Source organism: Scomber scombrus, chromosome 15 (assembly GCF_963691925.1).
Source record: "Scomber scombrus chromosome 15, fScoSco1.1, whole genome shotgun sequence".
In the NCBI taxonomy this organism is placed as follows: Eukaryota; Metazoa; Chordata; class Actinopteri; order Scombriformes; family Scombridae; genus Scomber; species Scomber scombrus.
Genome location: NC_084984.1, coordinates 20,782,870 through 20,927,048, shown reverse-complemented (window position 1 = coordinate 20,927,048; position 144,179 = coordinate 20,782,870). Strand labels below are relative to the sequence as shown.

Sequence of the window (144,179 nt, the reverse complement as noted above, 5' to 3'; positions counted from 1 at the left end):
GACAAAATCCTTGACACTCCTGAGACAAGAAGAGAGTCGAGAGACAGTGTTTAGAGATGAGGTATAGACTAGGGTGTGGAGAGGAATAAAAACAGCGAGGAAGGAATTGAATGCGAGGGTCAAAGAGGGTAAAAGGAGCTCAGAAATATACTGTAATCCATTGAGGAGATGAGTGTAATCTAGCAGGTGTGCAGGAACAAGCAGGTGTTCATGTTCAAGTCAGAAGTCTCCCGTGTCTGCTATCTGAAAACTAGAACCCTTCGGTCTCACTGATGTTTATATTATCCTAAAGGCAAGAGGGATATATGGAGAGGTGAGTGGAGGAAGGGGTAAAAAGAGCAGATTTAGAGAGGAGGGGGTAGGGATATAGGGATTGGATGTGGGAAGGAAAGGGAAGAAGGAAGCTCATGGTGTGCTATAGGTTGAGATGAAAGCTTGAGGAAAACAGGAGAATGGAAGTGGATAGAAAAGGCAGCAAAAAGGAAAATTGGAGAGGGGGAAGATGGGGAAGATAATATATTGGAAAAGGCGGGGGGGTCGGACAAAAGGGGGAAACAAATGTAAGAGAGGCAGAGGAGAAAAAGTGAGTGGACTGATCCCAGAGGAAATACAAGCCAGGAGAGAATCCTCATCTCACATTTACTACTGATACCTCTCTATCACAAACACACACACACACACACACACACACACACACACACACACACACACACACACACACACACACACACACACACACACACACACACATTCAGATAATAAACTAGCCTGAAGATAATTGTGTCACGGGAGGAAGAGAACATCAGCGAAGGATTGACAGGTGGACCAGTGTGCAGAGCACCAGGATGAAGAATGATTGAGATTGCAGAGTGGAGTGCAACAAACACAGACACATAACAGTCACACAAACACATAAGAGCTTATATAATATCTATACAAACTCATTCACAGTATCACAAACTACTGATTGGTGTATGTACTGTATGCTGCATAAACATGAATAAACACTTGAAGCATAGTGGGCATAATTGTGTCTTATGGGACATGGATGGAGAGGATGGGTTTCTGTGCAGACTAGGAGAATGAGTTAAAATGATTAGCTACACACACTCATACACATACACACACGAACACACACACAGTTAAATGAATGTCGACAGGCATGCAAGCAACCTTTTATGTCAGCATGAACAGATGTACAGACTCTGCCATGTAAGCACAAATACACACAAACACACACACACACACACACACACACACACAAAAGGCACGTATGAGGACACACTGGTGCTTAGTAATTTAATTCTCAGTATTGACAATCAGTACATCAGTGTGGAGACATACGGCTCATCAAAGTCTCGTTTAAAAGGCTCTGGGTGATTCCCTTGCAGGGGTTTGTTGAATATTTCATTCACTGAGGGTTAAATAATGAAATAACTGGGACTTGTAAATAAAAATCATATGGACTCACAAGTAGCTTGTTTATTGGACAGTTCTAGTGACCAGTAAGCACGCTTTATTCAGGATTTTGGTCTGCATTTTTGTCACAATTTTAATATATTGAATATATTTCACCTCATGCTTTCTAAATGTTTACTCTAGCTGAGTTTGACATGATTAACTGCTTTTTAATGAATGTTACCACCTGCCTTTCTTACCTACACACTCTTCCTGTCAAATTAGACTTGAAACTGTGTAGGTTGCGTTCATACCTTTCGATTTATTTTGCCTGAATCAAGGGGGGGGGATACATTGTTGCTTTTTAGTTATAGTGCTTTTTGTGTATACACTGGATTTTCACAAATGAACCGAGAGCTTTAACTTGACGCTATGTAGAGTGACAGGAGACGCCTTCTTTAGACAGTTTAGTGTCATCTTGTATCATCAGCATGAACCAATGTGGGGAAATCAGAATCTGGTGGCTGACAGCATGACATGCATCACTTTACTGCGCAGTATGTGTTTATGTTCTCTGGTGTTGTGAAGAACTCTCAAAGAAACAATTAAATATGATTAAAATTAATCAAGACTGCAACCAGACTTATAAGTCATAAATAATGGTTTATTGATAATTGATTGGTTGATCAGTGAAAAATCTTCCTTCTCATGTGGTAAATGATCTTAGCTTTTGAATTCATTATGAATTCACATACTGCTATCACAAAGTCCTGTGGGTGGTGTGTTTTGCTTTCACATTACAAACAAACCCCACCAGAGGGCGCATGGAGGGACACCAAAGCCCACCATTTTAGGCTGTCCGCTTGTTAAGTCTGCGCTGTTTAGTCTGACAGCTGCACACCAAGCAAACCAAATGAGGATTGGTATGAAAGCTTTGTATGTGTACCCTGAGGAAGTTCATGCTCAACTTTTCATGCAGATAAAAGGTCTGCCTGCTTCCCCCAAAGGACATGGCTTCATTTTGCAGTCCATAGTCTCAGAAAAAACACCAAAACTCAGTCACTCAACCCTTCCTTACATCAATTTGAAAGACTCCATAAAAGCTTGAGTTGTGAAGTATAGTTTCCTATAGCTTATTCCCAGTATAACCTCATTTCTAACGAAGCACTTTGATGTTGTTTGGATATTTCTTTCAGTGCCGTTCTTTGGTCCCACCGCAGTTCAAATACTATTAATCTCAGTTGGTCCAATGAACTGATCAAAAGACATAAAACTGTAAAGCGTTCAGAAACTGTTCAATGTCCATGTGAGTATGTCTCAACAACATCAGGGAGGTTTTACTGTGACAGTACATCAGACTGATATTGACATCATTGTAATAATAAAAAATAAAAAAAAATTGAGAGAGCAGGGTGGGGAGTATGGGCTAAGGAATGGATGAAACATCTCTCATCACAAACAACTTCAAAAAGTCACTGAAGCACAGAGAAAGCGACTCGCAGGGAATAAGAGAGTAAAATCATCATAGACATATTGAAACTGACAGAGACACAAGCAGAGAAATAGAAAGCACACAGCGATACACAACACACAACGATAGAGATGCAGAAGCACGCTGAGACAGCGGTTCAGAGAAAGCAGGAGTGAAATAAACAGAAAATGACATAAACGGAAAGAGATGAGTTGTTAAATACCAGCAGCTGAGTTCGTGTGGCTTAAACTTTAAACTCTAATCAGGGGTTGTACACCAGAAAAAAGCTTATACAAGTTGTTTGGTTCTGATATTGCTTGTTGCACTGACAAATGGCTGATTTAGTCATTTCAGTATGAGGATTAATGGAATTTTTGCCTCCTCTTCCACAGAAGTTGAAGTGTGGTTAGAGCAATAGTTGCGGTTTGTGGTCTTGTGTGATTTAAATGTATTATGTCTAACTGCAATTATTATGTAGTATTCTTCATTTTTGCAGCAAAGGCCATTTTAACATTCTGACAAAGGACTGTAGATGTAAATTGGCTCCATCCTTACATTTTCATTAATGTTGGATCATTTGCACTGCTCCTGATAGATAGATAGATAGATAGATAAATAAATAAATAAACGCAAATAGAAAACGATAAAACCAAAATGGGTCGACTTCATTTGTGTTTATTCTGGTTGTAATAATATTATTATAGCGCACACTAATCACACTAAAAACTCAAAGGTCAACGAAATATAGAGCAGACACACTGCGCTCTCCTCTCCTCTTTGACCAAATCCCCCACTGCTGACTACAGAGCCTGACCCAAAGCCTAAATATTACTTTAGTCACTCTGTCCTGAAGAAACACAGACAATTTAAATGTCACTTTTGAGTCCGCTGCGGTGCCTGCCACATAGTAGGAGAAGCACAGCTGTCACAACCAAACATCAAGCATGATCCAATTGCCCTGAGACAGATTGAAACACACCTGAGCCCCTGCATACTACTGCTGGTACAGGGAAATGTCACAAAATGTCTCAAAAATACACATATAAATGACAGCTTCAAATGGACTTATTGATTTTAATGTATTACTGAAGCTTTTCATTCAAAGGATTATTAAAAATATTTGAAATGAGAATTATATGCATGTGAAATGTATTATCGTCCAACATATTCCAGATAGGAGCAACACAACAAGCATGCTAAAATACAGCACAAACGTTTTCTCGCCTAGAAATTCCCTGTCGAAATAAAATGGATACATTTGTCATGCTGAATCTTTTGTGTGCAATGTCACTCGCTGCCATTTGTTACATGTTTTTGAGTTTCAGCATCTCTCTCCCACCCTTTTAATCCGAAAGATATAGACCAGAATTCAAAATACGCCTCGGAAAACATTGAATTGTAGAAGTGTCACAGCCCGGTGGGATGCAGACAAGGATCAGCCATTTGCTGTATGCGGCATTGTGCCCGATCCATTAACCATGCAGATATGCGTTGTGTTTGGAAAGGAGGGTTGAACACATGGTGTCAAAGGGGTACATGAGAGAAACAAAAAAACAGGAAAAATAGAGGTAGATGAAGACTACTAATTTACACTATGTTGAGCATGGAGGTTCATTCTTTCACCCACATTTGTCATTTTTTATCTGTGGATGGATTTCATACAATTGACATGACAATTAAGTGAACTCATCTAATGGTTTGAATGTGCTGATTTAAACCATGAGATGTGGTAGGTGGTAAGGACACCTTAAGAGTGTTTCTTTGGCAAACATTTAATCATGCCTTCAGTTTACAACTATATAAATATATCTATATACCACTACTTCTAAATCAGTGGATCCCAAAGTGGGTGCAACGAGATTAAACATATCATTGTTCATCTATTGTGCATTTTTAATAATGTTTCACCACATAAGAATAAATCTGTGGCATTTATATTACTATTGCAGCACTTGCACTTGCTTTATTTTCAATTGTGCCATGATCTGCTCCTCCTATTGCCGTTATTGGTTATTGGTTTCATTACTATGAAAAGTCACATTTAACAATCTGCAACAGACAGACAATATAATTTAACATTACTTTTCCAACTTTAATATCTGGTGAACAGGCAAGCTAGCTTGCAAATTATGTAATTTTATGCTAACATTATTAGTTATTGGCGATCTGCATTGACTTAAACCAATTATTTCAACTTTCAACACTGTTTATCTTTGAAAAGGAGTTAAAAGAGCAGTGCTCACTTGAGGAACCAGCTAGCTGGAATGAGGAGGGGGAACAAGAGGGATAAAATCAATGTTGTGTTACTGTCAGTTTGCAGTCTGCTGAAATGTCATAACACATTTGTCAATCATGATCATCCCTGTTTGATATTTGGGTGAAAGCAAGGGGAATTAATTCAGTGTTTGATTGGTTGAACTCTTCTTCTTTTCTTGGTTTATGGCCTCTTGACTCTTTGACTTGAGGACTTCATTTGCACAATTGACCTCACAGGCATCACTAACTTTTTGTGTAGTTTAGAGTGACTTTGATGTCAAAATATGTCCAGGTCAGATTAAGAGAATCACGGAATAGTGTTGTGGACTCAGAGAACAGAGGGATTACAAAGAGGTGGAATCAAACCTCCAGCAAACAATAAACAACCGATCACTGGCCAGTAGAAAAGATGTTCACCTGTTCAAAAGTTCAAATCCTCACACTATGATTTCCATTATCACACACACTACAGGCACGTGTCTATGACGTTCTCATTGATGAAAATAGGTCAAATTACTGCATCTCTCTCTTTCTCACACACACACACACATGCAAGCAGTGACAATATCCGTTTCATATTCCACTGGGGTGGAGTTAATCCTCATTACAGGAGGTCATCAACTTAGTGGGACACTGGATTTCTTCTGTTGAAACACCTGAAGTGTAATGGAGATTAATTATTGCAATATTATTTCCTTCATAGAAACACACATACATGCATTTTTACACAGACATTGCACAGTAGGTTTCCGTGCACAAATTCAGACACATGGACATGCTGTGAACTCACATACTGTGTATATATATATATAATTTATAACTTAATGCAGACACACTCAAATACACATTCATCTTCATCTCTAAGTACTCAGAAGTGCTGTGTTTTCTTTTCAATAATATGAAATCTAAAATATTGAAACTGTTAACTCAGCTGACATTACTTCATGTTGAGACGCTCAATAAGTGTTTAAACAGGAACAGAGCACTGTTTAAATATTAATATGTCAACAGAAATATGATTAGTAGGAGTTGCTAAAAGCTCAAGTATTTGTATTCAAGGAATGTGGGTGTGTATGTGTGCATATGAGAGGCAGGAGGCTTTTCATCTCTTTCTACCTACCTCACTCTGTATGTGCTTCCCTCTGTTACACTGTCACTCTGTAAATACTCATTACAGTTCTTGATAGCACAGCGTTCAACCTCTGTCTCACTCTTTGTCCACCCCCTGAACACTACTGCATGTGTGTGCTGATGAAGCCTTTATTTAGACTTTATTACAGGAAAGCTTTGATTCGCAGATTTGGGATGCTGATGTGTACTTATTTTATCCAGTTTGAAAATAATGTTGGAAGTCAAGCTTGGTGATACAGTAATCTTTGTCTTTCTTGTTCTCCCTTCAAGTGAGAGGTGTTTAAACACACGGGTCCCTACTTTGACCACACAAGTGCAACGACAAGTACAAGGTGGTAAGTATTAGGCGCACAAACTGTGTGGGCCTCTCCATGCACTTTTGCTGAAGAAAACCTATATTCACTTTCCCCCTGCTTTTATGCTTCTTGTTATGCTGCTGCACATGAACCTAAATAGCAGGTACACATGGACACACCAAAACATGTACCTAAGACCTACCATCTTGTGCTTGTCACTGCACTTGTGCCCAAAGTCTGTGTGCCCCCCTACCACGCTGTGCTTGTTTGTGTGCTTGCATTGTTAAAATAGGGCTACTGGTGCTCCATGCATTCACTGGGGCTACTGTTAAGCTAACCGTAGACTAACTGCTTGTTATTTGGGAACCATGGTAAGCCAAATGTGCCAAATTACATCACTTTTAAAGTTCATTATGAATGTATGAGTATATTATTTCACAAATAATATAGTCAAATTAAAAACATTTTTAAAAAGAAAAGCTATTTGTTGCTGGTGTTTAACATTAGCTAGGTTAGACTGAGTATCAATGTTAGTGTTGCAATGACTGTCAGCTAACGTTAGCTTAGACTGCTGCCTGCAAGGTATGTGTGTGAAAGAAGTACATATAATATAATAATAACATACTGTATAATAATATTATACAAGTAAACTATTTTTATTGCTGGACTTGTTTTGTTTAGGATAAATGTAATTAGCTATAGCCACCAACATTACCTAAACTAGATTAAAGCTAGCTTTACCAAAGCTAGGTTAACGGTAGCTTAGTTAATAAGAATGGCAGCATGATGTGTGTGCGTAACACAATGGCTAGATACTACTTAACGTTAGTATGGCTTTTAGTGAGTTGTCTCCCTTGAAAGCAAAAAATGTTTTCTACCAAAATTGTGTTACATAGATGTTTTTTCCCCTTCTTCTCCTCATCCCTATATCTCTGTATTACCTAAAACTTTGGAACCTGAATTACTACGCAAATCACAAAATGCAACTCACTGTTGTCTTTGATGGAAGCAGGGAGAATGGTTCCTCATTTACAGGGCCACAACAACAATGTAGTTTAACATGCATGGGAAAAGCAATGGAAACATTTGTGGAGTTGGTTGTCAATTTGAGAGGCTTCAATAAAGATGTTTGTGTTTTAATGTGTGTACTATATGCATGTCCTATTGGCATTGTGGAAATTGTTGTTTCCACAGTTGAACATTAAAAGCAGTTTTCCTTTTTATATTCAGACCGTGTTTGAACCACTAGTCAACAAAAGATAAGACAGGTAAAGCCTTGTGCTGTTAGGGGTTCAGTTGCTTACAGGCACTCTGATATGCTGACGGGAGGAGCTGTAGTCCAAAGGGATCCTTTAAATTGCCTGATGACTGCTCTACTTCCTGAGTCACCACTGTTGATGATGTAATGATGACAATCCATGATGTTGAAAAAAAAACTTAATAAGTGATGAAATACCAATGTATTACATGTTTATTTTGCATTTACTATACTCTAGGCAAAAATATGAGCTCTAAACTTCTAAAAGAATGCAAAGGCATAATGCAGGATGAGCTGTTTTTTTAAGGAACCTTTAAGGTAATACTAGTTGAGGTAGAGTTTAAAGAGAAACGTCAGACACTGAAACCTTACCAAGTTTGGCTGTTACATATCACTGATATGTCACCTTCTACTTAAAAAGACAACTTCAGTGACACAATAGACATTGAATCATCCAAAAGTCTTGTTTGTTGGTAGTCAGTGGTGTTGTGACTCAAGAACTATCTATCTGCATCCGATGGCATGTTGTGCCTCCTATATTCTGCAGCAATGTTGGAGAGCATACAAATCTAAACATTACAACTATAGATTCACAGGCTATTAAATATTTAATGAAACATGCTCAGAGCAAGCAGCATTTAACATGTCACATAATCAAATTGTGTTGCCATTGGTAACTAGTGTTAATATATTACATCAAAGTTAGAAAATTCAGGTCAGCATTTTTTTTTTTTTTTTTACAGAGATGTTCTTAGAAAAGCAAAGTTAATACTACCTTTGCAAAGTTACAATACAATTACAATAAATATTCAAATACAATAAAAGGTATGCCTGAAAAAGACTGGCTGCTGGCCAATAGCTGCAAGCTTAACTTAATGATAAGACCAAGAGGAGAAGAGAAAAGCCAAAGGCCACAAGGGGCATAGTGATAGATGATGGTTGAGGCCTGTGCAACAGCATGACCAGCTGTGGCTCCAAAAGTGTTCTGCATGGCAGTTGACGGTCAGCCCTATTGCTCAAGGCAGCCTCTAACAAACATCTGTAGTGGGCTCATGTGTTTCTCTGCCCTTAAACCATGATTATTCCATTGTTTAAAAAAGTCTCTCAAATCTATGTTGATCCTCGGCAGATGATGAAATGGGGAGCCCAGAGGTGCATTTCATTGTCAGTATCAATGATGCCCTCGGTCTCCAGATGGTGGAATAAGTCCTAATAGACACTCGTCAGTCCACGCCAAAGATCCCTCTCAATTCCCTGATCATGAGTATCCTACCTCTGAGAGCACTGCTATGATCAAAGCCTCTGTAAATGTTCATTCTAAGCCAGACTGCATTGTTCTCTCCTCCTCTGCCCATTCTGAGCCTGGAGGGTATGCCACAGAAGACCACGGTACTAATGGAACTGTCCAACACAGTGTTGCAGTTGTCTTTAGAGGCATGCAGGAAGACCACAAGGTGACTATACCCATCTAGCCCCATGAATGACTAATCTCCACCCAACGCAGATGGAAATGAATGAGGGTGGGCATTGCTATAGCAATAATGACAAACACACACAGTTGGTGTAATATTGATTTATTTTTTTAATCTTAATAAGGGATGAATAAATCCTCCGTTTCAGCTGTAAGTTTTTGTTCCTGTATTGCTGATTATTCACTTATGTCGACGTGCGTAATAATACTTTTAGCGATTAAGTTCTATCTGGAATGTTGTGGCAGTGTACCACTTATCTGTAGCATGTGGGTAGCATGCTCACAGATATAAAAATAATGACAATAATAGAATACAAATCTACTCTTGCCATATTGCTGTAATATAGCTATATACATGCTAAAAGTTGATACATGGAAAATGTGCTATGTAATTTGATTACTTTCCTTCACCTTGGGTTACCTCAAGACCAAATATGTCAGTAATAAAGACAACAGAACAATGTAACCTTAGGAAAGAAAATGGAACCAAAATGTTCAGCGTCAAAATGTGTCCTCACTTTTTTAACAAAAATGTGCTTTTCTTTAAGCATATTTGAAAGTGCACAATGCATGATGTGCATTACACAGAACATTTTCAGGGAAAGCCTTTTGAAACATCACTTGCCCCACTGGCTGTGTGAAGCTATCACACAGGTATACTGTATGTCGCAGTGGGGGAAGACCCCCTGCTGGGTATTCGAGCCCACTCCACAAGAGCTTTGTCCTCTTTCACAGTTCTTTTCAAAGGAATGGCAGTGACAGACATCTGTTCAGCGGCATCAGCTGGGTTCACCGTGTCCTTCTATTTGGTTCTATCTGAGTGATATGTCTGAGTTTTCTCTGACTCATTCAGTGTTGAACGTGGCCAGTGACCAGGGACACACTGTCAGTTCTGGGCATGTTAGGCATACACAGTCATCTTCGTGGCAAGCCGTTATGTGCACTACAAGCTGTCATATACTCAAGCTTTCTTTTAACTTATTTGTAAGAGTCCTAGGGATTGCCACAGTTTGTAACATAAGTTCACTATGTGTGAAGTGTATGTATCTGCCCACTGTGCACACCTTTATGTACCATGTGATATCATCCTCTACTCACACCATCATGGATCAATGAGTTATTTTGCCCTTTCATTCCTGTTCTGCTTACATTTGGGACTGTTACAGTGCATGGTAGTGTATCGTTCTTTATTTTAATGTTTGTTTTTTTAATATCACAACCTTGTTAATGTTAACAGTAGCACACCAGGTCCAACATACTCCAACATCAGACACTGTGTGTGTGGAAATCATCTAGAATGTGCCTGCATTGCAAGATGAAAATCCTTTGAGACATAGTTTCATTCTGATGTCTCTTCTATCTCCACTCTCTGTATAAGGATGCAGCTGATGAGGCCCACTGAGGGAGATGTTATGCATTTATGCATGTTTTTGGTAACACCCACCCATCAACTTCGCTTTGGCCCAAAATCAGCAAGTTGTTTATAAAAAAAAAACATTTATTCATTTGGCATAGTTACTGACAAAAAGATCTTCACTGCATGGGAGAGAAACAGAGACAGAAAATGTGTAAAGTAAAATAATGTTGTGCAATAAAAAACACCAAAATCCTTCAATGTTCTATCTAAATAGAAACAACTCGACAGGTACACTGTTAAGAATAGTAAATGTGGCATTCTATCTGTAATCCATGCATTTTGCCATGAACAACACCCATCAACACATGGGTCAGGATTAAAGTTAACCAATTTGTTTATTACAAGAAGTGGCATTTCATAAATGAATGTAGTCATATTATTCAACAGCTATCAACATAACATGATAAGTGCAAAAAAAACAACTCTAGTTTATTAGAACAGAAAGCGGTTGTACATGGCAACAGGTTACAACATATATTGATTAATTTTAATTACAAAGTAATGATAAAATAAAAAAGTATACAAGAACCACTGAAAATGTACATTAAATATTGTACAGACACACTGACACAATGACAGACAGTCTGAACAGAATAGAACCAAAAACATCAGCACTAAAACAAACCATTTAGGCCTTCCCCAACCCCAGTGATCCCTTTAAAGCTTTGTACATCAAGTCTTCTTGATTCTCCATCATCGGCAGTGCCTTTCTGGGAGAGAGAATCAGAAGCTGCATATAGATGCATAGGGGTTTAGCGTGTCCCTGGCTGCTGCTCATAAAACTGTATACTGAATGACTGCTGTAACCCCAGTGGTGGGAGGCTGTCAGTCCCGGTGACAAACACTAACAGTTCCTCAAACATGATGTCCACTTCCCCCTCTGTTGACATATGTATGTAGGAGTTATATGTAAAGCTGGGAAACAGTGAACCTTCTTTATGAATTATATACCATGGTACTTTGTTTACTTAGCAAAATTAATGTAATGTGTTATTTCTATTGTGATGTAATTACTTGTTTACACAATAGAGTTAATGTAAACGTAACACATTTTAGTTCTCCATTAGTCTGGAATAGGTACAATGAATTACAGTATATTCATATATTAACTCATTTCAGAGACACTGTAACACTGAATTACACACAAGTATGAGTTGTGGTCAGAGTCTGAATTTTTAAAACATTAAATTGACCCATTATGGAAACAAGGATTCTCATCATCATCACAGTGACTAAATCAGGGTCACAGTCGTCAATTACAGAAGCAGGAATGGGCTCTCAAGAACCATCTCATAGAGTGAAGCAAAATGTTGCCAAAATTATCGATACTGAGTCTTGCCTCTCGATGACAAGGAGGCTGCATTCTTCATTTGCATTATAGCCAAGACCCATGGTAGCAAAATCTGGTTTTGGAGTACAGTGCCTAGCAAAAGTACTAACCCCCTGAAATAACTGAAATAACAGAGAGAAGGAAGACTAAAGAGACTACATGATTCAAATGCTTCAATGAGGAATAGACTCATTTTGTCTGAAAGAAAATGCTGATTGCAATAATTTGTGTGAGTATCTTTTGTCAACAAGAAAATGGTGGTGGCTTTAAGGGGGATTGAATATTTTTGTGAGGCACTTTACAGGTGCATGTTAGAGCTTTTCTCACTTTGAAATAAAAATACAGAAAGTGTTTGTTGCTTCCAAGAGAGGTTGATGTATTTGAGTCCCATTATCATTCTAACAGTGAGCCAAACGCTTTCATCTAAAATACAGACTTATTCTTCAGCTGAAATGAATATCTTTGAAGGTAATGTGCAATTGTAAAATCCTCCTTTTTCTTTTCTTTTTTTTTAGAATATAATAATCACATTTGCTGTTGTGATAGCAAAACAAACAAGCATTAATCAGTCCTGTGATTGAGTGGAGAGTTTGTGAGAATAGAAAGAACTGAGAGATGTATAATTATGTAAGAATGAGTGTGCTGCATTTTGTGCATTGCATGAAAGACCAGAAAGAACAAGAAATATATTAGCCTTGTCTATTTTCTTCAGGTGTATGCAGTTTTTTTGCTTTTCCATCTTAAGATTAGTTTAAAGTAAACTATGGAGAAACTGATTAACAAAGGAATCTGTCAGTACCCATGTTGAATTGCCATTAGCTACCATTGCCCACTGGAAAATCATGGCTTCTTCCTTGTCCCTTCTGTTGCTTCCAGCAGGATTCCAGTCAATGCTGAAAAGATTCTGGACACACTTCCTTGACAGTTTCTCTCCAGTTCTGGTAAATATGGGAAGGAACTGTCTCCAGAATCTCTGCACCATTTGCCAGAAGTGGCCACATGAATTCATGCCAGCAGTGAATTGATGTGTCATGCTGTCGACTCTGTTGAACACAGATTGTTATGCTGTTATTTTTTGTTTTTGTTTCATATCCATACACAGAAGCTGAGATCAATGTCTTAAGAGAGAGCAAAATACATCATGGTGAGTAGGTGCACAGATATCAGCTTGGGACTATAGCATTAGTAAGTATTCTGCTTATCCTTTTCAGTGTAAGTGGCAATCACAGAAACAACTGAATGTAATAACACTGACAGAACAAATGTCCATATTAACGGTAAGCCAACTGCTGAGGTGTTTTTACCTCATAATTAATTCCATCTCCATTTCCAGTTGAAAAAAAAAGAAAAAAGAAAAGAAAGTGTAGCCGTAGTCTGTTCCCTAATTTTGGGCAGGTTCTGCAGTGTGGCATTGAAAATGTCCAGGACACCACAGCCAGTCAGTTCCCATTTGTTGCTTTGAGGCTATCCAGGTCCTTCGGTGTGCTGCACATCACAACCTTTTAAAGTAAGTAGAATGACAGTTTGTGAGAAAAATAATAATAATTGAAAAACTAAAAATGTAAAGTTGTAATTTCAGAATTATTTGGTATTTTCTTGAATCTTTTGTGTAGTTATAATAAATAAAATACTATCATTATCTACATCCACTCCAACCTCACCCAGGCACACTCTATTGTTGTGTTATGTTTGTCATTACAAATTACAGGAGCCCCAATTAAAATTACCACACTATACCTTTTCCACATTGTTCCTTAGTTCTTCCTCCATGAAGCAATCCATGTTAATTGATGTGATCATCCTCAAAAGTTCTGCATTGATGCAGCAGGGCATAATGCATAATGGACCAGGCCGTCAGCTTTCCGGCTATGCAGGGCCTCATGTCTGTGTGTCCCTGCAGCCATTCACATGTGATAAGTATGAGGCTGGATGCAGCTCTTGCCTCTGCACAAAACTCTTCAGGAACATCAAGGTTTTCACTTACATAACTGGAACCTTTTGCCAATATTAAATTAGGTATGAAGGAGACTAACCCCACAGATTGTAGCCTCTAATGATATAGCTCGCCCCCTCTTCAATTCGTGTTCCGAATTCTTCAAATAAAGTGATTTGGGAAATGGACTGGCCAGATGAAAGCTACTTCATTTTGTATTAATTGTGGCTGCCTGTGCAGTGATGTAGTGGAAGTCCCTTGGCTTTTCTTCCAGTCTGACAACAGGTACATTCAGTGGGGGGCTTCTTTAGAACCATTCTGAACTATAAAAAAATAAAACACTGAGTGCTTATTTTTAGTTTCACTAACTGAAGCAAATTCATATGAAATGAATAATGGTATGCCTAATATGTAAAAACAATATATATTGTAATAATGATAATCTTAGCAGTGAAAACATTTTATTGCTCCAGGTTTTTCTATTTTCACTCTGGTTTTCAAACAGAGCCTCTAACAAATGGAGAGATCCTTTATGACACTAAACACATAATGATGATTTTAGCTGCATTTTAATTGTGCAAAGTTGATTTTCTTCTCCTGGAGTGACAGCTGACAGTGTGGATGATTTTACAGTCAATCACTGCAGCTCAGAATAACACGAGACACCTTTAGATGGGGGTTTAACTTATTAAAAAAAACAAAAAAAAACCCTCCTTTGGCCACCATAATCATCTGCAATTTCTGAGAAAGATTCTGTGTTTGGCACCTTCTGCCAGTCTGAATACGGCTTGGACTGAGCCATACAGACACTCTGCAGGGTGTGCCTGCGTCTGGCAATTACAGTGAAGCTGATTGTGTTGTCAATGTCGTCCTGCCAGAAATCAGTCAAAATAGTGGTTTAATAGTAATGTGGTGTAATAGTAATGTTATTCTGAAATAAAAATAGAAAATTTGATGAAAAACAGGATGTAACTTGCACTAGGAATGAAGTGTACATTACATCTAGAACAGTTATGCATGATCTTTCTTATGCATACTTCAGGATCGATGCTGACTGGGGACAGCAATAGGACTTCCTCAGCATCAGTTGCAGCAGACTCAGTGAGGAAGTCCTCTCTGTACACCACACAGAATAGACGAAGACTCCCAGAAATAAGAAACAATCACAAATTACAAAACTGTTTTTGCATGGGACATATTTCACTGGCATTTTGATGAACTTTCAGCAGTGTAATGCAATGTGCAGGGACAGCATTGAATTATTTAAAACTTTTTTAGAGCTTTTAGAATTTTTTATTACTACAGCATTATAAGAAAGCATGCCCAATAAAGGCAACCAGAGAACTTTTATCAAACTTGTTGATCATTACTTTGTCACTCAGGATGTGGAACTCTATGACTCATCTTTACTCTCAGAAAATTCATGCAAATATTACATTTATTTTAATGTAAGGTATCCATTTGATCTGTCAAACTAATGTGACATTGTGCATTGTTTTCTTTGCCTCACATAGCAAATAGAGAATAGGTCTAATGACTGGGCCTGGAGAAATATAGATGGGCATGAGTTTTTTTATATGTATAAGAATGTTATAGTAGCGAATTTTAGCATACCTAGCACTCATGTCAGAATACCACAGGCAAAACAATAAGCCAGTCAGATGATTGGCTTTCTATACATATACAAAGAAATAATACGATAATAACAATTCAAACATTGCATAACCCTCATTTTGAGTAGCTACATACACAAATTGAACAACAAATATGTTACATTTAAGAACTTCCTCACATAAACTGCAATCATAACATGCCACAGTGGGCCAGAAAAAAAAGGTTGACTATATCATTGTAAATCTAAAGTGTCAATTAGTTCTCTTTCAAAAGACAAAAATCTTTTGATTTCAGGCATGTCTGGATCTGCTTTGTTGTGGAAAGTATTCCTTCACAGCCACCCTGCTGTGACTACTCTTTATGCATGGCCTGGTCAAAACATGCTTCATGATGCACACATCCAGGCCCATCCGCAGGTCTGCATCTGCATCAGTCTACAGTTTTCAGAATAGTATCAGGCAGACCTATGCAACAGTTTCAATTAAGTGTAATTTGCAAAGGCAGAGTTAAGAATAAACACCACGCCATCACCTCAGGCTGCTTGACTATTTGCACATCTAGGTGACTGTGTGCTTCTGGTCTTCCCATTTCAATGGGATTACAACAGTATAATAATACTGAATCTGTTTATAATAATATTCATGCCAGCAACAACAGAAATTGCCTCTAATACATCTGATAGCTGCAGGATGACATTTGAGAGAATAATTGAAAATTCTTTGTTATTGTGACTGTTTGCTGTTGATATTGACTTAACTGAATATTCAACATAGAGTCAAACTCAGGTATTAAAAATGATTGTGGTGTCTTTCATGTAACATTATGTGTTAGTTGCACAAAATGAGACACCAATAAGCTATTGTGATTGTGATTAAAAAGATCAGGATATTGCCATATCGCCCACCCCTGTTGGACTATGTCACATGTTTGTATACCTTTGGGTGTAGATACAGTGCAGAGCACCCTCAGGCATTTCAAGTATGACTATCCCTTGGACACTGCTCCTCTAGTAATACATTTCGTTGCCCATTGGCTCTACAGTTCAAATTCCTCTGGTTACTCTACTGGCAACTATTTTCCCAAAGTGCCTGAAGAAATCCTTGGGCATCACAGTCCAAAGACACAACCACTGGACAGGCAGGAGTGGCAACTGTGAACAGATGTAAACAGGGATATGTTATGAGTAGTTCTACCAGCTTGATAGAGGTGTCATGAACCACTACTTATAAGGAAAAATAATACTTATTAATAATAATAAGTCAAAACTCCATTAATCAAAGGGTGATAAGTGATTTTCACAATAACATTTTAGGTAATCAATGTGAAACATGGTGAAACAATAAATGGAACAAATAATGACGAAATTACTAATCATTACCTAATGATTTATTAATATAGGATCTCCAAGTCTATCTGTTAGTAATTTATCAGTATCTACCAGTCTTCCATTAAGATGTATTAGGGAAGTACTTGTTACCAAATCATCAATTATCAGGTTGTTCCTGATTTGTCTCTAACTCAGTTCTCAATTTAGCTTCTCTGTGAAGTTTGATTAGGAGTTAGTCATGATGGAGCTTGATATAGGAAAACTAAGAGGAGAAGATGACTGTCCCAAGTCATGGCCTAAGAAATGAATAGAGAAAACCCAAATAATACCATGCAGAGAAGAGAGTATACAGACCACGAGGCAAGAAAGAAAATGTATACGTGAAGTTGTTGTTGTCAGACTCACACGATCTCTAACAGCATGGTGCACAAGCAATGAAAAATGATGAAAAAAACTTCCTTCCCTACTCCAATATATAAGATTTCTGGCTAGAACAGAAGATTAAGAGGGATAGTGCAAGTTGATCCAGAGCAGCAAGATAAATGAAATAGTAAACGTCTGTGGCTTGAGTTGTGCTCTTCATGCTGCACCGAGATCAACTCAGCTGAGGCAAATAACAATAGTTTTTCAGTTGTTTAATATGATGCCCACGTTACAGCAAAATAATATACTTTTTATTCCTCTCATATTTAATGAATTCCAGGCAACCACACAAATATGACATATGAATTGATAGGATGGACATATCACTGAGGCCACAAAGGATATTTCATCAGAAATCAATTACATCAGGACAGCTATCATCATAGGCTACTAGTTACTACTATTACTACTACTACTACTACTATTACTAGCGTGTAAAGGTTTGTTGCACTGAAAGGTACTTCACCAAGATTATAGTTCTGCTGGAAAAACATTTCTGCCACACTACGTGTATCTCTTTGTTCTTATGGGTTTATAAGTGTTAGTCTCTGTTTTCACAAGTTGTAGGCTTTGTCATCAAGTAGCTTTGGTAAACAAACAAGATCTTGTACACTAACTTGTAAAATCTGTGTGACTGCAATCAGTCATGACTATGAATCCAATTTTTCAGGCAGTCCTGACAGGTGAGAAATGCCATGGTGATAAACATGTAATGGATCATGACATCACAATATGCTAGTTCCTGGCCTGGCAATAATCCAAAACCATAAAAGTGTCTTTGTCATAAATCAACATTGTCCACTGACATTGAAGAAGTGGGACTGTAAACGTAAAGAAGCAACAAGGGTTGAGTTTATAATTTTACTGTATGATTAACTGTGCTGTCTTGTGGACTGTGTTCTTTGCTATTGTTAATAAGTTTATTGCTTCCTTGCCTTGGTCCATGTCAAGTAAGATGCAAGTTCTGAGTGGATATATGACTGCCACTGCCTTGACCCTAAAGGCCTGTGTGTCCTGAGGAATGCTCATGTTAACAACATTAAGGGTCTGGTGGTCATCAAGTTCTTGACCTGTTTTAAGATAAGGTAAAGGTTTGGGGTCTTGGAAAGGGCAGGAGTGGTTAGTTGATCATTTTTGGTTCAAGACTCCACTTTCTTATGTTCAGGGGGATTGAGTGACCCTTGTCTGACATGACTTTTGAGTAATATGTATGCATATATGCAAATGTATTACTTTGTGGCTATTTGCCATCGGCTGTAGTCATTTAGGTTGACATGTTTGACCAATCACAGATCATTTATTTGTTCCTCAGAGACTATAATAGATTAGGTTTGCTCTTTGCTTGTTGAGATGAGCTGATGTTACTGTGTCTGTTGTCTCTTTATTGTACAATAATATTTGTTTAATATTCAACCTAGCAATGTTTTGTGTATTATTTCATCTTTGTGTTAAGGGTTTGAGACAATTTCCACGACAGGGACCACAAATCTTTCTTACAGTTTTACAATAGTCTTGTGGTTGATTGCATGTTGTGCAAGTTTGAAAAGTGACGTAAGTGTCATCTTGCGTGTGTGGTGATATGGAATTGAGGTAATATTCTTTAAACTGATCTGTCACTTTAAAAGATCTAGGCATTTTTCAAAAATAATCAGAAAAAAACATAAATTATGAGCATTAACAAGAAGAGTTGAGAGGAAAATGCAAAGAAACATCCTGATTGGTGTTGTAATATGTCAGATTTGATTGATTAAATGCAGAACACATGGCTAAGAAATGATTGATTCCTATGATAAAATGAGTACGGTCATCAAGTTGCAATGCATCACAGGGCATAATGTCTCCTTGACCTGTAAGATCCGAGACCAAAAGAAAATGAGAGACGTAGCAAAGAAGAGCCAGACGGCTTGTGATTAAAGAGGGATGGAAGGTTTTCTTTACTAAATGAGATATCTATATTTTACAAAAAATGATTTGCTGATAACACCAAATTAAAATGAATGATGAATTCAAACAAACTGTACACTTTTAGTTGCTTAAAAAAAAGAAAAGAGGTTTGTTTTGGTGATGAATATTTGAAATACATACATAAATCGTGCTGTGTTTCAAAAAATGTGTATCATATTACACTATGTTGCTACCATTTGTTGTTACGTCGATTTAGCGAGTAGCAATTTGGGTTTTACAGCCACTACCTGCTGGTGACTGATGGACCTAGAATGCCACTTAATGAGAATTTACTTTTCACTGAAAAAATTGTTGCACTGGAGTAGCAGAGTGTGTATGTTTCTGAGAAGAAAGTATGTGTGTATGTGTACTGAGCTTGTGGCCATGGACCATTTGAGAAATTGCTTGTAAATTTGTGTTTCTGTGTTGTGTAGTTGGAACACACACCGTCAGTCAGGTAGGGCAGCAACCCTTGGGATAATAAAGATGGACCTCTTTGGTGTTAGGTTACAAATGAGGGCACACATTTCTTCCAGCAGAATTGTATTTGAAATTCTGGTCCAAATACCAACATTTCCAAATATACTCTACCTATTATTGTGAGTCATGCTGATTTACAGGGAAATGCATGCAAAGCGATGCAGAATAGATCTAAAATGTTCCATTAGGTTTAGTGGAGCAGCCAAAAAAGCCTTTTAAGAACAACTTAGTAGGACTTTTTAGATATTGCTGCCAAATAATTTGCAATATCTATTCCAAACAGTATGGAGTATGCCAAAATTTACACTGAAAGTGACATTTACAAAAAAAACAAAAACAACAACAACAACAAAAAAGAAAAGCTTTAACAGGAAAATTTAGTGAAAGGATAGAATCTCACAATCAAACCCTACTCTGAAGACATTTAAGCAAATTATCCGTTCAGCTTGCATACTTTCAATTTTACAAAATGAACCAGCTGTAACCTTCATAATCTTTTTCTGCTGTTAAACTGGGAAGAACATTTGCCTTTCATACACCAACACATGAACATTCTCAGTGATAATACCATTACCCAACATAGGCAAACTTGTTTGTTTTGTTTTGTTTTGTTTTGTTCTAAATAATTAACATTATTAGGATTTTTTTGTTTATTTTGAGGAAAAGGTCTGCACATTTCTATCTTGCTCTTTTCCCCTCTCTCTTTGCCTTTCTTTCTTTCCTCCTTTTGTGATTTCCTACTGATGGAGCTCAGCTTGCACATTTTCCTCATGTGCAATATGACTGACCAACGTAATCCTTTACATGTGAAAACTCAAAATTTAATCCCACCAGGACCTCTGTCTCCAAAGCATGTAAATGCACAATTTCCCTTTGCACATGTTGTGTAATCAAAACCAAGTTGTGTGTGTTTTGTGCCAGGCAAGCACAGTCACTCTAAGATATTAACATAAATACATTCCAGATATGGAGTGGATTGATTTCTTGAGGGGAATTGGGTGTCATGAATAATGACTTAGCCTGGGCTAGTCCTCGAAGTCCCCTGATGGAAACCAGGTCAGTGCTTGGTGTGCCTGCATGGCTAATAAACTGGGTGGTTCTGACATCTAGTGGTTAATTGAGCAGTTACATTTCTGCGTCTGCTGGGTCTCGAAGGTGGTAATACAATTGTGAAAGGTTGAATGAATGGATGGACAGATGGGTGAACAAATAAATATTTGAATGGTTGGATGCACAGCTATCATACTGTAAAAGAAATGCAGGACAAAAGCCCTTACCTTTGTTGGGGTTTTAATCGCAAAGCTGATCATAATTAAATGTCATGATACCATTGCAGCTACCAAATGCTTAATACAGGAAATATTATTATTGTGTCATGTGTTAATTAGTGTGTTCTATTACATTGACATCATATTGTGTCAGGTAAGGTTGTGTTAAGTTTAAGATATGAGCAGTTAGTTGTTCAAACAACGGCCACATTCTTAGAGAGGTTATAAGAACTGTATATGTTTTTTTTTTCCTTTATGACTGTTGGCAAAAAAAAAATGTTGAAAAGTTAGAACCAAAAACTCGTCTTCACCCGCTGCTCAATTAGCAATGTACAGTACTAGACCCTTTTGCCTTGCCATGTTAGTGATGGGCCCACAAGGCAGTGGCAATGTTGATCCTTTAGGCTGAGCCAAACTGGTTCCCATATAGCCGCAGCCACCAGACACTCACCAGCAAGCTTCACTCTCAAGCCTGGATCAAAGAGAGGGCCCCAGTCTCCCTATTACTGGAAAGGTAGCTTTTTCCAGAAACAGCAGTTTCATTCAGTTATCAGTCTTGAACCGAGCCCTCAGTTTGGACCAATTTTGCTTGGTGGACCCAAGAGCGGACCCTAGAGCAGACCCAGAGCATGCTGGAAGGATTATAATTCTGGCCTGGGAAAGCCCCCAGGAAGAGTTGGAAGATATGGCTAAAGATAAGGATGCATGGGCCAACTTGCTTTGCTTGTTGCCACTGGGACATGAACCTAGATGCATGGAGGCTGGAATATAGGGTTCTTTCAATGTCTCTATATATCACAACTGTTTTATTGAGATTCCATTGTTGTATTATATACTGTGAACAAAGGAAGTGGAGAGACTCTGAAGATGAGCCAACTGGAGTGCATTTGTAGGAACGTCTGGCACTGTAAGTGCAGGAGAAGCTACAGAAGCAATTCATCATATCACATTCTCTTGGGAATTGATTTAGTCACCTGCAAATTAGTTACAATGGTGTCTGTACACTGACGTTTCCTTATTAGTAGAAGTTCCCTGAGCTCCTGACATGTAAAACAATATGAGGAAACAAACAGGACTTTAAAGAATGTGCCCATAATGGTGACAGCACAGCAAGCTCACAAATTCTGACTTTCCAATGATGGGTAATTGGGTAAAAATTAATTAGTGTCATAATACTTTGATATGAGTTAATTTTATTTAGCCTACCTTTTTAATCTTGGCAGAAGGGCCACTTAAAATACATCAATGCAACTCACCAGCAAAGCCAGCTGTACAATTAAAGACAAGTGCTTGAAGGGGTAATTTAACAAAAATGATAGAGGGTGCTCTTTGGGGGGGACTTGGATCAAGGGTTTAAAAAAATAGTTCCAATGCACTATTCAGAGAATTAAAAGACTGTAATAACTGGCTAATTCATATGGGGACAATAGACAATACAGTCCATACCACACGACGTGACAAAATACAAATCCAACACAAATACATACAGCTGTATCCAATACATACATACTCTTTTCTAAACGTATGAATTATGTCATGTCAGTGCCACAGTTTTGTTAAGATATGTCACAGTATCACATGCAATTATTTGTTAGTTTTTCTTATGTGTATTCATTCGCTTAGACCAACAACTGTTTCACTATTTTAAAGCATACCTTATAATTTTTTTGCTGGTAAACATAAGCCACTGATTTTTGCTTGACAAGTGGAGTGATGGCTGGTTAGTGACAAGATATAACCTCCCCATCCCCATTGCTGCAGCATGGTGCATTTACATGTTCTGATTGTAGCAATCTGTAAAGGACTAGCTGCACTATGATTAGCAGCTGCTAGCTGTGAGTGTGTGTAAATGTGAAGCAGGTTGTTGAAGATAGAGTATGCAGTATATCATTACTCAAATTTCCCTGGATAAACAAAAATAACTACAATGAATAACAATTGTTTTTCTTTGGTAGAAACGAAAGCCGCTATTAGCGTTTCTCAGACACCAGAATCTGAAGCACATCATTTCTCATGTCAAATAAATTCACAGGAATTTGTCTCTGTGACACAGAAAACAGTACATACCAACAAAATGTACTGTAGTAACAATACAGTACTTGGAGTGCAAGGCAATTATCAGGTAAATAAAACAAGCAGTAGCGTCTACATTAGGATATCCACTGAATAGCGTCACTTTTTATGACTAAATGGCAAGCATCAACAATTAAAAAGCATCTTTATTCTTTCTATGGCATGGAAATAAAATTAACACTGCAATGCCTGCCTTCTTACCAGAAGAGGGAGCTACGTGCATGTATTTTAATCACATCCTATTTCAGGCACCTTCTGCTACTTCTCAGGGAGGCTCAGTAATTGTGCAATAGACATATGAAGATATATTTCACATCAGATGTACAGGTATTTCACGTTACATTTTGTTTCAGTAATGAATGGTTTTCACAATTTGCCATCACACTGTGTAAAGATTCAGAATGTATAAGACATCCAAACAGTGTGTTTATCTGGCTGCTGACCAACACTCTGAAGACCCTATCCTGAAAATGAACCTGTATTCTATCTTCCCCTAACCAACTAAATTTACCTGTTTTCATATTGCTCAGCAATCAACTATGTCTTACATAAGTAAAATACCACAATATTATATAAATGTAATGTAATTCATAGTATGAGATGGTTGATATCATCACGGGTCACATTTGAACTTCACATCACATTTCATAAACTGTCCATCTGTGCAGACTCTAAAGGTAATTCATTTAGAGTCCTCCTGACAATCCTGCTCATAAGAAAAATGAAAACAACTCTTGTCCTAGCATTTTGTCTGCTGAGTTTTGTCACAATTTGTCTTGTTTATTATCTATTGTGCCTTTTCGAGTGCACTATTTAGAGTTAGCTTTTTTCTGCCTTCCACCATGACCACTACCATCACGAGAAACGGTTTGTTTTGTTGTTTCTTTTATTGAAAAGTAGTCGAAACTTCTACAATTCTGTGAATGTAAAGATAATTTATGTAGACATTTCAAAGTGAATTTATATAATATAATATAATATAATATAATATAATATAATATCATATCATATCATATCATATCATATAATATCATATTATATTATATTATATTATATTATATTATATTATACAGTATTATATTATATGATATTATATTATATGTATTATATTATATTATACATTTATTTTACTTGTCTATTGTAATACAAGGTACAACCCCAGTGTGTACCTTGTATTAAAATCAGACATATATGACGCATGTATCTAAGACTCTAGACCAGTGGTTCCAGTGAGGGGGGCTCTAGGGGGCCCCTAGTAAACACAGGAGTAATTTATTTCTACTATAATTCCAATCATAAGTAACACAATGACAGAATGTATGACTATTTTGGTCATGGGTTTCGAACACTTCATACACAAAAATATTATCAGATTGGGGACCCTGGGACAAAATGCTTGATGTGAAAAAATGAGAACCACTGCTCTAGCCAGAACATTTCATTGCTATAAATCTCACTGGACTGGGCTAATTAATGGATCTAATTAGTATTTCATGGTTAAAAGCAGGTCAGTGGCTGATCTTCTGAACAACTGATATGGACAATGATCAGCACTCTGTTGATGTTCTCAGGAGATCAGTGTCTTATAGTGGTTATTAAATGATTCAGTTATATTTAAATATCTTAAAACCTTCTATGAATAAAACATGTGGCCAAAACCAAATGGCCTCACTCAACACTGTGATAATGTGAGGACACCATAATGCTGTGATGTTTTATGTTACTCTTTGTCATTAAGGACTAGTGCGTGTGTGTGTGTGTGTGTGTGTGTGTGTGTGTGTGTGTGTGTGTGTGTGTGTAAGTGTGTGTGTGTGTGTGTGTGTGTGTGTGTGTGTGTGTGTGTGTGTGTGTGTGTGTGTAAGTGTTTATGGTTTCAAGTGACAGCTAAAAGGCCCAGTGAAAGGCTCCATCCGGATGAATGACAGATGAGCCAGTGATTTAGTATTTACTTCTCTTTTTTTCTTTGTGTGCGTGTGTGTGTGTGTGTGTGTGTGTGTGTGTGTGTGTGTGTGTGTGTGTGTGTGTGTGTGTGATACATGTGATTAAACAGGCCAATTATTACCCAATTAACTGAGTGTCTTACCCACATACACATCTTGCAAGCTGCAAAATGAGATTCAATAAGCTATATCTTTAGACCTACTTAATGCCTCCCTTCTACAACATTGTTAATCTCAAAGTCCATGTTGAAGAAAAAGAAAAACAGGGCATTCATCATGAGCCTTGAGACGTGGTATATAGGACTGAGACCTGGTTTAGCTCTGGAGACTGGGATGCATGATAAAAGAAGAAAACCTGTTATAATATCTACCTATTAATATACCTTGGATATGATATGTTCCTACCTGTTCATCTGTCTGTCAATCCTGAGGGGTTAGAAGATAATTATGCCTTTACTGATGGACAATGTGATTGGAAGTGGGGAATCAGACAGTGGATGAAAGAATTGGAAGAGCTATTGGGAGATATAAAGATAAATCCAACCCTTTGGGTATCAGGACAGTAATGACTACTGTGGTCACTCGGAGCCAGATACCACTAAAATATTCTACCTGGACATAAATGCACTAATGAGACAATGGTCTCATCGTCAGTTGATGAGCCCGTCAGTCTGAAGCCTTTATGGAGTTGACCCAGAAATGAAGAAATCTTCGTAGAATATCATTAACAACTGATGAACAAAGTTTTGTTGAGTTGAGTTTCAGGCTGAAGCCCTCAGATTATTTGCTGGGCATGTGACACATTGTTGAAGCCCTTGAGATCTTGTATGTCAACAAAACCAAAACAATACCATTTTCATGAGGCAAAACGATACTCAGCTTGTGTCAGTGAAGTGATTAATCAACTGTGATCATTTTTAATTGAACATCCCTTCCTGAGGAACTACAACAATAACATATTTCTGCCAGATGGAGCCATTCTGAATTGTACACAATTGTGACTTTAAATGTGATTGTTGTCTGTGTATGTGTCCAACTTGTGAAATAAATGTTGAAAAGTGAATAAAAATGGATTCTGTATAGTGGTATAATATCTATAGGGACAATAAGTTCATAATTGGCAGTAGTGATCAAAATGTTCACATTATTTAGCATCTGTCCGGGCCAATCTGTCATTTCATTCTAGCTCAAAATACACATCATGTATATCAACCTCTCAAACACTAATTTAAGAAATATTACATTGTCAAATATTCTATATGACATTGTTAGTTCAATTATTGTGTGTCAGCAGCATTTTCCTGTTGTAGTTGCTTGAGGTGGAGCCACTTTGAACTACTTCATATACATTTGCTAGTTTGTCTGGTACAGTTAGATGATTAAGCCTATACTTTGAGGTGACAGGCATTCAAAAATAGTCTTCTGACACAGTCTCAGCAAAACTGTAAGCTTACATCGGTTGGATTCAAGATTGATTTTGTATTGCAATTATATTGAAAAGTGTTGTTATTTTTATTTACCCCTTGCCCATTTTGAGGGTGTTGTCAGTATTCCTGAATATAAGTGATTAAAGGTGCTGGTACCTAGAATTTCCTGATAATAATGATTAAATATATAATCATTATTATTATTACATTGCCAAACAAATAAAAGACAGACAACCACTGAAATCCACGAATCAAATCCCTCTTTGTTGGTAAGTATATCCTCATGTTCATTACAAAATTCAATATCAGATTTTCATTTAAATTCTAACCTTAGCCACAGAGTTATTAAAAGTATATTAAAAAACGGGGTTATCCCCTTGGAATCATGAATGAATTTGCTCATGAAAGTTGATAATCATGTGTCTGTTACATTATGAGACTACACATATCATCCTACCATTCATTTTGTGATACCTTGTCATAGACCAAAGACCAAAAGGCACTTGAAGAAATGTAAAGAGGTATACCCACACCATTAGAGACCATTAGAGATCATCATCTGACTGAATATCATGATTATACAAATTAAATGAAAATTCATTACAATCTGGATTGTTCTACAAAATGTGTGGACCAAGAGAGATCAGACTGACCAACATCCTTATTGTTAGGTAGAGACACAAACATCAAAAATGTTCTTGCTTCAGTATAAATATGAAATGTATTTTCATAGGCTGATATAAATGACCGTTTCAACCAGTATTTACATATACACACACAATAATTGATACCATCCACAATATTTTCATCTGTAGACTTGCATTAGCTCTTATTACAAAATTATTGACTCATCATCCTGACAACCACACCACAATATGATATAATCAGTCATTATTACCCAAGTCTTTGCAGTAGTCAAGGAAACACCTCTCAGTCATTGTGGAATGATGGCATTGTGTAGAGACAAAACACCCAAGATGAAGCAGAACATCAATTATGCACACACTTGATTCAAGGTTATGAAAAGAAGCACAAAAGTCTATTTATTTGTCATAAACTTGAAAATAAGTGCATGTAATGTTTTTTTTTTTTAAATTTGTATTATGTTTTTATAGACTTCAGTACATTCCTTGTACAGAAACAATGACATCATTTGTTTTGATGGAGAGTACAAAAGGCCAGAGAGGACAGAGATAAAGACCCTTTACTTTTCTCATTATCATCATGTTCCCTAATAAAAGATGTTCCGCAGTCAACACATAACAAGCTTATTTTCTTAAGATCACACCATAATTAGTTTCAGAACAAACAACACACACACACACACACACACACACACACACACACACACACACACACACACACACACACACACACACACACACACACACAAAACAGTGTATTATTTCATTCTCTTGATATAACACACTTGTCTTGTTGTTATAATGATAATAATTATTGTATTAATTAAATAAGTATTTATGCAAGACAACTAATAATAAATGAGAATGTGTGGCCTCTTCAGCCTTCCATAGATGGCATTCTCAGAAAAAAACAAAAATTAAACAAAGGAAGCAAAAGCAAACAGCCAACAAATGCTTCACTGTGAATGAGCATCTGCTATGGTGAATACAGGCCTACTTAATGAACACTGATCGGTGTCCAGAAGCAATTAACATGTTCCCAGAGAGATGCCGAAAGCCTTACAAAGGCAAGGAAAGGGAGAGCTCACAGGCAATTGCCAAACCCACAGAAGGACCACTCACCTGAGACTCAACACAACATACTGTGGAGGAGATTCACAGTTCGCACTCTTCTCAGATGACAGGAAATGAGGAAACGACGGTACAGAAACAGAGGAAGTTGGAAGATGAAACAAAAAAGCAGATAGAGAGGCAGGGAGAGGGAGAACAGAGGGATGAAACAAAGGGAGGAGAAAACGTCCCCAGATGGCAGGGCATACGGTGAGATGTGCAGCAGACAAAGCTGGCAAGCTGATGTGACTTGGAGAGGAATAAAGGGACAGGGATTGTGTGCGTGTGTGTGTATTTGTGTCTGTGTGTGTATTTGGAGGTCTTTGATCACCCCTCAGAGAGTCATCATTCTTCATTCCCCAATCTTTAATGAAAGTCTCCATTGAAAAATGAAAATCATCCACAGTATCACAATGCCTAATAATGCATATAAACCCTAAACAATCTATTACATTATGCGCTCTGTTTATTATTGCTTTTCTGTCTTTGTATTGTTTTCATTAGCCTGCAGAGGGCAATGAAACACTTCACTCTCAACACAGTTGTTTAAGCTCAGTAATTATTTCACACAGGTAAAAAAACCTTTAAAAATCTGTGTTACGTTTGGGATCGACAATGGCGTGAGTGTGCATGTATGTCTGGGCACATTCATATGTAAATGGTTTTGTGTGTAAATCTTCATGTGTAAATCATGACAGCAAATAATATCAAACTGGTAACAAGGTATAAACCATTTTTAAAAAGCTTTACCGATGAAATTCAAAATGTCCCTCCATTATATGGTCTGTTTCTCAGTTGTCTTTCTTGATCCATCAAATGCCTTTCTTGATCTCTCTCTGGGGTATATTTACCAGCTTGGTCCAACTGCCTGCTATACTGTAAATACAGAACCTTTAATCGATCCCAACACTGATTGGGCTGCTGGCTAATTAATAATGTATCAGGTTGTCTCAGCTGCTCTGCTCCTTGGTCCTTGCATCTCAAAATCTGAGATAAGAATGGAGTGCCATATCGCTACAGTTGGGGTCAATGGTGGTGACTGTGGTGTGCAACTTTAGAAAAAAACACAAGACCATTACATTGTCTTAAGTTAATTGATAGTGCTGCTCTTGTGTTGCTGGTACAGTATCTAGCTTGCTCTTGACATGGAAATTAATATTAAGGATATGCAACATAGTGAGGTTGAAGATCTGTGAAGTATTTCTTGCTGATGCAAGGATGATCCCTTGGACATTAAAGTGGAGAAACAAACAACAAGCACCTGAGAAAGCAGTTCAATTTTAAATTGGACTGAAATATGATGCCGAAACTAACTAACAAACTGAGTCTTCCTCGCCTGCAATTCTGGATTTACCCATTCCCTAAATCACTTCAGAAATAACTTTTGGAACATAGTGTACCCCTATTAAGTATGGTAAAATTATTTTTTAGATCAAGTCCCCCCCCCCCCTTTCTTGTCTGAGTTTTTCTCCACATCGGTCATTCTGACATCATCCAGGCTTGCAATAGTTGTATTTATTAATCTAAAAGATAAAACCAAGCAGAGACAAAAGGTCAAGTGGTGTCAAAGAGGCCAGGAAGTGGTGTAACCAAAGTCAATTATTGATTAGCCAAGTGTATTGATATGGGTACTGAAACCTCAGACTGTCTGAAAGGCAGCTCCTTTGTCATATATGAAGAAGGGAAGAGAACAGTTCTTTTGTTTTTTTCTACTGTTTTCTGTGTCAATGGGATTGTAGGAGTTGGATTTGTTTTCCTCTGACATTTGTGCTTCTTTTTTCTCATGAAAATGTAGATGTTCATTGTATTCAATATGTCATTTGACTTTAACAATAATGCTACTTCAACATCCATGCACTAAAGCTCATTCAAATTTGATTTGATTTAAAACTGTTACTTAACACAGCACTCTGAGCAAATGTCTGTATCCTCACTACAACTTGAGGTCTATTTGTTTAATGACACTCCACGCCAGATGGAGGACCATGCAAATCACAGTGTTAACTACTATATGAGCTTTTATTGTCCCTGCTTGTGCAGACAAATGCACATCAGCAAGACAGCCAGGCCTCAAGCTCATCTATGTGGGAAATGAGCCGAGGAACATGACGAAAATTCTCGAAATTCCCACTCGAAATTCAACCTCGGTCCTTTTCAGTCATTCATCTTTCAGGTAACAGGAAAGCTCTTGAGATTCTGAGCAGCTATGCTTGCTAACTGAAGTTAAGCTAATATTTTTTGATCCACCCAGATGGTTTCACACCTGTCTCTCCGAGCATAACAGGTTTTATTGCCATGCAGTGTCATAAATTTGACAACACATTTTAATAGTAATCTGAGCAGTAAAAAAGCCCAAAATGCATGGTTTCATAGAAATCAAGAGACAAGAACATATAGAGTTGAGATTTGGTTGATAACATGCAATCCAAAAATACACATCAATACATGTGCAAAGTACATAAATCTATAAAAGGCTTTTATTTCAAGATATTTCCATGGGTAAAAAAATCAATGTGTACAGTGCCAAACCATGCAGCTGTGAACATCAGGCAAACCATGCAGCAACATTTAGGAATCATGAAGAAGATCATTATGTGAACAAACATGTTGGGCAAGGGGTTTGTGGGTGTGCTCTTGGGTTTCTGTTGAATTCATGAGACATCTGGCATCCCTGAACCCCCTGCCCTCTATCCCAACACCCACACGCACACATACACACACACACACACACATACACACACACACACACACACACACAAACACACACACACACACACACACACACACACACACACACACAAACACACAAACACACATTCCAAGACCTGAATAATGAGTTGTCATGTCTCTCACACACCCTGGGACTTCCATTCATGCCTCATCCATTCATGTCATCTCCCAAATCCATCTCTTGCTGCTGTAACTCTCCTGTGTTATACGCTCTTTCTCTCCATATCACACACACGCACACACACACACACACACACACACACACACACACACACACACACACACACACACACACACACACACACACACACACACACACACACACACACACAATGACACACACAGAGTGTCAGCATGGGGGTCAGGTCGTGCTGAGAGATGAGACTTCTATTGAGAATAATTACAGTTGAGGATTGGCTGCTCCCTGGCCTCTTCAGTATAAACAGCTCTTATTGGTCAGGCTGGCCCAAGTCTAGCCTACCAGCTGCCCTGTTTGTCTCAGGTGGTAAAAGCAATTATTATGATTAATGAAGATATTATTTATCATTACAGATAATTTGACAGAAGAGCTGGCTCTAGCTGCTGGCTACAATGGCTGCTATTGTTAATGTCCTCGTAATAAATCTACTTTGAATCCTTGTGGTAAAAACTACCAAACACTGAGGTGAAATAAGTAATTAAAAAAAAAAAAACTTTTGAAAGAAAGTGGAAATGTGGTGTCAGTTTGGGGCTTGGTTATTTTGCTCACTTGGGTTCCAGTTGCAAAATCTAATTTTACTTGATGACACTCTTATTTCAATGCTGCCTCTAAAGCTTGCTGTGTAGAAGAGTCACTGCAAACAAAGGCGACACAATCAGATAATGTCAGATTGTCTGACAGATAGATGTCCTCGAGTAATGAAAGAAAAAATGAACCTGAGCATTTATAAAGGATATTCTTTTGGAAGGCTTTGTGTTTTGAGCTGACAATGTAATAAAAACGTCTTTTATAAAGATGGTGAAGGTACATTAGGAATAGCTTATACTACATTCTCTGAATTACCGTATAGAACCAGGTGTAACATACATACAGATAAGACGACTCTACTGACATAATTATGATGCTACAAAATACAGTATCTAAGGAGACTAATAAGAATTAATATGTAATTCATGGTTACCTCTGCACTATTGTGGGGTAGCACTGTGTGATGAAGCATGGTAAAACTAGTATTTATTATTTCCATTGTAACTGTCACATACTATTAATCCTTTCACTTGGGTCATCGAAAGTCCTTAACTGAAAGACTGGGACACACAAGACAAACTAATAGTAAGCTAAAACAACTAATAATGTTTGTCATACAATATACAGTACTTCCAGAATGAGCTTGTGTCTCTTTTGTGATCTCTTGCAAACGAGATGTTGTGATCTCAATGTCATGGACTTTGTGTTTTTGGACTTTTTGTGTTTGTGGATTTGTGGACATTTGGAGTTTTTGGGGTTTTTGGTTTTGTTTGTTGCAGATGGGGGAGGTTGAAGTGTTATGCATTAGGGTTATGTTTCATATATTTTCTGATTTTGTTGTGTCTTTGAATCAAATCTAAGTCCATGCTGATATCTTTGACAAATCATTTATGTTATTTTCAGAAGTCAGCAGGTTATATGAGATTGTTAAGTTTTTCTTGTCTTTTCTCTTTGGTCTGTGTTTCCTTCCTGTGTTTCTCTGCTTGTTTTTCCCTCCCCTGCTCGTTGACACACGTGCCCTGCATCTAGCCTCGTTAGCCTCGCTCTGCTCCGTGCTTTTCCCACACCTGCCCTGTATCAGCCTCGTCTGCCCTGTGCTGCGCTGAGTGTCTTCCCCAGCCAATCAGCTGCCCGCCTGTTCCCCTGTCCAGTCACCTGTTCCCCATTCCCTCATTAGTTCAGTTTGTATTTTAGCCTTGTTTTTCAGTCCACATGCTGAGTTTGTGAATACATATATTCTTCAGTTCCTTGTACCTGCCGTGTCCTGCATTTGTATCCACCTGCTCCAAGCCACATGATACTCAATAAGACTGCCTGATTAAATAAAGCTTATATAGTTAACTTCTCACACAGAGTATTTACCCTATTATAGGAATAAAATGACATCAAAAGCAGAGCAGTGGAACTGCTCACTTCTCATAGCTACCTTGATTGTTGAAATATTCAGGCTTTTATACATCAAAAATTCACAAAGAAAGCACAATATATCAAAACTATGTCAACACAACTCAGTGTGAAGCTATTAACAGATCTTCTTCTTTCATCCAAAAATGGGAAAGTTTTTCCTTTTCTTTTTGAGCATCAATAACTTTGCACTTTTCCTTATAAAAGTTAAGTGGTTGCTCCACTGGCTACAGGAGCGGCTATGGAATGATTCAATTCCCGGGTGTGTGTGTGTGCGTTTGCTTTTGCTTTTGTCTTCAGAGTCAATCAATAACAGCTCAGTGACTCGGTAGGTTAAGGTGAAAAGAACACATGTGGACAGACAAACACGCAAGGTGCCATACACTTTCCGTCATGTAACCCCGATTACCCAGGGGTTGGGTATTGCTTATAACACTGCTGAGGGAGGCATATCTCTCATCAGCTGTGTGTGTGTGTGTGTGTGTGTGTGTGTGTGTGTACATTTGAGGGCATGTGTGCAGTTGTACTTAATACAAGGAGGTGACAGGAAACATTAATGCGTGGATTCAATGATCTAATCTAATTAATTTATATTTTCTCCCTTTTTTTTGGCTGCACAAATATTAGGGAAGAGACTAAGACTGAAAGGGAGATAGCAGTAATAAATGAAGGCTGGAGGGAGGTAGGATGGACAGAAGCAGATGTGAGATACAGATAGAGGAAATGAGGTAGCAAACACAGGTGTAGCAGGGTTAGGAGAAAGGATGGGAGCCAGATAATTTATTCAGGCGGTATGTAAATAGTGTGAAGTATAATGCTATTAGCTGTGATTATATTAGGCAGCTATTTCAGGAGAGAATCTGCACCCAGCTGCTATCACAGATGTTAAAGGAGAGGAGAGGAGAAGAGACGAGAGGAGACGAGAAGAGAGGAGAGATTCATGTAACTTCTCATGCATGCAACCAACGGATTTATTAAAGTCAGACAAGCCATATACAGTATGTATGGGTATGAATGTTATTTATTGTGTCTATGTTCATACATAAAAACGGAGTGTCCGTGATGAGGCATCTCTTTAAAAGGCAGATTCCCTTCCCTATGGGTAAGTGCGTGTGTGTTCGCATCCCTGATCATTTATGGTTTTCGTTGGGTCTATGTAAGCTCATGTACATCTTTCTATAACAGCACGCAACCCTATAAAGACATGTAGTCACACACAAGCCTGCAGATCCAGCATTTGTGTATGTGAGAGTGTGAGAGTGTGTGTCTATGTGTGTGTGCACCCTCTCTACTTCTTCCTCGCCCTCTCCCCCCCTGTGTTCCTGTGTTGAGGTATCCTTGTTCTCTGTATTGTGATGTTTTTATCTGCGTGTGATTGCTACAGTTCCCCTCAGCCAAAACACACAGCTCTCTGAAGGCACACACAGTGCCAGCTTTAGCCGCCCTCTGAGGAGTATACGTCAATAAAATATGAGCTCCAGCATACACACAGCCTAACAGACACTCACTCTAACTTGCACATTAACACACACACCGAGGCCTGCCTCAGCCTGTGCGTTTACACTGCTGTGAACATCAACACTAAGTGGAAGTTTGCACGCAAACATGGCGGCCACGGGAGTTACCTCAGGCCAGCTGCTCTGTCATCCAGCGAATCAAGCGTACCCCTGTGTTCCCTGCCCATCATCACTGATTCTGATTTGACTGTGGGGTATGTTTTATTAATGAGCACCATTTGTCCTTTTACATCGTGGCCAGATCTTTCAAAACCCTCCCCATCACTCCTAAACCCCCAGCAAAGAAGAGGAAGAGTGACACGTGTGGGAGAGAGAGCGAGGGAGAGAGCGAGAGCGAGAAAGAGTGAGTGGTTCCCACATGGGAATGTGTACGTGTTGGGCTGGCGCGGGAACTGTTGGTGCAGCAAGGCATGTTTGTTGATGCATCAAGTGACAGCAACAAACTTTGTGTGAAAGTTATTCAGGCTGAAAGGCTTAAAGTGGGCATCTCAGTAGTGCAGACGATCAGAGGGTTGAGAGGGCACGCACGACACGTACACACATACACTGCAGCTACACATATTTTGCAGCTACTGACTAAGGCTTGTTAAATAACACGTTCCCATCACCACCAATAGGGTAATTTAAACCTAAAAAGAAAAGCTACATAAAAATGTAAAGTCACTAAACTGTAGCTTGAATGTTGAATCCAAATGATTTTTCTCCAAACATGGCAGCTCACCAGACTTCACTAACAAGACTTAATAGACATTGTCATTTTCAGATTTTGTTTTGTTTTGGTTTTTTTTGTTTTTTTGTTTTTTGTTTTTGTAATGCATTGCTTTCTGCTTATATGGATGGCCCTATCTTTTGTTTCTATTTCATTGCTAAGAATTCCCTCAACGTCTGCCCAACCTTCAATCGTCCACTAACACGTTTAATTGCCTTCTGTGTGTCCAACTGCCTGTCTGCATCCTGCCAAGAGTGGAATGTACAACCAGCTATCCCACTTACCTCATCTCTTGCATTAGATCTTCAAACCAAAGCTTAACTGGAATGGATAACAATCACCACACCATTGGCACTCTTGACTAAGCCAGAGGTACAGCTTCTGGGAAAATGAGTGTTTTTGCCCTGTTCTACTTTGACAGTTGGATGGTTCTAGAACCTAATCCACCACTTTGTCGTGACCACTGCACCCTTTCTACATCATACATGTTTTAGCTGCATTTAACACATCTGACTTACACAACAAACACAATTATAATCAGTATAACACCAGCCACATTAACAGCCCATGTTTTCTCAACTGTGACTTGTCTTGTTTTAGGTTTCACGTCTTCTTTTTATCTAACTTTCAGGGAGTGTGTATTGGAGTGTGTCTGTGTGTGTGTGTGTGTGTGTGTGTGTGTGTGTGTGTGTGTGTGTGTGTGTGTGTGTGTGTGTGTGTCTGTGTGTGTGTGTGTGTATTATACACACACATACTGTACTACATACAGTACCGTTTAAGTAAATATACTATATGTACTTTGGCAACAGACCCAACTCAACAAGGACTTTTTGAACCACCGAAATGTTTTGCTTTATTCAAGTTTGAAGCTTTGTCCCCTGTAACAGTTCTGTCAAACTTTGCTAATTAGTATTGACAATGAGAATTGGATTTATATTAATGAGTGTGTTATCGCTTTAGATCCAGACTATTGGGGTATTTCATGGTCTGGCTGGGGGGACGTCAAGCGTGGATTGACGTTCACAGACCATTTATGAGCTGGATGCTCAGACACAAATTAAGCCAGAGCTTTTGAGTTCAGGGACAGTTTCCCGACCATGAGTCAAATTTAGTTAGACACCAAATCCGTTACTTTGTTAAAATTGTTAGTAGTCATTCTTTCTTTTTTGTTTTTATAAATGGTGAACATATATTTTAAAAGGTGGAATATGACTCATATGCCACTATATTTTGCTCCTAATTTATTTCTCAAAATTATTTTCTTAATACTTGTCACCTCTCTTTTTCTCTCATTATCCTTTCCTTTCACTCCATTTCCTCCTTGTGCTTTCTGTTTGTTCTTGGTCTACCTTTCTTTCACTCTCAACTATACTTTACTTCACCCTTTCTACCCACCCTCCCTCGCCTCCACTTCATTCTTTTGGCCCCATTCTTTCTTTCTCACCTCTCTGTGAATGGACAGGGGTGCTCATTAAAGCCATTCTTTATCATTTAATGAAGCCATTGGATTAGAGGTGATGCTTTGACCAGTCAAAGGGGAGAAGCAAGGAGGGGCATCGGGGGAAGAGAGGTGGTGAAGGAAATCAGCTACTGGTTGCACCAAGTGAACATGTGTTTGATCAATACTAAGTCCATACATACTACAGCTTTTATCTTTTATTTATTTAGTTTCACAATGGAGACTAAAACCCTGATAAAAAATAAATAAATAAATCCTGTCAAAAAGTTAAACTGTACTTGTAATTTAAATTTTTGGTCACATGAATATAAAACATTTTATTTCTGGAAAAGATCAGTCTGCATCACACTGTCAGATTCATCATTAATCTTTATGTGATTATGATAGAAGAATACTTCTTTTGGTTACACTTGGGAGCACACTTTTTAAAACGAGCAGTAAAATCCTCAACACTAAAGTATAGAAAGTGCAATTTTACAAACGGAAAGTTAAGCTTGAAAGAATGACACACATCTTTCTGTGACTTTGGTTCCTTTTAAGGAGGAGAGGTAAGGAACACATATCTGATCTGATATTCATATTCAGACCACATAAGAAAAAAAAAAAGTTTTGATATTCAGCTTGAAGAAGAGAGGGACATCAAGCTTTGTCCTGATGTCGATCCTTGGAGGGGATAGAAACATCAATAAGGTGTTGGAGCTTTTAAGTGTGGATGCAGGCTGTGCTTGTATCCTGCTGACTCCAACCAAGGAGAATATACTGTCAGTTTGAGATATATTGGCTTTAAGAGACAAGACAGCTGGCAGGCTCATCTCTCTTTCACTTTTGCCGTTTTTTTCTCGTTTCCTCTTTGTCTTAGCCCCTGCGTCACCACTCTCTCTCTTATTGTTTTCTCCATCTGTCTCACCATCACTCTAAATGTCTCTTTCTTCCTTTACCTACCTGTGTCTCTCCTTTTCTTTTTTCACTTTCTTTCTGTCTCCCATGCTGACGTGTCTTTGTCACCGTGCTCTGTGTGCTGGATTTTTTTTCTTCTTTCATTACTTCATTTGTTCTTCTTTTTCTTGCACAATAAGAAGAGCAAGTTAAATACAATCATAAAGCCCATTATAACAAAATCATCGCAAGATTTCTTGGGTATGATGGCAAACTGAGTCCATTCAGTCAACTGACATTGAAGCTGAAGGCATTGAATATGGTGATCTGTCTATGGTGGAACCTTCAGCTCAAAGCCAAACTGGAGATTATATCACTTTATTAGAGTCAGCTAGTACATTACAGATAACCATCTCATCCTGCACTGCTCTACATAAGTTAAAAGTTTTAGAGAAATATTAGAGAGACTATTTCACTAAAGTGGAACAAAAGTAGGAAATGGAAAAGACTGAAATTATAAAAATAAGATTACATCTATTTATAGGGACACCTGTTGGTAGGAGACAGTGTCTTGTCCTGTCTGTCACTTCTGTTGTGTTTTGTTGAGTTTCCCCTGTGTTGGCCAGAATAAAGTTCCTTTTTATAGATTCTGTCAGCCTGCAGTCTCTTCATTTGGGTCCACCTGCTCCACCATTATTGACAGATTGTCCAACTTTTAAAGTACAAAATATACAGTAGGTAAGATGGACTGGAACCTAACATGCTGTTTGACTGCGGCATTCCTGACCTGTGTCAGGATCAGGCTACATAATATCATCCTGACAGCTGCTGAGCCAACAGCATCCCAGTGTAAAGAAATGAGAGTTTGAAGCAACCTGTCATTTTATTTATTTTACTTTCTCTTGTCTAGTTTTACAATATTATGATGTGCTCTGTGACACTTTGGACACCATAGTTGTTGACATCCATAATCTCAGAAGTCTGCCTCTGCCATGCCAGAGGTTAAAACGATAATTAGTTGGGTTTAAGTGTGTAGTCTGATATCTCTCGGCGCAAAGTCAGGTAGGTCTGATAAGCGAATTATACCGAGGGTGCTTTCCGTATGGCTGAGGTGGCTCCTCGGTTCACTCACTCGTATTTCTTCTTCTCTCCTTAGCTTCTCCTGAAAGGGATGTGAGGAAGACACAGGGGCAGGGGGATTTAATATGCAAAATGGGAAATCCTCATTTGCTCCAGTGTCATTTTGAGGATATGGCAATTACCCATGACGCACAGCATCTCAACATTCAACTTTCAAGTGTTAATAAATAACAGCAACAATTTTACAAGAAAAACACCTGGGGTCTGATAGCTGCTGCTGATTAGATTATTTATACTGCGGAGTCAGGGCATCACAGAATGTGACTGATTTAACACCACCAGGCAATTAAAATGTGTTTATTACTCAAAGAGCAAAACGGATATGAGGGAGCAATAAAAACAGCTGTAAATTGTAAAGTCAGTGTAATTATTTTGTGAAAGACTCGGTAACAGTAAATCTGACGTCATTTTCAGGCTCAGGCTGATGTTGCAATAGTAACTGCAACTTTGGAGCTGTATTGGACTCTATAGCTGTATATATTATGATTGGAGGAAGCATGATTAGCTTTGTGGGAGACACCTTCAGCAACAACCTCAAATGCAGTGTGATCCTGATGTTAGTTGGTGAGGATACAACAGTTTTTTGACAATTTGTGTCCAACTAGAGGAGACACACGAATAGGAGTTGTCGTTTTGCTGCAGACCCAGTATCCATGGAATGTGTAAACCGAAGCTGGAGCAGATCATTCTGTAGGAAGGTCTTCTGGTAGAGGGTGGAGTTCAGGTGGAAGTGGGCGCCTGTGAAATGAGCATCACAGAGCAAGAAGTAAAGGTTTCTTTTTTTGTTTAATGACGAGAGGTGCTGGAAAAGACATGAACATGCGATTGAATGAATGAGATGAATTGTGAGATGGAAGCAGAGAGGAGGAGAGGCTGTACCAGGGAGCTTGGCTCAATGTCATTGTTGAACTTCAATAGACTTGTAGTATGCTTTATAAAACGGCATTATCAGCGCTAGTTCCGAGGCCATGAAGGACACGGCATGTTCTTTTGTACAGCTTTCCACAATTAATGATTTGAATTGTGCATCTACTGTGCCTGCTTTAAAATCATTGGCATATGCAAATTATTTGGCTGCACAAGATTGACTTCATTAGGCTAACTGGAGAGGCCCCAAGTTAGTTTGGTGAAAATGATCTAATACAGAGAATGAAGCCATGCTTAACGAAATGGGACTATCAGCAGTACTGTAATTCAAGCTAATGCTTAGCGTTCCTGTATGAACATGAATGGTATGGTTTCAACCATGAGAAAAAAGTTTCAGAACAGTAACAAAATTGTTTTTATAATTTCTGTTTGTCTCCTGCTTTATTTTTGTTGTTTGTGGGATAAGTAACAGCAAATGCTAATCCTGATCTATGAGTCAGTGTCTACAAAAGCTGTATTGGATGAAGCTATCATTGAATGACTTTTAAAAAATTTAAATCCTCTCTATTTTTCCTGTCTCATGTGTTTCCTCTCTTTATTTCTCTTACCCCGTTTCCTCTTCCTCTCTCTACTTCTGTCTCTGTCCCTCCCTTCTTTTCCCCTCTCTTCTTCCCCTTTCGCTTTACTTTACATTTATGTTCTTCCTCCTGATCCTCACTTTCTCCTTCCTGTCTTTTTCTCACTTTCCCTCAGTCTCTCCCTCTCTCTTTCTCTCTTTCTCTCTTTCTCTCTCTCTCGCTCTCTATCTCTCTCTCTCTCTCTCTCTCCCTCTCTCTCTCTCCTCCTGAGTCTTCTCCCCCATCCCTCTCTGCTCCCTCTCCCTCTCTCCACTCCTCCTCTACCCTATAGGGATAGAGACTCAGTAGAATTACCATCCTCTTGATCTATAATTACCACACAACTCTCTCTACCCCTGGCTCTCTTTCTCCTTGCTTGCTTGCCAGCCAGTCTCAGAGTGTACATAGGATACATACATCATCATTTAAACATTTTTTTCCGCCCTGATAAGAGCCTGGCCCTGTTCGAGTGAAGGATTAGAAGAATCAGTGACATGTTCAACGGAAGATGTTGAACATATACTGTATGACAATTGTGTAATAGTTTTGCCTGTTTATTGGACGAGCCATCATGTCTGATGGGTTTTTTTCCACATTGATATGCATTAGATACACAGTATGGTTGAGTGTCATATACTATACATCATACACAAGCAGCTGTCAGTGGGAATGCTAATAGGATATGAAGTGTACCATTTGTCTGACTTAGATTGTCTTATATGTCAGTGTATTATTAAAGGTTTTTTTGACTAATAGTTAATAAATTAATGAGTAATACGCATGATCTTTTCTTTTCTATGACTGCTTGTTATCTAATCATGGTAGTCACTTAATGACCTCTTGATGCATGAAGCATATTCTCACTTCATCTGCACAAAGCTGTCCGCTGGAATGTTTCCTCCACTCCTTCCACCTTTCTTACATTTCTCTAATGGAATCATACAGTGTGCATATTTTTCTCAAGTTGAAACATTGCAACATGCATGATTAATCTAAGGCCTCAATTTGCACTACCTAGAATGCATTTACTTCAGCTGTGGCTTTCCTCAGTGCTTGCCTTTTGTTCTCAGTGTATTGGAGCAGATATAAGAAATATAGAAGAGACGATACTAATGAATTATAAGCCAGATATTTACTATACTTTGTGGATATTTATTAGGTTACAATGTCAACTGAAATACTATGAGAGATAAAAGATAGTTACAGTTTAGTAAGAATATTTTACATTTTGTCACAAAATGACAAAATTGACAAGTAATAAAAGCATGATAATAAGTATAACATCTTTAGATCCATATTGGATCATGCCACACCTATAACATTGACATGCTCAGTGCCAATGCTAGAAGTTTGTGTCATGTCCCAGATCCAAAACTAATGTTTGCCTTTTAAAAACCATAATCTTTCCCTAGTTATTGTCATACTATGATTACCATGTATACATATTGGAGGATGCAATATTTTTTTAAATAATGGAATTGGACATAAAAAAAGTTGTTTTTGCAGATAGTGTTGTTCTCATCTGGCAATATCAACAAGTTCTCCAAATTAAATGACCAAATATGTTGTTTGAATATGGAGGGTTCCATAATGGCTGCTACAAGCGGCTACTTTCTGTGTCCACTAAAACAAATATTTCAAATGATTCATGTAAAAATCATGTTTATTTGGAAAGATGTAGCCCTGTATACACATTGTTTTGTGCAATATACAGTACCCTTCCTCATTCAAGTGAATGAGAGAGGGTGTCCAAACTTTTGATTGGTACTGCACATCTTTTTGTGAATCCCCTAAATCGCTATAACTGAGCTGGAAAGTGCAAAGTCAGCATGGCACATAAAGCCAAAATAGCCACAATCTACAGGAAATACTGTATCGGGTTGAAATACGCCGCATTTTTCCTTTAATAAGATCACTCTGTCTTTTGTATGATGAAATTAATAAAGCGGTCTGAGGCATTGACCCATTATACATGTACATGTCATCTACGGCTGATTTGGGGCCACAGTGGCTGCCGGTTTTTAACAAGAGCATCACTTGATAAAACGAGTCAGTCAGTCAGTTGTTTAACTATGATGAAATTAATAAGGCAGTAGATGAGGCAGTGAGGGTAAACACAGTTTGTAACCTACACTTCTATTCTTCTCAACATCTATTATTCAACGACCAAGATGATTCTTTCATGAGGCAAGCTAGTTGCACATAATTCATAACGCAGGCTGTGGAAAGTAGGACAGAGTGAGATACAGGCAGAGAAAGGGGGGAAGGGGAAGAGGAGGATGAGAGAGCTGAGGGAGAACGAGGGTGACGAAAAGGATGAAGACAGAGAGAGTGTTAGGATGAGGAGGTGAGAGAGAAGGAGAGAGAGAAGGAGAGGAGAGAGGCGAGAGGAATCGGGTTTACACAAATACAATTGAATGAGGGGGAAACACACTGCAGAATCTGTTCAAGTTCACCACGGAGGGAGAAAAAGAGGGAAAATTGGGAGATTAAAGGCATGAAAAAGAGAGATGGAGGAGGGAGAAACACCGAAAAATGTAAGGGAGGAAGAGAGATTGTAAGAAATAGAGAAAGAAAGACAGAGAGAGCTTAAGACAAGGGAGGAGGGCTGCGTCTAGTCAATGTGACAGACATCTCTATCAGGCGGAGGGGGGAGGAGTCCACAGTAAAGAGAGAAGGTTATCATTGGTCCTTTGTTTTACCAAAGAAAGAGGAGAATACATTTGTTCAAGCTTAACTGCGCTGCTTGGTAGGGAGACAAATGGTTTCCCCCGCATCCTGTATTTTCACCAGGAATCCACAGCTACAGCGAGGAGAATCCATCTTGTAAAAAGTAATAGTGATGGAAGCATTAACCCACCAAATCACCTCTATTCTCATACTTAATTTGGTATCAGGCTCTTGAAAGGAAATTCTTCTCAAAGCTATTTTAATTTGTCTTCAAATGTTGTGAAACAGTTTCAGTGCCTCGCAGCTGTGACTGATGCCGGCGGAATCTGAAAGAAAGAAACACAGCGTGAGACGAGAGGGGTGTAAATGAGGGAAAAGACGGGCGTAATTCTCTGGTTGAAGAGGTGAGATGAGAAGACAAAAGTTCAGACCACTTTCCTTTGGTCTGGTGCTCGAAGGGAAAGATCAGAATTCAAACATCATCCAGCTGTGTGTGTGTGTGTGTGTGTGCGTGTGCAACTGAGATAGACAGAAAGAGAGAGTGAGAAAGAGAGAGAGAGATCACAGAGAGAGTGTGCACTTTCTCCCATGCTATATAGCTCTGGGCCATGTACACAGCAGAAAGTCACGACCCCAAAGTACAGTACATGGTTTGAATTCCAATGAGTTTTTGATTGAGATAGCATGTGAGAATGTGTGTGTGTGTGTGTGTGTGTGTGTGTGTGTGTGTTAATGTGTGTGTGTGTGTGTGGGCGGGAGGACGGGTGGGTTTAAGCGTATGAGGGACAGTACTCCTTTGGGAGCTGAGAGCAGAAAATATAGAATGCTGAATTGTTACAATGACACGCTACCCCGGTACACAGACAACACATATGCACACGCAAACATACACACACATACACAACATCCACCCTTGAATGAGGTGCGATTGTAGGGCAGGACAAGGTGACCACAAATAGAGTTGGAACAAGGCTAAGCATCTGGGCATCTGCAACCATTTACTGTGTAGTGATATACTGTAGTTTATACTGAAAAAACAAAGTGGCCTAAAAAAGAGGAGATATTGTGGTTGACACTCCGCCTTGAAGGGGCAACAGTATCAAAATGACAAAACTGGGTCACACAGGTTCAAAAGAATTTGGCAGTCACCATGCCGAAGTGTTGTTGAGCCAATTGAACACATGCTGTGTCTGAAATCACTACGTAGCTCACCTATTCACCACTCCTTATATGATAGAAACTCACTAGTTTATTATAGTGAGCAGTAAATTGAGTTCTCAAACACACATCAGTCACAACCATTTTGCATCCTCACAGGTGTCACACGGATATCACTCATCGTAATGTGACACTTTATATCGTCTGATTCTTTGCAGAAAGTAGTGTGCATGCCATTTTGAGGGCTCTGTACAGTTTGCACACTAAATATGGTGCACTATATCTGTAGTGAACAGAGAGGGATTTTGGAGACAGCCAAAATCAGCAAATCCATGCTACATACTAATGCTGGAAAAGTGACACCATTTGAGGGGTAGATGTTAAAAGCTGTTAAAAGTAGCCCAGTGCTTTTTTCTTCTTTTTTTTTGCTACAACCTTTCTGGAAGAAAAATATCACATATACTGTAAACAAAATGTGTCCACAGTGATTTGAGGTTCTACCTATGGAGAATGCTATTGAGTTTCATTAACATATACAATGGCTGATTGTTAGATACTGTTTCTGTTAGTTTCTGCAACAACTAGAATGTTACACTAAATGCAGCGTCATTACATCATGGTTCAGTTTTTACTCACTTAGATACATTACATCATTTATTTTGGTTCAGTTTTGTTTTAACTCGACCAATATTTGCTTAGTAAGAGTTCATGGCACTGTAATCCCATGAGCACATTTGCACATTTCTGTGGTTTGCAAAAAGCTTCCAGATTGATTGCGGTTTATATTTCAGTTCCCCCCATCTCCATCTCTTTCTTATTTTTTTTGTATGATTGTGCCTATATGTCTGCTTGTATGGCATTGTTTAAGCAGGTAAGGTTTGCATTTTTTACTGTAACTGTATGTTTATATTAATGTGTGTCTGAGACAAAATGAAGCACTTAGGAAAAGAGCACTGAGTTTATTTCTCATATTACAGTATATCTTACATGTAATAGTCCTTTTAAGTATAAGCAGTTTTCAGACTGTCTGATGACTTCTCTGAATGCTAATGCCATCACAGCACTTCAAGTAGGAATTATAGTAATCAATAACCTTACTTGATGTATATGAGACACTGAACAAATACAGTTTTTAGCTTTACTGTATGTATTAATTAAATGCATGTATCAGTGTGTGTTCTTAGTTCGTGATAAGCTGATCCTTCCAGTCAGTGTTTTGAAATGATGTTGCAACAATATCAGAAAATTAGAAAAAATTAGAGACTAACCATTATATGGTCTCTGTCGATCACTAAAAAGCATGTTGTGTACAGGATAAATAAGTACAATGCTGTCGTTCATATACATAGACAGCTGATTTAATGTTACACTTGATAAATTCAATATCTCAACAAACATTCCAGCCACTATGTGAGAGACTTTACACATTAACATTGTTTTTTTGTCTGATTGTTGATTTGATTAACTCTGAAAGCACACTGACCACACTAACTAGGAGCTATTGTACCAAAAAGCTGTTTATCAAGTAATTGTTTTTCCCATCAGCACAATGCGGACTGCTTTATTCAGTCCTTCATAATATACTTGGAGATCATACACACCAAAAAGACTAACAGTACAATATTTTGTCTCTAATAGAGCCAGAGGGGTTAGAAAGGTCACACAGAGAGACAGAGAGCACCCAAGGTCAACGACCTTCCTTGAATTTATCTGATGTCATTTTAGAAGAAGTGCTGTTTTTTCCCTCCTTTACTTAAAACCCTCTGATTTGCACTCAGATGAAACTTTAGAGGATCCTTTGGCTACCAGCACACCCATTCAAAATCAATAGTAGGAGACACTGCCCCCTTTAAAGATCAATAATGGCACTTAATGGAAGGTGAGGTCTTCTTTTAAGTTGGGCTGTCCACCCTTTTGTTCTATTTTTTATTCGGTCCAGATACAGAAAAAAGAGAAATAACTAAGTCAGATGGAATTTGAGTGTGTGGAAATCATACGAAACTATCAACTGCATATTTATGACTTATTGACAAAGATATACATATGCATGATGTACCATTTTTGCTGTGGTACATATCCATCTGGTTAGCTCTCCAGACTTGAGGACAGAAATATGTTCTTTATTATTTCTTCTACGACCAATAACAAATGAACTGGAAATGTGACTTACAGTAATTACCTACATGGGCTGTAAAAATCGAGTTGGCTGCCCTCCAAGCTCTGCAGCAGGGTCTTACCTCAGCAGGACATGTCTTGCACTTAATAGACAGTGAGAAAACAGCTTTAATGTAATATGCGATGTAAAGATAACCTCAATCAGTTTAATAGATTCGCAGTTGCATCAGTGCATTCACAGAGATGTTGGTGAACATGAGAGTGGTTCTTCAGATTTTCATGTTTTAGTTAGATGATGCTATGTTTAACCTGCTAAGGGCACCCTTTAGATGTGCTCTAGACCATCAACCCTGATTCAGTATGACAGCATGCTGAAAAAACACATTACTTTTGATTAAATTAATTATTATTGCCAATATGTCATATACATTGATCATGAAATGAGACCTTTACTCCTAATTTGGATCTGCTTTTGATCCATTACCTCACATATACTGCACTGCGGATACATGTGTCCATTGATTCATTACAGATAAGGCACAAGGAAAGCAACTGTGTGGCAAGACATTAGCCACGGTTTCATTTAAAATCTTCATGAGCAACAAAAGAGACTGTTTTCACCAAGGTATTTTATTGTGCTCCTAACAATAAATAGCAAGGACATTGTGTTTTGTAGGTGCTGGAGCTTTGTTTGATTTCTTGAGCATCAATCAATCCAAAAGCAAGCAGGTGCTAAAAGCTATCTAAGCAGATCATGACAGTTTTGAGTGAATCGATCGATTCGATTGACAAAGCTATAAAAATGTAGAAGGAATAATACGTTCATAACTTCCTCACATCACTGCACTGTTGCCTTGAATAATCGCATCACTTTCACTTTATGCCTACAGCTATTTAGTGATGGTTTAGAATTCATGTGACAGGTTGGAGTTTCTACTTGCTGCATTATCTGCTTGGTTTCTCAGTCTTTGTTGTCTCTTTGTCTCCCTCTCCAATTCCTTTTTTCCCCGATCCTTGTGTAGAAGTAGGTTGACACCCCCTCAGAGAAAACTTCATGTAGCATTTCATATGATGACTCAGAGATACCTCTCTTTGTTTCTGAGTGTCTCGGTGAAGCATGTGCACTCGCACTATGCATGTATGTGTATGTGTGTGTGTGTGTGATTGTATGTGTGTGTCTAAGCGCACTAATCATAATTAGTTGTTTCCTGTATCAAGCTGTTTGCAATTTGAAGCAGGGGCTTTGCCAAGTGCCCCCAGGGTGTGTGAGTGTGTGTGTGCGTGCGTGTGTATATGTGTGGTGGCTCTTTGTTTATATTGGGGTCAACTGACATCACACTTCCTGTGTATCAGCATTCCCTGTCTGTCAGTGCGTCTCTCTCGCTCCCTCTCTCCCTCTATTTCAGTTTCTTTCTGTGTGTGTGTGTGTGTGTGTGTGTGTGTGTGTGTGTGTGTGTGTGTGTGTGTGTGTGTGTGTGTGTGTGTGTGTGTGTGTGTGTGTGTGTGTGTGTGTGTGCAGAGTGGTGAGTGTGCAGAGACAGATTCCTCATCCTTAATAAAGCTGTCACCAAATCCAGTGATTTTTTTTCTTATTCTCTGATTCTCTCTTTCACCACTTTGCTATCTCAATTCCTTTTGTTTTCTTTTCTTCACCAAAATCTGTTACTTTTCCTCTTCCTGTGCACCTCGTGTACCTGTCAGCTTATATGGTCTGTCCTATTTCTGTTTATCCCTTCATCTATTTTATCTCTTTTGACCACACAACTAGGTTCCCCTCTACTTTCCTTCTACTTTATTCTTCCTTTCCTCCCACTTTGTTTCTTTTTTACTCCTAATTCCATTCCCTCGCTTTGTCTAATCGCATCCCATTCATTCCTCTCCTGATTATTCTCCTCTTTACAACCTTCATTTTCAGTGTTTCCTTTCTTACTCTATCTCCTTCTCTCCATTCTGCTATCCTCTTTTCATTTCCCCCTCTCTCTTGCCTCTTCTCTACCTCTGCCTGACACTCTGCATCTCTCCCTCTCTTCCCTTTAGGAATGGAGGGATTATGGAGATGAGAATGTGTATTGTTAGGGACAGGGCCTGTCTGTGATCCTCTGGTAAAACGTCTCATTGCCCCCAACTGGAGAGAGCTGCATCACCAGGATAAACAGCATGTGGCTGTCAGACACATATAAACACACATACCTGCTATTTAGCCGCCGTGAATGTATCTTCCTATACTCAAAGACTTATGCGCTGAAATTTGTGCACATATGCAGGTATAGGTATAGATGCCAAACTTCATACTTTAAATACATAATAAGGCAGTGAAATACACAGCAAAACAGATGCAAACACGCCTAAACAAACACCTAAACACAAACACAGAAACACCTAACAAAGCTTGCATACTGGTGAAACTAACTAGATGTGGCAAACACCAGGGGGGTATTATACCGCAGAAGGGGGTTTTCTCTCTCTTTTCATATCTCTCTCTGCATTTACTCCTTTGAAGTTTTAATTTCCCTCTCCGTGTGTTTGCTGTGTATATGCTGTATGTGGGAGAGGAAGAGAGCGAAAGTGAACACAGCGCAATTCATTTTGTTACAGTCTGCACTCATGTAATGCATTATTTTGTAATCCAATAAAATGTAGGATGTGTCAAGGTATGTATTATAACTGTCTGGATAATTAATGGGCCAGCACTAAACATGAATACGTAACCTTTGTAATTAGCCCATGCTGCAGGCCATGAAACTGAAAGTGATTGTACGTGAGCAACATTCAACGCTGCACTTTGACAAATAAGGTGGGCCTTTGTAAAAGAATGAATAGTGATGTGGTGATACTAATCTGATCTCCAAGGAGCGCAGTCGTATGATCACAAACATAGCAGCAAGGTTGTTCATACAGTGCTGCAGCTGCCTGTTACGATCCAAAGTATCATCTTCACTGGATTGAAACAGGCTGTCTTCATTTTAGAATTAAAAGCAGAATCACATTTATGACTTAAGAGTTGTTTGGACTGTGATAAAAACCAAAAACTAGAATAAAGGCCATTTAAATCAACAGCAGAAGTCCATAGTATTCAAGCTACATGTAGCTAGTTTCAAGGCTCCGCAGCCTTAAGACTAAATGTACTTACTCATCCTCTATTGATTTGAAAGGTGGAAATAAAAGTTGGAGACTCAGCAGCTGTGTAGCTTAAATGTGTATCAGTTACAATGGACATCTATGGTGCAAACCAAAAGAAAAACAATACACTGAGAATGGACTTATTGCATATTGTTATAGATTCTGAAATATTGAACGGATAAAAAATGATTTAAAGATTATTTTTGTGCAAAATCCATATCAGACACATATTATTGTACCAAGCGGAGTATTTTTACTTGTCTGGAGGGGATCACTACAATGATAAAATAGGCTACTATACTTAGTATGGCAACATTTTATTTCCTAACCAGCAAATCTGAATTTAGAGCATGATGATTTGTTATTTTTATTACAACATTGGTTGTCATGGTTAATTACATTGATTAAGAGTCTATAGGAACAGCATAGAAGTTTGTTTTCCACATAACTTTTTATGATAGCGTTTTTCAGTTGCAGTGCAAAACACATTCGTCACACAAGATAACATCAGATGGTCCAAGCTGGTATATGAATTGTTGATGAGGCATTTAATCCTCTTGTTTTCTCTTCTTGTGGCAATTTGTGAACCGTATGAATGTTTCCATTGGTTTACATGCACTATAAGGGTCTATAATGGAGTGCTGATGTGCTTAGGTCGACTTTTGTCATCTGTCCAGTGTATGCTGGGATACACTCCAGCCCAATCCACCTGAAACTAGAATTAGAATAAGTGGGTTCATCCATCCGTCAAAAACGCTTATCCTGTTCAGGGTACACAAACAGAAATGCAAACATGATGGCAATCATCTTGTTTATGTCCTGCTTGTTACTTCTGTTATCTATTAGGGAAATATTGGATGGTAAATTGGGCGTTGAGCTCATCACCAACCTCTTTTATACAAGCTTTAGTCAGGTAGTGAGCACAGATCCCTGCAGAGGTTACATCGAGGGGATTGGAGTAGGCTGAGGAAGGAATGTAGACTGTAGCTTTGACACTTTATTTTTTGTGTGCACCATGTCTGTCCTGGTGTATAATACTGTTGATAATAGTGTTCAAGGGTCTTTTTTACAAACTGCACTGTCTGCGTCATAGTACACCGTACCATGGTAAGAAAACCTTTCTGCTACCTTTCAGACAGTAGACCTACAGTATAGGTCATTATTTCTTCTCTTTTTGGGGAATAATGAGATCCATTAATTACTTTGATGTGTTTATTTTTCCTCATATAACTACCAACCAATTATGTGCAATGTACCTTTACCTTTAGCGACTGTATTCTTAACCAGAACTCCTTGAAAAACAAAATGTTGAACCTCAATTCATCTCATCTGAGTAAATGAGGGAAATCAGTGGTTTCAGCATTTTTGTCCAGAGTGTCTCCCAGCACATGAAATAAACATAAAGGTCTTTTTATGTCTCTTTTCATTGCCGTTCTATATGTCTGGCTGCAAGCTGTTCCCGCTGCACCACTGCAGTGTCACCGGCTGTGCCAGTGCTCCCCTGGCAGGTAAATGATGAGGCTTGATGAGATGAGATAGCGTCCTAACGTCAGCTTTTTAAGTAAAAATTTGTTTTGCATCCCAAAGTAGGTGCGTTTATCATAAAATATGGGTAACGTAATGTGTCATGGCATATGGCAAATAGACAACATCTGAAACATGAAAACTATTACCACGTTGACCTTCAGACATCCTTGTCATGGCCCATAACCAAGCTACTCACTGCAATGGGTTCCATCGTTTTGCACTCAGGACAGTCCTGTATAACTGTATGGTTAGGTTTGGTATCCTGTGGTTTCTATGCCAACTCTCACTTTTAAAATAACTAGATTCCCTTTTCGATTTAAGAGCATCCATTGAATGCCAAAAAATGTAAATGTTAAAATAATGAATGACCTATTGAGCACAACAGGCTTAATTTTTCAGTGATGTGCTGTGAGCATCCAGTGAGCCCATACACAAGCTGTTATTAGAGAGTCTCTGCAGTGTCTACCAGCTGTGCCAGCCCTCTCCTGGCAAGCAGCACACAGTCACAAAACCATCTGTGTCTGCGGGCATCAAGCAGCGACACCACCACAGTATATATGCCCCCTTTTACACTGGCATTGCACCACTGCTCCCTACATAGCTTACAAGATAGAGAAAATGCTTTTTTTATATGCTTCTCAAAAAAATCTCTGTGTTACTGGCTTGCATACATCTGCATCTGTATTCCCCTTTCTTCTTTCTTTCAAGAATAGATTAATCTTTTTCACATCTCTTAACCAAATCAAATACAGTTTAACCTGAGCGGTTATGTGCTGAGCTGGGTGTCATTGTCATTCTTAATTATGGCACTGTAAGGTATAGATTTAAATAGTAAAGGCAAAGAAGCTCAATTATATTCTATATGAAAGAATAAGCAAATGTAATATGTAAGAAGTGAATCTGCTGAAAAAGGATATCCCTTGACCTGGCTATAGTGACCTTAATTACTGGAATCTTTTTGCTATACAATAGCATGATAAATCAATTTTGCAAGGTACGTAAAAATATGGGTCCCTTGTGAAAAGACAGACAATCCTGGATACAAGAGCACAGTATAATCCCAGACTGTGTCAAATTGTAGTGTGTCATATTCAGAAGGCTCTCTGCGTGATGTGAACTGCACGTCCACCTAGCTTAGCAAATCTGCCTTTTGAGGAAGATTTCATGGGTTCATTATATTATTTTTCAGGAATACATGGTGTGTAGTATTATGCTATTTTACATATTGCATGAATTGCATGTATTCATACTCTTATAATTATTAATATACCACATACATGCTGTTATGTTTTTATGTTTTACGATATATTACTAAAGAGAAAAAATACAATTATAGTTAAAAGCACATTAAGTTTCACATTTAGGTCTCTTTCCTGACCAAACAAGCTGTCCCAAATAATTCTGACCAAAATCTGACCTTCTGCCCTACAAGCCCATTTTTCCACCCATTATACCTCCTCCTGGCTCACATCTCACAAACACCCTTTTCTTCCTCTCAGTCCTTTGTTGTTCTTCATTGTAGATTTAATAAAGCCTGGTCTTACAGCACAAGCAAAATGTCTTGATATGCAAATGATAATACTTGATTCTTTTTCTTAAACTTGCATGCAGCCACCATGAAAAGAGGGACATGATGCAGACACATTTAAAAACAGGCAGCATTTCACCTTTGACAATTAATGGTGGCTACTTTTTCCTTTAATATAAAAGGACCAAGGCTCTTCTCCAAAAAGTTGTATTTTTCATGATGTTTGCCAGTGTAGACATACACTACTACTATTTATTTTTTATTATAGCAGATGATTTCACAAAAATGTGTCTATACATGCACAGTGTTTCAGCAGTTTATATTCGATTGCATCATTTTTTTTTTCCAATCCAATTTTTTGGTAAGAGTTAGATTGGTGTCCCCCCCCCCCCCCCCGACAATAGCTAAATCCTCAGTTTAATGTCATGTGAAATTCTTGTTATCTTCCAATAATACTATTGTGGTGATGGAACATCATCTCTCTCCACATTATTCAATTCCACATTCATCTCAGAGTTTGTGCTAATTAAAAAAAAAGAAGGTGCCAGATTGCTTTGCTAAAAAAAACAAAAACTGTGTAAATACAATTCTAATACAACCCAAAACAATTGGTAACTGTGTTTTTCCTGTTACCTGTGTCTTATGCAAATTAGGCAACTTGGTGTTTGGGCATGATTTTTAATAACGCAGGTATTAGCATAATATTATAATAGTGTCACACATGTCTCCAGTGATGGGGAAGTTGTGAAGATGCCTTTGGCTTAGGATGGAAGGTGGAGCCTACTTTTGCAGTAATTAGAGTTAGGTAATGAATGTAAAATGACTCATTGAATTGCACAGATACAATCTAATTTGTGTGTAAGTACATGGGGGCGGTATGAATAAAATGTGTGACACCTTGCTCAGTAGTGACAGCTGCCATTACTGACACACCATCAACTCCACTGACCCCAAACTAAGATTACATTTTTGCATTCACACATACAAAAACACATATATATGCACTGGTGTACACTAGAATATGACTGTCTCCCTTGGGTGTAACTGAAAGGCAAATATGATATGTTTATCCCCCAGGGAACTTCAATTAATCCTCTCACTCCTTAATACCCATCTACACACAAACACACACACACACACACACACACACACACACACACACACACACACACACACACACACACACACACACACACACACACACACACACACACACACACACACACACACACACTATCCTGTCTGTTATTGCTCTATAGGGACTCATTTGTTTTCACATGCAACATTCAAATTAAACTGCATGTATGTGTAGGCAGGGGGTTGGTTATCTCAGTAGGGGTGAAACAGAAAGGTACATATAAATGTAGAAAGGATACAGTCCGTATGTGAATTCTATAGGTGTTTGAGCTTTGATAACAAATACCACATGTGACTGACACTGGCTGGAGGGAACACATTGATTTTACATATGAAAAGTCATCAGTATATTGACTTCCAATTGGTAAGTGAACCCGCTCTGTGGTTAAATAGGAAAATTACTCCAGGCAGTTATCTGTTATTGAACACAGGAAAAAATAAAATTACTAACTTACATATTACTTTTGCTTACCTAAACATAACACTGCCATTAGCAATTTTAGATGTTTTTTTTTTCATATTATTATTTGTGTATTGTTCCAGTTTAACCCCTGAATGCTGCCTTTGGACCATGAATGCTTTGGTTGAAGTTTCTATGCCTTTCTTCTTAGTATGGATGCTCCTGCTAGATTTGATTGCTAAAAGAGGCTCCAAAGAAAATTAGCCTGTAAAGAAAATAATTCCAAATCAATATTTTGGAATATACAGAACATGTATATTATTAGTGGCAATGCAGCTAATATGGTAAGTGTTTTGGTGTATTGCAAAATGGTAATTTGTCTCTTCAAGGCTTTGTTTGCATTCACCCTGAAGTTTATTTGGGGATAATTGCACCTTTTTAACATTTTCATTCACAATTCACAATACAATTAAATGAGAATTCAATCTCCCTTTGTTGGCAGTTTTTTTTAGTGGCACAAACACGTGTCACATTGGCAATACAAGCATACAATTTAATAATAAAAAATAAAAAATGTAAAAATGACTTGGCACACCATCTTGGCAGCAGTGTGTCGATGTGTACTCTAAAAACTATTCTTAATGGGTCTGTTGGCTACTTAAGTTTTGGTTGGGTTAGCTTCTGTAGTACTTACATTATCAACCATCAAACATGCCCACTGTGCCTGCAAGTGAGGGCCATTTTAGTGATCAAGGTTTGTTGACTTTATCTTGTTGGCTTATCATCATATCAATTAGTTCAGTTGTTAGATCAATGCTATTGATACTGTGATGCTCATATGATACAATGTGCCACTTTTCTTTGCCCCTCTGGCTTCCTATGGTTCAAATAACACAACGACTGCTGAACACTGCAAACACCTATTAATGCTGCTCATACATTTTGCACTTGTTCACATTTTTATGTTCACGTTTGATTGTATTAGAATATACAAATCTGCAAGGTTTTTCGTTTGTCACTCTACCTGGAAACCTAAAGCTCGGGAAGTGAGATAGTGTCTGTAATAATTTCCTATAAATTGCATAGATTGTATCTGGCAGACAAATGACTTGTTTGTCATTATTTTATGCCCAGACAGGGAGATAAATAACAGATGGACAGAAAGAGGAAAAAGAAAGAGAGATGCCAGCATTTTGCTAACACCATTAAACTGGACAAACAATTGATTGGATTGGCCTGGATCCCCAGGGTGCATGTGTGTGCACGTTTTTTTTTTAAATCTCTTTGTGACTTTTCCGGTATGGACACCAACATTGTCAGGACCAGTAGTCCTCATGGGGACCAAAGTCTGGTTCTAATGAAGCAAATTGTCTTTTCTGAAGTCCTTGTCAAGGTTAGGGATAAAGTGTGAATTGAGGTAAGGTTAAGGTTATCTTAAGGTTAAGCATGAATTGGTTATGGTTAGACTGTCCACAATGAATGGAAGTCCTATCAAGGATAGCTGTGCGTGCATGTGTGTGGATGGGTGCACTTTCTGTATATACTGTTCAGGGCATAAACTCCTCACAAGGCTCAAACTGGGAGGAATGTCCTTGATGTGATTTGATTTTTACACCTCTCATTTCATTAAGGATCTAACTTTTATCAATATAAACATTTTTTTTAAATAGTTGTTGTCTTATTATCATAGTTTTGCCATCAGTCCCATCAATCATGAAAACATTTTACTAACCAGACACAGAGGTTTGGGAGCACTGCTAGACCAAGCCGAACAATGAATTCCCAAATATGATCACACATTTTGAAGTAAGCTAAATCCCAGTGATCAGACCCAATGTAGATTCTGCTTTAACTACATTAATTTGCACCTAAGGTCAGCTGTGCTCCAAATAAATGTTAGCGTGGTAATGAAATGAAAGAATGAAGAGGAGGAGGATGCAAAACAGATGAAAGAGGCCAGCCCATGAGTTATATAGATAGGGGAAAGAGGGCAGCAATGTATTGTATGTCTTGTTAGAGAAAAGCTGAAGTAGAGAAAAGCAAAGTGACAGAAAAATGCAGGGATGGGTGTGGGGGAAGGCTGGCTGAGATGAGGAGGAGAGGACGGGGGTACACTGGAGAGACAAAAAGGATAAAATAGATAAAAAGGATGGGGGGGCAGGGCATGCCTTTGGGAAATAGAGGCAATCGATTGAAAAAGCTGCCAAAGTGTTAGGGGGAAAAGTAGGGGTAATGTGTTATATAACTCCAAAATGGCAGCCCTGACTTTCGGGATAATCAGAATTCTGTAACACAGGCATCTCTCCTCGAAGTTGACTGCACTCAAACCACAGACACAGTCTCCTGTTAATGGAATTGCATGAACCTGAGGCCATTGTTTATGCATCCCAAAATGTCATAAAAGCACGGTTGATAAGTAAACATTTTAACTCTGAGGGATTTTTAAAAATAAAAGTAAATATCAAGCGATGTCAGGTCAGAGGCATCTCTAATGGGATCAGTTTGATCCCACTTATCCATCAACTAGTAAATCAGATTTTTGGTCATACATTTTCAAATTGAATGAATAACATTCACAATTCTTCACAAGTCTTGGGTGGCACTTTTTAAACATGGAGGGTTTTTTGTAACATTACAGAATACACACGTTCAATAATGTGCGATTAAGAAGTGTGATATATTCTATTTTATGTTATGAAATTATGTTAAGAAGTCAAAGTTTTGCTGCATACACTGAGAATCTAAATGAAATCACTTGTGTCTTTATTATTTATGCAATGGCTCATCTTGCATCCTCAGGCATTTTCTTTTTCTTCATGGACTGCACTTAGGATAAGTTATCCCTGCACCCCTACACACTTTTTTTCATGTGAAGTATGTATTCTGTAGGTCCTGAGTTGGGAGATAAAATGTGTGAAAAGGGAGCAGTAGGATTTGGAGCAGCATGCAGGGGAGAGCAGCCAAAATAGAGAGAGAATATCAGCAGCACTGCCTGCCAGCCTCACTGAGCTGCTAAGCAGGGCTTAACGATGCCCAGGGGGTTGTGTATGTGTGTGTATGTGCACGCGAGTGTTTTTGTGTATGTGTGTGTGTGTGTGTGTGTGTGTGTGTGTGCTCTCCTTCTTTATAAGCCCAAAACAAGAGCTCCATGTTTCGGGGTCAAATAGAGGCCAGAGAATCTGAAATGCAGAACTTTCTTTGAGGATTGATAACTTGTCAAGCAGTTAGGAAACTATCAAAGTGAATGCAGGTTACTTCAATGGTAGCGAGATGATGGAAGCTTGTGTAATCCTTGTTTTCTACCTGTGTGGGAGCCTACATGTGGTGGTCCCGGGTCACATAATACTCTTTAAAACAGCATGGTGTCTCAGAAGTCGTGCAAGCGACCTTCAAAGCAGCACATTATTGCTGTTGAGTCATGATGGAGTCACCTGCTGATTCTGACCTGACAGGGAGGAGTTTCATCATGAGAGCTGAACAGCTAATGAGGTTCACACTATCTTCGAGATCTCCTCTCTGCTTCTCAGTGAACAGTCGACCCGACCAACCACTGAGAGTTTGACGGTGCATCAATGATCAATGGCTTTCCATCTGTGATTAGACCTCTGTCACTCTCTATCACTTGTCAGGGAAAAGCTAAGGTGTAACTAACAACTTCAATATTGGCTATTTTTCATTTGAGAGTTCCAGTAAGCCTTGTCAGTGAGCCAGCATGCACAATAGTGGGTCCCTGAAATTGAGATATCTAAGTGGAATGCAACCATTATCCATATTAGTGATTGTACCTGTGTTTTTCCTGCTATGTGAAATGGCAAAATGTCTACCATGAAATGGGTCTATTAGTTTCTTTGGAACACCTCCGGTCAGTTTTTTATATGTTTTTCCTCTATGCTACCTAGACTTAATCAACTCACACTCGTAGGGATTAAACAGTGTTAGATTCATGTTTAATTTAGCTCATAATGTTTGTGATATGTTTTTCCTCTCAACACATTTTCATGAAAAAAAGCTGTCATATCCACCAAATTAAGAAATACCGGAGAAGAATAACACGTGTTTAACAGAATGATTTTTAGTATTTCAAGCCACCATGTTATACAACCCCAGGGGAAAAAGCACACTATAATAAAGTAAACACTGCTTTGAAGCCCCTAATGTGTTGTAATGTCTCACCACATAGTGTCATGGCATGCTGGAAAATCCCAGAGTTCCTTGCATGAGAGGCCAGCTGGTCAGGCCCCAAAGCTGATTATTTTGGGAATGGGGGTGCAATGTGTGTGTGGGTGGGTGTGGGAGGAGGGGTGGGAGGGCTCATCTATACCTCAAGGCCTACTTCTCCCCAGGGGAAGTCAGACCAGTAGGAGGAAGAGTTGATCATATGATCATTTAACATAATATTTGAGGATATTATCTACATTTGTGCTTATTTTGTTGTAAAGAAACAAGTTTTTTGCAACAATGAACACGCAGTGCATTTTGTAATTTGAGTTGTCATACCAATGCTAACATGAACAGATCAAGAGGGATTACTGTAAGAAAAGATCATCAGACCATCAAGATGTGAAACCCCTAGGGAGGTTTATTTAATAACAGCTCTAAAATGTGGATTTACAGTTAATTTTTGCATGAGGATATATACAAAAACTCACCCTAGAATTAATGTAATCTTACTGTGTACCTCCCGGTCCGTCACAGCTTGCATCGATCTGCTCAATGTGCCATGTTGATGGACTTTGAAATAAGCTGTGGAAACTCCACAGAGTGACATTGACTCATGAGTCTGACAATCTGCAAGAACATCTGGTTGATGCAGCTGTAACTGTTATTACACTATCAACGCCCACAAATGAGACAGAGAATAAATGGGAGGTTCCCTCTTTCTCAATAAACCTACCCCCCCCCCCCCCAAAAAAAAAAAAAAAAAAAAAAAAAGTCAGATCTACACAAATCACACAAATGACCTGTTCTGGATTCAAAATGGCAAATTTCGCTGAAAGATGACAAGTTTGCACCACTGATTTATTTTCATTATTGTATGTCCATGTTGGTTCAAGTAGAAATTGGAAAGGTTATGAAGAGAAAGCAGCTGATCTTTTTCGTGTGCTTGTGTGTGTGAAGTGAGACCTTCTCAGTTGGAGGACTGAGACATTTTAGACTTCCTACTTCTGCAACAGACAAAGGCGTCTCAACTGTGCCAAAAAGGTACTCTCCAGTACAAATGTGTGTGCATGTCTGACTGAGTGAGACAGAGGCACATGTGTGTTTGCTCAGCTGACCCTGGATGACCTTGCTTTCCCATTCCCTCCCCTACTGTCATGAGTGGGCAGACACCAAATCACAGCTGACTGTTCAGCCCCCAAGGAACCATCACATCTGATTGCACCAAAGCATTGGTTTTGGAAAATGCTTTACAGTAATATGGTGCTGCATCCTGCAGTGAAAAGAACTGTTCAGCCACCAAAGAAAAAAATGTTCCCGTTTCTATCGAAGGACAGGATCATTTTGATATTTGACATCACATTACTAGTGTTTGAATGTGTTGTGTTTTTAACAGTATACATGATGAAACAATACATGCCTTAATTTTAATGAAGAAGCTTTTTTCAGACTCAGGAGAGTAGTTGTGCAATGTTAATACAGTATAGTAAAATACAAAGTAGGAATTTAGATTCAAAATTAGCCTCATGATCTTATTTAATTTAATTTATCATGAGCACAAACTTTCCCCAACTTGCACCAAATAACTTTTGTCTGACTGTAACCATATGTTTGGTATTCCACATGGACTATAGTCATAACAAATTCATGGAGGCAAAATTAAGAAAAATGTACTCAAAATGTGTTTTGTCAACGCAAAATAATAGCATATGAACAGAGGGAATGAGGTTGCTGAAGGAATAAAGTCATAATGGTAATATCCTTGACTAGTTTAAAATGTATTATTTTGTGATGTGAGAAAGAGAGATGTGATCATCTCCCAAAAACCCAAAAGAAGACAAATACACCACCAAACAACAAAATGGAAAGATGCATCACCAACAGCAGACTGTGAGTGTGGTTTGAGGTTTGAGGTTTGATTTTTTCTTGCACTTTCCTCTGCAGACATTTTAAAGAATTAAGCCGACGACACCTCCGTAAGACAACAACAGTTTCTGGCATCCCGGAACCACCTCCACACCCGCTGTCAGCGCTGATTAGACCCCTACACATCTACAATGCACTACCACCACCCTAGCATTACACCTACAGTAAGGCTTATGCTTGACACAGAATGTTTCGTATTCACAGTATGAGATCTTTGTGAAAGTTTAGGTGTTGAGTAGGTGGTGAAGATTTGTGCAAATATTTGGGGTTGACAAGGTTGCAGTGGGGTCGTCGAAGATCTGATTGTGCATTTCAAGCTTGGGTAAATAAGGAATTCATTAATGTATATGCATACGTTAATGTATGTGTCTGTGAGCTTACACAAGGAGCGTGGGAGGTGTCAGCAGGGTAAGCCAAAGGAATATCACACAGAAACCATCAGTGATTAAAGAATATAAATGCACCATGGAGCGTGAAAGAGATGCAGAAAAAAAAAGTAAACCAGACAGTAAAAGCTTGATGAGGGAAAAACTAGAGCAAAGAAAGAGAAAAACCACACTGAGAGAAAGAGACAGTGCAGTAAGTATTTTCCAAACACTAAGAAAGTTAAAGTCTATGTGTGAAGGTTAGAAATAAGGGGAAAAGGAGGATTGGAAGAGACATGGAGATCAAAGCCAAGATGCCATTGCATTTTACAGTTTTATGATTCCATAAATATAAATTTAACACATTTTGAGGGATCGTGATGCAATATTGTTTTATAGCTCTCACTATACAGGAAAAGCCTTAAAGGAAACAGCATGGAAAGAATATTTTACTTCATCACACATTTAACCAGAAAGCAGGAAAGAATAAATTATTATTGTGAGCTACAGTGTGAAGAATTGTGTGTTTGTGATGAAGATAAGAGTGTACAGTTTATACATTTTCGCATTTAAAGGGTGCCTCACACTATTCTGAAAGACTGAGTAAAGGGGCCTGTACGGACACATGTTAAGGGATCCAGAATGAGTGAAGAAGTGAAGAAACTTGCTAATGATTTGGTGTCATGCACATCAACAAAGGGCATCTTTGACCTCAGCCCTCACTGGCAATATCTTATGCAACAATAGAGATATGCCAGTGTAAATCTCACACCAGGCCGTACCCATATCCGCAGCAGGTGAACAGCCTCTGGCATGTTAGATTAAGGAGGGTAAGGAAAGGTCTCCTTTCAACAGCTTCTTACCAATGGAATATAAAAACAATATAAACTTATAAAAAGTCAGGAAATTTAGGAAATTTAGGTTTACATTTCCAAACATAGAATTAAATTTATTTTAAGAAAATTGTTTCAGACATTTGCATTTTCAAAAGTGGTTTTGCGTTGTTTAAATTAGTAATCCTAAACTACACTCTACTGAGACTACTGTCAACCACGGCAGAGGGATTAATCAGTGAAATTACCTTGTGAAAACCTGTAAAAGTTCTGTCAGTAGACAAATACATGTATGTAAGTACAGTAAGTAAAACTTATGTTGCCCTTTTAAGAACCAGGCTTACAAAGTGACTCACTATTATAACTAAATGAATGTAAGTGTATACCAAACAAATTGGAGCAAAGATGCATCAATAAAATACCTTTGATAATATATGAGATCTAAAACACTCAACAGAATTGGGTGATCTGACCTCCAGAGGGAGACTGTTCTGTAAAGCTCAGTCGCTCATCTTTAATGGAAAGATTGTAGGACTGTCCCGGTAACCTACAGTGGTTAAAACACACACCATGAGAGATTTTAGCTTTCTCTTTATTTTTCAGACAATTATTAACAGACCTTCATTAGAGCATCAATGATTGAACAGTGAATGGGCAGGTAAAAAATAATCCAATTCTAATCATTGGTAATATACAGTAAACATGTGCACACCCTTGTGGTAGAAGCCCCATTGGGAATTGTAGTTTTTAAGTAAGGGCATACAAATTGAAGCCATACTTATTATAGCGCACACAAAAAAGGGGGGTGGAACACAGTGAATATAGGAAAAACATATACAATCTGGAAGCACTTCATCGTAGTACCATAATTTCACCTCATAGCAAATAGGGCTTTGAAAGAGATCATGCAAGAGCCATCATAAATCAGATATTTATAGGAAAAAACATCTCAAAACAAAAATAGAACAAAGAGCTATGGATATGGGTATCAGGTGAGGGCCATCATGAACCATAGACCTCAAATTCTACACTAGAGATTACAGCACAACACTCATATCAAAATCCTCCTTGAAGCCCATAGGCTGAAGTGTATCTAAAGCTTCAATCCAATGGAGCTCCCTTTGGCATATTTTTCTTTCTATATCTCTCCCCCTTGACAATTCAATGCCCTGGAATCGTGAAGATGAGATAGAGTGGGTGAATCCATTGAAACGATGGGCAACAGGATAGTTCACATGATTATGTCTGATGGAGCTCTTCTGCTCACTAATCCTTTGTTAGTGAGCACAAATGATGGTATAATAGTAAACTACGTACACGAATGCTGAAACAAAAGATTAGTGAGCACATGGCTTTATTGTTAAAAAATGTTTATGACTTTTGAAATATTTAACACTAATAATTTGCAGAAACAATTAAATACTTAAATTCTTTAGATCGTCTAATCTTAACATAACATTGTATAAACCTTTAAACTGTATTAGTCTGATTCACAGATGTGGCACATGTAGATGTCACTGCCATCAGTGCAGGCCAGGACCGGCAAGACACACAAGACAGCTATACCTCCTTTGGTTTTGAATACCTCTCCAGGCATTTTTTTTCCTTTTCTGTAGAAACCTGCTTTACTTGGGAAGATGTTTTGTTCTGCTCCTCTGGTGAATTAAATTCTTCCTCCACACTCTCACCCTCATTTTCTTTTGTGTACTTCTTTCCTCTCTTCTTTACCATTGTCTCCTTTTCTGCAAATACCTTTCATTTTACTTGGGATATGGATGCCTTCTCCTGCTCTTCCTCAAGGGAATTCCTGAGTGGTGTGTCTCTAGGAATTGGTTCTCCTTCTTCCGGTCTTAGTTGTATTTCGGGACCCTGCTTTTAGAAATGGCCTCAGAGGTGAAAAGTCATCAAGGATCAAGGAAGATATACGTTTAAGGCGATGTAGGATGGTCCAGAAGCAGATGCAGTTGAGGCAAAGAAGGAAAATCCTGCAGCAGGCGCAGTGAAGGGCAACCCATTGATGGATGCAGTGAAGGCAAAGGGAGGGGGGGGGGGTGACCCAGTGGTAGACACAGTGGAGGCAAAGACGTAAGGCCCAGCTGCAGGCAAGGTGGAGGGTGTCCCGGAGATGGATGTGGTGGGAGAAAAAGGGGAAGCCCCAGCTGCAAGCATGATAAAGGCGATGGAGGATTGCCCAGCCACAGGCACAGTGGGGGCGATGGACACAGTGGAAGTTGGACCAGTGACTAATGTCTCAGGATTACGTGGACAGTCAGGACAGTGCAAAATCAACATCACTGAAAATTTCTCTGTTGAATGGCCAAATGCCTGTGCACCTGAAACCATCCTGGATATCTGATAGTGTGGCAGCTAATGGCGAAGATCCCTTACAATTTCTGGTATGTCGTAAATGGTCATGGTCGTTCCAGGATAACATGTCATCCAACTGTCATCCTCTTGAAAGGAACACACACTTGGCAGTCCAGTGGCTGCAACATGTGGGAACAGTGTGGAGAGTAGGAGAGGAGAATAATGTCAGCTCCCCAACAAGAGTCAATTCTTCGTCAGAACATGTGGAAGTTATGATTGTTGAGGATCATCAAGACCTTAGGTGTCTTAAAAGTGTGAAGGGACTGCACTCCCCAGTGCGTTCACTGCATATGCCACAAGTGTTCCACACTCTCCAGATGTTAGTGCCCCCACTTGTTTTTGGCCTCCTCTAGCAAGAAACCCTCTCCGGATTCTAACAGTGGTGACCCCCCTCTCATCCATATTTCAGATATCTTTGGCAGTGAAATGGTGTTTTTATACTACCTCTGTCAGATTAGTGAAAAACATGGACACATTTGTTTTGTTGAAGCTTGTTGCCCTAGCTAAGTTTGTGGCTATCTCAGGAAAAGGCTTGGGTACCTTTTCAGGAAACCATCTAACCAATCAGCATCCGCCACTCTGTGTTTTTCTCATGACTTGCCGTTGTGAGCCTTTACAAACCTGTATGAAAACATTTGTATAAATTAAAAAATAAAAATAAACTAAAATAAATAGTTCATGCTGCACAAATAATCATGAAGCATAATGAATTCATCAATCTATTGTCTTACCTCTTTGGGACTTAAACCATAATATAAGTCAGCAGCCCTGAGAAGGTACTCTGACATTACAGTCTCCTGCTCTGCAGTGAACACTTCACTTGCTGGCTGGTATCATTTGCTCACAGTAGGTGTGCCCTCACTCACTGTCAACGTCTCTCCTTCTTATTAATAAAGTGATATAAAGTCATATGACAGACACCACGTAACTTTGCAGCTACCGTCACTGACTTTCCCTGTGCAACTTCACTGGCTGCACTCTCAAACAGTGATTGTGGCTGGAGTCTTCTTGTGCCTGAATCTAGGCATACTGTAAAAAAAAAAAAAAAGAAAAAAAAAAACTAAATAAGCACTTCTTACAGGGTCAGATCTAGGACAATTTTGATGGGGGGACCAGGCTCGGGCACAGTCTCAGGAAGGGTGGCACATATAAAGAACATGTGAAAAGTAAAACAAAAGAAAATCAGATACACTGATCCACATACATTTCAACAGCTCAACATCATCAGAGAACATTAGGCAGTGTTGTCGGGAGTTTATTTCCACATATATGGCAAACAATACACATTTTTACCCTTAAAAAGGAAAGTATTTTAGCGGAGCTTAGCCTAAATCAACTTACCACAAGTCCAGAGTCAGAGTCCAGAGACTGTAGCGAAGTCCCGAGAAGTCTGCAGGGGCTCGTCTGGTGTTGCATTCCATTGCACAGAAGAAAATCACAAATGGGGGTGGCCAATCAAATTACAGAGGGGCTGTTGCCACCCCCAGCCAACATATTGGCTCTGCCCCTAAAGTGAACAAATCCTCTTTGCTTTTGCTGGTTCTCATACAATCAAACCACTTAAAATTCACCGTACAGACAAACTGACAATGAAAATAACTTTGCTTTTGCAGACATATATACAATATTAACATTTTCTGTCAATATGTTATATTATTTCAATACATATGAAACAGTATTACAATAAAAAATATTGATAAGCTACTTTACTAGAACAACTACTTGTTAATTTCCTAACAGAAGAGTATGTTAACACAGACAAAGAAGGTGCTTACACAGGGCCATTATGGCTGCCCCTCCGATCTTGCAGCCATGGTAAAATATTGTATGCTATCTAGCAACACTTATATTAGCATAGGTTGTTCATTTTCATTTTTAACCAATAACCTTGAGTTAAAAGTAATGTAAGAATAAGTTATCAGTCATTTAAACAGCAGTAAAAAAAAAAATACTGCACATCCAAAAAGTAACTTTCACACCTCAAAATCAATTTTTTTGTTAAAAATATCTGAAGAGGTGAAATGAACCTGCTTCTTCTCCACATGCAGAGAGAAAATCCTACTGAGCATGTGCAGAGTCACTGTCATCACTGTAGCCTGTTTCGGATTGGAGGAATTAAGTGTGTTTCAATTGACCTGCTTTTCAATTGCCCCTGGTTGTAGTATGAACACACATGGTCACAGTGCAAGACGGGCTGATTCTCACATTTTATATACATTTTCCTACCATACATTTTAATTTCACCTCCAAAATAACAATATGACAATAGTGACAGAATATTGAGAAATAATTTTATGGATGCTAATATTTCAATATTTTATTTCCTGATGGGTCCCAAAGTAAACCCAATAGTGAACACACAACAAGTTCACCTGCTCAGCTCATTTCTTTTACATAATCTCACTGATAATCTAGTTATTAATTTCAAAATATCACTATTATGACAGTATATAATTGTATTTAAAATATACATTTATTTTATGAATGATTTTAGATTGACACATCTCCATTCTCCAATTCATTTTGGGACTGTGGAACAGAACGCAGCATAAAAAGCAATTGCAGTGCTTTTTAAATGGCTGAGCATATGGTAAAGCTTCATCAGTAACAAGCCCCACGCACCCACTTATGTTGTCTCAAATATTCAGAAATGTAGTGCCGGGAGAGAGAGTAGTTTATTGGCACCATAAAGGCATTTGAGATACATTTGAGAGCTCTAACGACTCAGGAGTACTTTATTATCATTTTGGAGAAAGGAGTCCAACAGTGGGGTTCACCTGTGGAGGGTCTGTGATTGGAGAGACTTTACGCTTCACTCCGCCCCCCGGCGCGCTGCCCGCCTCCCCAAACCCAGAGCGCACACAGCTCCTCAGTACCTTCCTCTACCCTCCACATAACATGAGCTCTCATCTCTCTGAGCGGACACGTAACGATACAGATGGTTTCAATACGGTATCCCGCTTTATGCTGACCGAAACTGCTGTTGTTTAGGACAAATACCCCCCTTTAAGCGGTTGTGTGTTTTTGGATGCGCCATGCAATCACGCTGGTGGAGTTGTGGCATTCGGCTGGTGGCATGGACGTGGGTTTGGAGTCTGGCGTTGCTCGGAGCGTGGTGCATCCCCGCAAATGAAGGTAAAACATGTACATATTGTAGGTTACTTTTAGATTAATGAAACCGCTGTTACATAAATGGGCTTTACTTGGTACTGACAAGTGTGACCGGTTAAAGGTCCGTACCTCGGTGCACCAGACCATCGGTCCCCCGCGGGCGCTTCTGACGCTGATTGACAGAACTTGAGGTCTTCTATAATAGGCATTTGAACAGTTAATGTTTATGGACACTGTATCTTAAGTCTGTGTGTACACCCAATGACAATGTGCCCCGAAACGGTAAAAAAGGACCTTTGAACAGAACACGACTCTCTCCATATAACCAGTCGTTTGAGGACTTGGCTGCGCCGAGAGACGCACAGTGCGCTGCGAAACCACTGAATTAATCTTAAACATTTTCCTGTGGAGCTTTTGAGTGACTCATTATTACTGTTGAGTTGACAATGGCCTTAACACACTGTAATATAATATTGGAAATAGAGGGGGGGGAACACGATAGGAATTCACATTTCTTTCAGTTTTCTTTGTGGAAGAGTGAGTTTTAGCCTTTCCACTTACGAAATTTGACATTAGATCGATATTTCTCTTAATTTCATTTAATATATTTTAAGACTTAGTCTAGTCAGGTATTCTGTCTTTAAACAATGCAGATCAAACCCTTTTTAAACTCTTGATCCTGTTAACATGCCTGGCAACGCCGGCAGATGAGCTCATATAGTAGTCCCTTGAAGTAATTTACATTAGATATATTTCAAGATATTAACAGATACATTTAGTACCACTCATAATGTGGCTCAGTTATTCCCTTATGTGTGCAATATGATTCAAATATTAACAAATTCATTTTCATCCCAGCTAAACTAATGCACACCTCCATTCATCCCAACTAAATGTCAAATGTGGATATTTGTAAATTGGCTCAAAAACATATTTTATAGGATTAGAAATAAGTAAGTAAAAAAAAGTATGAAACAGTGTGTCATGTACTGTTCCCACGCTATTGTCTGCACACTGAGCAGCGATGTAATAGCTGGAGATGGATGCTATTGTTTAGGGCTATTAGATGGCATTGTCCGGGAAAGAGAGAACATTCATCAACCTGCTTATTCTTCACATGGCAGATTTATTTGGTCAAAGTTTAGATTCACAAAAGTGGTTCCCATTGTGTGGCCATGGCACTGCTGAAGGATCCTGGAGGGCTTTGCAGGGCATCCTTCGGTAACATATAAAACAGCTGAAGTTCACCAGTTTTAAAGATAGAATGTAAATGTCCTCCTGATTACACTGTTGCACAAAGAATTTGGGTATTTAGCTTATGTTTTTGTTTCTTATACTGGTCCAAATTACCCTGTAAGTTCCACAAAAGACTAAAACATTTACCTAAATCACTTGAGTTTTGGACTGAAAATCTAGCCAAAACAATGAGTCATGATGTTTATCTCCAGCACAGACTATAAACCTGCAGTAAAGTACTTGTTAAGGCCAAGCTTCATTGAGAATATTGTGAATCAATGGCAGACTGAATTATAACGTCTGTGTTTTGACTGCTGGTAATGAAGAGAGGGAGCAGTGTTCAAAAGCTCATTCATATTTCTCCCTCAGCGTTGTTAAAAACCTGTTTTACTTTCTTAGATGTGCTTTCTCTCTCTCTCTCTTTCTCTCTCCCTCTCTCATATTTGACTGGAAAAGTCATGATCTACTTAGCAAAAACACAACAATTCACCCATCAAGACGCATTTGCCAGAGGCTGCCATTCTACACTAATTTTTGATTAATTTGGCATATATTTGCATGGTGAGATCATACCATTGCATGCATAATTGGAGAGTGAAACATAATCAAAATAGCTGCTATTATCTCATAGGGCTAATGTATTGTAATTGAAAGGTTTTTTTCAGCTCACTGAAGACATCTTCAATGAATCATGGGGAACTTTGGCCACTTGCCCTTTGAATTTTTGTGTTAATATGACAGGAACGCCCTATCAGGCTACATGCTGAGGTTCTGCAGCATCATGTGTCCTCACATTACACAGCACACTTACATCATTCAGCATAAAAGATAACCATTTTCCAGATTTAAGACACATTTCTATTGCAACTAGATGCCAAATGTGTGCTCTGATGACGTGAACAGAGAAAAATCTTGATGCCTCCTTTATTATATTAACATTTTCGTAACAATGAGGAAAGTTTTCCTGCAGTGGAGTTCCACCGCTGATGAAAACAGTACCAGGTTGATTAATTTCCTCTGTTGAAACAAATCCATTCTTATTTAAATTGATCAATTTCTAAGAACATCTCGACGCATTACCAGATGCCTCACATCTGTTTTAGAGATTGTTACCGTACTCGATTAATAACAATATCTGACTAATGAGGGTGGTCTTTGGGGGGTGTGAGGCTACACATTAGTGAGTTTAAAACCCATCACTTTGCTTTTGTTGTTAATGGTGTTGATCAGCTGAGGATGGCAAATTTGCTGCATGTGGGTAAATTATATTAAATTGCATGGAAAAAAGTGCGTACTTGTGTGCGTGAGAGATAGAGGGAGAGAGAAAGAGAGAGAGAGAGAGAGGGAGAGGACATAAGCCTAGAGCGAACATGTAAATACCACAATCAAACATCCTGAGGCACAGACAGACAACAAGGGAAATGTGTTAAGGAAAGTAGATGCGACATACTTTAACCTTTGTTTTTTTTATTGCATTAAGGATCACGTAGGTCAAGTTTGCATTTTTAAAAATGCCAAAAATGTGAATCTAAAAATACATACGCCAGCAGCCTCTCCGATCAACTATTCAGTCACTTTTTTAAGGAGAATTTTATCAGCATTCCCCAAGCTGAATTTCTCCTACTCATCATACTTGCAACAACAACCTTCCAGTAATGTCACAAGATGAAACCACTTTGTGCATACACTGGTGATGACTTTTATTAATAAGTTCTGTAGATCATTGTCACAGCTGAGCTCTAGCTTGTTAGGTGCTTTGTTCCTTAGAGAGAGTGAAAGAGGTAACATATCCCTTATGATCTAGTTCAACATCACTTATCTCTTCTTTATGGCCTAATTAGTTGTCTGATCGACTCCTAAGGACATGTTTTATTATTCGCTGCAGAGCAGTGGAAACGGTAACACTAGAGTAGTGTGTTGGGAGGGGTTTGCGGCATGAGTGTGTCTCAGTTACTGAACTAGCTCTTGCCTCATATTTTGTTCCGTTTACCTCAACTTCACACTGCAGAAAGACTTTTTTTTTTTAATGGCTGTCCTTTTGTTTACATTGGGGCAGGGCTGCCATATGGATCAGCTGTTTTATAACATGGTTTATGGTAGCACATATAACTAGAAATATTGTACAGCTGGTTAAAGAGATGAATAGAGGTTTATGAGATTACATATTTAGATGATTGATAGCATTTTTTTTTTTTGTATTGATGTTACAATAGGAAACGTATCTAATCGATAGCTCTGCAGCATCAAGATGTAACACTTTGGAAATGTACCTTCAATACCCAGAAATCTTGTAGGGTTAAGACAGTAAGATGCCCACTCATCTGAAGCTTTATTGCAGCAGTTCTCAACCTGGTGTCGGGGGAGCCGCTGGGGTCCTTGGGGGGGTTACTGGGGATCCCCAGGAAAATGGAGAATATTTTAGTCATACTGTTCACCATTAATCTACCAATCCACAGTATAGACAGTTATAGAATAACTAAATCTTATCAGATGGGGATCCTTGAGACTACATCTTATCAAATACAGGTCTGTGACCTTAATTTGGGGGTACTTGACACTAAAAAGATTGAGAACCATTGCCTCATTAAACCCAAAGGGAGGAGAGAGGGAAAATATGAACTGTAATAATGTGGAGTACAGCCTCCTCTGTACTGAACAATCACTCACACACAGTTTTAATTTGTCAGTTCCTGTGGATCAAGAACATGCCTGATATAAAAAATGTGTTGCCATCCATGATTATTTTATGAGTAAATAAACACATTAAACTTATGGGAAAAAATGATGTGCAAACCATATTTTGAAGTGTTTTGCTCCCCTTTTTGTGAGTATGGTTACATATTTTTATCCCAAGATGTGTCAGCCCAGTGGGCCAAGTTAGGTAGATACCCATTAACTACAAAGCAGTTGCACTGTTTTGTACAGTTAAAATTGGACAGTGGCTAAAAACCTTGGACAAGAGTTCATGATATTTAGTAGGAATCTGCTCATCAAAGTTAGACTGGATCACATGTGCCAAGTGGGTTCACTGTGGATGATTTTGCAACCCAAAATAGGTTTAATGAAGCAGTAATCGTTCAAATGTATGTTTCTCGTGGAGCAGTCATTCTCTAGCACCTGGTTCGGGAATATTGATTGCCTTGAATTATTATTGGAGCACTCTTAATATTTTTCTCCTTGTTGGATGAAAATATGCTGGGTGCTCCATCACCATTAGATGCAAGCTTCACACTGAAGGAATAAGCAACAAAGGTACAAAAACACTAAAACCATCATTTAACAAATGGAACACCTGAGGCCGGTCCGTAAAATATTCCAGCTGGCATGTGACAAATACACCAGTGGTATGCTTCAATGTCTAGCTCCTAATCTGCTCCCTATGTGGAGACTAAAAGCTTTGGTAGCATGACAATGGATCATCCAACTGGACTTTCTCTTTTTATTGTTTAGAATACACACGTAGCAGGTGCAGAAGAGCCAAACGTTATCATAGGTGAGATAAAGAAAAGTGAACTCTGGCCTGACAAAGACCGAGTTGTCTTTATGGCATGTTGTGTCACCATATATTTATTGTTGTGATTCATGTAGTGTTTTATATGACATGCATAAGATTCATCAGTAAGTAACTAAGCCATACCATGCCTTGTTTCCTGGTCACAGTCAGCATGATAATAAGCAGGCCACCAGCTGTTGTGCCAAAGGTTGACAGATTTTGTGTGTTTTGAACTTACACTTTCAAATGTTGATAGTGTGGGACTCCTCTGTGCCACATCAACACCTTTCTTGCAAACCATACTCTTTCACTTTCATAAAGCATATCCAAGTGTACCAAAGACTCCTCTGTTAGCTCACAGATGACTGTGTGAGATGCACCTTTGAACATTTGCACTTTGTTGTAGAAGAAGCAGTTGGGCACACTGATACGAGCAGAACTTACAAGACTACTCTGTCACCAGCGCTGTGAGAGGAGATTGGGACATGTTTTGAGGAGTGGTCAGGTAATTGCACTTGACAGCTTTCAAGTGAGAGGCTGTGAGGGGAGGATTTTATTAGATCAGTTTCAGTTGAGAACTCTCTTAGAGGCACTGAATTGCTCGAATCAGTTCGGCAGCAGTTTTCTGTAAACAAGATGCACAGATTTGCAGTTCCACAAAGACTGTGAATGAATAATAGCTACTGTTGTTACCACAACACACTCCAGGCCATGTCAACTCATGACTCATGCTGTGACTTTTGGCGTTAAAACTGCTATGTGCTAAAACTCCTTTCAAATACTTACACTTCTTCGTTTAACACCACTGTGGGGTATTCACATGGAAAGTGATTTGATTCTGTCTGCCTATTAGAGAAGTTCAGAAAGGAAACAACAACTTATATCTGGGAACAATTCATTTTAAACTGGAGATTCTCTCTGACAGATCTCTACCAATAAAAACCCGGATACTGTCCTAAGATTTGGTCTGGGGAAAGGATCTCTACACACGAGATGCTGTTTTCTAAATCTCAAAGATTGAGATCAGGTTATGAGTCCAGATGGAGATCACTCTTTCATTGTGTGTGTTGGAAGCTGGGTTTCAGAATGCAATTCCTTAGTTATCTTCTTGGTTTTGTTTTGTTTTTTTTAATTGAAAAAAGGTATGTTTTTATCCGCCACTAAAGTATGTTCCTAATTGATGTATTTCCTTAAACTTCCTTACACCATCTATAAATTGTGATTTTCATCTTTAACAGTGAACCTGCTGGATTCTCGCTCTGTGATGGGAGACCTGGGATGGGTGGCCTACCCTAAGAATGGGGTGAGTATGATCATTACTGAGATAGATTTCAGTTTTTTAGCTGTTGTAGTGATGCCTAAATGCTCCGATGCATTATTTATTCATTTATTTTCCTTAATCTTGAAGGAAGATAGTTTTTTTCTGTTCAGTAGAGGTACATGTGATGTGATGTAATGAAGCTTAAGTTTCCTTCTCCTTGCTGGGTTTCAAAAGTTTATTAAATATAGAAACTGGGTTTAGTTAGTGAACTCACTCTCTCGATGTGATGAATGACACTTGAAACTTTATTATTTTACAATGAAGTACAGGAACCGGTAAGGTAAGGTTAAAGGTCATTTAATTTCCAAGAACTCTAGCTTCATTATCGGAGTAAATTGAATTCATGAATAAGATATTGTAAGTCACCATGGAATACATTATTCTCAAACCAGGAATTGAATTTCCATTTCCAAGTATTCCCAGGGTGGTGGCTAATTAGAGAGTGGCTTACAAGAGTTGTAAAATAGTTATTTCATGTTATTATATATTGCATTTTCATGAAAAAGAAATGGTGTTTAAAATGTATTCTAAAGTTTCCCCACTACAAGTGAGACAGGAGTTCACAAGTAAACCTGCTACCTCTCCAGAGAAACATTTTAATCCCCCAACCTCAGGGGGATTGATAGTGCTGTGGTAGGTTTAAACAGGAATTCATTTATGGATCCATTTGATCCGCATGGAAAATCTCTCATACAGTCACAACTCCTGTTTTGCAATATGCAGCTGTACACGTCGGACCAACAGTGCTGACCGTGGCGTTTTCTCAGCACCGGGTATTCAAATCACGGCCCACTCTGTGACTGCATGTAGATGGGGGAGATAGTGCTGACAAAAGCAGCCATAACCATAATCATATTAATGAAGATGTGATTATGGTGTGCGCTTTCTACAATGCAGCTGCATAGAAAAGTGCATTCAGGTTAGATGGAGGGAAAGAAAATGAAAGACGTGATGATGTTAGGATCTCAAAATGACTTCCTCTTTTATTAGCTGTTGTGTTTTTATTTGGTTATGATTTAAAGTGATTCATTTATTTTTCTATTTAACTTGAAACTTGCCTAAGACTGAAAATAAATAAAATCTATTGCCTGTTGGGCATTTATTAGATAACAGACACAGTCGCTGTTGGTCATTACAGTTCGTATCGTGTTCACTATTTTTAGAGTGGAGCCTAATCTGCTGCATACTCTATGCACGTGCAAACACACACACACACACACACACACCGACACACACACACACACACACACACACACACACACACACACACACACACACACACACACACACACACACACACACACACACGCACACACATGTTCACACTTGGCAACAGCAGTCCTCTATGACTAAATAAGATGTTGAGGAGGCACAGAAGTTTTTTTTTTTTGGCCTCATAGCCCAGATGGTTTGCTTCATCCCTCGTTTTCTTCTCCTCCACCCCCTCCATCCCCATCATCGCCTCTCCTTTCGTTCGCAACTCCTTTTCTGGCACGGCCCTCATTCCACCCATCTTTCCTCATCCCCATCTTTCCTTGTTTGTCTCCTTATGCCTCTTTTCTCTCTCCTCCTTCTTGTCATCCGTTTATCTCATTATCTTCTCTCTGCCCCATTTCTGTATTTTTCTTCCAAAGCTTCCAATGTGCTTTGAAACTTCATGAAAGCAAAATTAAGCCAAAAAAGAAAAAGGGAGATTGAGTAAAATAAGGGCTTCAAAAAGGCTTTTTTTATTTGATGGATGACCTTGAAATGTTTGGACACATTTGAATGAACAGCATGACACTAAATAAATGTAACACTCTTATTGGCACACATACTGCAGTAGCTTGAAGTTAAAGACTGAGGATTGTTAAACATTGATATTTTGGTCTAAGAGCTTAAGTTGTCACTGAAAACATTTTTCTCCTTGTCCATGATAAATGGCTTAAACTTCTTCTCTTCTTTATACAGCTGTCTTGTTACATGCACAACATAAACTGAAATTATAAAGACTTTAAGAAGTGATATTTTTGTCTTGAAGTCTGTCTTGCTCCTCTTCATCATCTAGCCAGGGGGGCCACAGAACATCTTTGCCTTGAGGCTCCCCTGGCAGGTTAATCTGGCTAGGTGAAGATAGATGTGGTGCTAGACAGGTGTGGATAGAATTGGGGAAAGATGGAGACCTTCAGACAGTCAGACAGTGAAAGACAGAGATGGACAAAAAGCGTGATAGAGAAGTAGGAAAAAAGCAGACATGCTTCCTGTGACCTCGAGAAAACAAGCGCTCTGTCTCGTCCTGTTCTGAAGCAGAAGAGTGAAAATCACCGCCAACGTCAGGGAGAAAGAGGGCATATGGACACTCGGAGGGATAAATTGGAAAAAGGGATGAGTGAAGAAGAGAGTTTGTGCCATTTAAAGTATCTGAAGGGCGGAATTACTTTTGTTTTGCCTCCGCTCGTGTCTCGTTGAGGATGTGTGACAGCTGCGAGCGGATGAGGTTGATGAGGGTTGACGATGGAGACGGAAAGAGAATAGACTGATATTAATGCCATTAATTAGCGCTCTTGAGAGGAGATGGAATGTTATTATTCATAAGGTGTCTTACTGATACAGAAAGTAGGATCATTAGGACAAAAAAACAACCACCAAGTTAAGAGTTCAGTCTTGACCTGCTCTATGTGAAAAGTGCCCTGAGATAACTTCTGTTGTGAGTTGATGCTGTATAAATAAAACTGATTTGATTTGACAAAGTTCAGCTTAGTTACTTGGAGCTTTGAGCTACAGTTAGACGGCAGTTTAGCATTTAGAAATGTCATGAGTGTAAGTGAGAGGATTACGAAAGAAATGGAGATGATGAGAAAGAGGATGCTTTTATCAACTGCATCTTCCAGCATCAACATGGGACAAGAATAAAGCAAGAAAAGTCAGCTGGGAAGGTTGCATAAAAGGGATAGATCTCACATTATGGAATATTTTATTGTCAAATCTACCTGTACCTCACATCAGTTCAATCTAGAAATCCATTTTTACTCTGTCCTTATCTGAACATTGGTAGGCAATGTCCACCAAGACCTGTGAAGGCCCCGGCAAGTCAACTCACGATCTCAAAGAACTCGAATGCCGACAAAGGCCGACTGATGAAAACCTTTGTGTAACCTTACGTCATTTCACTTCTTCAGATCAAACTTTCAACTGAAGAAAAACACAAAGCTTACAGCTGATGGACTGCTGACGGCTGACGTGCACCACATTCTGTGCCTGCTCGAGAGGAAAAAAGTTAGAGAAAAAAAAGCCCCAAAGACTCATTAGACTTAACTAGCCCACTATTTTCACAGCTCTGTGAATCAGTTTACGTGCTCAGATACATGATCCAAATACAAACTGCCCCTTTTTTTCCCGTTTTGCCTTAGGGCTGAAGGATATGAGGAAAATATCTAATTGCAATTTTTTCACCAATATTGCATCTGTGATTTCAATTTCAGAAGTGTGGTTGTTGTCTGCGTTATAAAGATGATTCATGATCATAGATGTATCTTGTTTCTGTGTATATTGGTTTAGTTATATTGTGTCATAAAACAAATCATGTCTGATAACTGATGACCTCTAATGATGCAGTTGACATTTCCTGACTTTTAGGTGCTTGAGCTAGTCTGCAAATGACTTCATTTATTCTGATTTTAATGTTATATGAATTGGCTTGATTATTTATTATATGCTGTTAGTCTATTATTAAAGTTATTGTTGCTTCTTAAATGACAAAGATGACGTTTTTAAAACAATAAATTAGCCTGCTTTTTTATTGTTTAATGTAGAACGCAGAAGGGCAATGAGGTGCAATAAGAACCAAAGGTAGGCTACACCGTGTTTAGATTAAGGAGCAGTTTAGGATGAAGAGAGGACATTTGGTTGTCATTAGGCTTTGTTGTCAGCTTCCCGACTCCTTTTTTTTTTTTTTTTAAGTGCGACAGTTCTTGAGAGCAAGTGAAAGAAGCGAGAGAGTGCAGCGGTAGTCAGGCGAGCTAAAGAGTGAATGAAGAGAAAGCAGCAGTAGAAAGGACAGTGAATAAGAGAAATAAAACATATTTTGATTGTTTCGTGGCGGTTACATTCTAAATAACCATCAAAAACTCAACAGATGACTCGACAGTGTCTCCTTTTCATTCATTCATTACATCCAACTAATGCAACTTAGCATTTGCGGTGATTGCTTGCCATCCCCTGCGGTTGGCTTGTCATTTGTGCAGTATTGCAATATTGCAGTTATCGCCACGGCTCAATTAACGTTAGCTTCCACAGACTGACAAGACATGCTGCTTGACAGCTCTGGGATCCCAGAGATCCTGATTCAGAGCATTTCAGATGATGAGCTTTAATAGCAATATCACATACTTAATTCCAACAACCAGCTTTCTGTCATTCACACTTGACAACTAACGAGCTACCTGCTAGCTAACCTGTCTGAAATGAATGTGAGGCTGTCAACTCATCATTTAGCCCTGCAATGTATAACAATAAAACATAAAACCGCGCTAAATTGGTGTAATCACTGATTCATTTGAGTTCTCATCCATCAACCGCCTTTGCAGATTAAGCAATCCCAACTGACCAAACAGGCACAGATAAGGGCACACCAGTCAAAGGTGCTGAACACACAACAAAAACTGTGGGAAATGGTCGGGCACAGACACTCAGCGATGGCCCAGTGACAGATTGCAGTTGGCTCAGTGTGGCGGGGTCTTAAACTGTCTGTCCCAGTTGAGGTGGCTGTGGAGTGGCTGTATGAACAGCTCAAGTACTGTTTGCTAAGAGATTTTTTTGTGCTGCAGATCATATGGTGTTTAGCGAATCCTCTTCTTTTTTTTCTTTTTTTTACACCATAGCACATTACAGTAGCATGAAGGAGAGAAGATATGGTGGGGTAAAAGGGGCAGAAGAGAGCAGAGAGATGAGAGGACGGCAGGGATTAGTGACGGGAGAGGGAGGGGGACGTTTTTAGAATGAAAAGGGAGAGCAGCAGAAATCGGGAACAAGAATCAGAAGTGGACTGGGGGGAGAAAGGAAGAAAGTGTCACATAGAGAAGGAGGGAAGGGGTTGAACAGCGTTTCTGGGTTAGACTTAATATTGGATAATTAAAGGAACAATAGAGGACACATGGAGGGAAAATGATGATAGACATGGATGAAATGAAAAGGAAGAGGGATGAGGAACGAGAAAGGGGGGGATGGGAGAGAGGGAACGAGATGGATGCAGAAATAGGGAAAGGAGGCGACGGCAGTGGGGGGGTTCTTGTATGGGTTTGGAGTGAGAAGGACAGTTCTATTACAGTGTCATGACGGTCAGCGGTAATGGGTGGTAATAATAAGTTGGAGACAGCTTTATAGACTTAGAGCCAGGAGGGCACTCAGCGCAGCTACAGGGGGTCTGCTGACGGATGTGACACGCGCCAACACAGGCACACACGCACACGCACACACCCACACACATAATGGGGAACAAAACAAACACACACACACTAATGAGGAGCTAAAAGGATGCCTATAGGGACAAGCTCAGTCTACAGAGCAAAGTGAAAAAGGGCAGGAAGTGGAGCAGAGATGATGCAGAGGTGAAAGCGAGGTCCGGGCTGCACGAGAGGGTCTGAAAGGACTGAAATTAAGAACCTCTGATTATTTAAATGTAACCAAATACTCTCAGTTTGTTGACTTTTTGCTTGTTCACACCTGAGCATCATTAGAGTTAAATCACACAAAAAATAAACTGTTACTCTTACTTATCATTAGTGATATACGGCTGTGCAGATAGTTTTCAATTTATGTGCCTGGATTTTTAAATATCTGTCTCGGAATCTTCTGCCAATCATTTTTTCAGTGAGAAGTTGTAAGGAGTCACTTTTTTGAAAAGAAATAGCAGAAATATTACAGAAAGATATCCCAAAAAAATGAGTAAATCTGCATGGCTAGATACCACAAGGGGTAGGAGTAAAAAAAGATCTGTTAATTGGACTTTGGGTGAACTGGCCCTGTTAGAAGAGGTTGTGTGAATTGCATGGAAGGTGATGTAGGCGCAGTGAAGATCATAATGTCACGTTTTTAAACGAGTGAAGGGTGAGGGTTGCTGTACGGAATGATTTAGAAGCTAATAGCCAAAAATAGATGCCATTAAATGAATGTACAAGCAGTAATTAGGCTTTAAAAGGTATATTATCTACAGTTATATGGCAGTTAATTATTTATAGTAATGCATGCTTTAGTTTCTGCAATGCTTCACATTATCAGCACGGGTGGTCCTGACCCTGCAGTGTTAGTATGTTGCTCTTTGCACTTAGCATTGTGTTTGACCTTTCAATTCCCAACCCACCTAATACCATGTATAACAGTCGTTACAGATTATTAGAAAGAGGCTACTCAAAAGCTACTTCCTGGAAAACTGTGCTTGGTGTTCACTGCAAACTGCACTATAGTGGGTGTAATAAAAAGTAAACTTAAACAAATAAGCCTTATCACAATTCCTCCTTCTTGCCTTTTCTATCAAAACAAACCTCTATATTTATCCATAAATAATAGCCCTCTATTTTATCCTTGAGGTTGGTAGTTTTAAAAGGAAAAAGGAAAGTTTCTTTAGTGGTGACTTCAGTGGTGGTGTGCCTTTCTGTGCTGACTCAGTTGAAAGAGTTAGCTTATGCAAGTGTCATGCCCCATTTACATTAGTAATCAAACGTTATTAATATAATAGAGCTGCAGTGTTGGAGAACTTCCAGTGGCAACAATGGCACACTTTATACACAGATACTGAAACCATTTGGTAGCAGCAAAAACTATAGAAGGTCATCTGTTCAGCTCCCTGCTGGGTTACCAAGAAGTGTGTGTGTGTGTGTGTGTGTGTGTGTGTGTGTGTGTGTGTGTGTGTGTGTGTGTGTGTGTGTGTGTGTGTGTGTGTGTGTGTGTGTGTGTGTGTGTGTGTGTGTGTGTGTGTGTGTGTGTGTGTTAAGCTGTGTGAAGCTCAGAGCAGGCTGGTGGATCTGTGTGATCTAACCAGTAAGAGGCTTAATGTCTGCACTGGGACCAACTGGGCCTGAGTCTGGGAGAGATAGGGACACAGTCACACGCAGGAAGACGCAGATACGTTTTTGCATCTATACTTCTGAGGACCCTCGTTAACATAATGCATTTAGCCCTAACCTTAACATAAGCCTGACCCTAAGTTTTAAACCAAGTCTTAGCCCTCAGGCTGCCCTTTGATTATGTGACAACAGTCAGAGTTTTCCTCGTTTTACGATATTCACCCCCACTCTCAAGGCCTAAAAAACAAATTGGTCCCCATGAAAATAGAAGTACAAGAGTAGAAACATGCACACACACAAACACATTGTTAGCATATCAGCATAGAGCCATGTGCATTTAACAGCAAGTGTACTTTCTTATAACATATGACAATGCCTGCATTTATTCACAAAGGGATTCAGAAACTGAATGATAACCAGAAAACAAAAGAAACAGATTAAAACAGGGAAGAATGAAAAACAATCAGGAAGAAAAAGACAGATGGGGAACACGAGAGGGAGAGGAGAGACAGAAAAGACAAAGACAGAAGGTTGTATACAACGGCTACAGCAAGGATTGATTAATACGGGCTATTAAGCTATAACACCAGATCATAGTGTGGTCCCTCTGGCCATATTACGGTGACATGATGAAGCGCCTGTATTAGCCATGGGAGAGTGCTAGTGATGCAGATAATAGCCACGTCCCAGGAGACCTGCAGAGGGAATTAATGCTGCTGTCTGACACACACACACATATAGTCACAGATGCAGACACAGAGAGGTGTGATAAGAGGTATGGCTATACAGATGAACACACCTATAAGTCCACGTTAATTCCTTTTTTGCTGACAAGAACTCCTCCCCTCATTCATGGTAAATGCATAATATACCCTATAGCACTATCTCTTTTCTATAGCACTCTCTTTCTGTCCGTTGCGGTAGGAGGAAATGAGGTGGAAGGAATGAGGATTATCATAAGCAGTGTTAGGACATCATGCTTGGGGAGGCTAAAAGTCAGGAAGTGTGTGTGTGTGTGTGTGTGGGGTGGGGTGTGGGGTGGGGGGTGGAACTGTGGTCAGGTAACCTCAGGGCTGGGCTACATATGTTGCTGTCTTTTCAACCGCTGAACTGCTGACACAGGCGTTTTCATTATTTTAACTTTATCAGTATGCAGTGTAGGGTGCACAAAAGCCAGCAGTAAATTTAGGGAAGACTTCTGACTGTTTGCTTGTTGTTACCGTCCAAAACAAAATCATGATTTTGTAGAAAGTTACATTTTTGTAGTGATCATTTTGGGGAAGCAAAGCTGCCTCCAGCCTCTTAATAGCGATGCCTATGAGGAGTATACCTAGCCACACACACACGTACACTTACACACATCCAAACAAATCCACACAAACACACACACCAAGAGCCCTCTGTATAACTTCTTCTCCACTGTTAAGCCTTTCAAAAAGGCATCGCTGTAGCTCTTTTTTACACTTCCGCTGCTCTTACTTCACTTTCCATGTGGATCATTTGAAAACTTTGGATTTGCTTATTAATGCATACCTGGCACAGATAGCAAAACTATACTTAAAACAAAATTGTATGTCCAAATGTAAAACACAACACAACAAAACTATCCAAACAAATTGCAGTCTGAAATTAGCTAAATTAAATTGAATCAGAATCAATCAGCAGTAAAGAAGTGTATTTGACAGTTTTGATACCTATGTGATAGAACACATTTTGATCAGTAGGAAACTTCCTCAATGATCCTCTTTTTTTCTGACCTATCCTCTTCCCCCTCCCTTCTTTTCTCTTCCTCAGTGGGAAGAGATTGGCGAAGTCGATGAGGACTACGCCCCCATCCACACCTACCAAGTTTGCCGGGTGATGGAGCAGAACCAGAACAACTGGCTCCATACCAACTGGATACTGACCGAGGGCGCCCAGCGGGTCTTCATTGAGCTCAAGTTCACCTTGAGAGACTGCAACAGCCTACCTGGGGGGGTCGGCACCTGCAAGGAGACTTTTAACATGTATTACTACGAAACCAACGGGGACGAGGAGGAAATGGAGGAAGGGGAGATGAGAGACGGGACGGGGATGACGGAGGAGGAGGACAGGGTGATGAAGGAAAGCAGATACATCAAAATTGACACCATAGCGGCTGATGAGAGCTTCACCGAGCTGGACCTAGGGGACCGCGTGATGAAGCTCAACACTGAAGTCCGCGATTTAGGCCCTTTGACCCGGAAGGGCTTCTATTTGGCGTTTCAGGATTTGGGGGCCTGTATTGCTCTGGTCTCAGTGCGAGTTTTCTACAAACGCTGCCCGTTTCTAGTGAAAAGTCTGGCCGAGTTCCCCGACACCATCCCCGGCTCTGAGGCCTCGCAGCTGGTGGAGGTGGTCGGCCGCTGCGTCAATAACTCGCTGCCTTTATATGAGCCGCCCAGGATGCACTGCAGCACGGAAGGGGAGTGGCTAGTACCCATCGGGAAGTGCGTGTGTCAGCCAGGGTTTGAGGAAATCAACGGATCCTGTCAAGGTGAGAGGGGAGAGCTTGTGTGTGTGTGTTAATCAGTGCTAAATTGGTTGATTAATTACTGGAAAAGTGCTGACTAAATTAAATTCTCTTCAGTTTTACATCATTTCCCAGTGCTCACATTATTGGTCTTTGTAGGTTTGTTTCTTTTAGGGTTGCTATCGTCATCCTACGTGTTTATTTTTTCATGCATGCACATGTTTGTTTTTAGTGTGGGCATGGATCTGTTTATTCTTTTGTTAAGAGCGTCTCTTACTGCGCGCCTGTGTTTCTCTCTAGCTTAGTGGAGGGTATTCCCCCGAGCCCTGCAGCACTTTGCTGCTCTCGTACAGCTGCCTCTCCGCTCTGACTCCAGCCCAAACATTTCCACCACCGACCTTAACTGCCATTTCCACGGGCACCCGGGCCTCCCTTCCCCCCCCTCCTTCACTCTTTCTCCAATATTCTTCTGTGCTGTCTTTTAAATTGCACAATTTTCAGACGTGCGCACTCAACTCCACTTGTGCAACCAAGAAGGAGCTCTGAGTGGCATGGCAAAATTTCAGAAAAGCAGTTATTGCAGCGGCATGAAGCTGTGTGCTACAGAAAATTGAACGTGTGATTATTTGCCACCTCTTGAGCATTTCATCTCTTCATACAATATCCTACAGATTAAGTGTCCTCAACTACAAACAGCTAACTCTTGAACTGTACACACAAAGGCATATTTTTTTTTTTGTGCTTGTAGTTTATGTGTAGGTGTGAGTGTGCGTGTGGAGTACAATGAATCAGAATTACACAAAACAGTTGTTGCTCTGCAGTTTCAGACCCAGTATACTGAATCTGATGTTGTTTTGTAGCTTAAAATCATGTCCAACAAGCTGAACTAGCCATGGCTAACATAATAATACACCACATATACTGTATTTTTTCTTTGCACCAATGCTTGTATGATTGTGTTTATTTTTTGGCCATTGGACATACTGTATCTAGGGACACTTTACATATCAGATTTACTATTGAAATAATCAGACAATGCCTCCAGAGGGTCCAACAGTAAATCCTCCCTTCCTAGCACCCCCCCCCCCACCCCCCCCCCCCCCTTTTAAAAAAATTTTTAAGCTTTTATCAATTATAATAATCAGACAGTAGAATATGAAAGCTATGTACCAAAGTATGAAGCATCTCTATGTTCACTTTTTCAGACATGTAGTCTCTGCAGGGAGATCATTAGGGAATAGCTGTCAGTAGGCCACTGGCCTGCCTGGAGTCATACTGCCACAGACTGTGCAGTCACCCAGACTGTTGCAGATCTATGGCTGATGAGGCTAAATAATCATATTCTGGTGTGCAGCAATAACATATACAGTGTACAGTATAACATATATAGCATCGTCATCTAACTTTATGCAGTTTAGAAAAGAAAGACATTTTGAGGATATTACATACATCTGAATACTAAAGAGGCATATATGTGCAAGAATAAAAATGCATGAACTCCTGAATAATGCTGTGGTTACCATTCATTAACTGACTGCCCAGTTATGACACAGCTGATCTGGTTCGACCAGACGGGTGAAATGAAGCATAAATATTCACAATTATGCTACAGTACATTTAGTCATGTCATCCAGGAAAATGGATCTTATGACTTTGTGCACCATTACAATCATCTTTTGCAAGTATAATCTTCGGTGCACAGATCTATATATTTATATTTATATTTATATATATGCATTATTATAAATGTGCATATCTCTCTTTGTTTCACATGCTAATACTTATGGTACATAAAATAATGTTGGCTCTAGTGTTTTCCAGTTTTTATTCTAAAGAGTCTTGTTCTATGAGAAAAAAATTATATATTCTGATCGTGTTAACGTTAACACATCAATTGCTTTGTTCTATCAGCATGTCAGATGCACAAACTATCAAGGACAGAACTTTATTTGATACGGGCTAAAAGAGAGGTTGAAATGCAGTTAATTGGAGTATTGTGCCAATTGTGTATTGTTATCGCCTTAAAGTGTGTGGACAGTATCATTTGTGTATTATATGTATATGTATCATATTACAACTGAAACTCAAAGCAACATGGAAAGGAAAGCATCTTTCATATGATCAGATAAGTGAACAGAGGATAGAGAAGTAAAAATTCTGTTATTTAAAAGGCTTATAAGCCTGAAGAGTTTTTTTTTAAATAGGTTTCCATATTTGCATAAATGAAAAAGACTTGACAAGCATGTAACATAAAAGTGGTTGAAGCTGGTGTGGACAGCAGCCAAGATTAAAACTGGTTCTTTTTTCTTCATGAAACATGAATAAAAAATACAACTGAGTCTTTTCGGGCATACTCTGAGCTTGAAACAGACGACCACAGAGCAGCATTCCCTTTGTATCCCTATTCACAAAAGGGCACGGGTGTTATATTGATGACACAGTAATAAAATCTGACCCTGCCACCATGTCTTTGCAGAAAGCTGACAATACAACTCATGGCCTGTTTTTCATCAACCCTGCTGCAGCATTACAAAGTTTCACGACTGCAGAGCGTTTAACTGATTTTCATTTTAATGAGTTTCTTTGCGTTTTTGCATTCCAGGAAGATGAAGTTGAGTGATATGCAAATTTTTGTCAACGGTTAAACGTTTTAGAATAAAAAAACATCTCACAGGCGTTCGCAGTAGAAATGATTTTATTTATCACGGCCTGTATCTACAATAAAATGAAGTAAACAGACGTAACGGTAAGCTGTCACAGTACAACACACTCCTGGCAATTAATGAAGCTGCAAGATGAAGGTTTCCTTACAGTTCCATATGCAGATGAGGCTGTTAAACCGACAGCCTTTGAACGTGTCTACAGAGAGAGAGAGACATGCCAGGGCTTCCTTTCACTCAGCTTTGTAGCCATATGTGTTCATTGCTTTAGCAAACAGTTTTTCATGTGTATGTCAGTCACTCACATGTGACTATGTTGAATGTTTTTGAGGTGTTGAAAGAGTGCCTGGACTCCATACTGGGAGGAGTTATGTATGCAGTGTCTCTGGTTTCTGGTGGAAGTTGTAAACATCTGCTGAGTTGAATTTGAGAACCTGCACAGGGTGTGTACCTTAATATTCACTCCATTATGTCTATTTTGCCCTTTCTGTGAATGCCTTTTTCTTTTCTTTTTTTAAAGGGTAGAGAGAGAGAGCGTTGTCATAGCCTGTCCAGCCTTTTCAGTTAATGCTTTAATCATGTATGTCTTTCTGTAGTGTGTGTGTGTGTGTGTGTGTGTGTGTGTGTGTGTGTGTGTGTGTGTGTGTGTGTGTGTGTGTGTGTGTGTGTGTGTGTGTGTGTGTGTGTGTGTGTGTGTGTGTGTGTGTGTGTGTGTGTGTGTGTGTGTGTGTGTGTGTAAATGAGAAAAAATGTGCAACTATGTGTGGATCCTGACTGTATTGGCTGCATGTGCTGCCTTGTAGAGCATGATTTAACGCAGCCTTTGTAATGTAGGACAGAACTTGTTATGGACAGTTCTTTCTCCTCCTCGTTTGTCTTTTTTTCTTCCCCTCTTCCTGTTATCCCTCCTCACATCTCCACTTCCTTCTATCGCTCATTTGCTTTCTGCCTCTTTGTCTGTTTCACCCTCCTGTTTCCTTTCCCTTTTGTCTGTCTCTCATTTTTATCTTCTCGTGACTGCCCGTCATCATTCATTGTCTCTCAATCCCTCCCTCTTTCTCGTTATTGCTGCCACCTACATACATCAGCACTCTCCTACCTTTTACACTCTTGCCAGTGCCTCTCACTTCACTCATCCTACTCTTTTCTGCTTTAAAGATCTGTCCATTTTTCTCCGTCGACAACCCAACTCTGTCTCTTTTACCCTCCCCCTCGTTCTTCAACGCAAAGGCACGCATCTCGCTTAAAAAGTACATCTCTATTTATGGAAAACATTCAGCCGCCATTCACCAGCATAGCGTAAGTGGTTTCCATGGTGGGCAAATACTGAAAATATCTCCACTGTGCAGTGCAGCAACATCTGTATGGGAATGCATGGTTGGATAGTTATTCATTACTCTGCTCTACTATTGTTCACCCTCATTGTTTTGATTATTGTATTTTTCTTATTTCCTATTAATTCATATGACATCATAGTGATAGTTCCTTGTTACACCAGAGACAATGTTGGGTCCGTTGACGTCTAAAGATACTGCATGTGGTTGAGTGAGATGTATAGATGTGGGCACAACTTTAGCTGGGATAATTGGTGGTAGCCTGCAGCACTGTCAGCCCAGCAAGACTGAAGAGAGGGGATGGGGGATGGGGGGTATATGGATGGATGGATAGATAGAAGGATGGGAGCAGAGGAGAAGTGATGGGAAAATTAGGGGACACAAGATAAATTGAAGATTTCACACCACAGGGTGTGAGGGCAGAGAGGCAGGGAGATGGATGAGTGTTGTTTCAGCGGTGATGGTGATAGAGGAAGGATAACTGAGGATAGAAGTGGGCAGATGGATGAAGAGAGAGAGAGAGAGAGAGAGATGAAAAGGAGATGGGTGGGGGGTTGAGTGGCTGGGGAGGTGGGTTGGGGGTGCTGTAGACTGAGTTCAGCCTCGCAGATGTGACTTAGACAATGAATTTGAGAAGGAATGAGGGAATAATGGCTGAAAGCAACATTGGGATCATGTTGGACTTGAATTTTTGGTTCATGGGAAAAGAGCTGAATGGAGTGTGGGAATGACTAGTATGCCAGTTTTGACAGTCGTAGTCTAATTTGGAATAATACTGGGAGTAATATATTAACATGGATCATAAGAAACCTGGTTATTCATATTCTTGTACACATTCTTCTTGTACATATTTCTTATTCAGGTTTCTGTTTGTAAAGGAAAATCTTGTGTACCAACTGGGTTCTCTCAGCAGTTGAGGATGAACCCAGTTTGTAGTCTGGCTGCCAGGTCTGTGTGTTGTATTAACCCCTCTGCTGGATTTGGCTTCTCCATATGATCTCTGGCAATAGAAAAAGCGAACAGCAATACAATATAACACTTCCACAAAACTATATAATTTCATTTCAGCACATGTCTGCACCCATGGCCCACACTGATGAGAAACTTGGATAAGGTATTGCAATGCTACAGTATGCAGACTTTCTATTTCAGTATTTGCATATTTAGGTTCCTCAGAAGTGGGATAATAGTATACCAGGTTTCTGAAACTGGAATATGATGTGTGGTGCAAACATATATACAAGATGCTCCAAAAGCCAGATCACACCCAGGCTGCTTTAGTTTACGTAATTGCACTAAATGCATAATTGTTCAATGGGACTGTTTTGTTGAGTGATGGCTAAAAGAAATGTTGGAATGGTGGGATTCAGGGATGAAACAATGTTGCTGTAATGGAATAAGGGCTAATAAAATAGTTGAAATGATAGATTAAGGGGCGATTGAATATTGGATGGAATAAAGGCTTCTTGAATGTTTAAATAATGGCTCATGAGCTGAGTGAAATGTAATGATAGTAAAAGAGCCACATGACATACTGAAATGATTGAATAAGTGCCGCTGAAATAATAGAATAAGTGCTGAATTGGATGTTGGAAAGATGGAATAAAGGCTGACTAGAACGTTAGAATGATGGGATAAGCGCTAAATGCCATGTTGGGAAGATAGGATAAAGACTTGAATGGAATTCTGGGATTGACAGCTTTGTGATTTTGTGATTCAGGCTGCCGCTGCATTCACGTGACAGAAGAAAAAAAGAACTTGGAGATATAAGATGGGTAAGTATAATGGAGTTGAGCGAAGAGAGGAGGGCAAGTTGGGGGAGGGTAGCAGAGAAGAGGAACAAGGATGACAGTGGATGAGGAATACAAATGAAAAAGGAGGATGACTGTTGGTATCATCAATTAAAAGAATTGCCTGAAATGATAAACTGCAGCTCGCTGGTAGAATAATGCAACGGCAGAGCGTTTCGTTCCACGAGGGCCGTCTAAGTGTGTCATGGGTGAGGCTGGATTTCCCTTGACGATACTTTGTTTCAGTGCCCGAGCTCCCCTGATGTTCCTCTGTGTTTGCCTGCCTGTCAGACGTCACTGCAGCATATGTCAAACTCGATCTGGTCACAGTGGTGGTGCTGCCATCAGAAACTGTCTCACTGGCAAAGAAATGTGAGGAAGCCTTCTGCCTTCCCGCCTCCCGGGAATTATGGGATAGCGAATGAGTGGCTCACACTTGCAGCGCGGGGCTTGTGGTTGATGGTGTGGTGACAAGGGTATTACAGTCACTTGCATAACACAGAGACACACACTTGATCATGGCAGCATCTGCCATTTCAATATGATAACCCACATGTGCTGATAAGGATCTGAGTCCCAACATAACCTTGCATTGAGTTGCAAAATGTATAAGATTTATTCATTCATTCATTTAGTTGATTTAATTAATTAGTTCATTTTAATTTTTGTGTCATGCCACACATCTGGCACATCTCACGTGGGATTTACAAAACAGTGTTTGTTGTATGTAGGACAGAAAACATGCTCAAAACCTAAATTAAACTCAAATTTAAACATGTACAAATCTGCAATTAAAGTAAATGTCTGCATGATTTCACCCATATAATGTTCACCATATAATGTAAATAACATAAAAATACACAGAAAATGAGAAAAGAATCCAGATTTGCTGTGTAATGATCTTTTTTCCTAATAAGGAGGGTTTTTTCTCATCTCCCCCAAAATTAAAAATTTTGAACATAAATAGAAAAGCTCAGTTTCTTTGCACCATTATCACTTTTCTTTTACCATATTACACAGAGTTGAAGGACAATGGGGGAAAAGAAGTGTAATTTTCTGTGTAATGGAGGTGGCACATTGAACAAATTAGAATGAAACAAAAAAACGTCAGTGAGGTAGGTGCTGGATACAAACATTGAACAAATTGTCTTTTTTTTGTCATCAATTCTTCTCATCGTCCAATTTTCGTCGCTGTGTTTACTCAAATGAGTAAATTCGACAGTAGTTTCAAGAGTGCAACCTAAACTCTTAGATACTACATTATGCTACTAAACCCCAAAAGATCCAATAGCATCACAAGTCAGAGATTTGCTCCCCTGTATCTATTTTAATTCTTTCCCTGTGTCTTTTAAATTTTTAAGACTGGAGTTAAACAGTTTTCAGCTACCCTTACAAAAATAAACATCCTGTCATCCCTGCATTGCTCAAGAGACTGAGCGGGCTTGGTGAATGATCTGATCTGAAAATCTGCAAGCCTTTCTGTTTCCATCATCTCCTGAAATATGAATCGACTGGATCTATTGAGAAAAGAGCCATCATTCATCTTTTTAGGTCTTGTTCTAGCTTCTTTCACTGCACTCTCTCATTCTGTACTTACCTCCTGCATCTCTCTCTCTCTCTCTCTCTCTCTCTCTCTCTCTCTCTCTCTCTCTCTCTCTCTCTCTCTCTAGCTTGCTCTCTCTCTCTCTCTCATCTCCTCCATCTTTTCCCCCACCCCCTCTCCATCACCCCATCATCACAACGTGCTGATGCTGTCATGACAACTAAAGTGCTTCCTGAGTGCTTGTTGGGTAAACTGACTTTCCCAGAAGTGCTTCCTCCCTTTTACCCTTCCTCCTGCTAACATGCACACACATTCTCATGTTTTATTCCTACATTTGTGAATTCCCTAATTGAGAGTGTATTGCCTAGCCCTAAACTGCTATCCAGATGCCTACATCCTTGTATAGGCTATAAGCTTGACCCTAAAATTAAGTGTTAACTCACAAATGAAGGTGAGCAAAAAAATGTCCTCACTTTCCAGTAGTGTCCTTAATCTCTAAACCTCAAAGCTGTCCTCACAAAGATAGAAATACAAAAGCACACACACACACCTTCCTGCAGTTGGTGAAATATTGATAAAACGCCCGATTCAGCAGAGCCAGCTTCTTTCTGTGAAAGCCTGGTTGTCTCCAGTGGCTTAGTCAGCGGTGGCTTGTAGAACTGGTTATACTGGTAGTTACGGACACTTCTAATGCATTTCAGCTGATGAGCTCCCAAATGATACAGTTCACACAGCGATTCAGATTTTATAGCAGTAATGCGGTTGTTGACATGTTTTTCGCTTGCACTCTCTTTAGAAGTCTGAACAGAGGTTGACGGTGAAGCAGAAATACACCCACATTTCTGCATTTGAATTTTTTTATCTAAATGCTGTTGTAAGTGTAGCAGATATTTAAATGTACACATTCTCAATCTCTGACTGGCCCCCTCTTTACTACAAATCGTGCTTTTCTGCTTCAGGGAAATTAGGACATACAGCCATTACAGGTGATGTTCATGCATTTATCATGGCTATATATGACTAATGCAGAAAAACAACCTGAACACAAAACCTACAAATATCTCTAAATAAACTACTTAACAGGGCATCTCAGCCCTTGGCAGATGAATATGTGTAGCATTCTTTTTCTTTGGAATGAAATCAAAGTACACAATACATCAGCATGCATGCAATGTTAGAGTAATGTGTATCTGGGCACAAAAAGCTGTGCACACAGAAAAACAAATGTTCAGCATAATTGTATTGAAATGGGTCAATAGAGATGTTGCCACAATCATTTTTCTGCACAATCAGTGTTTTTCACATCCACGTCTGATCTGACATCCCTCAACCTTTTTTCTGCAATCTAATTCCTCAGGAGTACCATAACAGCAATGAGGTCCTGACCCACACACACCTAATTTTCTAGTCGTTTGCAATTTGTGTTCGCTGTTGTTTTTTCTTCATGTAAACAAGTGTCAGTTAAATGCTGAAATGGTAATATAATATGAACTTGGTGTCATAGTTGTGAGGTTGATTGAATTATTTTCCCAACACATCTGGTCATCATAACTTGTCACTTGATTTATCTTTATGATGTATTGCTTATGTTTAATCTTTCCCTCTAGACCTTCACTAGTCCAATAAATTGGTTTATGTTCCAGAGTTATCGTGACCTTTTTTGACCTCCTGGTTTCTGCTTATGTCCTGATTGTGAGAATAAATGGGTGCTGAACAATGACCTCCTCTGTCATCCAACAGACAGGAAAGTCCCATTGACTTGATTGTATATTATTATAGCATTATCATCTGGCCTTGTTTGTGTTCACACACAAGCATGTACACAATGATACAACAATAATACATGAAAGTATGAAACCCTCATACATGCACACACACACACACACACACACACACACACACACACACACACACAAAAGGCACACACACATGCTGTGTTTATGTTCTTTAAGACAGTGGCTCGCTGTGGGACAAATACAGGAACAGGATATTTATTGTGTTTCCTTGTCTGGTTTATTAGTTCACAATAGTATCTGTTAGCAGCACAGGCAGTGTATTAGGATTCAGCCTTACCATTTGTGTGGTTTTTCTGTCAAAGTTTACTTTTGTGACAATCTGGCTAAATCTGTGTACAGTTGGAAGAGTGACAGGACAGATGGAAACACAAGTGGATGTTACGTGCAACAATTGTTGCGAGGCATTTGGCTTTTTGTCCTTATTTTGTCTGACTGTGGGGTTTTGTACTGTTGCAATGTAACAAGTTATATTTAGTTTTAATTACACATACATTATTTGAGTATTTCCATTTTAGGCTAATTTCTACTTCCACTTTCAATCCATTATATTTGTTTGACAGTTCTAGTTAGCAGTTACTTTGCAGATTTGCATCCGTAACATGATGAGTTTCAGAAATATTATGCATTATTGTTTAAACTACACAGTAGTGTATAAAATAGTTCAAATTGGCTCCATTGCAACCGACTGCAACATTAAAATGTCACTTCCTTGTTAATGCATCAGTAATAAGCCAGTAGTATTATAATGTAGGATTATTTTTGAAGAGGTCTCTGGGCGGATTTATCAGTCTTTGTCAGTATTGTTCCTTAATCCTGTGATTTTTATTTATTTGTTTTATCCCAGGATCCATACTGTGTGTATTCCCACATCAATTAATTTATGTCCAGTATACTGTTGATATATATCTATATTAAGGTTCTTGTCTGGTTTTATATATTCCCACTACAACCATATACACATACTCTCTCTCTCTCTCTGTCTTTCAGTATGTCTCTCGCTCTTTCTCTGCCTTAATCGCTTACTCTCTCTAATCCCACCAAAAGACAGCCAGTCATATAAATCAACATGTTTACAGTGAAATGTTTCCAATTAAAGAGGACGCTCGTTAAGAAGCATCAACGGACACTGCTGGATCCTTAATTGCCTGGGATACCAGTGTGTGATGCATATTAATTACGTATTAACCTCTCTTTCTCAAACACATACACACACACACAAATGCATGCAGGCACATTAGTGTGTATTGCATATTAATTACCTATTACCCTTTGTGCTGTGCATTAAGAGCTGCGTGGCATCAGAAAGACAGCTTGCCCAAGGGCAACACACACACACACACACACACACACACTACACATACACATACACACATACACATATACACACAGACACACACATGCACGCTAATACCACCAACGCTGTCTATTCAGGTCGCATCCACAATGAGGAATGAGCCATTTCAGTCTGCCAGCCATGACTAAAGCTAATCTCAATATGTGTTAGAATATGTGTGTATGTGCGCGCGTGTGTGTGTGTGTGTTGAGATATGAAATAGTATGTGTGACTGAATGTGTCCCTTCAACAACACTTTAAACAATTAAAGCACCTGATTCAAAGATGTCTTTCCCTCCAAATTGAACTAAGTAAATAGCATTCAATAGGTGTGTGGTGCTAGCCAATTTAAAGTCTACATTTTTGAGAGATATGCTGTCCATTGCAAATGGACATTACATCTAAAATATACCACCACAAGCAATTGCACTTCACCATATTTGCTCCATATTTTTGGAGCATCGTTTTGGTATGTAGTGCACAGAGGAGTAGTATGTATACAACACAATAGATAATCAAAATGCAAAATGTCTAGTTTTCTTGTCAAATGATTGTAAGTAAAATGTACTAGCAATGAAGTACTCATTTGCCATATTAACCTTCATTTCACTGTTATAAATTACATACTATGTACAGTTTAAAGCACATATGAGATATACAGTAATCTAGTTGCCATTTAAATGACATTTAGTAAGCCTGCACGTTTTTTCGCTCTTGTCCTGACAGGCACACTATGGACTTTCTGGCTGCCCTTCAGCTCTACTTTGATTCCTTTCTAACCATACTGTCCATGTTCTTATTTACTCTGTGTGGCATTTTAATCGGTTTATCCAAGTTTCACCCTTCAGCTTGCTGCCCTGACCTTCATACCCCTTTTTTGCCGGCGTGTGGTAAATCCTTAGACACATAATTAAGTGAAAATGCTCCAAAATGTTACATGATGAAACTATTTAGCCATTTGCACGCATGCGGCCATGTCACGTCTAACATACATTTTTAATTTCCATATATTTTTGTGTCATGTTCACTTTTCCTGCAGAGCATGGATAATCTATTTAGCCTAAATGGAAATGAGCTAGAATTAATGATAATAAATACCTTAACATCTACACTGTTGGTGCTTATTAGTCAACTGGAATTGACTTTCATTGAAGTGGCATGCAATGCTTTTTTTTTGGCATCCATTTGCACATTTTAATTGCAAATGTTTATATTCTCATTCTCATAATCATTTGCAACTTCCATGGGGGGCAACATATTGCGGGCATTATTTCAATTTAATGATAGCGCATCATTTAATCTTTGATACTACATTATCATTAAATGAGTGTCTTTCTTTCTATTCTCCACCAACAGCATTCAGTGAACACATGCAGTTTGCAATTTGAATATACAGTAAATGCCAAATTTAAGCCTATATATTTGCTATAACATTGACTGCAAGTCAAGTCTTTCTTCCAAGAAAAACTGAATCTTGATCTGATCTCTGCTCCCAGTATGTGTGGATTAAATTAACTAAACTGAGTAGTTATCTTTAGCAGTGACAGCTGACTACCACTGTTGCCAACAGAAAAAAAGAACAGAAAAACTCTACAGAAACATAAAACTTCATCACTACCAACTTCATTAATTCAACAGAAAATCCAAGGAAGGAGCCATAGTGCCCACACCATACTGTTTGATAGACAGATGATCTTTGGGGAACGCAGCACAACGCACCATGTGGTGGGAGCTTGGCACCAGAAACAAAATATAAATAAATAACCACAGTTATTCTTTCATGACCATGGTATCCATACACACTATCTCAAATAATTAATATTCCAAAAGCCGTTTTTATTCAGTCAGGACTTTTTCTTGCTACTTTTTCTCTACTCTATTTCGCTCTGTGCATGTGTGCCTGTGTGTCTGTTTATGTGAAATGAGCTGCCACCCCATTTTTATTGATTTGGCCATGGGGGTTTGGAGGATGAAGTCAAGGCGAGCTAGACACCAGACGATGGCAATAAATCTATATATGCAACCAAAAGTGTGTGTGTGTGTGTGTATGTGTGTGGTAACAGCCTAAAGCAGACAAAGGATCAGGTGTGTCCTACTACCCTGAATGCAGCAGCACCCACCCACTCTCTCTCATACACACACACACACACACACACACACACACACACACACACACACACACACACACACACACACACACACACACACACACACACACACACACACACACACACATTCACTTTTGTACATGTAGAAGGTGATAAAGTTGCAACAGAGTAAAAAGAAATAAAAGAAAAAGAAAAGAAAATGCAAAACAATTTCGATTTTCCCCCTTTTACAAAAGACCCAAAACAAAAGAAAAGAAGTGTAAAACATTGAAAAAAACATTTGAATAAAATACCCCCTGAAGGCATCAGTGTCTGTGCTCTGTATGAATTATGTCATCAGATGTATTACTATCTGCTCAGTCAAAACTAGGCCAGCTTCACGAATGCCTACATGCCAAGCACATTTTACGATAGGTTTCCTCTGTGTGCGTGTGCGTGCATTTGTGTGTGTGAAGCAGAGGTGAGACGTAGAAAGAGATCGAGGGCAGAGGGAGAATTTTTCAGACCTAATGTTCCATGACAACGGACCAAGGTTCCGTCAAGGTGAATCACAGCCACCACTGCCTAACGCCTGAAATGCACACAAATCTTCCACTCCTCCTTTGTCTCCTCCTTTTCTTTTCTCCACCCCGTCTCCCCTCGTAAACTTGTCTCTCTTCCCCCTTATTCTCTTTTCCAATCTTATCTCCTTTTTACCCTCCCGTATTTTCTCCTCTCCTGCTCGTTATCCTCCTGTCTTCCTACCTGAAATTTAATTATGTAGATCTTAATCACGGTTTCAGTCTGAATGGACTACATTACGAAACAATAGGTGAAAACAACAGCACCCAACCCGAGGGTGCTTTCACACCTGCCTTGTTTGGTTCTGTTGAATCGAAACCCTTGAGCGTTTACCTCTTTGGTGCAGTTCGTTTGGGCAGGTGTGAACACAGAGATTCCTCTCGGGTGCTGACCTAAACAACTGGATCAGGACCACCTTTTGAACAAGGTCCATACAAACTATCTCTGGTGTGGTTTGTGGTATGAATGTGATCTGATGTTCTTTAGACATTGCCTTGAAATATGTTCAAATGCAGCATTCTGCTCTCATGTTTTGGCATATGGCCCAAACGACTGGACCAGATTACCTATATATCGCATTGCATGAGTTGCTCAGGGGCACCAGCCAATTTGCAATGCTGGGGTTCACTCCAGCATAGTAATGTGAAAAAAATACAAATGCAAATAGTTTTCGTGCTCAGAAACCGCAGAAACACTATTTGCAAAGCACCTGATTTAGCTTTTATATATAATTATTCTTATTAATAAGAATATGAATAATAAGATTAAGAAAATAGTTGAAAAGTAGCCACTGCTGTGACCTTTAGCACCATGGAGGCAAGGAGAGAGATGGAGACGCTGTTTATTTCAGTAATAACAGTAGTACACTTTATTGCTGATAGAATATATTTTACTCTCCTATATGGAACAAGCACACCCTGCTATCCCTGAGTGCTACGGTTCATACATTAGTTTTATTTTCTGTTTTACAAAAGCGAGAAGGAAAATCAAGTCCTTTATAAATGTTGTAGCCTGTCTACTGTTTCTGAAAAACAAAATCTCCTTTCTCCACCTGCCAACACCACAAGATTTCTGACCAATGAACAGAGTGACAGCTTCCACAAAAGTAGCAGCTCATCCACTGATTCAGAACAAAGCAAACAAACTATCGGTGTGAAAATGCACCAAAGCCCTTCAAGGACAAACACAGAAGAAACTTATCCTCACTTGTGTCCAATACTCCTCTCTCTGTATCCTCAACTCTGCTATCCTCTCATCCATTACTTCTTCCTCCTCTTCTCTTCTCCATCTGTATCTATGGACACACTGAACCGCGGTTATGAAAAGTCCTGTATCCCATTAGTGTTTCATCCTCGGTAGTGTATAGCATGTGTCTATTTGTATCTGTCTGGGTGCAACAGCAACATCAGGAGGAAAATGAAACACTGATAAGTCAGTGATTGGTTGGCTCGGGGGTGCAACCATGGCGACGGAGGTTGTTGATGTATTCTTGCGCGTTACCATTCTGAGTGTGTCACCCTCCTGTCTACCTGCCCCACTTAGATCAGCCGTCTGAGTGTGTTTATATGGGAGGAAGATGGAGTATGTCTGTTCCTGTCCGTGTTAGGTCTGTTAGTATATGCTGCACGTATGGGGCTCGCTGGGTGCAGTAATGTGCAGCAGATGCAAGTGCAGATTTCTAATCAGGTGCTGGTGCGGATTCTTAATCAGGTGTTGGTTACAAATCACTGAATTCCACTGAAGACTGTCACAGTGTCAGGGTGCGTAGAGAAAGCGGCGCATTAGCAGAATAGCAGCAGCAGCTTCAGTCAGTGTGTGCACAGGCTGTAATCAGGCACAAGACTGAGTGTCGGTCACCCACGTTACACCTCAATACGCAATCACTTAGTTATATGCATAAAACAGACCTGAATTGTGGTCATGGTTATGCGTGTATACGTTAATGAGAATGAAATGTTAGTCGTAACGCATCCTATGTTGACAGCTTTATTAATTAAAATAAAAGCGTATCCGTTCCAGCGCTTGTGAGACGAAAAAGTGAAAAATGTGTCTGAGGGGCCTCGTGTGTACAATCTGTGACTGTGTAATGAAGGAAAACCCCATAATAGGAAAAAGTAAACTTTTTTTTTTGGGTTAAGATAAAACATGAAGAAGAGAACAGGGTTACGCAGAGTGGATAAGAGAAGTAATCCCTCGAGGGATATAAAAATAAATCAGACTTCAAAAGAAACAAAGAAAAATACAAATACAAATATGACGACAAAAACTGGGTGCCAAAATGCTTCTTTTTTCTTTTTTTTGCTTCAGTTGCACCACTACAACTAGTACATGTGATGAGGAACCTCAAAACAACCACAACTACCCAGGGAAATTGTTCTACTGCTGTGATGCTGACCTCCTTTTTTTTTTTCTTTCAAAGGAACTAACCATGCTGCTCTGCTTTTTCTCTCTATCGCCTTTTTTTTTTTTTACCCCTCTCCACATGACCCCCTTCCCTTTCCTATTTGTACGTCTACTCTTATCATCTCATCTCTTCTATTCCAACCCCACATACCCCACGGCATCTGCTCCCCTCCATATCTTTCAGTCTGCAAAGTGGGGTTTTACCGCTCGCTGCTGGAGTCTTTGGCCTGCAGTAAATGTCCGCCCCACAGTGTGGCCAAGCAGACGGGAGCCACTTCTTGCAGCTGTGAGGATGGTTACTATAAGACTGACTCCGACCCTCCCAATATGGCCTGCACACGTGAGAAGATAATAACGATTTTATATTTGCACATGCTTATCTCTGATTTTACTGCTCATGTTCACAATGTTGGCAATTTCAACATCTGTTTACCTTTGATGATGTTTTCTTTTCTTTAACCCCTTTTTATCACTCTCAGGCCCTCCTTCTGGCCCTCGTAACGCCATCTCCAACGTCAATGAGACAAGCGTCTTCCTGGAGTGGTCTGTTCCTATGGAGACAGGTGGCAGGAAGGATGTGCGTTACAACATCCTTTGCAGACGGGTCTTGCCAGATGGAAGGGGCTTGGAAGAATGTGGCCCCAACGTTCGCTTTCTGCCACGTCGTGTCGGCCTGTCAAACACCTCTGTGATGGTGGCCGACCTGCAGTCACACACCAACTACAGCTTCCTGCTGGAAGCTGTCAATGGGGTGTCAGAGCTAGCCAAAGACCACGCCAAGCAGTATGTGTCACTTAATGTGACAACCAATCAGGCAGGTATGTTGTGCCAGATCTGTCATAACAGTCAGCACTTGCTTTATTCCCAACAACAGCCTCCCCATGAGTGCTCCAATCGTCACCACAGCTGTCTTGTTTTGTTTTCACTATTCAAACTTATCCGGAATTTCCCAGCAGAAACAAATCATCACCCTTTTTGTCATAACTAATTTTTTTTGGCTGGACTACTGGCTGAGTAGCTGAGTGATTGAAGTTATTTCATGTGTCAGCAGGCCGAGTGTTAGCTTCCCCACTGCGCTTTTAAAATGAGTCGGCGCAAGATGATGGAAGTTAAGGATATAGAGTGCGCTGATGCTCTCAGATCCGGTTTTAAATGCAACGAAGTCAGCTAACCTTCTGTTTAAACAGACATATACCAGCGTCTCTACGGTTTTTGCCGTCCAGTGTGATCAACTCCTCAGGGGACTGCGCTATCAGCAGCCAGCAGGAGAGACACCCCGTGCTGTGCTTTCATTTTATAACTGAACTAATAGTGGGATGGAGACTTTTTATTTCTCTGACATTTTCACTTCACAGATGATGAACAACAGCATTTAAACATGAGTCTTGCAGGTAAAAGATGCAACTCATGTAGCTGTTATGGCAGTTTAGTGTGGGGCGACTGCTCTGCAGGTACACTTTATTTTACTGTAGCTTACTGTGGTAACTGGGCAGAGATAAATCTCCTGAATTTTCAACCAAAATGCTGTCAAAGCTTTCATTTATAATTTCCACTGCAGCTTCCATAATTCTCGATTGGGAAAGAAGCAGAAAAAAGGCATGTAGCGGCATGAGAGACAGTGCACAGTTAAAACACCCCAAATAACCATCACTCTGAAAAAACACTCAACACAGAGTGAGTCTTAGAAAAACAAGAGATTATCTGCGGATAGAAACAGATGAAAGAGCAAGGGGAGATTAACAGATAATTAGAGGAGTTATAATTAAAATAAGTTCTCTTTAAAATCAACATCCAAAGATATGAGTGGAAAGTATTGTTCATGCAACTGCAAATATAGCCTAACCATGTTATTGACAACACATATTCCTGGGACTACTACAGGAAATTGTAGCATTTATATCCAAGTTATAGACACCACCACACATTTATCACAGTTTCACACATTCACAGTACACGGTCAAGCAATACACTAGATTTTGACCTAGTCTTGTTTTGTCATCTTATTTTAACTACCAAAGACAAACCTGTGCAACAGATTCCTATTGCGGATATTTTAGTTTGATAACAGACACCAGATGATCAAATTATCACAGTATTTATTCAACAAATCTGTTGCTGTATTAATTTTCACGGTGCCCCATCCCTGCCGTGAATGAGAGAACATTGCACAGTGGAAATCTTTTTTTTTGTTATCCAGATATGTTGTTGAAAAAGCAGCTTGGACCCATCAATTAGGTAGCGCATTTCATCAACAAAATTTGCAGGAATCGGTGGCATAATGAAAGCTCTTGATTCGCAAGCTGTTTGTGTATGGGCTATCTTGTGAGGTAGCAGGTGTTATTCTGCATGCCTATCAACAATGATGAAACAGGCTGATAAGATTCAAGTGTACATGTAGTTTGTTTTTTTTTAAACTGGGAAGTACTATTTTTGATTATTTTGGTGGGAAAAAAGAGCTTTGTATGTTTTCCACTTGTAACTGCTGGGAATGTTTGATTATCTGCGAGTCTGTGTGAGAAATTATAAAGTATGCCTGAGCAAGGCACTAAACCAACAAGTAAGCAGTACAGTGACCAAACATAAAAGACCGCACTAATATTGGACAATGAAAGAATCCAACTGCTCCCCATAGCTGTAAATATTGGAAGCTTTGTTGGCTTCCCTTTAAATGGAGATTAAAATTCATTTCTGCTTTGGGAACCCATTTTAATGTTTACAGGAGGTATGTGCTTGTGGAGTTAATTTTATTTGCTTGTAATGAAATGGGTAGCACACAGCGTGATGAAATGAAAAAGATATGAGATTAATGTTCTCCTCCCAAAGGCTTCCATCTGGAGGCAAGGCTAGAGAACAAACAGTTTTTGAAGGAACGTGCTCATTCCCGTTTGTTAACAGATGGTTCATTGGCAATCAAGGGATAGTTGGAGGTAGTAGTAGTAATAGTAGGCTAATAGTAGTAGGATGAGTACAGTATGTGTGTGTAGGCGAGAGACAGACAGACAGAGAGAAGCAGATGGTTGTCTGACAGTGGAGAGCACTGACAACCCTCTAACCATGTTGTCACTGTGGCTGTCAGCAGACTGAGTGGATTACACCAGACTACGCAACTCACGTTCAGTTTATTGAAGTTGTAGCTGGATTAAAGTTAGCCAGTCACTGGACCAAATGGAGATTAGGGATTACAATAGATTACACATGGCTGGCAGAGTTACAGACACATAAAATGTGCTGCTCTTTGGCATGGATATGGTTCAGCTACCATAGGCCATCATAAATACACTGGCTCAAATTGTAGAGTTGCACAGCAATCAATAAATCAAATGAGTCAATCAAAACCTTTTAGTACGTACTGTAGAGGGTTCTCCCTGGATGTTTTTGGACACAAAGGCTGGAGAACATACATGGTGTACCATTCACAAGTTTTACACGCAAAGTGTCCATTGGGATTTAGATTTAATTGAAGAAAAAGATGAAAAATAAAGGTTGTGACAAATAGCAGTGTTTATTTTGTAGGCCCGGGACGATATGCTTATCTCCTGATTCTATACTATCAAGATACTTGGGTGCCGGTTCAATTCAGAATCAATTCTTGATTTAAAATTGATTCTCGATCCAAGAAGCATAATTTTCAGTCTCTAGGTTCAGTATGCCGTGTGCCAAAATATTTAATTGTGTCCTTAGTCCACTGAAATATCTTACAATAAGAAACATAACAGGCAGAATGTGGTGCACGGCCTTTTAATTTAAAAAAGTTAATAAGAATAATTAATGTATTAATAAAAGCATCGTACAGTCTCCTGTCTGTATGAGAATAACACATTTAGGGGGAGGGGGAGTGCTCTGCTGTGTTGCCATTAATGTTATATATCCAGCAGTGGAGAGCAGCCTCTCTGCTGCACCGTTAGCTCCAGGGAAAGCCAGCACTGTCCATGACGCTGAGCAGGCTGATGAAACAGACTAAGCGCTGAGTTGTTTTCTTCACCTCAAAGATGGTTTAAGTTGTTTAAGTTCTGCAGTGTGTGTTTGTCAGCTGACTCTCTCTTTGGTTCCTGCTTATCACACCTAAACTCTGCTATCATTAGTCCCTGAATGACACCATAGAAAGTTCACAATATACTTCACTTTTGTCTCTCAAAAAGTAAAATTCTTTAGTTATTAAATCAAAACATGGTAGCAAGTGCTGCCCTTTTTGAAGATAAACTACAGTAACTCTAGCTTGTGCGTGCTGTAGACCGGGTGCTGCACTACCCTCGTAGTTGAGTTCTGCTGTTCTTTCTGTTAACATCACATGATGGAATATTCAACAAAGACAGCAGCCAGTAATACAAAAGCAGCTGAAGTTAGTGTGACATAGCCAGAAATCTTGTGATTAGGCTTTGCACATAAGTATATAACTCCACATGTATTAGCTTGAGATACAAATAGACAAAGTAAACACTCCCGTATGTCTTCAAACTAAATAATTTCACTATTGGATGACTTCACATTACAAGACATGGAGGCTTGGTCTTCAGGGATGTAATGTCATCATTATTCAGTGTCTCTGTAATCTCTCTTTGGAATGACAGTAGAAGCAAACAGTTGAGACTGCTTGTCAACATGGATTCCCTGTTTGTTTTTATCCTGTTTATGGTGGAGAACAGGTGTTCTAAAGTGCACTTTGCCACTGCCAGTGTGATACCCGCTCTGAATAGTTGAATTATACTGTGGAAAGTGCCTCAAGAGTCCAAAACTTCTACTTGTCGTCCTCTTGTCTTCTTTCGTGCTGCACAGAAACTGTAAATGTGGTTAGGATTAGGATTAGGATTAGGGTTAGGGTTAGGGTTAGGGTTAGTCACAGTCAATTGAAGCGCACATGATACAATAGTTTATATCATGTACGCTAGGCTTCTGTTATGTTACAGCAAATAAATGTTATATAATGGTAAAATTAAGGCTATGGAAGATGTTCCTTCACTAATGACTCCACTGAGTTGTCACCTGGACTCAGGGGAACCAGTGATGTCACAGCTTTCATTCAGCAAAGGTGTTCTCCAGTTTGACAAAGATTGCCTTTTTGATGCCTCTGTAAATAGTCTCTTAACACCAAGCAGAAGAACATTGTTTCAGTGACCTCTTCTTATTGAAAAGGTTAGTTGTGTGTTTCGCCTCTAGCCACATCCATCACTGCTGACACACCCAGCAATGATGTTTAGATGTACCAAATACACCCTGAGTACATTTCTACATCACAGCAGTAAGGGGAGATCTTCAACCACTGGAGGTCTTTGTTCCAAGTAATCAGAATAATCAATTTAACAATAATCTTAAAGCCATAATTGCAATTAGCATTGTCTATTTCGACTCTGTGCCACAGATATAATTACCTAGTAAGGACTTTGATCAGCCCTGCAAGCATCTGAGGTTTGCCTTCTGTGCGGTGCTTGTGTTTTGACTGGGCTTCGGCTTGCGAGAGGGTAAAGAGGCGAAAACAAGAGACCGAGACAAAAGTACAGAAAGATGAGGGCGACGGGGAAACTGAGAGAGACAGACACAGAGAGAAAGAGTCAGAGGATCCAGCGTTTGATGTGTGGGAAGTGTCATACTCGATAAGGGATCCGTGAAATAGGTGATTTCACAGTGTCCCTGTGAAGCCCTGCTGAATAATAAAGTGTTGGTACTCGTGAGCAGGAGATTTGGAGAGGTGAAAGGCTGGAGGGAAAGAGGGGAGGGAGGGAAAGAACAAGAGCAAAGAGGTACAGAGGACAAACTGTGGAGGAGAAATAATGGAGGGGTTGTGATATGGCGAGGAAAGGTAAGATTGCAAAAAGAGATGAAGGAAAGGAGTGAGGGTGGACATTGACTGCTCGTACGCACTTGTACACATTCGAAACATGCAAGTCATGTATTTCGCACTGCTTTGATGTTGCTTTTCATCTTAATACATAGCAACTATTTTTATGAAATTTTGCAGCCATCATAGCTTCTCCTACACACTTGGAAGGGGAGGGGAAGGGTGTTCAGTTACATTCCAACGCCTGAATGACCATCATCACTTTATTGTTTGTTCTACACAAAGAGAAACCGTCATTCATAAATACAAATCATAAAAAACAAGGAAACTTTGAAATCCTATCGGTCAAGAATCTTAGACTTTTGTCAGCCGATAAGCTCAGTGATCATATATGCATTAAATGAGTTCCTCGGGTAGCTCGGCTCTATTATGTTTTTATTTCAGATCATTTGTTTTTCATGTTGTTCACAGTGTGGAAGCACGGTGTGGTAGCTGCACAATAAATGCTCCCATACATTGTTTTTTGCTGTTGTTGGCAATTAATTAAATGAATCGTGACACATTACCTCGTGGGTGGTGAGAAGAAGTGCACAGCCTGGTGCTCTGGCCATGTGTCTCACTTTTGTTTTAGGCATATAACGTAAAGTAGTGGGCTGCATGGGGTGTTTGCACAGAATTGAAATGGATTGAGCTTGAAATGGGAGAGGTGAGACATTTGTTAGAAAGAGGCAGAGAGGGTACAGGAGTAGAAAAGTGCAGAAAGAACGCTGTCCATGGGGCACACAATGGCAAGAAGCAAGTGACTTTACTGTGAGTTTGCAGGCTTCTAATATTTTGAGTATGGGAGCTGATAGCCCCAATCTGTTGACATATCATGGTCCTGAATGACCATTAGAAGGAACCCAAATATTGCAACCATTCATATGTGCTCAGATGGAACATAAAGTGAATTTTCACCTTGTGTCATTCATGTGTATTTTACAACTTTGTCAATGTGAGGTTGCTTGCGTATTTGTAGTGAATCTTGCAGTATGTAGGGGCCTAAAATTTTCTTTGCATTCCGTCTGAACCCACAGTCAGACATTGATCACATTTTTGAGAAGAATGTCAAAAATATTCACTCAAAATACAGCAATCATAGAAAATTATAAGGCACTTCTAAAGTAACGAAAAACGTGATTTACAACAAAACAACAAAAAAAGAAATAAATCAAAGATAATGCTGGATTTTTAGCTTCACTCACCAACTGGACCAGCAGTGCACTCAGTGCTGCGCCTGGTGGCAGTAGAAAGGGAAAGAGCTGAATTGATTTACTGATATCACATAGTTGCTTTTGATTTTGATGGATATCAACCTCTTTGTCAGAGTGAATAATGTTTTCTGTTACTTTATGCACAACTGATACAAGTGCTTCCACTTGGAGTGTCAGTATTCTTAGCATCCTTTCAGAGCATGTGAAATGTTTGTCTGGTTACGTCTGATTGACTGACTGTGATATATGTAGTATCTCAGTTCTGGATCAGAGCTAGGAATGCCAAACCAATATAACCACTGCAAATGTATGAATCGACTGAGAGTGACATGCATGGAATAGAGTAGGTTGGTGGAAAGTTAAGATGCAGGCAAAAGAGACGAGCTCCGGTAATATAAAGCCTTAATAAAGCTATATCGCTCTCTGTTTCCACTCTGTTCCTCGATCTATCCATCTATTTGTCATTCTCTGAGGGTAGTTAAAGGATGATAAACCAGATAATAGAAGGTCTGTATTGATTTTGGTGATGGTTCAGACAGATAGTGGGTCTGAGAGGCTTATGTTCTGCGCTGTGATAATGTTGCTCTAATCTGAGGCCAGAGTTGTTACACTGGAGGGCTTCACTTGTCCACTGAACAGGTTTTCTAACTGTTGTCTGCATGAAATAGAATGTCTCACAGCTTCATATTGATCAAAGATCGCTACTCAGATATGAATTATGGCAAAACACATAAATTATGTTCATTTGGGCTCTGTGTTACTGTCGTGTGGGTGCCCATTAGCAGATGCAACATTTCATGGAAGTGTTTCAACTAGGAAGTGTGATTCCCTGTTGCTAAAATGAAGGTGTTGATGAGTCTGTGTCTACACTCTTCTACCAGCCCCCTCGCACCGTCTCTCTCTCTCTCTCTCGCTCTTTCTCTCACTTAGTTTTTTTCCATTTTTATCTTTTTGTCAACCCATTCTCTTTCTGTCTTTTGGCACTCTTCCCTCTCTTCCATCCACCACCTCCTGTTCCCTCTCTTTACATCAGATCTGTCATATGTTAAAACACTTGTTTGTTTAGTCTCAGTCGCTTATTGTGTGGAAAGGTGTTTCTGTTGACTAAATTGTTGCTTTTGGTGTTATATATAGATGTTCTGTGGTGTTTTGCATGTGGTGAAAAGATTGTGTTTGGACTGAGAAGAAACAGGAGGATATGACTTGATGAGTGGATCAGTTTGTGATAAACATATGTTATTGGTAAATGTGCTCCAGATACAAACTGACTTGGCTTGTACAGAAAACAGTAAACTTACTGTAAATTAAAATTTCTAGAGGAAGTTTTGAACCTGGATTACTGAAATATATTCACAGTTTGAGTGAGTGATGAAACCATTAGTTAACCGATCAATTAATGCACAATTGTAATAATACATTAATCATTAGAATCCTTTATCAACCAAATGCTGCTTCCAGCATGTCAAATATGAGGATTTTCCTTTTGTCTTAATCACCGTAAAATAAATGCATTTGAGTTTTTGACTGCAGATAAGACAAAATGAGCAAGATATTTCAGCTCTGGGAAATAAGCATTTAAAAAATAAACTAAACAGATTAATCAGTAAAAATGTTGGCTGCAGCTCTATTTCAGATGTATACTTTATATGCTGGCTGTCACAGCACAAGTTTATTTATATAGCCCTAAATCCCACAGTAAGTTTGCACCAGAGGGCTTTACAATCTGAACCCCCTCATATGACACTCTCAATTCATAACTTTGATTAAATACAGCATGGCACCCTGAATCCATTTTTGAAGGATTTAAACTTAGAAACAGTTTTGGTGTATTGTTACCAGTTAAGCTGCAGGGGGAAAAAAGAACCCCCCTCTTTCATCACATCGCATCCCTGCCTTTATTCCATTTAAGCAATGAGTGTGTGTGTGTGTGTGTGTGTGTGTGTGTGTGTGTGTGTGTGATTCGGTCTCCGGTTTCAGGCTTTTAAGATGTTGCAGATAACACTTATGTGCAACCATCCACTCAGGATACAGTTACTGTGTTTGTAGCAGTGATTTATTCCCTGTAGAGTTCTGCTGAGGCTATTGAAACTTAAACAGTGTTTAGCATTTGCAGTGGGGACACACACACACACACACTATCAAGATGTTGCCTGAGGGAGCGTTTTGCCTGGTTAAAAGCTCTTTATGTGTCAGAGACTCTCCAACTGTCCCTCTGAGAGATGGGCCAACAGTTCAGGTTACAACAGGATGGCTCGATGATGGATGCAAACTCACACAACTGAGCTCGCTTGACTTCAGACCTTACATTACCTACAAAAGAAGCAACTACAATGAAAGTGAAAATGTTCTAAACAGCTAAAAACAAACTGAAAATAAACAACTCAAATGAAAAATGTATGAAAATTGTCAAAAGTTGACAGGAATACTTGTGTTATCTCAGGGTTTTATATGTATAACTATGCTATACGAGTCAAGAGCTGTAGAATAGCTTGTAGACTAAGTACAATTAAAAGATTGGATACAATTAAGAAGGATCTTGGATCCTATAGCAACAATTTAGCTGTCAACATTTACATTGAATTGAACACATAAGTGGCATGATCGATATGGAACATTAAGTCTTTTCATCTTTTTGTCACTACATTACAACCATTTTATGATGTGTATAGTATCCTTTGACGGCTTTGAAACCATAGGTACACTTAACACTCAGTGCCAGCTGTGGGAGTCATAGTTGAATTCATGGGCATCTCTGCCAGCAGCTACTGAATAGCAGGGTACAAAGGGATAGTTTAATTAGGCACAGGTGCACCTGTTCACTAGAATTCAAAGAAAAAAGTTTTTAATGACAGAACTGCTTTGGAATCAGAAATAATCTCAGTGTTTGAGTTACAGCTCAATGGGCTGAGCCAAACAAACTCAGAGCAACTTTGGTAACTAATAAACTTGAATTTCAAAGAAATTCTGGGGAACATATGACAGAAAATGTGTTTGTGTGTATCCAGCATATGAGAAATAAGATGACCAGAAAGATAAACTTGACCAAACATAGACCATTAAATGGTGAACCTTTTTTCCTCACCACCATCCTTAAAACGATCTTACCACTGAGCAAAGATTGTACATTTTTTTTGGCCTTTTTTGTGATTTTTTGTTTTCATCTTGGATGTTTCATCTTCAGTTTAATATTTCATAACATACAGCAATCTCAGCAAGCATTACAATTAGCTCTGCGCATGTAAACATCAAAGGATGAAGTGTCATCAAAAGATTCATGTCTTATAGATGGTGATGGTACCCGGCAGATTTTAAAATTGTGGTACCCTTTCTCCTGTGTTTAATCACTGTTAATTAAATGTTAGTCATATTAAACTGCTGGGTTTTTATTGTTAGAAACAGATGACTGTCCATGCCTACTATTGTACTAGATGTCTTTACATCTTTTGTGTGTGTGTGTGTGTGTGTGTGTGTGTGTGTGTGTGTGTGTGTGTGTGTGTGTGTGTGTGTGTGTGTGTGTGTGTGTGTGTGTGTGTGTGTGTGTGTGTGTGTGTGTGTGTGTGTGTGTGTGTGTGTGTGTGTGTGTGTGTGTGTGTAGCACCCTCCCCAGTGAGTGTGGTGAGAAAAGGTCATACTGGAAAGAGCAGCATCGCCCTTTCTTGGGCAGAGCCTGATCGTCCCAACGGCATCATCCTGGAGTACGAGATCAAGTATTTCGAAAAGGTAAAAAAAATATGTATATTAAAAAATATATATAAAAGGGCTACCTATGCTTTTGTGTGCCTCTCTGAAACTCAAAACTAAGATGTTGCTGAGCGTGTCATAGAAGTATTAATTCTGCAAGCACTATTTATGAACTTGTAGTAAGGCATCAAATTATTTAGCAATTTGTGATTGTAAGGATTATGATTGGTCTCTTAGGAAACTGTATTAATTACCAAATACCTTTTGAAAAATGCTGTGTAAAAAACCTTTTCATTATATGGCCGATTTTAAAGTTGACACATATTTGAGTCAAAGATAAAGTCCTTTTTTATGTGGTGTTTATTTTACCCATATGTTCTACCAAACTCCAGTTCATGTAATCTTACACCAACATTCTGTTAAACTCGAACCAATACTACAGCACATAGATTTAGTTATCTATGAAGGTATGTTGTTGACTCTTTAGAAAGTTTTAAAGCTTTCCTGTGACAGTGCTAACAGCAGGGTTTTTTTAAAGTTAGACTTTGGTAGAGGCAGCAATTTGATGCTTCTGTCCAGATCATTGTTCCCATGCCCTTCCTCCTCTCTCATTTTCATCCTCTGATGTCTTCTTTTTCGGGGAAGGTCAGAATAAAGGTATACAGGAGAGCAGAGCAGGGTTTGTGGTCAGTGGTTAGCTAATGGCTTCTGGCTAATGGAGGAGGCATTTAGCTGTGTTTAAACCTGATGTGGTTACAGTTGGGTAACTGATCCTTGCACACATGCACACACACACACACACACACACACACACACACACACACACACACACACACACACACACACACACACACACACACACACACACACACACACACACACACACACACACACACACTACAGGTAGTTCAATCATAGAAATATGCAGAAGAATAGACAAAAATGTGAATGCATGCACAGTTGCAAGAAAGAAGACACACATTGTACAATATTTTGCAGAATGAGGAACAAATCATCGGCGAGGCTAGAAGAATATACAGTTTATAAAAAGCATGTCAGTGAATTACAGTAACCCCCCCACCCCCCTCTCTTTTTCTTTCTCTTTCTCTTTCTACAGGAGCAGGACTCCAGTTACACTATAATAAAATCCAAGGAGACCGAGATGGTGGTGGAAGGCCTGAAGCCCTCTTCAGCCTACATCTTCCAGGTCAAACAATGAGTCAAAAAAATCCATAAAAATAAATAATTATGAGAGTACAAACAAAGAAAAAATATTCAGATATGCATAAGAAGAAAAAAAGCACTCTAGTGCAGCATGAGTTGAGAGCATGTATTTTTTTCAGTATTTTGAAATACACCTAGTTGAAAAGTGTTTTTATTTTTCTTTGTATTTAAAAAAAATGGATGCATGGTTTACTTCAGAGACTTTATATTTTAATCAATGTGTTAAAAAAAAACAGTTGCAGATGCACTTTTCCTACAAAACCTCATTTCTGTAACATTCTGGATGGTGTTTATGTGGCTTAATATGTAATAGTTTATCTGTAACAAAAGATTATAATGCATGATGGGATACACATAATCTGATGTTTTGTTACAGGTGCGAGCCAGAACCTCAGCAGGCTATGGTGCATTTAGCCGCCGTTTCGAATTCCAGACCAGCCCTTACTGTGAGTTCACCAAAGAGAGAGAGAGAGAGAGAGAGAGAAAAGAGAGAGAGAGAGAGTGCAAATGAGAGCGAGTGAGCAAGCATGTCAATACAATGAAGTTCAACTTGTACGTGACTCAACAAAAGATGCCAGGTGTGTCGGTGTGCAGGTATACTATGTGTATCTAATTCTATATTTATCTCCTTTCCTTGGCAGTAACAGCTACCAGTGAGCGTGCTCAGGCTTCCATAGTAGCGGTGGCCATCACGTTGGCTCTGGTCCTCCTGGCAGTAGTTGCTGGATTCCTGCTTAGCGGACGGTGAGACTTAAATACACACCTCTTGAAATATAAACACTACCATTATCGCATGTATACATTGATATTGCAGGTGTAAGGACAGGTGTATTCTGTACTCCCACCCACATTTTTTTTCTGCTAGAACACAGTTAGATAGGATATCACACAGTACATGAAATTATATTATTATATACTTATTATATTAGTTAAGTGACCAGACTTCTTTGACATGACTTGAATTTTTAGATTTGAATATATACAGTATACTGGAAATCATGTTCACATGTCAGTGATGTAAACAGAGTTATTTCATTTTCAACCATGTGAATTCAGTAGTGATTAAATTTAACAATTACTGTAGGTATTCAGGTGGCTATACGATTCTTATGGTCAATTATTTGCTTTCATGCAGTATGTTGTGTGTTCTGTTGTTTGAATTGTCAATGAAATGCGTCATATTCAGTAACACTGAACTGGTAGACCACCTATGTGTGAGCAGTCTAATGTCTTTGCTGTCAACAGCATGATGTGAATTTATAGGTGTTAATGTGTGAACTGTTAAAAGGTAAAGCAGTCATCCTGTGTTCAGTCAATTGGGTTTGTTGTTACAGCTCTCATCCTCTCATTTTTGGAAGAAGTGGTGTTATTATTGGATGTCGAGAGTCAAGGAAATTGGAAATGTAGTCAAACCAAATTTTAGAAAGACACTCATAATGTATGTAATGGAAAAGGGTAATTCTGCCCATGAAATGTATAACGTGGATGTGGAGGATATCCTTTTATCCTCCTGTGACCTATTGCTGACTTACAAAAATGACAATATCAAATTTCAATTTCTGACCTAGATATTTCTATGTTGTTAAGCAGTATTATGAGATTATGTACGAGGCTTGAGGTTAGAGTTTTGTAATAGACCAGGATTAAGGGTTGCTTTTTAGGTTATAGCTTTTGGGGCTGATGATATGTACAAAGGATTCTCCTCAAGACTAGTGGCTCAACATTGCTTTTTAGACTGTGCTTCATATATTGAACACTAACTTACATTAATGTTGTATTTGCTTACCCCAAGGAGCCGGTTTCACCAGCTTTTTGTAAAAATCTAATTTAGCCTAGTAATAACTCAGTGTTTTACCAATAATTGTACAGGTCTGGTAGGCCACAAGACCAATAAGAAAAGAAAAAAAAAAGCCAAAAAATAACCCCAAATATCTGTTCATTTGGAAATCAATAATGTTTGGACGCTTCTCTGTGCATCGCTGTTCCAAAATGTAAGTCAACGTCTTTGTCGTTGCCAGGGAAACTCTTGATAGCTTAACCCCTTCAAGGAGTAGGGCAGTGCGTAATGTATGTGCTTAGTGAGTGGTTGAGTGAGTCCAAGTGGCAGAAAAGTGACGGTGAATGCGAGCAGAGAAGAGGAAAAGGTTAGCAGTAAGTTGTCAGTCTGGCAGTAAATGTACAGTACAGGCTATAGTGTATCAGTTAATAAATGCTGCAGCTTCTCAAGACCAAGAAAAGTCTCATCTATTGTTTCCCCAACTGCTGGAAGGAGTGAGCGGAAGTTAGCAACAATACGTTATCCTAACACGCCAACACTCAACAGAGAATGGAGAAATGTGTGCTTTGCTCAGATTATCTCTCACCCCACTTTTCAACCTGAACTTATTTTCCCATACTTTTGTTTTTCTAAGTGACTAATGGAGACAACAATTTTTGAAATTGCCACATAAGGCTGCAATGTAATTGTTCATGCAATTATAAGTGTCTGATAACATTACAGAAAGGATACCTTCAAAGAAATGAAATGTTTTTCTTTACCATTCGCTTGATCCGGTCTGTTTGGTAATGTGTCTAATCAAATCTCACTTAATGACAATCTGAGCCTGTCAATAGCATAAAACAAGCACTTTTAGTGGATGTACATTGACAGGTCACTATTGCCCCAAAGGATTACATTTCAGCTCCTTTTGCAGCTGCCAGCTGAAGCACTCTTTGTCAATACCACACCAATTTCTAAAATTATCGTCCTCATTAGTCACTTTGACACAAAATGATGGGAAAATAGGGTGCAGGTTCACACATCCTGAAGTGTCCTTTTAATCTTGTCTGATACAGTAATTGGTACATCCAATGTTGATGTCATTTTGCAAATGCAAACAGTAAATAACGCATCAGAATACACACAAAGCACACAATCAATTGCCAGAGTAATGTAAAATAGTTGAAATAATTCAACATCCCTTTTTTGTCCATAAATTCTCTTACTGTATTAGTCTGTAGAAGTTCTTTGAGATTTTGAACTTTGGCTGATTTCAACCTTTTTCCCAAGATATGTATCTAATTAGGTTAAGTACAGCCCACGTATGTTCATACCCTTTTAATAAACCATTATTAATAAGTTAAGGGCAGCTTCAGGGTTTGAATTTACATTCATATCCTTGTTTTGATGATCTGTTCAACCTCTCATTGCTCCACTAAGTAATTTGTATTAATGACCTATATTTTGTCCATCTATCCATGGATCTGCTCATTCATCCTTCTATCTATTCTTACATATTGTTGTGCCTTCATTCATTGAACTCCCATTCCCTTAAACTATTAAGTCATTATTTTTTGGTAATGTAGTTCATCCTGATTTAATCATTCACTCACAAAGATAGTCAGTGTGTAGTTCTTTAACACAATGATCAGATGAATAGACAGTGGATGCACTGGTGATGTTTAAGGATTTAAAAGCAAACCACAGAGACGCATAGTGGTGATTCTGGTTTAGCTGAACAGGAATGAGGATCGAGGATCGCTCTGGTTTCGTGTGGGGGAGGAGAGATGGAGGAATGCCAAATTTTCCAGTGATGGATTTAGGACAGACAACACCACAACCCCCTACATCCACTGTATCCCCATCTCCCCTCCTCCTGCATGACCCTCCAGACTACACACGCATGCATAGACACCCAAACACAGCACACATGTGTAGATGCATGCATCGTTTAACACTCACACAGACGCACGCGCATACAGATGCACACGCATACAGATGCACACATGCAGGAAGTTGGATGGACCGCTGGGCACTGAGCGTGCTCAAACCCCTTGACTCAACAGATCCGGCAAACTAAACACCCTGAGGCAAACACACACACACACACACACACACACACACACACACACACACACACACACACACTGTCTCCCCTCCCCCAGACTATCCAGCTCCTCATACCAAACGCTTGTAGCCAAGCCTGGCTGTCCTACAGAGAACTGTGAAGGGAAAGACTTGGACATGACCTCTGTGTGTGTGTGTGTGTGTGTGTGTGTGTGTGTGTGTGTGTGTGTGTGTGTGTGTGTGTGTGTGTGTGTGTGTGTGTGTGTGTGTGTGTGTGTGTGTGTGTGTGTGTGTGTGTGTGTGTGTGTGTGTGTGTGTGTGTGTGTGTGTGATCAAGTATAAAATCAATCCCCCAGTTTAATCTGGTTTATCTGTGATCATTTCTGATACTACTCATCTAAATATTGACATACAAAGGTGCTTTGAGAGTACACACACACACACACACACACACACACACACACACACAAACACACACACAAAAGCATCCACGCAGCTTACAAATGAATGCAGGTTTTGGCCAGTGCATCAGGGGATATACAGACAGGCTTGCTCACACTGATATACTAAAAGAAAAGCATATGGTATGGATACAGCCTTTGTCTTAAAGAATTTCTCTTATACACCCTTCTTCTGAACGACCAAAAATCTTTATTTTTTATTATCCTCTTTTCAAAAAGTGAAAAATGCTCTCCTATGTGCCAAAAGTCAGAGTTTCTCTGTTGACAGGGGCTTTCTCGGGAAATCATATTATTTGAAAACTGCAGTGCTTTGCTTTCATCTAAAAACCTGGTAGTTTTCAGCATTTTCAGCAATATTTTTTGAAAAGCTAGAAATGTAAGTTAGCAGATCCTATAAGGAAACAAAAGGCTTATCCTGCACTTAGATCCAAGTATGATTATGCCCTGTGTTTGCCAGGATTTGCTTTCCTGTGCCATTTTGTGTTATCTTTACTGTAATCTCTGTCAGTTACCCTTTCTTCTCTCTGTTTGTAAATGTCATTGTTTGCTCTTTGCTTAGATATGCAGTAGATAAAACGCATAAGGGCATACAGTATACCATTTGTGATACCTTGTTCAAGGAATTGGAAATTCATGTAGCTAAATTATGTATAATCATTGCTAAACAATGCTAAATGGACCAGTTGAAACCACAGAGACAATTAACTTTCAAACTGGATGATCTTTAATGTGATATTAAATTTAAATAAATGAGAGTGCTGGTCACCAGAACTGTGTCATTGATAATGTCTAATTGACATTCAACCTCATTTGTACCACCTATTGTTGCAGTGTTGATTAAATTACTCAAAAGTAAAATGAATTTCCATCAGAATGTTCTCAGTGTATATCTACCCGTGCAAGTCACCACTGTGTGTCATTGATGCATGTTTAATCATAAGGTGTTTCTGCAATGATAAAAATACCCAGTTAATGTTTTTGTATGTGGACATAATGTAGCATGACATTCATACTGATGTTTGTGTGTGTGTGCATGTGTGTGTGTGTCCTCCCTTTCAGGCGGTGTGGCTACAGCAAAGCAAAACAGGATCCTGAAGAGGAGAAGATGCACTTTCACAATGGTCACAGTAAGTTAAAGAAAGCCTCAAACTAATTCTATATGTGTGTGTGTGTGTGTGTGTGTGTGTGTGTGTGTGTGTGTGTGTGTGTGTGTGTGTGTGTGTGTGTGTGTGTGTGTGTGTGTGTGTGTGTGTGTGTGTGTGTGTGTGTGTGTGTGTGTGTGTGTATCTGGGGGCAAGTTCATCCAAAGTCTACACTATAAGTACAGTAGTGGGTTCAGACAGCGGTCATGTCTGTATGAGTTTATTCACCACTGTAAGCTCGTGCCTCTGCTTGTGCGTGTTAGACTATGTTTCATTCTAGGAGCTTTTCTTTGAATGACAGCTACACAACCTGCTTCATGGCAGCCATGTTGGCAGAGGATATGTAGAGCTGTGGTGATTTATAAGCCGTGACAGCTCTATATATTTAGCCAGATTTTTGGCGTTGTAGACTGCTCTCCATCTGTTGGCATCAGACAAGACATTGATGGGTACATCAGCTCCGGGGAAGTCAGGAGAAATACCACGGTGCCAATATGTGTGGTACACTGTCACATCGGTTGATACCATGAAAGAAAATATTTTCAAATGAATGTCAGCTACATATCACGCACACACAAAAGTGACTGAAAAGGATGTCTTCTTTTGGGATACTTAAATGTGTGAATCATTGTATTTCCTTCTTTAGTTTTTGTATTGTGAGTACTTTCAGAAATCGATGCTTTTGAAGATATAGTCATGAAGCTTTTGGGGAGTTCAGAGCATGTACCAGACCATATCACTTCAGTCTAAATGACTATAATAATAGCAACATAATTAACAGCTGTAATGACATTTGTATCAATATTAAAATATGAAATATTGGTGATTGGGGTAGGCTATATAGATAAAATCTCATATCATGGTACTGTATATATATCATGGTACTGAAGGATTAGGGTGTCTGGAGCTGCCATAAAGACGCGCTGCTCCTTGATCCTTGCAACATTTGGCATAATATTGGCCTACAGATATTGTACAGATCTCTCATCATATATTGACAATATTTTTAAAGCTGACATCAATGATGACATGATCAGATATTCTGTTGCAGACGTGGCAGCCATTCATGCTGTCATATCGTTATCTGGGCATGCATTGAATTCTGACTGACTGTTGATGTGTTAAATTACATCTAAATGGTAATAATGTCATGCTTGTGCGTCCGCAGTAAAGTTCCCAGGGGTGCGTACCTACATCGACCCCCTCACATATGAAGATCCTAACCAGGCAGTGCATGAATTTGCCCAGGAGATTGACGTCTCGTTCATCTCCATAGAACGGATCATCGGAGCTGGTGAGTCAACTCTGTGTGCCTGCCTTGTGTGTGCATAAGTGAAACACTGATTCTTATTCTGAGCGTTAGTTTGGGGCTGATTTGGCCAGCATAAAATATTACAGAATACATTATCATTCATTCTGAACCACTGGAGTGAACCTGTTCAGTCATGCATGCTCAGGTAAAATCCTCTAATGTCCTGTAACAGCTTAATATCAAACAATACTTGATTAAAACACACTATGTGTATTAACAGTGATAAGTCTAGCCTAATTCTGTCATGTTGTATAGAATTTAACCATTTTCTCATTACCTCTACCGCAGTGTGCCACATATTCTTCGACCTGCATGAACTTGTCACTTTTGTAATTGCACATCATTGTATAGGCGCACTCTTACACACAATTAAGCCAAACACTGTCCTAGAAAATGACGGCTCACACAGATATAAATGGTGTTTGTGCTCTGCTGACAAACATGGTGATTGTTAACATTTCTTTGCCTTGCAAGTTATCTAGCTTTACATCAGTAAAATAGGCCCTTAAGTGTAACAATGGTTTTGGATTCTAGGTACATTTCTATTGTGTTAATGAATATTGATTCAGGAGTTGAGAGGTGCTTGCCAGTTGTTTACTGCACAGAAATGATTGCATGATTGCGCCGATTCCAAAAAAGCAAAACAAAGTTATCTATTGAGGGTTGTTTTACCGTTGGACAAGACTTTTGTGATTCAAGGTGAGTGGAAATGTTGAGGCCACAGTCAAGCTTTGTCTGTTTGCCTCAGGGGAGTTTGGCGAGGTGTGCAGTGGACCGCTGAGGCAGCCAGGGAAAAGAGAGATCCAGGTTGCCATCAAGACCTTGAAAGCAGGCTACACGGAGCAGCAGAGACGTGACTTCTTGTGGGAGGCGTCAATCATGGGCCAGTTTAACCATCCAAACATCATCCGTCTGGAGGGCGTCGTCACCAAGAGTGAGTCACCAGGATTTCTGTTGGTAGTCAGATAGAATTTAGTGTGTGTTGCTTTTCTGTTGCGGGCACAAGATGCTCACTGTGAAATATAGCATATGTCACAATGCAGATTACTGGGACTACTCCTATAGCAGTTGTACCGTGCATGTTTAGCAAATCTGAAGCTCAACTTGTCAGGTTTTCAACTTGTCAGAATCGGCTCTGAATTCTTCAGTCTATGAGCTGCACTTTCTTCTGAGTTTTTCAACATCCAGCATTCTCAGCTGTATTTCATCAGTTAGCTGCAGCTGCACTTTGAGTTGTGTTTTTTGAAAGGACCATTTTTAACTTAAGTGATACAGTAATAGCAAATGTAAATGTTGTATTCTTCAGAAAGCCTAAGAAATACATTCTCAAATAACACATTCTCAAATAAGTAATTGCTGGAAATTATCAGGGGCATTTTTCACTGTTGTCTATCATTTTATTGACCATATGATTCACTGAAAATAATTCTCACATTAAGTGATTCAATAAATAATTGTGAATTGCAGCCCTAATACAGAGAGACTGAAGCTGACGAAGTACAGCTAAGGTCTAAGGGATAGTGAACTTAACACTACAGTACTACAGTTTAGTCTGATGAAATTTGGACTACATCTGACGAAGTTGAACTGAACCTGACTAGATGAGACCTGAGAAGTCCATACAGCCACCAAAAAGCTGTGTGCAGCTGTTAATACTATGCTAAATTCTTCTGTGATATGTATATAAATGATGCTATTGTATGATAGTCTGTGTTAAACTCTTAATTAATATTGTTATAGTCTGTATGTGTGTTCAGATTAAAAAGACTTGCCCACTCCTACTTCGTTTATATCTAACATAAAATCTATGATTCAACATGATTTTAAATTTGCTTTTTTTAATATAAAATATTTCCGCATGTTTTGTTTCTCAGGCAAGCCGGTGATGATCATCACTGAATACATGGAGAATGGATCACTGGACACATTCCTTAAGGTAGGAGACGAAGGAAGACTAGTATGCATGAGAGAATGGTTGTAGGGAATCAAAGAATAAGAGATTTCAATTGTAAAGAGAATGGGGGAGGGGAAACAGAGTGATAATTATAGGAGGTAGACAGTGGAATGATTTTCAAGATCAAACAAAAAGGAGTGTTTAAGCAGCACATTATGTGTCACTAAAAGTAAATGGAGTCAGCTCTCAAACATAGATTTCTGTTGGACTGAAACACCTCAATTGACTGAAGTAAGTGGCAAATGGACAGAGGTGGAGAGCCACTACTTGCTGATATGCCAAATTGGAAGGACAATTATCACAGAGGTGGAAAAATGTTTAATCTTCTGGAAAGGAAAATACTCTTTTGAGAGCTGTTTGTAATGGAGATGCGCCACTGTGGGCAAAGAGGATCAGCACAAAATGAGAATATGTACACCAAAGCTATCATTATTCCAATTCAGTAGCTCATCATTCTGCAATCCAAACAGAAATGAACCAGAGAGGAGAGTAAAGCACAAACTACAACCTACGTGTCAGATGGTACAGATTTGAAACTACACATTTCGAAATGGCCATTAGCCCCAATTGTGAGACAGACCACTTTGTTAGAAAATAGGAAAGACATCCGAGCACTCAGGTTTGGAATCACGTGCACACTGTCTAGACAGTTTGGACCGCACCGAGAGGAGAAGGTGGATTGATGATGAAGAGGTAGGCTGGCAAATCTCTGAATTAAATGATCACTCTCCAGTCTACACTTCAGTCTATTCACTGGTTCCAATGGCAAGGTGCTCTGTTGGCGGACAAGGCTGGAAAAAAAGGGTAAACTCCTGCAGCAGATGGCTAATAGGGAGATGAGAAGAATAAAGTCATATGATTCAGCACAACAATGGCAAGATGATAAAGGCATATTTCAGAAAAGCAATTATGGAAATTGGGAAAAGGTGAGAATTAAATGATAGTGCTCGGTGGTGTAGGTGTGCGAGAAAGGCAAAATGCAGACTGGGAACATGAAAGACATTTTACCTGAATAGCATGTTCTCATCTAGACTGTGTGGACTGTGAGGATACTGTGAGACAAAAGACAGAGGAAGGAAGAAGGCCGTGGTCAGTGACTGCCTTTTGGCAGAGGAGCTCAGGGACCAGCACGCAGAGCAGCACAGAAAAAAAACCCTGTGAAGTAATTACATGGATGGCTGCTGTACTGAGGCCGGTATAAATGGCACAGTCATGAGAAGCCAGGGGCTGGACTGGCTCCTGGATTAGCTGTCACAGCTATGGACAATGCACTGCTGTATAAGGGAAGGCTCATAACTCATACTTTTGGCTTAACATCTCATTTCACTTGTAAGTGGGATGTACTGTTGTGGATGGATGGGAAAAGTTGTTGTAGAAGTGATGAAAACTGAAACCATGACAGGAGAAAAGAGTACCATAGATGTCTGCTGTGGAAATGTGGAGAAAGGATGAGAGTAATGTTGGGTTGTTTACATTTGGATTGGAAGGAGCTGAGGCTTAAACTAACAATAAGAGCTGTCACTGGCAGAAAACAAGAAGAGCCCCCGAGTTGGAGAGTTTTCTATAGGAGGGAAAGAGCTTATTATTTTATGAAGCTAGTTTCTGTTCTGAGTTGACAACACCTTCTCCTTTAGCATTTTAGCTGGTTATACACCCCACAAAACAACTGTACACATAGTGATTCTGGTGTTGGATCATAGTGCCAACATTTGTTAGAATATGTATATTTTTCAGCAGTACTTGACTGAGAAGATGCAAAGTCTGATCCACAGTATGAGAGTCCACCACAACCCCCACACTTATACTTTCCACCCTACTATAAAGGGCACTACTCCCTGTATTGGCACTGAACATACAAATTATGCTGAACGTCCAAATTATGCATCGTAGACCCTAAAATACAAAAGGAATTGATGCTAAAAGGGGTGATAGGTCAGCACTGTAACTGGTATTAAGTTTGCCAGCTCTTTCAAGGGACGTTGTCCTAACCAGCATGCAAAATTTGAGAGGGAAGAAGGATACTGTCCTTGACGAAAAGTTCTTTATCCCATTATAATTTTCCACTGGTTATTGAAAGACCTAATTATTAATATTGGGGTATGCAGATTTGGAGCTCCCACAGGGATAGCAGAAGGAGAAAGTTTGGAGTCAGGGCTGGAAATGAGGAACAAGAAAGTGACTGTGACTTGCTCGAGGGAGACGCAGCTTTGCCGGTTTCGTCACTGGAGACAGTCATTTCATAAAACATGGTGTGACTCAGGGCAGCAACGAGCCTTGGGCAGGATTAGAATAATTTTTCATCTTGGTTTAGGTCTGCCAATAGAAAAGTGGAGCCATTGACTCATGTGGCAACATGGGAGGAATGTCCTGAGGTATACAGGAGAAGCAATAATTGGAAGACCAGGATCACTGACATATGTCCCTTTGTGGTCATTGTTGGAGATTATTTGGACTATATATTCCAGGAATAATCAGTGAAAATGAGAGCAGGTTGTGATCGAGTGCTTACCCTCAAAAATCCACCATTGACATTTAACTGTGACTTGGATTTGCGGAGTGGTGACTTTGGTATTAACTTTGTTGCTATACTGTAGGTCAATGGGCTGAGTGGCTATCAATGCTAATGTGGATTTCATGCTAGAGGTCAAATTCTCAGCAGCCGTTAAAAGAATGCGTAGCTGTCAATTTTTCAAGTTCATTCACATCTTCTCTCATTTGCATTATTGTGGATTTTAACTTGATTTTAAGATCACAATTGTCATGTGATATTGTTCCTCCCAACTTTTGTTGTCACCTCTCAGATTTCTATCTGTTTGCTTGTTCCGTTCAGAAAAATGATGGCCAGTTTACTGTAATCCAGTTGGTTGGTATGCTGCGTGGCATCGCATCTGGCATGAGGTACACCATCAAATCCACACAAACATGTAATCTATTACTCAACGCATCATCATGGCATAATGTTTTTAATCCTCTCCTTTGTGTTGATAAATGCAGGTACCTGTCTGACATGGGCTATGTCCACCGTGACCTGGCAGCTCGTAACATCCTGGTCAACAGTAACCTCGTGTGTAAAGTATCTGATTTTGGTCTGTCACGAGTCCTGGAAGATGATCCAGAGGCTGCGTACACCACACGGGTAAGAATGTGTTTTTGTGTGATACAGGGCTGCAGCTAATGATATGATTGTTTGATATGTGCATTGGTAAATAATGTAAACAGTGAAAACCTACAAATCATCATAGTCAAAAGCTGAAACCAGCTATTTTTTTGCACTTTTGCATAGTAGATAAACAACTAATTTAAAGCTGCCTAATAGAAGAGGACATATAATGCACATTTCCAGGTCTAGGTCAGGTCCAGGTAAGTTCAACCACTGTCTGAAAGGGGCTGTTGTAGCCCCTGTTTCTTTAAGCCCCCCTTCCCAATAAGCTCACTCTGTTTAGATGGCTTCCAGAAGCTGCCCCTCGGCTGAATTCCTCCAGCTCGGGAGGCTATGTAAACAAACAAAAACAGTAGTAGTAGAAGGATTTCACTTTTTTTTCTTATTCATTACTCAAAATGTCGATTTATCAAATACATTTGTGCATGTTCGAGATGGAATTTGATCCAAAATGTAGTGGAAAATGTAAACAACACACACAACATAATGGATGAGCGTTTGTGAGAATAAACAATCTTTCATTTCAATGGGGAAGTAAAGGTAACTTCACAGGGCATATTTAACCCTGGACGTTTGACTTGTAGGGAGCATTTTTACATATGTAAAGCTTTGGACCTTTGATGATGCTTAAGAAAGACATCACATATTTTAACAGTATATAAATGAAAGTGAAATCACAAAAAAAACTTCTATGTCCCCTATAACAATTTTCTGTCCACCAACTAATCGATTTTTCATCTAATTGTTTCAGCACTTGTGTGTGAGATAAAAAGAGAATCTGTTGTGACATTTATATATAATCTGCTGTGTGTATATCTGTGTAAGTGCACAGTGATTATGTTCCATCAAACTTTGGATTAAGTTGAATATTCTTACACAACACACTCAAACTGATTACACACATACTTGCTTGCACGCACACGTGCACGCATACACACAGTCAGAAGCAGCAGCAGTGGTCTTTAAATTGAGCTGTGTGTCCCAGGCTGAGTGGCGTCCTGTCAGCCAGAGATGGGCTGCTTCCTGCAGGAGGAGGGCCAATTAGTACTCAACTCAGTCTCCACAACACTCAATTAGCACTGAGTCTTGCTGCCTTAGCGCCAAATATCCTGTCACTCACCTCTCGCTGCCAGGCTGTACGTCTTGCTCTCTCTCACTCTTGCTCGCTGCCTTCCTCTCTTTCCCTGACAGAGCAGTGAGAATAACATAATTTACAGCCTTCAAATAATCAGACCCCGAGATATCCTGCTGCTGTGTTCATCAATACTGCATCAAGCTAATTTCACAACTCATCAGCTGAAAGCACATTTTCCACTGGAACTCAGCAGTCATCCTGTGAACTTTCCTATCTTTGCAATGAAGGCGCGATAATGAAGACGAGGAAAACGAGTACAGGAATCTCAGTGGCACCTCCACACCCCCGACAGTTAGGACAGGGAATTTATAAAAGAAAGTGAAACTTGGTACCATGAATGTGTTCCTAAATTGGTAGTCATTAGTGTAATTGTGGGTTGGACCACATGCTGTAGAAGTATCTCAATTAAGGTCCGTTCTCAGTTCCCGTCTTTGTGTAACAAAAAGCAAACATTTTCTATGAATGCAGCTGTATTTATTCGCTGTAAAGAATGTGTAAACATATGAGACCTATTTCTTTCAGCCTTCACAGAGGTTACATTTTCTAACTTCCATATTGGTCCATGTCATCTCAGGGTGGGAAGATTCCTATTCGCTGGACGGCTCCGGAGGCGATCGCGTACAGGAAGTTCACCTCGGCCAGCGATGTGTGGAGTTATGGGATTGTCATGTGGGAAGTGATGTCATATGGAGAAAGGCCGTACTGGGAGATGTCCAATCAAGACGTAAGTTTGATCACGTTAGTTTGGCCCTGAAGAAATCATTGAGAAAACAATGTCACTATAAGGTCAATTTAATAGGTGTTCAGGAGCGTTTCAATCATATCACATGATCTTCACCAGCAATTTAAGTTTGTTGTAGACTGATGTGGATTTGTAAATGCTGATTTTATTTATTTTTTTGGGCTCTTGGAAGCAGTAGTTGAGCAGTTTAAGCTGCTTTTCTCATCCTCTGTTTCCAAGGGAAATAATTAAATTTCATGTAAGGGCAGGATTTCCCAACCTTGGGGTTGAGACCCAACATTGAGTTGCTTCATATTTTAAATAGGTTGGATTCTCTTCTTATCAAAAATAAATCATATATTGGTATTTGTTTCATATTTACCAATTATAAAACAATTTGGTACAGTCTACTGTATTCTGAGCTTCTTCCATTCTCTTCATATAGAGTATAAAATATGTAATATAACATTTTGAAGATAAATTGACAGCTCTCAAATTGCTGGTGTCTGGAGGAGAATTTACCAGCTAGAAAAAGCTGCATATCCTGACTTAAGCACTTTAAACCTAACAGCATAAAATACTCAATTTTGTTTTTCTCTGTCACAATACTTTAACTCATTTTAGAGTAGAAAAATACTCCTTGAGAACTTGTGACTTGTGTGTAATAAAGACAGAGATGGAGATATTGAGGGTGAAGTTGAAATGCACAGGTTTTTTCTGTTAGAGGCTGAGCGAGGGTTGGAATAGGGAGGGCTGTGCTGGGAACCCATTATTATACATCTATTACTGTAAAGTGTTGACAATGAGCATGAACCGCTTTAATGGAAACACAGAGAGAGAGACATTCTGGGGTGCAGAGAAAGGCGTGCGTAAGCAAAAGAGTGAAACAGGTGAATACGCATGGAGGTGCAGAGCTAAGCAGAAAATGGTGGCGGTGAAAATAACAGGCTGCACACTCACCGGGGCTATAGATCACCCATTAGTGTAACATTTTTTAGATTATTTAACAATGTTAGATAGAAAGAAAGATTTGGCTGAATGCAAAATTAAAAAATGTATTAATCAGCGATTGTGGAGTGGTTGCAAGCTAGCTCTAGTCAGCAAGTACCTGATAAAATAATGTAAGAGAAAGACCTTGTGATGAAAAGAGGAAAAGAGGGAAGCACCTACAGTATCCTGCAGCCTAAAGATCACATTAATGGAGAGAACTTCAATCCTGTCACATGGCAATGAGTGAAAACGTAGCATTAACTCCAGACACCACACACATGCACTCGCTTCCCACACACAGGCACATATGTACGCACAGCCCTCCAGTGACCTCTTCATCCCCTGCTTCAGACCCTTCACTCCTCCTTTTGCTTATTAGACTGTCTCAGAGAAGTTTAGAGAGAGGGGGGAGGAGAGGAGAGGAGAGGAGAGGAGGATAAGAGGAGAGAGGAAGGAGAGGAGAAGACGTTTGATGTTTAATTGAAAGTGTTATGCTGGATTTTCTCTGATCTGCACAAGAAAGTGCGGGCTCTAACACTCTCTTTCTCTGAGCTCTTCCCTTCTGTTTCCCATTTCTCTCCCTTTTTCTTCTCACTCCTTTCTCTCGTCCTCTCTTTTTTGTCTCCCTATAACGCGGTCTCTGTCTGTATTCTTTCTTGCCTCTTGTCCGCCCTCTCCATCTTTCCTTCTCCCACCTCAGCCTCTCGTTCGCTGTCTCTGATCTTCCCTCCCTGCCAGTCAGCTGTGTGTAGTTCTTCACCCTCTCAGCATGCAGCAATGATTTGATGCTGCGCTACTTCTCTTACGCTTTTGTGGGTGTGTGCGTGCACTTCTATGCATGCCAGGGTGTTGGAGTACTATCACGTTGGTTGTTTTGTGTGTGTGTGTGTGTGTGTGTGTGTGTGTGTGTGTGTGTGTGTGTGTGTGTGTGTGTGTGTGTGTGTGTGTGTGTGTGTGTGTGTGTGTGTGTGTGTGTGTGTGTGTGTGTGTGTGTGTGAATTTTGACACAAGTAAAAGCTGTCATGAACTCAACAAATCAATTCCCTCCAGTGTCTTGCACTGTCAGAACTAGGCTGAAAACTCCAGCCTGTTTTCCACTGCAGGGTCTAACTGAGAGCGAGCCAGAGTTTATTTATTATTCATCTAACTCAATTTCCCCCCCACCCCAACCCCAAAAAAACATTTCTGTGATTCAGCGCTGCGTCTTGTTACTTACGGAAATGATTAACTGGGCTATGCAGAGTATCAAATAATGCTTTTATGATGTGTTACTTTTGTTGATTCTCGCAGGGGATTCTGTTTGCTTTCTAACTTCATGGAGGTTTGAGTGTAGGGTCAGATAGAGACCAGCACCCCTGGAGCTAGCATCAGGATTCAGAATCTTACTCAAGAGAGTTCAAATTGGCAGCAATGCTACTTTGCTGAGGCATGTTGTAGCCCCGCTGTGGGAAAGTTATTACATTTTCAGGTGCCAAGGAAGCTGTGTCCTCTCCGTACCTTTAGAAATGATTGATTGTCTTCTTCGGGCTTCGTCGATGCAGTAGATTCACTGGTTTATGTGGTTATCTATCTATTTAAAAGGCTATAAAGGTGTTAGAACAGAAGAATCGGGTGTTGAATCATTTGGTGCATTATTGCATTTTCAGATTATATATTTAAATACACAGATATGGCAGATCAGTCAATGTTATTCACTTTGTGGAGTGAAACGTCTCTGAAGTTCAGAAGTTCCTTTTAACACATTTAACAAATCTGGTCATTATATTCTAGCCATTAATCGTAATTCTTTTTCTGCATAGTTTGCTCCATGCATATATCCAGGTTATATGAACTGTATAGGTCAAATAAAAGAAGGCTGCTGTTAAAGCTGCATTTCTTTTCAGTCTGAAAAGGTCCAGTTCTGATTGGCCAGATGTAAGAGGGTGGGGGATTTTTGAGTCTGTTGAGGCTCAGGATGAGTCAGCCGACAGTCACTTCTCTATAACATTCATAGGTGATGATGGTGAGTTTGCCATTGATGATTGGATGGGATGATGATGGCTCAATATATGCCAGGTTTTATGTTATACTGTTGCTAAGGTGTATTGTTTTATGTGAGCTTGTGTGTGGTGGTTCAGAAAATGTTTTGCATATCTTTGCAATATGTATTTTATTGTATGTTATGTTCAAATGTGTGCGTGTGCATGTGTGTGTTCTGTGTCTTACCGACCTGCAAGACAATTTTCCCCTTGGGGTGCAATAAAGGTGAAGTTGAAGCAGGCTCCGGGTTGGGAGGGGAAGATTGAGACTTATATGTGAGGTTTTACTGCTCTCCACTCTGGTAACCCTTTTGTACTGTCATTACAAATGGGGTACTAGTCTCTCCACCTCACTCCCTTTCTCTACTTTAAGAGGAAATTAAGAGAAGTCATTGCAGTTATTGTTTGGGACTGTCCTGAGGTATTGTACAACCTCATGACTTTTTAAAAACTAACCTCCCTCTGTCCCTCTTCATCCCGCCGTCTGTCTGCAGGTAATAAAGGCAGTAGAGGAGAGCTATAGGCTGCCAGGTCCTATGGACTGCCCCGAGGCCCTGTACCACCTAATGATGGACTGCTGGCAGAGAGAACGCAGCAACCGCCCCAAGTTCGATGAGATTGTCTGTCTACTAGACAAACTCATTCGCAACCCCAGTTCATTAAAAAAACTGGTCAACTCCTCACACAGGTGGGAACTCGCACAGAAAAACATTGAAATTATGTTTTTGAAATGTTGATGGTTGGATGCACATGTCAGTCTTACCATGTGAATGATTTTATTTAAGCAATTGACAGCCAACAATTACTCTGATACATGTATATAATATAAATGTTGTTTAGTTTTTTTATTTGAACATTTTGAAATTCAGTTATCTTTAGGTTCATGTCAACAACCTGTTTAGTACTGATTAAGTTGGTAAAAAAAAAAAAAAAGAAAGTATAACAGCAGAATACACTACACTTTTCTCAGTTGAGAACATCAGTGATATGTTGGTGCTATTTTAAAAATTAGGACTCTGCTTTCTTCTAAGATTGTTTGAAGCAAAAAGTAGTGTACCACTGCGAATTGTGAATTTGTTTCAATCTTTTCAACAAGTGGTGTATGTTGGCTTTGGATAAGACTGTGACGCTTTAACGGACATTTATAAAGACTTATTCTTTCCCAAGTGAATTAAACCCAGAGCTGCAAGTTAATAGAGTCATCGGCGTTCAGACGAAATGTAAATAGTCTCTATTGAAGTCTTGTGTATCTGCATAATTAAATCAGGTTGGACAAAGTCTCTGATCGCTGCAAGCTGGTAGAGAAGAGCTGAGAAATAAATGAAAGTGGTTCAATTTTCTTAAAATTAAGCATTACTGTGAATTGCATTCAATTGCAGTTTCAATCAGAACATTTGAACATTCAATTGGTATTTCCCTACCTTACTATATATATACATATATATAGAGAATTAGTGTATAATGGCATGAAATGGCTACAAGTGCTATAAAGAAGACCTTCAGTCAAACCCCCTCATTACCTTAATTTCTTTGCAGACGTAATGACATAATGTGAGATCTTTTTTCCTCATCTCTCTATTCCACTTCCACACACACAAACAGGAACACATTAAATCAACACATTATCTAACAGTCCATGCAATAACATATGACAGTTAGCCAGATTAAAGGGATGCCAGCAAAGCCAGTGCTTGTTCCACATGACACTCCTATTCTAGCTGTAGCGTGGAGAATATTGTTAGCCAGTGTGAACATTTTTGTTTGATAGCATGGAGCGCTCTGCTTGTTAGCATGAAGCGTGAGCTGAATTACAAAAAGTTTTGAGTGGACAGCATTTTCAGCTATGCATGATGGTGCATAAATAGCATTATGAAGCCTCAGTGGTAACTGTCAGGGCTGTTGAGCTCAGCTCTAGGCTTCAGAATGTGTTTGATAGCACAGTGAATCCCACTCCTGCAAACATTTATGATAATGTTGTGAAACAGGACAACCAATGGATACTGTCTGACATGTATAATCTTGCATTTTAATTTGATTATTAACGCTTTTGCACTGAGCAATCACTTTTGTACTGTATTTCCATGCATGTACCAGGGTTTCCAACCTGCTAGTGGAGCATGCCAGCGTAGAAGGAGACTTCAACGCCCGGAGCAAGACTGTAGGGGAGTGGCTCGACACCATCAAGATGGGTCGCTACACTGAGCTCTTCATGGAAGGGGGTTACTCTTCACTGGAGACAGTGGCTCAGATGACATCAGAGTAAGGCCACTTACCATATGCATAAACAGTACAAACAAGCACATGTACAAGATAGTTGTTTTTAATCTGTCTCTAAGATTCATGCTGCCATCACTGCAATAGAGTAGGGTAGAATTGTATTTGTGGAGCTTAGAGCAGTGAAAAATGACATTTAAAAAAAGCAAAAAAACTGAAAAATCTCTTTCCAGAAGCTCTGGTTACTGTCAATAATCCACAGACTGTGGATTGTAGTCCAAAACGGTCGATGGAGCCACCTTTTAAAGTTTAGTTGTACTATACGTGTTTTAGTAATATATAAACCAGATTTGAATGACAGTGCAGTGCAGTTTAAATGACACCTTCTGCAGAAGGTCAACACTAAGTTTTTTTATTCTTACAGGCTTCTTTATTGTTTGTTGTTGTTGTTGTTGTTGTTTTGGTTAGATAAGTGACAAACATTGTCACAAAGTGTCGTGAAGATTGAAGAAAGTTTGCAAGCCTGTGAAAATTTTATAAAACCCGACAACCTTTACAGAACAGAAAGAGATGGCGATAAAGATAGAGATAGCTGTGGAAAACCAGTGCAACATGCAGACCTAACTTAGAGAGCATCAAAGAAACTACCATATTACTATGCTATTGCATAATGTTCACTGATTTAATCTTGCTTGTAAAACCATCTTTAAGAGCTGAGTCTTGTTGTTTGTCTGCTGTTTTTCAGGGATTTGCGGAGAGTAGGAGTGAACCTGGCTGGACATCAGAAAAAAATCATCACTAGTATTCAAGAGATGAGAGTCAATATGAACAACACCAACTCTACTGTAAACATCTGATGCATATGTACAGGCACGCATGCCACACACACTCTCACACACACACACACACACACACACACACACACATACACACAAAGTATATGGACCTAGTATGTGATGAAAAGACTCTGATTCGCTGTTGGACCTAGCAGCTTAGCACTTTCTACGGATAAGGAAACCCAGTGTTTATGGATCAAAACTGGCAGATCCACATTTTTGTGGTTCTTTTGTGTGGAGTTTGCTTGTGGTGTCGTTAGGGATATTAGACATTGCAGCGCTTAAACCAAACTGAACTGAACTGAGTGGTGCAACATGAAGGGACGATGATGTTGAAGTGAAGATTTTTCATTTGAATTATTCAATTTATGTGAATCTTGGGGATTCTGATATCTCTGTGCACTGTTTGGATTCTCTCAGATCAAACATGAAACATTAGACAGCAGATCTGGCTTTGAGAGCAACCAGCACTTTTGGGCTGTATCACAAATAAGGGAGTTTCATGCAGTGGGCTCAGCGGGAAGTACAGTTCAGTCAGGAGTCACTGAATTGAGCACCATTCTCAGGCAGGGTGAACGTGTATTAACGGACCAAGAGAAAAATCTTTTCATTTTATGCTTTTTCCATGTTGATGTGCTTCATTTTTTGTTTGCTTGCGTCAGGCAGGTCTTCATGACACAAGACCACAGTTGTAAACCTGCTGTACAGCTCACGAAAGGCCCAGACTCGCCTTCAGCATCATATACGTCATTACCTTACAACACAACACAATACAAGACAACAAGAGTATACAATGAAAGTGGCTGGAATTCAAAATATCAGAAAGTTTGTCAAGGACACCTAACTGGGTCTGGCATTGTTCAGAAGGATTTTGGTCATATTGAGCCTACAAAAGAAAAGTTGGAAAAGACACAAGGCTGCAGGTACTCAAATACTCTCTGCCTCTGCTCTTCTGACTGAATGTATAGCTCTACATAGAACACAATGCTCAGCTGCACTATGAAACTGTTTGATATGTAAATGTTGTCAAATAGAATGTGGCAAAAGAACCATCCTGCTCCATAAAATGAGCACCTGAATGAAGCTGCAGATTGTACAAGAGATTCAGCTGGCCTTCTGGCAGCTTTTCTCTGAAAATCTGAAGGAATCTCCAGTGAGATCTTGGCGGATCACCTCTTAAACCATGCAGAATCTTAAGGAAAATTGCCTCATATACTGGATACGCATATTTTAATGGAACTTTCACCCAGATTCTTAAGGAACATTTGTGCAAGTTGTAGTAACCAAATCAAATCGGTTGCAGATTCTAGCAGAGCGGATTTTGTTGAATCTTTGCTCAGATACTTATGGATACTTCACCCAGATTCAGATAAGTCTTCACACAAGTTCTAACAGCAACACCGGACATTAATGGAGTGTCCCATAATGTTCTATGGCAATTCCAGTAGGATTCAGCTGGAAAATTCAATGAAGGACATGGAAAGTTCAGTCGATCCTATTAAACATCTGTTTTGCCACTCAGATTTTCATGGTAAGGATCACCCAGATTTTCATGGGACAGTTAACTGGTATTCTCTGAGTCTCATGGATTCCGACACAGCCTTCACTCAAGAGTGCAATCAGACTTTCAAGGAGCCTTCACAGAGAACCAACAACCTTCAGGTACAGCAGAAAACCCTCAGCAATCTGTTCAGTTCACCATGCCGCAGAGTCTCTCTTCACCACACATCTGCCACACCACAATAAACCTCACTCAGACAGGACTGCTGAAAAAGAGGAGGCAATATTGACCAACTTGATAATCATTTATTTATTTATACTTGTTTAAAAAAATGAGCAAAAACGATGTAGACAGTTTGTTTTTCATCATAATACTCTCTCTTGGACTACTGAGCAGCTCTGCCTACATGTCTTTCATGTATATAATGTATTATATATTTAAAGCAGGGAGCATTGTTCTTCTGTCTACCATCATGTGGACAAGTTAGTATTGATCAAGCATCTCAGAGTAGTACACATTAGTTAATAATGACAAATATTCTAAATTAGCATTTCTGCTACATAGACCTGGGCCACTGTCAAGTGGGGACAACCAGCACATCTGTCCCCAATTAAAGGGGCCCAAAGAGGTATGCAGACAGATCTAATATACATGTTATGTTGTTGGTGATTGAGTTTCATATCAAGTTTTGGTGCAAGACCTTGGAATATTTTCAGCCGCCCTAAATGAGACAGTAGTAAATACTATGTCTCTAAAAGCTGGAGAAGTGTGCACAGGGATTGATATATGAACTTGTGGTGTATTGTATGGTTTAAAGGTATACAATGATGTCAACGATCAAGCCCTTGCTTTACTTCTCTTTGGTATGGTATGTTATAAATTGCTACTCAGTGCTTTATTGCTAAAACTTGACCCTTTTCACCATTGTGTTCACCTAAGCAGGGACTGAGTTCTGGCAGTAGATATATATATAAATCCTCTTTGCAGATGACATGCTAATATTTTTCTTGGTTATACACAGTGTACTGCTAGTGCTGCGGGGTAAGAGTGGAAACAGAATGAGATTGTAAAGCTAGTTTTATAAGAGGTGGTATAGAAGGGGACTGACTTGACTGTATGGAAAGCATAGCAAAGCACACAAGAAGAATGTAAGGTTTTAAAGGGGTATTTCACTTTCTTTTTTAGAGAACATGTTTGACTAATAAACAGTTGGACCTCCCTCTGTGCTCAAGGATGAGTCAAAGTATAAAAGGCCACTTTGATGGCTGTAAGGCGCCTCACTTGTGGCACTTGAATTTTTCCACTTGATATCAAGTTCATGCTTCCTGACTGGTTACATAAAAGAATATGAGTGCATAATAGCCAGAGTTGATTTGCTTTATGGATATGTTTTAAGTCAAAATGTTCTACCAGAGTGAAAGTTTGCTTGATCATCTGCATAGTCTCTTTAGTCTACATTTATCAATTTGGAGGTTTGGCTCAAGCTTGTGCATTAATATACTATACTGTAGTTTTAATGGTGGGGAACAGTAGCTTTTTTTGCAACAAATATGTCTGTGGTTTTGTACCCTTTTTCAAACCAGTGTACTTTTTTTATTCAAACAGTCTTTAGTCTCTTTGGCTATTGTTTTGGCAGTAGAACATATTTGTAGACTATTGTGGCTATGCAGATGTTTAATACAGCGGGGGAATGCATCAGTAATATGGTGCATCTTTTATATCGGACAATATAAGGCATGTACAGTGAAAGTAATTGTGCTGGGTGCTTTTAATTTGCAACCCAGCTTGTTTTCAATTAAAGTCCTCAGTCGTTTGAATACCATAGGCGTTGATGAAGTTTCCGTGTTTTGAACTTATTCAAATTTCATGATATTGGCTTTTTACAACCACCCTTTTCAGCTTAATATATAACTCAAAACCTATGCCAAGGGCATGAACAATTGGTGAATAGTACACCCTTATAAGTGCCTCTCATCTTTCGAGCACCATTATTTCCTCCCCTGCCAAAATGCTACGCCCCAATTGTGCCCCGCTTTCTATGTATTTACTTTTTGCCAACAATATCTACAGGCAATAGGAAGAATGTCAGACAATGTGTATGTTGGAACTAATTTAATTTGCACTTTATGAGAAATCTGTTGCCCTTCTGTTTGACTAAAATGTCTATAGGTGACTGACTTTCTACTGTCAAAGTTTTCGTAATTATTTACTATATACAGTAACTACTATAATGTGTTCCCTGATGCTGATTATATCAGTTCATACTCTCAATGCTTCCTGTGGTGTAAAATCTGACAGTTAAGCACAAGGCATTGTTTTTTTTATCAAATCCAAGCTAAATATATGGAAAACTAAAGCATCAATGATGTAAAGCACCATTTTCTTGTGTATGGCACAATGATACACCTTCAGAGCGTAATCACAGGGTTAGGCAAAAATCATTTTGGACATTGAGTGGATAATATGATTTTGTACAAGAGGTCAATAGCACTAGCCCTTGATGTCACCACACTAAAGCCTGACATTTTGTCTAAGAGTGTTTGTGACATGTTAGCATTACCACTGCTAAGTACTTAAGTCTGAAAAAAGGTATTGAATTGTTGTCATTGCAAACAGCAATAAACATACAGTTTAGCTGATAGGTGTTGCTGCGCAAAATATCTTCCATAATGCAAATGATTTATTCTCAGCTCTTTTACAATGACATGATTTTATCCCAGTCGTCTCTGATAGAACAGTTGTCATTTAGCAAGAAGAGACAAAGCACAGCAAACCAGCAAGGACTTGTAAAGATTTAATGATGTATTGTTACTCTACAATGACTGCCAGCTGGAATTCCATCAACCATGCAGTGAAGTGTTTATGCAGGAGCCAATTTTGTAATGTCAAATAAATTACATAACACATTTGGTATAATATCTGAATCAACAACTTTGCTGTTGGAAATGGAGAGGGCCATGTAATTTATTCTCGACAATGTACACCAAAAATTCTTGCATTCATAGATTTGGCTTCATGATAAAAAAGCACTGCATAAACTGTTGGGACAGCAAGTTTGACTGAATTCTAGCAAATGTACAAAAGCAATACCTGATACCTGATATTATTAGCAAAAAAAAACGACATTTGCATACACATGCATGGGAATATAACAACCATAAAAGGTTGCACTGACATCTGAATGGTTTTAAGACACTTTATCATGATGAAAAACATAGCATTGACTTCTTTGAAAACCTCTGAAATAAAGCTGGGAAGTGGGCTGGGTTATATCAGGGGCCAAGGTTCTGGTAGTAATGTTTTCCATAGGCAGTACTTTACTATTTGTCACTGACTGTTTGAGCATTTCCAATAAGTTCCCCTAGCTGAATCTAAAGATCAGACACTACGCAACTTTGCTCATAAAAAATCTGATTAACAGAAAAAAAGCCAAAAGTTCAAGACTGTACATTTATTTTATGGCTGAATGAACAACATCACATCTTAAAATCAATTGCAGTACTAAACACCCAATCCTAAGCTTACCATTAATGGTAATTCAGATTTATATGTAACTATGGTGTATTGTTTTGATCCTGGTTGCAGGGATGACATGTTTGCAATGCAATGCAATGTTTGCTTGAATTCACATCTTCAACTGACATCATTGTGATAAAAACAGGCAATGATTTTTGTGGATACTGTAATATTTTTTGCCATTTGTTAAATTGAATTGACAAAAAGTCTCAAAGCTAAGGTACAGTACCAGTCCAAAATCTGGACATACTTTGTCATTCCCATTTGCAAAGTTCTGACTGGTACTGCAAGAAAAATACTTACATTACCACTGGCCCCTGCCCACTTCACAACTGAATATTTAACTTCTCAGGAAGTGGAAAATAGGTACATTAATGGGGTCATTACACATATGGTCTTAGGGGAACATGTGCAGCTTTTACTCAAAACTATTGACATACAATAACAGGTATGCGGTTACTAGGTTTTCCCCAGGTCAAAGACAATTACATTTTATCAGTAACTCACACATACGGTTTTAAAAAACGGAATAACTTTTGTGATTCATTGAAAGCACAGTAAAATACTTAGCAATTGATGTGCTATTGGTTTGTCTTTGAGACTGTCATGTATTATGTTTGTGTTGATGTTTTTGTAGTGTGTTATCAAATTCTATATTTTTGCAATAAAAATGTTTAAAAATCAACTCTGGATGTAGCGTTTCTTGACATCCACTGTCATGGGGGTTTCATTAAATGTTTCTTTATGTGCTTAATATGTTACCTGAACTGTTGACGCTTAGGGCGACCTAACAGCGAAAATCTGCACCTCTTGTTAACCTATGTGCTCAGTGACAAAGTCATGAATGTGGCAAATTTCTGAAATACAAATTCTTACCTAATTTTAGCGGTGACAAGTAGAACATAATTCAATTAGTAATTAAATGATTTACAGTTATATGCATTGTAGCTGTACTGTTATTGCAGTTCATCCTCATTGGTTAATAGGGCAACTACTTGCTATGAACTTCATTGTAATTTACTCTGTCAGGATCTGTGATCTGTTTTAGTCTGTGTTTATATCGGTCTCTATGTAATGAGCTATTTTAGCCAAACAATGTAATTGCTAAAAGATGTTTCCCAACAATGCAATTAGACATGGCTTAATGACTGATATAGTGATTGTCAGGGTAACAAGGGAGCTAGTTAGCAGGTTTTCTTTTTGTCTGGGATGTTGATGTCTAGAGCAAATCAAATATACCAAGTACCACAACAGACTGTAGATACCACTGTCCCCATCTTTTCTCCATCTATTGTAGGCATAACACTCATTGTCAGTGGTGCATAATGACTCACAACACAATACAGTAGAATACAGTTCATTGCTGGGTTATGGTGATAATGAGCTGTGAGGATCTGTAAAATACATGATGTTTTAAAATCCTGATGATGCAAGGCCTGGCAATGATGTGTCCATCAGATGCAGTGAAATTAGCTGCTGATGTCAGCAGCTCATGTTATTGTGTGATCTCCCTCATACAAAAGAGGCAAATGTGTGAAAGCCTGGCTAACAATTAAGGAGTGTAGAGGACTAGTATATATAATTTTATTATTAGAAGACTATACTTTAAAATATATTGTCCAGGAGTGGTAGTAGGGGATTAGAGTTGACTTTTAAGACAAATATTATAAGCCAATACAAGCCTTTGTTTACAAAATTGTAAAGACAAAATGCAATGAACTATTCACACTAAATCTTTCTTTCTCCTTATGATAATCTCCCACATTCAAGTCATTTTCTTTTGTAAATCTCCTTTGCAACATATATATATATATATATGGAAATCCCTAATTCATACGCCAAATTATGATTTTTGTGATAACCTTGAATCGTGTGTGAAGGTGATGCTCTGTTCTTACAGTGCTTGTTTATATGTAAATATCAGCACCAAAATGGCTACAATGTGTGTGTGTGTGTTTTACGATGTCAAATCAAGCCTAGCTGATCTCTGGGGGACTCCACTGCCTGCATGGCTCAAGGTGATTATTACAGTACTCTCCTACATATACACACACACACACAAAGTGTATGAAGGTGAAATTAGCCATCATACCATCAGCATGGCTATTACCAAAACCTCTGTATCAGCGGCTTGAAGAATAGAGCTTCAGGGTGTATGTGTGTGTGCGTGTGTGTCGGAATTGCATTGGGGCCATATTCCCACTGGTGCTGACTGGAATTGTTCTTGGATGGACGGGTTTGTCACTTTGGGCTATCCCGGCTGTCTCTCCATATGTATGCACGTCTCCACATACCTGCCTGTCCGTCTGCCCCTCTCTGTTTTGACCGGCTTCGTCTGCCTGGCTGCTACATGCCTGTACATCTCCATATCTGCATGACATTCAGTTTGTGACTCTATTAGGTCTTCCAGTCTGGTATTCCGCTTGCTATTACATCTCTGTCCCAGTCTGCCACTCTTTACTGGTTTACTGTCTATTAGACACTCGCTGTGTCAGTCTAAAGTCAGGTATCCCAGGGCACGATAAAGTAATTTTCTCTTGAAGAGGTGTCAGTGGTCGAGACGTCCCGAGGGTCATTTGAAAATCATTGCAGAGACGCCTCTTTAATCATTATGAATGACCTTCAGCAGATCCTTAGCTGTCAGTTTGGGCGCAATTGTGTTGGTGTCTGTGAATCTATGGGTTTTTTGCCCAAGTATGCGCAAGTAGGCATGTCTGTGCATACAAGGATGCATTTCTGTCTTTATTTCTGTGTTGCATGTTTGATTGACATAGGCTGTTTATTAAATTATATTCAATGTGTTTGTCTAAGGGAAAAAAAGATGCAAAGACTAGTAGATTCTCAATTATACGAAAAATCTGTGAGATGCAATGTTTTGTTTGTTTTACTTTTATAGAAATCTTCTTAGAAAGAAACTTAGGATGTGCACATTTTATGTACAGGAACATTGGGATATAAAAAAAAATATTTATTTTGTATATTTGTATTGAAATGAAGTGTATAGTCAGTTGAATGACAGTGTCTCTGAGTCCAATATTACCCTTCAGAACAGTCCTCTTCCTTTTGTCAGCCTTAAACAAAATGTGGGCAGTTTTAGGAAACATGGTACTATCATTTGTCTAAATTGTAGTTTTCACTTGTAGAATTTAGTAAGAAAACATATTTCTCTGTTATTCTCAGAATTCATGGCTTCCTAGTTGTTAAAATATAATATTTAAAATCATTTTTCATGCAGATGTGAGCCCAAGGTGCATATGGACAGATAAAGCTGCTCTCCTCCGTGTAACAGCCACTCTCGACACCCATTAAACTGTTAAGGAAAGGTCTGACCCGGACCAAATAAGCTGCTGGTAAATAGCCTTATCCATTCTGCTACTGATGCGAGAAGTCTGCCATGAGAGGGTTGTGTGATGTCAAGTGACTGGCAAGGACACACATTCTCACACACACACACACACACACACACACACACACACACACACACACACACACACACACATACACACACACACAGGAACCTTGCCAGTGGTAGCAGTCTGGCAGGTCTTTGTGTAGCGTTGTGTGAAAAAGCGCACTCTCTCTCTCTCTCTCTCTCTCTCTCTCTCTCTCTCTCTGTCTCTCTGTCTCTCTGTCTCTCTGTCTCTCTCTCTCTTTTGCCCACGGTATCAGTCTCCTTCATACAAAGGCAGCCAGAGGGACGCACTTGTCACTTGCCCAGATGTTTTTTCCAAGGTCCTTTATTTGAAGCAGTCAATCATATAAGCCGAAATGTCACTAATGTGAAGTCCCTTTGGCGCAATGGCTCTGTGTGTGCGCTTAAGTTTGTGTAGGTGCGTGATGCATGTATGTGTGTGGAAGGTCGGTCAAGGTGACATGAAAGTGCAGTTAACCTGAGACACAGGGGGGTAATATATTAATAACAACTGCAATACCTTGCAAATACACACACACACAGTGCTATTTCTGTGGTGTAATAAGGTCTGTCACTCCAACACACACACACACACACACACACACACACACACACACACACACACACACACACACACACACCTACACCCACACATATTTGAATTGGATGGGCACAGTCTTTGTTCTTATTTTCTCCATAAAAAATCACTAGAGTAAATCAAGCATCTTTATAAGTTAATTCATAAATCACTAAGTAACAAAATAAAATAAAATAACTATATGAAAATATGTGCTGTCATGCACAACCCCCCAAAAACACGTTGTAATTATACCAATATTTCTGCAATGCTGTATGTCTGTGAACAAAGAAGAAAAATCTGACCATTATGTAGGGAAGTTGTAATACAGCTCTCTAGATTAATGTTCGAGTTTTTTGGTCCCACAATAAGCCTTATCTGTATTTGTATCTTTAAAAACTCCCTTAGAAAACTTCCACAAGTACATTTCCACATGCTTGATACTTGATATGCATCAACACTTTGAGAGCTGGTGTGCTGCAAAAGCCTTCACATGGTAATGCACCTCTTTAACTAGTGTTCCATGAGAAGTCCAAGAGACAGAGGCAAGCGACTGAGACATTACACTTGTGAGCACGAGAGGATCATCTGATAGAAGCGCTAAAAAGAGCAACAAAAGTAAGGATGAAGTTGAAAAGGATTTGAAGGGTTTCACATAACACCTTGTATGGTGTGCACTGTACACCATACAAGGCACATTTGGAGGTTGTTAGCCCCCCTCCACATTGCTCCATAATGAAGAGGTGCTGCCTGCCCACTGAGCTGTCTAGTCTGATAATTATTTTGACATTACCCACTGAGAGCTGGAAGGGAATTATCCTCTGCAGCGTCTGCCATACATTCTCCATAATCAGCCCCGCCATGCATTGATAAATGTGTGCATACCCTAGACACGAGTAAAAAATGTGTTTGTGTGTGTGTGTGTGTGTGTAACAGTGGTGCAGTTAACATCCTACAAATGGACCACTACCACTTCACTTTTTGATTTAAGAAAGGGACATTATTCAATTTAGGTAACCACATAACAGGTTCCTTTTCAAAGTGTGGCGCGTGGAACATAATAATTCTGCTATAGGGCTACTATTCAAGCTACTCAATTTTATATTATTTTACTTGTATTCAAACTTACAAACCAGGTACAGAGACATATATATATATATATATATATATGTACACATTCCTTTTTATAAAACAATTCACTAAAACACTGGTGCTTCCATATGTAATGCCACATAACATTGTTTATCAGCCTTGTGATATCCCTCACAGTTAGCACTTGCACAGTGTGCATACTCATAACTTTGATTGGGTTTAGCATGTTGTGTACAGTAATGCAAAGCAGCGGCAACCCTCTGTGAAAACATCCTGAGGGAGAGCAGGGCCAGATGTTTCTCTCAATTTGATCAAGTCACAGCATTTTTGCTTTTTAGAAATGCATCGCTTACAGTTTAAGTAGTTCATCTGTTTATCATTCAGGAGATTGAAATCTACATTAATACATTCAGTTATTGAATTAGTTTTTGTTTAGAGCAGTTCGTGTTAAATACAATGGTGTGTAATTAGGTTATTGTTTATTCATTATACATACCAATCTGTTTAATCTTATTCAGGTAAAGTTAGAGTCAGTGATTCTGGAGAAAGGTTGTTAAATACACTTTTTGTATTCAGCAAATATCTCAACATGATCCACTAGCTGTCTGCTTTGTGTGCACACTGAAAGCAATCTTGTATAAAATCTGGGTGTTTAGCTCAAATGTCAACAAGCTTACTCCAGAATGACTGACCATATCTTTTAATTCACATTAAATTATATAATTAATGTTTGGTATAGAGAAGGATTTGGTCCACATTTGTAATGTTTCGGTTTAATCAACATTTTTGAACTCAGAAAAGCAGGAAAATGTGAGGCATCTAATTTTGTACTTTTTACACAAAAATGCAATTTCCTTTTAATATTACAAAAATGAGGACCACAGTTTTGTGTGGTATACAGTACATGATATGAAAATGTGTGGTTTTCCTCAGATATGTATACTGGAGTTAATAGTTTTAAGAATGCCTCAGTGTCTGTGAAAAACACCCCATTTGTCTTCATATTCACTGTGCTCTGCATAGACAACTAATGACTGCAATGCATCACCTGCATATTGTATTTCAATAAAAAGTGTGTGCGCATGTGTGTGTCAACCATTGAACATGTGACAATTTTTCTCCCTCGCTCAGTGTCTCTGTATGTCTGTTGCACATTTGTTAATGTCAACTAATGTACGTGCACTGAATGGATTCCCCTTAGTTTGCTGTCTCCTTGGAATTTTATTTCTGTACAATGAATTGTAATTGTGGATTATGTTCACCAGCATATGCACATAAATTGCAGATGCACAGAGTAGTTGGAGGAGATTGGGCATATTATACTTTCATATTTGAGGCTGAAGTCAGACTTTTTCAATATGTAAAGGGTTCTACTCACCCAAATCGGTAGCCATGCAGATACTGTCAGTGTTACAGCCCAGATGTTAAGATATCTAGATCTGAAAGCAACCACAGCAATTCAGTGGAGGTCAATGGGATGCAATGGTATTTATGGTATTGTTATTGCAATAGCATAAGTATGATATAGTTAAGGTCAATGGAATCATATTTATGCTATTCGTAAATTCAGTGGAGGTCACTGGAATCATATTTATCCAATTGCTATTACTTTGTACTGGAAAACTAGTCCTATTCAAATCTGGGCAAATAAAAACAAAATTAACTGCATGGCCAGACACAATTAGAATGAGGGAGAAAGTAAGTAAGTGAGAAAATGAATTCATCTTGTAATTTGGTTGAACCAACCCTTTAATTATAACTATAAACTTTACCCAAACCTTTTCAAAATTCAGTTGCCTCAAGCAGACACTGTACAATTGGAAATATGGAAAAATGTTAACAGTAAACATTTTGGTAGATATGACTCCCTGATGAAGGCTTGATGCCGAAACATGCCAAATTTGTTTAAATGTCTTATATAATCATGCCATGACAATACAGTAATTTTAATTGTTTTAAAAGTGAGCGCCTTGGAGATTTTTCTTCTGTTTTTTTGTTTACATGTATTCTTATCCAAAGAGCACCTCAAGCAAACTATTCCCAAACATTATTTTAGTAAGTTAGGTATGCTCAAAATGAAGGTTTTTCTGATATGATGGTAAAAAATATACCTCAGGTGGCAAAACCTATTTACCTAATAAAAAGTGGTTGCATATGAACATAAGTCTCAGAGAAATAGCTCGTCTGACCCTCGCACCAATGTCAGTGTGCTCAAAACAGTGTGTAATAAGTCATTATTAAGTCATGTTTCTAAAATGACTATTGATTTTGTCACACAGCCAGAACTAGCTGCCAAGGGCCACAACAAAATGCACAGATAGAGATATGCATTAGGTTTCTATAAGGACAGTCCCTGCAGACAATCAGTTATCATCCACAGCTGATGATGAATCACATCACTGTGCTTTGATCATGTTGTGCTTTCCCTTACTGATATTCCCCTTCAGCTATTTTTTCTTCTTCTTTTTTTGTACTCTCCTTGGCAGAAATATCAATGACTGTTTGAAATACTTTGAATGGATGAATTTGTCAGAATGGATAAGGAATGAATGAATGATGCATAAGTTTAAGATATTTAAGAGCACATTTGCCAATTGACTATGCATTTTAACATCTGTCTGAAATAGAGGGAAAATAAATTCATGAAAGCTTGACCTCATTTGGTGCAGTGGCTGACTCCGGCTCCCATGTTGTTGCATTTTACTGCAGTCAAATTTTAATACAGTTATTAAATACATGCATGTATATATGTGTGTGCATGCGTATGTGTCTCTGTGAACCCATTTAGCTCAGTGTCAGACCCTCTAAATGTGTACGTCGTAACACATTCAAGTCCATTAATGCCTGGGAATGAAACTGAATCCGAAAGAAGACGCGCACACACACACACACACACACATGCTTGCTTGCACGCACACATACACACACACACACACACAGACACATAGAGCGCTGTATGTCTCTGATAGCTTCTATTATCTAGGTCTCCCTCCTGGCTGCACATCAAACATGGATGAGCTCCAACCATAAAAGGCTCCATTTTCCTTTGATTTATACAAGGAATAAAAATTGGAAAGGTGAAAAGTCCAAACCATGCATATTTTATCAGCTCGCTGACACCAAAGGCAAGACGGAACAAATTTTAACATGGAGCAAAACTTAAAATAGACCATGATAGGACCAAATACAGGAACTGCAATACCAAACCTCCTGACCTCATTGGGCAAAAGCCTTATAAGCTGGTCCGGTACAAACAAAAACTAGTCTACAGTGCCTTGCTTATTTTACAAGCAAGCTGACTTGACTAATAACTCAAATTATTACAAATTATCTATACTTTTCTCTCTGATAGCGAGCAAACTTATTTTTTTTCCATTTAAAAAAGGGTAAAACACACAAAATGGAAGTCTAGAACTCGATGGAAACGTGATTTCATGCAATTTTTTTTAAGACACCGCAGAGATTGAGTGAACAGATACTGCTTTGGGATCAATAAACCAGTCCTCTGGGTCCAGTTTGTCTTATTCCCTGTTAAAAGACAGCAGTGATTACAGATCAGTACTCTTGCAACGAGGGGCTTTATCTATATGTCCCCACAGTGTTTCCTAATAATAGTTTCTATGGCAGCAAAGGAGGGGGTTGAGTTGTGAGTGTGTGTGGTGTTCTTATTGGTCCTTTAATGCATTTTCTCCAAATGTGCCAGCCAGCCATTGGTGGGTAAATATAGGTGAAATAATGCAACACATCCTCATAATGAAACGACCACATATATAAGTCAATTGTACCTACACTCCAGAATGACCCATAGGAGCATTTTCTTATATGCTGTCTCTATTGGCGGTAATTAAAAAAACACAAAACAAAAACATGCTTTATGGTGTGATAATACTGTAGTTATAGTCTGGTTAAATTTAGGCGCAAAAACCACTTGGTTAGGTTAAAATTATGGTTTGGGTTAAAATGATCACTTGAAACAGGGTGTGGGTTAAAGTTATGCAATCTTCATTGTCATGGAAACAGTAAACGCCATGCCAATTGATTTTTTTTTTTTTAATGTCCAAACTAGCCGTTGGATCATCATTTTCAGTCATCCACCTGATCAATCTGCTCTTAACAAGGCCAATTGACACCTTATATTGCCATCTACTGGCAATATAAGCTAGATTGCGTAAATGTAACTATAAATTGTTCTGCCAGCTGAATTTTTGACCTATACTGTCTTTCTTGTGAGAACAGGCTGAATACTGAGTTGTTAGCTGTAGCGTGTCACGTTAAATCTGTAGCTTTTTACATATCGGAGTCCCTTTCCAATCTGAGTAAGCTGTATGATATTAAAGGACAAACTGCACAAAATTAAAGTAAATTTAAAAACAATATTGTAAAACGTCTCAGAGAAGTTGATGTCATTCTGTATTAATATAAAATACAGTACAGAATATAGAAATGCACAAATACTCTTATTGTATGGTTAAGAAAGTTTCAATCTAAATTACAGAAAGCACATTAAGCCTTCTTACAGAATCAATCATCTATGTTCTTGATATTTAAAATCTCTATTTAATAATTTCTAAAATGTTTATGTATAGTTAAATAAGATCTT

The 144,179-nt window shown here is 39.2% G+C and overlaps 1 protein-coding gene across 1 annotated transcript; it reads left to right on the top strand.

The window, feature by feature from the left end:
* Positions 1 to 66,596: 66,596 nt before the first annotated feature.
* LOC133995580 (ephrin type-A receptor 5) lies at positions 66,597 to 129,502 on the top strand. Its single transcript, XM_062435041.1, has 19 exons — positions 66,597 to 66,696; positions 72,640 to 72,704; positions 81,557 to 82,277; positions 97,966 to 98,121; positions 98,261 to 98,599; positions 108,403 to 108,527; positions 109,606 to 109,695; positions 110,089 to 110,158; positions 110,354 to 110,456; positions 115,059 to 115,126; positions 116,310 to 116,435; positions 117,202 to 117,387; positions 118,328 to 118,389; positions 121,238 to 121,305; positions 121,402 to 121,543; positions 123,277 to 123,426; positions 126,926 to 127,119; positions 128,526 to 128,690; positions 129,391 to 129,502. Exons 1-19 carry the CDS (start codon positions 66,597 to 66,599, stop codon positions 129,500 to 129,502), a joined length of 3,042 nt encoding a protein of 1,013 aa, XP_062291025.1.
* The last annotated feature ends 14,677 nt before the right edge of the window (positions 129,503 to 144,179 follow it).

Coding starts and splice junctions, on each gene's coding strand:
- LOC133995580 (XM_062435041.1), top strand. CDS start 66,597: ATGCAATCACGCTGGTGGAGTTGTGGCATTCGGCTGGTGGCATGGACG. Junction 108,528..109,605: donor AGATCAAGTATTTCGAAAAG/GTAAAAAAAATA, acceptor CTCTTTCTACAG/GAGCAGGACTCCAGTTACAC. Junction 110,159..110,353: donor ATTCCAGACCAGCCCTTACT/GTGAGTTCACCA, acceptor TTTCCTTGGCAG/TAACAGCTACCAGTGAGCGT.